This window comes from Amphiprion ocellaris, chromosome 1 (assembly GCF_022539595.1).
Source record: "Amphiprion ocellaris isolate individual 3 ecotype Okinawa chromosome 1, ASM2253959v1, whole genome shotgun sequence".
NCBI classification, from domain to species: Eukaryota; Metazoa; Chordata; class Actinopteri; family Pomacentridae; genus Amphiprion; species Amphiprion ocellaris.
Window position 1 is genome coordinate 37,844,859 of NC_072766.1, and position 144,179 is coordinate 37,989,037.

Genomic DNA, 144,179 nt, shown 5'->3' on the forward strand with positions numbered 1-144,179 from the left:
CGCTACGTCAGCTGCCTGCTGACGACCACATGATTGTGATCCTACTACAAATCCTCCTCTGCGGTTTATCAGGATTTATCTGTCAGAAATCATACAATGACTGAGCAGCCTTGGCAGAGAACTGTTGCTCTCTGAGTGCTTTTCTTGTAATAAATTGTATTGATTCTTTTTAACATAGGGGAACAAGTATTTGTTGTTCCAAGACATGTCTACAACAGAATGACCATCATGAAACAACAAAGCATGAACTATATTGACAATGACATGAAATGATGAAATTACAAGTCAACAAGTTTGTCAATCATTTCCTTCACTTAACTCCACAAATCTGAGACACACAGAGTTAATGAGGTTGTCGATGCTAACTGCTGAATGTTGTGCCGCTCTTTATGAAGGGTTTGGTGAAGTTGGTGGACATTTTTGTGGAACAGGTTGTTGGACATCCAGAACTGCCTTAGAAGATTTCTTAGCTGACAAATGGTGGAGTTGTGGATGTCCAGCAACGTCAACACTGAAGTGACTGACTGACATGCAGCATCCAGCAGCCAACAGCATGTTCATGACCTTCTCAGGTCATCTGTGGCATTGTGTCATTTAAATGAAATTGTGTTTTATTGTCACTGATCAAATAAGCCTTGTACTGGTCACACTTTCTGATCACTGTCCTTTAAAACCACACCTGACAAGGATGTATAATAACTCAATTGTCGGGAAATCGCCACCAGGTGAGCAGCTCAGACACTTTTTGTGCACAGTTGACTCAATTAAACCCTTTAATCAGAACAAGAGAAATTAAATCTTGAACTTTTTCTTGAGAAAACCAACACATTTCCATCCATTTTCTTCCGCTTATCCGGGGTCGGGTCGTAGAGGCAGCAGATGAAGCAGGTCATTCCAGAAGTCCCTCCCCACTGGTTTCTGGCAGAGAACCATGGCCTCGGATTTGGTGGTGCTGATCCACCCATTTGCATGCTGATTTTATATTTTTGTTCGAGGTGCAAACTGTATCCAAAAGGTTCCAATAGGTTCCTGCAAACTGTCTAGCTTGCAAAGATGCATTTACTGGTGCAACATGTCAGTGGCAGACTTTCATCAGGTAAATTGTTTTTTGCATTTTTCTTTTCCCAATGAAGGTTTAGCAGAGAAGCATTGTGTCATTAAATGCATTTTTGCAAGTTAGACAGTGTGCAGGAGTCAATTTAAATCTTTAGAATACACTCGTCCCTCTTCTACGCACCAGCATCATGAAATAGACATGCAAAGAGCTCCTTCAGTGTACAAACTGTACCACATGCAAATACACGGCACTGCAATAGAGCATGTACTTGTTTAAACTGGAGGGATCCCAGAGGATGGGGAAAGTCACCGCACCGATGGCAGATTAATTACGAGTGTAGGTGTTCAGGTCGTCACCTGAGGAGGCCAAGAGCCACTTTAACAGAGCAGCTGAGGGCCGAGTGCAGTTCAGTGTTGTCCTCCTCTGAACTTCAATTAACGTGATTTAATACACGGTCACTTCGAACGGAAGGCAGCGTGGCTCAGTGTTCTCCTAATTTATACTGTATCGACCGTTGCACACACATGCAGCGAGAAACCGAGGAAGCCGAGGATGGTGCTGAATGGTTGCGGGTAAAGCCGGATCTCTGGGGGAAACCAAATGATTGTTTTATATTTTACAGTTTAACATTGCTGAAGTTTAAAGGGCTGGAGAGGAAGAGGCAGAGAGCGAGCGAGGCAGAGGGAGACTGACTCAGAGTCCTCTCCTGTGAGCCTTCGTCTAGCCTTTGGCATAGAAAGTGAGCCTGCATATTACTCAGTCTATCACAACACAGCAGGAGAATGGGAGGAGAAATAATACACTTGGCTTTCATGCCAGTGAGCTCTCTCTTCGCCTTTCTTCTCCCCTGCACTCCTGCTCTCTCTTTCTCTTCAGGCTCCACTGGACAAAAGCACTTTATGTGATAATATAATTAACTGGTTTATACATTAGATTTTTTTTTTGGTATCTATCTTTTAACAAGAGTAAAAAAAGAAGAAAAACTCCTTGAATCTTTCTAAACAGAGGCCTGCTGCCGGCTCGGCTGGGTCTTCAGAGTGCTGCCGAGGCTCTGGGGCAAACAGTTTTTTGCCTGTGTGCATTTCAATGACATAAACAGTATCTAGCCCACCATACCCTCAGCATCCATCTATCTGCCTCCCATAAATCTGAATGACATTAACATTTAAAAAACCCAACTCCTGCCTGCGTGTGCTGCTGGATGGGCCCCTCACACAGACAGGCCTCCATTTTATTTATCCACACGGCGAGCAGCGAAGACGGGCATAAATCTGAGCAGGTTAGAGCCGGTGAACCGCCGCGGCCGGCAGGTTAAGTGAATATCAGCCTCTGCCTCCTGAAACAGCTCACGCTCCTATTTCCCACTGCCATTAAATATGTGTTCCATTTTTGCCTTATTTGGATGGAAAGTCATTTTACCCTCTTTTATAGAAGGTCATAAAATATATAGTGTTTTTGAACACTCTGCATAACATTTACATTTTCTATTGTATAAATGTGATCGACGCGACATGGGGCTGAATAAAACATTCAAGGCAAAAGCCATTTCTTCTGTGACATTTGGTCCCGTATCTATCATCAGTTTTCTATATGCAGCCAGGAGAACAAACGCTGGTCAAATGTTTAAATGTGGCCTCTCCACATAAAATTTAAACCCTGCTTTCACATTAACACCCGCCGGCTAGTAGATGGAAATGCCTTTTTTTTGAGCAGATAAGAGAAAAGTCAAATGGAAATGACTTGCAGGGCTGTTGTGGCAGTGGGGGGACGTGCTGATGGGTCTGGGAAATTGAAGCATGTCAGTAAAATTAGAAAAAGCCAGTCCGGCCTCAACTGGCAGACATGTAAATGTGCTGGAGCCCCTCAGACGAGTCCATTATGGATCGTCCCATGCAGCCTTTTCTCATCAAAAATCCCATCAGTATATTAAAAGGTATAGCCTTGGCACTGACAAATTAATTCTTTATATATTTTTTTCCCTGACTGATTTGAATTGCTGTTGAGCTCAGTGATGGGCAGCAATTCAACATTATCATTTAGTTCCCTTTAGAGGAAAATATCAACTTGAATATATCGATTTTTAAGAGCAAAACTGCATGTACTTTGCAAAGGCATCCAAAACAGCAGCGATGTGTAATGAAATGTTTCACAGGATTAAAAGATTACAGCAGAGTGGAGCGAAATGAGATGAAAAACACCTGAAGAGACGCAGAGTTTAGTATCACACCACCTTGTTCTCTCAGCAGAAAAAAGAAAGCGTTGGCAGCGTTTAAATCCTAATGCATTATTTAAAGTTTGTCTGTAGGCAGTTAGCTTTCCAGTGATTTTAAAGATGACACAGACCAAAAACTGTCATTTAGTTATACACTACTGTTTAATAGTTCGAGGTCACTTTGAAATGTCCTTATTTTTTTTTTAAAGAAAAGCAGTTTTTTCAATGAAGATAACATTAAATTAATCAGAAATACAGTCTAGACATTGTTAATGTGGTAAATGACTATTCTAGCTGGAAACAGCTGATTTTTAATGGAATATCTCCATAGGGGTACAGAGGAACATTTCCAGCAACCATCACTCCTGTGTTCTAATGCTACATTGTGTTAGCTAATGGTGTTGAAAGGCTCATTGATGATTAGAAAACCCTTGTGCAGTTATGTTAGTACATGGATAAAAGTGTGAGTTTTCATGGAAAACATGAAATTGTCTGGGTGACCCCAAACTTTTGAACGGTAGTGTATATTCTTTAAAATCCCTGTAATAAAAGGTTTAACTTCTGGTTCCCCTTCATTATGTAGTGTTACAGGCTACATGTGTCATTTTAATGTTTGAGAACAGTTTGCCTAATTGATACTTTGACTGTGAGTAACACTGCAGCTGAACTTGGTGTAATAACATCAAGTTCAGTCACAGAAAATGAATGGAAAACGAGAGCTGCACCATTATAAACAACATTGGGTACAAAAATAGCTAATAATTCATCTAATTTCATCCCTCTCATCAAAGTTTGTGTGTTTTAGAGATGTTTTTACCAGTTCTGCGCATATGTGGTGCACATGTGGCGATGAGCTGTGGACGTGCTGTACATGCGACGCGTCATTAACCGTGATGAAAGTGGTGGGACACCTTCATTTCTCAGAAGTGGACAATAACTTACAGCTGGCACGCTGACGTCATGTGAGACGTGATTGATCGCCAGCTACAAACTGTTCTGTGCAGTTATCGTTCACATTGAATTATCAGCTGAAACTACTGTCGACTTCGACACACGAAGCTCTCTGCTGGTTCACCCTAAAGACAGGATCTCATCAGGAGAAGAAAACCGGAGTGTTGTATGACAAGTGAAAGCTGCATTAAAGACTGCAGAATAGACAGACAGAATAAACACAACACTGAGCATGACCATAGACTGAAAGAACTCAAAATTTGCAGCTCACAAGTGCAACAAACCGGTCTTGGTACTTCAACACGATATTGTTGCTTTAAAAATGGTACCAAACCATCTAAGTCATTTGGATTCGACACCATAAACAGCACAAGACAAAGGTCTGTGTTATACAGGTATGAACAAAAGTTTTCATACACTATTATATTATATATATGTATATCATGGTAGTTTTGAGTTTCCAATGACTCATATAACTCTTTAATAATTTTCTAATATGGAATCCTTGAAACTCGTGTCTTTGTCACAAAAAACAATCATGCATTTTGGTTCTTTCATTGATTTATTAGAGATCTTCTGGAAATATAACAAAATCTACTGGGCCATAAATATACACCAGACTTTTTCATGTTTTCCATGAAAACTCACACTTTTATTCATGTGCTAAAATAACTGCACAAGGGTTTTCTAATCATCAATGAGCCTTTCAACACCATTAGCTAACACAATGTAGCATTAGAACACAGGAGTGATGGTTGCTGGAAATGTTCCTCTGTACCTCTATGGAGATATTCCATTAAAAAAATCAATTATTTCCAGCTAGAACAGTCATTTACCACATTAACAAAGTCTAGACTGTATTTATGAATAATTTAATTTATTTTCATTGAAAAAACTGCTGTTCTTTCAAAAATGACGACATTTCTATTTGACCCCAAACTTTTGTACGTACAGAAACTTTGTCAGTTTTACTGATGTAGAAAGCTGTGGTAATCAAATGTTCTTAGTAGCATGGCCTCTTAACTTCTTGGGAGTGATTATGATTGACTACAGTTGCTGACTCCTCTGAGCCAATTTAAAACAGCCCCATTTGATCCACTCATTAGACTCAGGAGGAGTTCAGCAAAGATCTGAAAAAGCAAATCACTGACTTGAACAAGTTACTTAGATCCATTTCAAAGCAGCTACAGATCCTCTAAAATGCGTGCTACAGTTTTATCACAGCCAGATTTGGTCATATTTCCAGAAGACCTGGAATAAATCTATAAAAGAATCAAAATGCATGATTGTTTTATTGTGACAAAGATGCACGTTTTAATGATTCCTCCATAGAAAATTCAGAGTTCTAGGAGTCATTGTAAACTCAAGACAGACATGATATACAGTATATGGTATTTCTAAATGTATGGAAACTTTTGTTCATGGCTGTACTTTCTGCATCTGAGAGGATCAACTGGCTACATGTGATGTAAAGTTCATAATTTCTCCAAGTCCATGAGAGTCTGTATGGATTCCTTTGGACAGATCCATGTGTAGCCCAAAATTTTGGTTGGATATTTAGTTGTTGTTGTTATACTAGTTGTGTAGGAGCTCACTTGGAAGACATGTGCAGTAGGTTGCATCTACATATTCTATCCTGCAGTGTAGTTGTCCACAGACAGAAATTTTTCAGTCGTACATGGACGTGGGCTGAGTGGTGCATGGACTTTGCAGACAGGGGAGATGTTAAAATTTATATCGTACTGGCCCTCATGTACTCACGGATGAATAACGTATAACACTGTCTTAATAGCAACGACTACATGTAGAAATCAGGATGTGGTTCATGGTTTGGTTACTGAATCGTTGCTAGGATCATCATTTTTTTTAACAGTGCCCCCTTGATAGATTCTATCTTGTTGTTGTTGTTGGGTCGGCTCCACAATGAAGATATGAAATCATTTGCACATCAAAGGATGAAAACTTTCACTTTTGCAAATCCCAGTGAAATATGGTCTAAATGTGAACATTCTGTTTCAAACAATAACTGAGACAATTTTCCCTTTTGAACCTGTTCTAAACGTCTTTTCACCTGTGATCGTGGCTGCTTTTTAAACCTTTTTCAAAAGGATAAATGCTTACTGGTAAAAGTGGATAATGAGGTTAGAGCTTCTCCTTACAGAAACTTCACTGCTTGAATGTTTTTAGCTGCTGAGTTGCAAGTGTGGCGGCTTTTGTTAAGCTTTTACACTCTGTACCCAAAAGCTTGGCAGCAAGTTTGAAAGGTATCTTAGCTTTAAAATAAACCAACAAAATTATACTGTTTATCAGAGCCAGAAAGAATACTTTATCACAGTCCTTGAACATGTGTCATTTAGTTCCAGTTGGGAAAGTAACCAAGCTCAAAATTTTTATTTTTCATCAAAATCGCTTCATCCTACCTCTCATTCAAAAATTCCCCCAAAATAAATGATTTGCACTCAAAAGATCTTGCAGCAAACTAAAAAAATCAGGGTTCCTCAGTGCAGCTGGGAAGTCATGAGCAACTCACCTGTGACCAACAGTCACATGACAAAAATTCAGAGATTTCAGGTGAACTGCAGAAAGTGTTTCCACAGAACAGAGAGGAGATGACAAACGAGACTGAGAAGCTACTAAACATCTGGATCAATAAAATAAATGCAGGAAGCCTAATAAACACTATTAGTAGTTGTTGAAAGATACAGTCAGCATGGTGAAGCATCTTTCCAGAGTTTACCTGTTTACCTTACTTTCATTTTTTTGTAAAGTAAATGCTAAAATAAATTTAACTTTAGCATGTTCTTTTGATGATTTATGACATTCTAACTGTGTCAAACTGTACAATAGACATTTCTGGTCTCCTTCTAGTCATGATTGTTCTGTTTCCATAGAGGTGCAGGACTTTAATTTGCAGTGAAAAATGAGCCCACAGTGAATGAAAAAAAAAAAAAAAACACCCAGAAACTGCTTGGGGTTCAGAGGGTTTAAATGAAGGATGCCTCATTTGAAGGCTCCAAAAGCAACAATAAAATGATGCATTCCAACACGTTTCCTCATTTCAAGACAAACCTTCCCCCAGACTTCATCTATAATTTAGTGAACTGATAATCATGGAGCTCAACCCTGATGATCAGGACGCTGTTTTCACACAGTCAGCCAAGTTGCAGGATTTTTCCCGTTTGGAAACTATGTTGCCCCACTTCAGGTTGTGTGATGGACTCCCACAGGTACTCATTAGTATTGTTTACTTGTGAACCCAGTGGGGCCGCGCTATCTTCTAATCATAGATTCTACAACACCTTCTCCACTCCAGCACCGTTTTCCCACATATCTGTGATCTTATGAAGAAATATTCCAGGTCAGCATTTGTGTTGGTCGGCATTTCAGTATGTAGCTGGAGCTAGCAGAAAAAAATGTGGCGTTCAGGTGTCGGATTCACAAATAAAAGATGGAAATACATGTACATCTGATTTTCCTTGTTACTGCCTATCATCTCCAAGATAATCAATTAGTTTCAGCACGTGTGCAGGTATACAAACAAGTTCAAGGTGCAGCAACCAAAATATTGAGTACTGCACATGACTTCATGAAATAAAATCAATCAATAACCTTCTTATTATGCCCTGCCATGTGAAGCCTGACAGCCTGGAGTAAACCTCCCAAAGCCCAGCAGCTTTCTTCACGGCCAGTTTCTTTTCTCAGCGTCTATAGGTTTAGGTTGCCAGGTTGTGAAATATCCCTCATTCTGGTGTTCATCCTCCTGTTAAGACGTCATCTGCGATTATAAATCTTCCTCATTCTTCTGTTAAGTCAGCTGTGGCCAGTGTTCTATCAATGTGCAAGTGGAGAAACAAGTAAGACAGACAGATGTATTTTATCACAACCTGGGAACCTGTATGTTCAAAATAATAATGTATTGCACATCTACATGCGTTAGCAAATTTCTCAAAAACCATTTTAACCCATTCATTATGACTTACAAACCATTTCTTTTAAAAACAGAATGAAACAACCTTGTCTTGTGTAAAAATTCTGGCTTCAGATTCAACACCAAACATTAATTTATTTACCAACAGAGTCAGTCTGTGCCACTTCAGACAGAATTCACAAAATACTTTGCTGCACATTCTCAGATTTTGTCCAGAGTTTACTTATTTGTTATTTGTTAGCCAAGACGAGGATCTGTAAATATTTGGGCTGAATTTTGAGAATTCCACCTGTTTTCAGACCTGGGAATTTTTGTATTTTCAATCTAAAAAACAAAACATCTTACCCGGGAAGGCATTTTAAGCATTCAGTATCTCCCATGGCCATGACATTTGGTGAGGCTTGTTTTCAGCAGATCCAGATAGTTGAATCACTCCAGCAGAAGCCACATTTTAAATTTTGGACCCTTTAAAATAATAAAAAGTGCAAAATTTTCAAACAAGTGTGGTATGGATTTCAAAAACGTTCCCGTAAGTGTGTATATATATGAATGCATCCATATTTCCTACTAAAATACAGTCTTTGGTCGACATTTCACCAAATTTTATTGTCCCTAACATCAGTAGAATTTGATGTATGGCAACGATGATAAGCCAAAGTTCCATTTTATTGATGTTTTGACTTGTGAAAATGGTAATAAACAGCTGCACCACTATGTGAACTTACATGGACTGACCTAATAAAAACAAAATTGGTCAAAAAATATGGGTAGATCATATTTATTAATTAAAAATGACAATATGGGGCAGTTCAGTTGTGTGTAATCAGCTAATAAACACTTCAAAGAGGGTGCGTTATTACTTAGTGGTAATTTTCAGGAAAAATGTGACAACTATGCATCCCTTAATCTTGTTTTTAATTTTTATTTCCTAAACATGTATTTCAGGTTATATTCAGACATGTACTTATTACTCATTTATAAAGCAAAAATAACTCATTAGTTACAAATGATGAACTCTTTATCTATAAAAGCTGTTTCGTTAGCAAGTGATGCTAATAATGATCAAAACTGACAAACTGTGATATCTAAACTGCACATATTTTTCACAGTGTCACCACAAATAATGGTCTGTTAGCTATCAGTTAGTTAAATAAAGCCCTTGCAACATATTAAAGAGGTTAAATTAGGATTTCTGAAGAGGAAGAGCCTTCATCCAGAGAGGCTGAAGGTCACAGATTGCAGACAGCAGAAATAAAGACGATTTCCTCAATAAAAAGCTAGTTAAATCTACAAATAAAACTGCCCAGAGTAACAAAGGCTGTTTCTGTTGCAGCTGAAATTTCTAAATGTTAGCTTGTAATGTAGAACAAACAGTTTCCTTTCACCTCCAATGTGTTGGTGGCATTGCAGAGACACTGTGGATCTCCAATTAAAGCTAACAGTCTAAACAGCCTGATTCTACAAGGGAGAAGCTGAAGTACTCTTATTTCTGTCTCATTTTATTTGTTTACTTTCTCTACCTTGTGGCAATTCGAATTAAACAACATGTTAAAGGTCTGTGAGTCCCAAAGGACTGAAGTCATACAGGCTAATACACAAATAAACACAGTGGGGGACCTTTTTTAAAATTACTGATGTTATTATAAGCTGCATTTAATAGCTCAGAAAACACCGTCATCCCTACCACTGATAAAAACAAACAGTGAGGTTACCTGTTGTGCCACTTCTCTCTGTTATGGATCCTCCTGCTGTTCAATAAAAACGGAAATGAAGGTGATGTTCTACAATTGTTTGTTCAGCACAATACACTGTCTGAAAGCAGTTTTAGGAGTTGAATATGATTTGGTGATACTGTGATACTGAACGACATAAAGCTCAGCTCTGGTGGGCTCCAAAACAATTTGACCCCTGTTTCTTACTTTCAACAACAATCATGCAGTTGGCTTTAGAAAAGCAAGTTATATTTAAAAAGCAATTGGGGCTAAATGAATAAAAATATGTGTTATTAAGAATTTGGGCTTTGTTAACTTCATAAGGCAAAGTGGAGTCACAATAAATAGCAAAAATTCTGCCCTCTGCTAAATAATTTTGCCCTAATTCACTACTGTATTTATAGTTTGCGTCCCCAGGAGGGTTTTTTTGGACATAAGGAGTCATGTCACTTCTCAACATTGGATGCTTGATGGACATACGACTAGGTAGATAATTGACAGGTGCTCTCTAGTAACCCATGAACCCCAATAAATGGGTTTTACAACTTAAAGCTGTTCTGCAGACATGGAGGTTGATCAAGCTTTTCATTTCTCTTTACTTAGCTGATTGGTTCTTGCCATAATATGGATTCTAACAGCTGTCAAATAGGGCTGTCAACTGTGTACCAACCTGACTTCTCCCCAACGCAACTGATGGCCCCAACCCCATTAAGAAGGCAAGAAATTCCACAAATTAACCTTGACAAGACACACCTGTGCAGTGAAAAACTATTGCAGGTGACTACCACATGAAGCTCAACCGGAGAATACCAGGAGTGTGCAAAGCAATAATCAAAGAAAAAGGTGGCAATTATGAAGAATCTAGAATATAAAACATGTTTAGAGTTATTTCACACTTTTTTGTTTACTACATAATTCCATGTGTTCATTCATAGTTCTGATGCCGTCAGTGAGAATCTACAATGTAAATTGTCACGAAAATAAGGGAAAAAAAATTAAATGTGCATGTGTCCACACACACACACACACACACACACACACATATATATAACATGGAGAATACATGTAGTGTAAAAAAAATACACTACCAGTCAGAAGTTTGGACACACTTCTGAAACTTGGAAATTTGAGATATTTAGACATATTTAGTCTTTTTGAAAAAAAAGTGAAAACTACAGATAGATAGATAGATAGATAGATAGATAGATAGATAGATAGATAGATAGATAGATAGATAGATAGATAGATAGATAGATAGATAGATAGATAGATAGATAGAAAAGGGGGAAAAAGCAAAAATGTAATAGAAAAAAACATGTATGTAAAATGTTCATCACACAGCTTATGGCAACTTGAAACTGATATATTACCTCAAAATTATGTTTAAGTTGAAAAAACCTACACACTTCTTTTTTCAAACCTTGAATAGATTGTTTTCTGAGGGTTCATATCAAAACTCTGACGTTTAATTTCGTATTTATTATTTTTCACAATTTCATTTTAAAACTGAAAACAGAACTATTGGTCTGCGTGTGTTTGTTTCCGGAATCCCTTGAACGCAGCACGGAGGCAGAGCGGCACTGCGCGAGCTCCTTCCTCCTCCCTCCCCCCCCTCCCTCCCTCCCTCCTCGCGCCTCTCTGAGCGTGTGCCCGCCGGTGAGGGGGCGCGCACGGGAGGCGGCGGGGGGTTGTGCTCGCTCCTGCTCGCTCCTGCTCTCTCTGCTCTCTGACCCCAGTGGCAGCTCCGACTCACTGCACTCCGGCTCCCCTCCGCCACACCGAGCCGCGCTCTCTCTCTCTCCCCCGTCTCTCCCCCTCCGCTCTGTCAGCCTCTCTCGCCCTCCTTCTCCGGCTCTCTCTCTCAGCCCCCTCCGCTCTCTCCTTGTCTGGTTTTCTCTTCCACAGGAGCCAGCCGAGGTCCCGCCGGGTCGAAGGTTCTGCCCCTTTACCCGCCCCGGACTGCCGCAGCCTTCCCCCTCGGACGGCCGAGGAACCTTCCCCCGCTCTCCCTGCTGCTGCTGCCGCCGCATGGACCCGCGTCCCTCCGCCGCTGCTGCCGCCGCCGCGTAGAGGGCGACCCCGACCCGACACGCTTTCTCCGGCCAGATATCTTTTTTAAAAAAGAGGCACCGCACGACGAAGGTAGAGCAACCTTTCTGCTTGGCTTTGAACCGGGAGGGAGGGAGGAGAGGGCAGGAAAGGAGGAATTCCTGACACAAAGCCGTCGGTTAAAAGGTGGTTGTCATTTCCGAGGAAGAGCAGGAGGTTAGCGGCGGTGCTGTGACACTGACCACCTCCGGCTCTTTTCTTTTTTTATCATCCACGGAGCAGAGTTCAAGCCCCGCTGCACGGAGCTTTTCTTCTTTTTATTTTCTTTTGTTTTTCTGCGTGCAAGCGGCGCATATCCTCGCACCGTGTACGGTATCAGAAAGGGTCAATTTATTCGCCTTCACCCCCACCACCCCCGGTCCGCCGCTCACCGCTCCACCGGAGTGATTTCTACCCATGAAGTTAGCTTCGTACGCCGGCGTCCAATGCGTGTGTGTGTCCGCCGCCGTTGTCGTGGGGGGTAAAGCAGCTCCGTGCGAAGCTACAGCGTGCATAATAAAAATCTATTGCCAGGGCAGGTTTGGTAGCAGCTAAGCTACACAGCTAGTTGATGCTGCTGCTGCTGCTACTGTAGCCATAAGGTAGAGGCAGGCAGGCGAGTTTCAGCAGCTCACTCACATGCACAGAGGAGATTGTGGAGCATGCTGCACAAATAAACACAATTTCTCCGCCTGATTTTGCATAAAAAACAACCAGAAAGCTCATTTTATTGCAGCTGCAGCAACATTAGTGCAGCTTTATTTTTTGCCTTGCAGAGGTGAAGTGTTTTTTTCTGCTTCTGCACACAGCAACCAGGATTCATTATCTCCCCCCCACCCATTTTTTTCTAAACTTTACAATGCAATGCTTGACTTTTATTTTTCAATTTAAATGATTTTTCCCACCTGGGCATGCATTTTTTTGACTTAAATTCATAGCACACCTCACAGGAAGCTGCATCCATCTGACCCAGAAAACACAAATCAATGCTTTAGGTGAAAATAGGGCAGTTTATTTATTTTTTTTTGTTTAAATTGAGGAAGAAAAGGGTTTTTTCTCTTTTCTTTAACACACCGCTGCATCCCAGGATTTAACCATCAAATGAATTATGGAGCTTGTTGATTTCCCTCCAAAAGAGATGACAGACTTGTTAAATTGAGGGCCATTTTTTCCCATTTTTTTTTCCTCTTCTTTTTTTCCGCCTCCTTGTGCTTGGCTACATCAGGAGGTCTGCTGGTATAAAAAAAAAAAAGAAGAAAAAAACGCTTGTCAAGCCCACAGTGGCCACTTTACTATCAGTTAGGGAGGTCAGACAGGAGGGAGACACACAGCAAACCTGGTGAGTGAGCTCTGAGGATGCACAAATGCTTTCGTCGTGCAGAATTTCAGCTGTTTTTCCTTAATTTTTTTGCAGTTTTACCTAATTTAATCTTTATTGTGCAGTCGTGCAAAGACACCAGAGCAGGCAGACTGATTGGAGCACCAGGCCTGGACTGACAAAAGCAGTTCTTTTGTTTTATTTTGCGTTTTTTTTTTTTTGCAGGGTGATTGTCAAAGGGGACCTGCTTCATGCATGTTTTTTATTCAAGGCTTTTCAACAGTTCAGCAGCAGCAGCTTTTCCATCTCGGTTTATTTAATTTCAACGGGCTGATGACTCGGAGGTCACGCCTGCAGTGATTTTTATCTTTTTTTACATTTGAATACGTTAGTTTGCAGAACAGCAATTAAAAAATCCAGAAAAGTTGTGTGCAGACTCTTTAACAAAAAGCCATATTGCTTTTAAAGGTAGAATGAATCTGCTAATTGTCTTCTTTAAGTTGCCTCGCTGCTTTATTCTAATTGGAATGATCAGGAATTTTCTTTTTCAAAATCAAAGTCACAATTCTGCTTGTGTTTGAGAAGCCAAACAAGCAAATTGTTTGCTGTTTCATTACTTTGTTTTTTGCAGTTTTTTTCTCGTGCATTTCAGTGTTTTTGAACAACAAAAGTGTGCACATTTATTCTGGGAGGTTTTGTGTTGCTTGTCGTGTGAAAAACCTTTGTGTGTGGGTGCGTTGGAGCCTTGTGAAAGCAGCTGATTTGTGTGTGTGTGTGTCGGTGCAGACTGCAGTGTGTCGTGGTCGAGTTGGTCGGCCGGGTCGCTGCTGTTGCTGCTGCTGTGGGAGACTTCCTGGGCTTCTTGAGCGGCTCTGAAGGATGACCGCCGCACGGCTCGCTGCTGAATCCCGGTGAACGAACGGCGTCTCATGTCCAAACGGCGGAAGGATGGCTCATGGCAAAGTGACCATTACGGTGGACGAGTACAGCTCCAACCCCACGCAGGCCTTCACACACTACAACATCAACCAGAGCCGCTTCCAACCTCCACACGTCCACATGTAAGTCACACACACATCTTTTACCTGCACTAATAAACCCATGACTAGTTTTTATTCACACATCCTGCCTGTTTTCAGCTTTAAACTGCCTAGTGAGGAGGTGTAACTTTTAAACATGCATCATGCTTTTCAGACATTTTCTATGCTTTGATGGTTACTGGCAGGTTTTGCATGAAGTGTCAAACTATTTTTAGGTGCATCCAGAAGCCAATCAGGACCCTTTTTGATGCAGGGTCTTTGTTTATTCTTTGATTTAATTGGCTCGTGCTCAGAATGAGTATGGTGGCTGGCAGGGACAAATTTTGTCAACAGTATAAACTGTACTGATGCAAGACTGGGGGAAGTGAAATCTTACGGTTTAGAAAGTTTTAGCAGAGGGTGGCGAGTTAAACTCTGCACACACCGAATACAAACTGCTTTCTTTCAAAGGGTCTTGCAAATTTGAGCAGAAGATTTTCTGACTTCTGGTGTTTATCTTGGCTGTCGTGTGTCGTGGACGACTCGCCGCAGTTTGCTGTGGTCGTGCCATGAGACTGTTATCATTTGTGCCATGGTGTCACTGCGGTGCGCGGGCGCTTTGTCCGCATTAGGCCGCTCTCTTTATTTATTTATCAGACCAGTTACTTAGCGTTGCTCCTGTCTGATGCGGTTATGCTCTGCCTCTCATTAGTGGGTCAGGCCGCTGTGACCCGTCAGCCCTGGCCACGCACACACTCATCACAGCGCCGTGAGTTTTATCTGTGCACACATATTAACAGAGCCGCTGCTCACGTTGAGTCTCCTTCCAATTAGAGCAGTTTTTGAGCTTCTGCAAAAGGTTTGGGTCTGATTGTTGGTCGTGGTTGCGTGCACAGTGTGCTAGAGACATTTTTTAATATTTGCTGAGAGTGTTGTGTGTGAAGTTAACCTGCAGCAGAGCCAGGAACAGACCGAAGAAGAGCTCCAGAGTGCTGCTTGTAAGGCGTTTACTGCATCATTAAGAGTGGAGTTTTTCTGTCACTTGAATCTTACTCACAGTCCTTCAAATGTCTTCATTGTCTGCATCTTTTGTGCAGCACGTAAGGGTGAATAAAACAAGGCCAAAATAATGAAATGTGGAGCGTCGTGACGGTGATTTGCTTCTCAATAAGTTGATGCTACTTTGAGTTTTAGAAACACCAATTACATGAGGAAATACAGCTCATGCCAACACTGAGCGCTAATTACACAGTCGCCATTGTTACTGACAGATTTGGCATTAAAAGTAAATGCAACTGTGCAATTCCCAGATCTTACGATATAATTAAATTGTTGACGGAAAATCACAGTAAAGCTGAAAAACGATATTTCCTCTGTTTTACTTGTTGGAATAGAGACGTGCTGATATCACAGATTGTTAGTTCAAGCAAGTTATGTTAAAAAGCTGCAAAATGAACATGTGATTGACTTTATTGTGATCTTCTCTTTAAAACTTGTCTCCTCAGTTGCTTCAGAGGATGATAGAACAGTTGATGAAGTTGTATTTTTGTATGTATTTCTAATCAGGCAGAAATTACACTTAAGTTTGAAGTTAAACAGAAACACAAGTTGGAGTTATCTGGTTGAATTTGATGTTTATGGGCATCAGATATTAGACAGTTTGGGACACCTGCACCGAGACGTTGATACTGAAGCTCAGATCTGGAGTTTGTAACATGATGTGCGATGGATAACGAGATATATAAACATCACAACTTCAGATAAATTAGAGCTGGAGGAAGATTGGGGCAGCGGTGCGAGATCTCTGCAGAGCTGAAAAGTTAACCAGCTGCACAGCTTCATTTTAGGGAGCAACAACATCTGGCAAACAAGTTGTTGTTTTTTTTTAATATATATAATATTGTTTACTTCAAATGCCATATTTCTGTGTGTTCATATAAACAGGATTATTTTAGAGGGATGAGATCGTGTAAACAGCTAAATGGGAGTCGTACCTTCCTCCAGGTCTTGGCAGCGTGTTTGCATGATTTTGTTGTTTCGGGATTTGTAGGCTCTGAGCAGGGCAGCCAGCGTCGGGGCATCGAATGTGGAAAAAGAAGACGACGTCACCTATCAGTTTGTGTTACGTCAGTCCGTTTTAATGGCTGACAAAGACGGCTATAAATCAGGCCAAATGCTTCAATATGAATCAAGGTTAACACATGCCAGGCGGCGCAGGATCCACCAGAACAGGCCGGTTTGATGTCTGAAGAGGCTGCATCAATTCTTTTTCATTTTCGTCAAATAATAGAACATAGGAGCAATATTTTCTGGCTTTAAAACAAGACAGAATGACCTCTGCAAGGTTATATTTTTGTGGAAATTTCAGTTTATTTTTGGATTTATTATTATTTTATGCTTCTTTGATTGACAGTGTTTTTTTCCCTCGAAATTCTTGGTTCATATCTGATGTTTTATTCGCAGTGTTGCACCAGTTGTCTATAAGAAAAATTCAGTGAGAGAAGCCTTAAATAAAACCTCCTTCTGGAAGGAAAACGGAGAAACAAGCGAAGCTGGAAAAAGAACGAATCTGCCCGATGTGTTAAGAGGAAAATCCTGAAAACATGTCTCACAGTGGATCCTCATTTGTCATCTGGAGACAGTTTAGTTTTATTCCAGACAGCAAGTAAGAGCCGATTGTTTGCCTTTAGGTTGCAGCTGGGAAAAAAAGAAGTTTATTTAGTTTAAATGACGTATTAAGACAGCAGTGAGTAACACCAGCGCTGAAAAATAAAACGGCGACACGGTGGATAAGGTGCACAAATTCAGTTACATTTCCTGAAAATCGGAACAAATAATCACAGTGTTTATCTTTATAATCAGTATAATCATTTTGTGCCCATATTGCGCGGCCCTGCTGCTTTTTCCATTTGCACTGTGGTAGTTTTAGGAGGTGTAGCCCCTGCAGAAGGGGATGTGTTGAAGCCGTGGGGCCTCTCAGCAGATATGTGTTTGGATAAATACATTAGGCTGTTTCCTGGCTTCCACAGAGCCTGCAGTGTTTTACCCTGTCATTCTTAAACTCAGACTGGGAACCCTGGGATTGCACACACACACACACACACACACACACACACTCCTATGAACCCATCCCCCCGCTATGTTTAAGTGCTTATAGAATACGAGCTCTGTTCTAGGAAAGTAAAGGCTTGTTTAGATTTGGGAGATAATGATCCGACTTTGCTTGCCGTTCCTTCTCTCGCTGCATCCACTGGATTCGGACGTAAATAAAAGTTTTTATTGCTCTGTAAGCAAAAAGGAAAAAAAAAAGAAATCAAGTGAACAGGGCTGCCTGCTTTTTGAAATATAACCCCTGCTCTAATGTTTTTTCACCCGGAATATTTAGATTTCTCAGATGGAGCACAGCAGCGGCTTTTGTGTGGCCGTGGAAGGTATATGAAACGTGCATGTGGAGCACGTACACAGTCATGCAGTCAGACTGACAAACACGCAGGCAACACGGTGGCAGTTACAAGCTAATGCTCAGGAACGTGACCCTGGTGTCAAAGTGGGCTTTCTGCAGAGCTCAGGACGCCTCTGTCTCTTGTCTGCAGGAGAGCGACAGACTCAGTGCAGCCCTGTTTGTGTCTGGTTTATTTTTCTGCGGTGTCTGTGTTTTATTTTTTTTTCTTTCCTCCTATCCTCAGCCCCCTCGTTGTCCTCGTCGTCGTCCTCGTCTTGTGAAATGAAACGCTCAGCAACTTGGAACATATGCTTCGAGTTGGGACGCTAATGGCTTTGAATCCAATTTGAGCAGGATCTGGGCAAGACTGCGGGAAGGCCCGACGCGCAGACAGACAAACAGACGGAGAGTCGAGACTAGAAAGACTCCTTTTAAAAAAGCTTTTCAAAAACAATTTTAGGAGTAAAGAAGCCCCAACACCTGCCGGCACCTAAATTACACCATTTATTACACTTTATTCCATATGTCTCATTTCATAAAACCTGCTGGGACGAACCAGATTCTGTAAAAAAAAAAAAAAAAAAAAAAAATCTGTGTCCTTTGATGCAAAAGGACTCCTAACAGGAAGAAGTTTTCAGTCCTTTAGACAGCATGGACAGACACAGGATTCTCAGACTAACTTAATATGAAAAACTTGAGGCAAAAATAGATGCATGTGAAAGTTCAGACTTCAATTTTATAAAATCAAGTTATTAAAGAATGCACACAGAGTGGATCAGGGCATTTTTGAGAACAAAAACTTTTGCTGTTCCAAACCAAAAATGAATAGAAATATTCATATTTCTTTTTAGCTAACAATGTAAAACAAGAAACCTTATATTATCTTTTTGAACTCTAAATCTAAAAACATGAAAAATGGTTTTCATGATGTGCTGCTCTGTTGGGAAAACAACCCCAAATATAACATTAGTATTGTGATATTTTATCAAAATCACTTTATTTTACGTCATTAAAAAAAAAATGCCAAAACAAAACCATTTACACTAACCAGATCCTACAAAAAACTAAAAATTCTGCACTCATTGATGCAACCAGGGGGCCACGACTGACGACGTGTCGACAAAGAGTCACATGACAAAAATTCTGGGATTTTTCAGCTGAGCTGCAGGCTGTGTTGACATTGATGGCAGACACAAAATGTAAGTAGTGAAATATTTATACTTTGTGGAGTCATCATTTTTTCCGGTGTTGGTACATGTGGATTCCACATTAATCACAGAAATTCAACTTAAGGTCTTTCTTTTTTATTATTCATTACATTATAACTGTGTGATTCCTTATAGAAGACATTTCTCTCCACTTCTAGTCGTGGTTGTTCGGTTTCCATAGAGGTGTAGGACTTTGTGTCGCAGTGAAAAATGAGCCCACAGTGAGTGAAAGTGTGACAGGAGCCAAAAACGCCCAGAAGCTCCTGGAGTTCAGAGGGTTAAACCCTCTTAGTTCTGGGTACTGGCTAACCTCAGAAACGCATTAGCAGCAAATCATATTTGCTAGAGGTCAACCGATATATCGGCCGGCCGATATTTTGGGCCGATATATGGACTTTTTCCAAAATCGGCCATCGGCCGATTTTTACAAATAAAAAGCCGATTTGTGATCAGGCACCCGTACGGGCAGCTGCCGCGACCGCTTTTCCCTTAGAAGGACCCCCGGCACTCAGAGAGCGGAGCATGAGCGGAGCGAGTGAGCCAGGCAACAACAAGCCTCGCTCCACACCTGCTTATTTGGTAAAAAAAAAACAGGTAAGAGATTTGTTTCTTGGTAAGAGAGAAAATGCAGTGTATTTAATTTGTAATATATACACGTATATACTTTTAGTGTTTACATTGCCTTTTGTAATCGATGTGCTTTAAAAAAAAAAAAAAGATATCGGCCTTAAAAATCAGCTTCTACAATCGGCTTTAGATATCGGCCATCGGCTGAAAATTTTTTTAAAAATCTGTATCGGCATCGGCCTTTGAAAATCCCATATCGGTCGACCTCTAATATTTGCCACTGCTCTCAACACTTAATTTCCTTGGGCTGTGTTCTTGTAAAAGACATTTCTGGTTGCAATTAAAATCCTAGCAGTGCTGCAGTTAATGGTTGTCTTAACAATCAGTTACCCTGTAGATTGTTTTCCTTTAATTAATTCTTCAAAAATGTCGAAAGTGGAGGGAAAGCCATCATAGTTTCTCACATCCCAGTATGACATCTTCAGATCTTCTGTTTTGTCTAAAATAAAAGTTGATAGAAAAGAGAAAAAAAACAACAAATCCTCATTTTTGGGAACTCTTCTTGCCGTATAAATGACAAGTTGTCCTCAATTTATTATAAATTGACACATTTTTTGAAGGTCACATCTTAGTGAGGAATGTCTTTGCGAGCATTTTATCCACTGGAGTATGAAGGTGTGACAGACTGAAGCGGCTGCATGAAGCGTTGCAGGGCGAAAAGCGATCCAAACCCTAAATAACACAGAGTTAATCAAGTGCAGCAAATTAGATTGTGCAGGGACGACGTTGTTTGTGGCTGATCTCGATCGCAGATGTGTTGGCATCTCTCAGTCGATGATTTAACTGCATTACGCCATTAACACCTTCGGAGTGTTAATTTATTTGATTCCCACAGGATCTGTGCGACGTGCGGGCCGGCAGACCTGAGACGGTGGAGAAAAACGACTTCCCCGGTGCTGCCGGGTCGGAGACGGGAGACACGCTGGTGTCATTAGACGTATAATCTGATTTATCAGCGCTGTACAGAAGAGATATTCTGCTAATCTGCTTATATCTTGAATTGTATTTCTGAAATTGGTCCGTGTGTGCGCGCATCTTTAATGCATCAAAGAGGAATTTTCCTTTTTAACTCCATCGGTAAACCCTTTTAAAGAATGTTTGTGATTATGAAGCGAGTTTCCCTGCATGGGTTCAGTATCGCTAAAAGAAACATGCTGGGATTTTTAATGATGGCTGAATGGCGGTGCCGAAGAGAGAGGAACCTGGTTCACAAAGTTGTTGTCCATTCGTCGTTCAGAGTTGTTCTAAATGGCACCTAAAATGGGACTCTGCTGAGTTAAGAGCTGTCAGAGCGGCCGTGGAAACATTTGTCAATACGAACGCCGGTGTCTGCCTCTTTCTGTTCTTTTTTTAGTTTCACAGTCTGCCTGCTTTAGCCACCAGCTTTGTTTTTGTGTTTCAGGTTTTAAAGTTCAGTTCCAAGTTTTGTCAACAGGGTGTTGAAAAGCAGTAAATTGTTGCTCGTAAAAACCTACAGCTCTCCTGCAGCCGATAGTCACTTTGAGATTTAAATTTGATGTTTCCATTAGGGCTGGGGATTCTTTAAAAAGTTTCAATAACAGCACTAAGGCACTACGTTAGTTTTTGTACAAATCCATCCAACAGATGTGTGCAGCTCGGTCTTTAACAGCGTATAACGTAGAAACAAAGTCATGCAGGTGGAATTCCACCGCACATAAGAGATGTCTGGCTTGTCTTCATTTATTAGTATTTAAACATGTTTACGAATCTGTGATTTATGGAGCTTTAGCCCTCTGAACTCAAACAAGTTTCTGGGCGTTGCTCCTCCTGTCACATATTTATTCACTGTGGGCTCATTTTTCACTGCAGTATTAAGTCTATGGAAACAACAAACATGACTAGAAGGAGACATAACACAAGTCTGTTTTTCCGTGCAGTACAACACAGTTATATTGCCATAAATCAGAAAAACGGAAAAAAACAAAAGTTGAATTTCTTTGATTATTTATTCTACAGAAATTGAGAAAGCCCACAGTCAACATTACCCATGGGTGTCACCAATATTGTAAAAAAAAATAGTGACTCTATATACTATCAACTTTTAACTGTTTGCCTTTTAAATTAAACACAGCCTGGAGTTCAGCCGAATAGTGCCTGAATTTTTTGCCATAGGACTGTTGGTCATGCCTTAGTCAATAATGGCTTTATAGTTGCACCAAGTAGTGCAGAATTTTTTGTTGTTTTAAAGAAACGGGTTAAACCCAATGCCTTATTTTTGCATGTTTAATTGAGATACTTGGAATGACGTGATTTTGTAGAAATACAATGCATTTAGGCTTAAATTTGGATAGCATACCTTTTATACCTGCCAGCTGGTTTTGGGTTACAGAGGACTAATGCAAAACAACAGGACAAGAACTGTTCCTGATTATTATACAAAGATCAAAATTGTGGTTTTAAAAAGCAAATAAGTAATAAATAGTTTTTAATACTTCATGCTTTTTGGCTCCGGAGTAATTGCAGTCGGATTAGGAGCTCTAGTTTCTGTACAAAGCAAGATGGTAGGACAGACATCCTGATTTAAGGGAATTAAGGAAGAAAATATTTTGGAAAATTGGCTAAAATCTGTAATTACATGGAACATTCCTGAATACTTTCAGGAAGACAGAATGGTTAGGCATAGATTTCTAAAAACAAAACTTGTGAAGTGAAGAATCTGGTTTATTTAGTTTGTTATTTCCAATATCAGGACACTTCAGACTGCATTATTGCTTGTGTACTGGAGCCGTTTGACTGAGGCAGAAAGATGCAGCTGCATTCAGTCTGTTTTTGTTGTATGTAGTCGGACTGTTTTCCCCGGTAGGATTGAACTGGACATAGTAGATGTACAGTGGTTGGTTACTTGACTGTTGATCTCAGCAGCCTGTTAGAAATTAGCATCCTCTAACGCAGCTCAGTTACATCTTCACACAGAAGCATCACAATTCTAATAAAACTTGTGGCACACAAAATATTTTCTTTTCCTCTTTTGACACTATTATTCTGTCCTGATTATTATTTACTCTGTAGAAAGCATCATTCACTCAAGACACCTGAGCTCATTGCATTAATTTTAATGCTGGGAAATGGAAATTCTCCACCACCCCCACCTCCTTGCATGCTAAAAAAAATATTCCACATTTAACAAACTCCTTCTTCTCCAGATGCCTTGTTAATTATTCCCGCCCTCTGAATAATTGAGGAGCTCGTAAATATGAATCATTTAATGCCGCTGCCGCCTGCATCCATACACGTGGATATTCTGACACAAGCTGCTGAGGAAACAGCACCAGAAGGACGCAGCCTTCACACATTCATTTCCAACACCGTCCTGGTTTTTATTAATGAACTCCTTAAGGATTTTTTTTTTTATGTGCCACAGTTCCTTTTTCCTAGAAAATTGGAACAGAGCTGTGAGTGTGGTTGAGGAAATTGGTTTTGGAACAGCGAGAGGAACTGTCCCTGTTTCAGAGCTGATACTGTTAGAAATGGCGCGCAGTGAAATTCAGCCATAAAATGAGTTTGTGTATCGGAGGGAGGCGGAGTCATGTGACAGAGGAGGCCGGTCGAGGTGGCGGGATGATAATTAAACAGGACATTTCTATCTCTGTGTTGGTAATAGTAGCTTTTCTGCTCATGTGACTCCATTTCCTCCATGAAATGGATTGTGTCTCTTTCCAGGAGAGGATTCTGCTCTTTCTTGTCTCTTGTTGTGGATAAACAAGTGAAATCTTGTTTACTAGAACCCCTCAGCTCTGGGAACTGCTTTGAGGATGCTCAGATAATTGGCAATTTAATTGTGGAATAATGTGTGACTTGCAAAGCAGGGAGATTTACCATCAAACACAACACAAGTGTCAGTGTTTTCACCCCCCTTTAATAGAAACACAAACGAGAAAAATAAATGCTCATGTTGAGTTCTCGAGGTGAACCAGCCGTTTGGGAGGCTCTGTTGTGTATTTTCATTTCTCTATTCATCATCGCAGCTATAAATAAACCTTATCCTCTTGGTTTCGAGAAATAGAACTATTGAGTTACACGTCTGAGGCCAAACATGTGTTTTAACTTTTTTTATTGTTTCCTATGGTAGCAACAGCTACAAATGCGAACTATAATTGTTGCAATACTGGTGTTTTATTAGTTTCTGGTGCAGCTACAACCTGAAGGTAAACGCCATCCATTGTGTTCTTCTGTGTCTGGTTTAAAGCCACAGTGTGTCCAGATGATGTTCAGCAGGATTTAGTTAAGTAACCTTTGTCAGAAATGTTTCCCACAGTTGTTTTGTGAGGATTTCTTTGCTGCTTCTCCACCTTCATGTTTGTTTGCATCATGTGGTTGTAATCGGTCAGCAGTAAAAGCAACACTAGCCTGGATTCAAACTTCTGAACCTGCATTTTTATTTTCACTACACAATAAAGTCCTGCACCTCTATGAAAACAGCACAACCATGGCTATGAGTAGAGAAGACTCAGCAGTATGACTCAGTTAAAATACCATGAATCATAAAAAAAGAAAAATTGAAAGTTGCACTTCTGTGATCGTTTATTTTACAAACATTGAAAAAACCTGGAATTAGCATTATACAACATTTTCCAAGAGCCCACAGGTGTTACCAGTACTGGAAAGCAATAGTGACTCTCCAGTAAACGTGTATGAAGTCAAACATCTGTGGTATGTTATGCATGTGCATGCTTTCTGTCTGCTCTGCCTGCAGCTCAACCCAGTTCAAGCTGAAAAGTCCCTGATTTTTTGTCATGCCACAGTTGTTGGCAGCTGAGTCACTAATGACTTAGTAGTTGTGCCGAAGACCACAGAATTTTTTGGTTTTTACAGAATGTGGTTGCTACAAACGGTTTATTTTTGCTCATTTTTTAAATGAGATATGTAGAATGAAGTTTTCACTGAAATATCAGCTCATTTTGTTGATCAAACTGCGTGTCACAGAGGAGCAGTTCAAGGAATGTCGGAAAGCTTAAAATTCTGATATTATATTTTGGCTTTGACACTTCCTGGCACTGATAAATGGTGTAATTTTGGTAATTTTCTTAATGACAACATGCTTTTCAAACCCACTGCCAGGTTCGGACAGTTAAAGCTAAAGTATGCCCAGATGACAGATGATCCACTTTTAGGAGGTAAAACATGTCAAGCAGGATTTTGTTCTGCATTTTTTATGAGATCTGTTTTCCACAGTTGCTTTATGTGAAGTTTTCCTGCTGCTTAATGTTTGTTTGGTGGTTGTGGTCGGTCAGCAGTAACACAAACACTAGCCTGGGTCCAGACTTCTTTGATTTCCACCCACGTTGATTCAAATATGTTGGATAAACAACCAAGTCGGTTGTTTTTTTAGGTTGGATTAAGGAGGCATTGATGTTTTCCTGCTCCGAAACTGGTGACAAACATGGAGGAGACAAAAAAACTTACTGAAATAATAACTTTTAAATCAATATATTGTCTTGATCAACATAATTTAACTTACCGACTGCTATTGTGTGGACTGAAAATGACATTGTCGCAAAACATAGACCCTACTGAGAGCAAAATAACCCCCTACCTATTTCCCATAAAGGAAACGGCGAGCACGAATACGCCATCGGCCTGAATAATAACGAAAGAGCTATTCACTATGATTATGAGGCTATTGATGCACCACAATAGGACTTTTCCGCAACCGAAAACACCTCGGTGGCCCGGAAATCTGTAATTATGAATCAATGGCACCTAAAAGAGTTTCCAATTAATAGCGGCGGCCTCACCTATGTTCCGTTTTCCTCTGGAAGGGTCTGTGGAGGAACAGCAGTCAGACTCGAGCTCTCCCGAGAACAAAGAAGCGGTCCCAGTTCGCGGCCTTTTGTTTCTGTCGGCCTGCCGCTGCTTGCCGGTAGGAGTGGAGGGGCTTTTGTAACAGGAGAACCCTTGATTAAGTTCCCTCTCCACCCCCGACCGGCTGCTGCAGCCCGGTGGGTCGGTGCTGCTGCTTGCTGGTGCCGCTGGTGGGGGTTAAGTGACAGTTGACATTGGACAGGTCTGCTTTTTTGGAGATTGAAGTCCTTTTGATGTCTTTGAGATTCTTTTGGTCCTTTGAGGCCCTGGAGCCTGGCATCGGCGGGCACAATGTAACTTCCCCCTCCGACATGGAAAAAGAAAAACCCAAAGCGATGTGAAACCTGCAACTTCTCAACGTGACAACTCGGCCGTTTATGCAGCTTCAAGTGTGTTTAGTTTGCCGTCACTGATGACTCATTTCTGAAGTCGCTTTATTTCTTGTGGAAGCTCGTACAATGCGTGTTCCTTTTCTCTTTATGTTCACAAAATGATGAAACTGGCACCGAAATAGGTCATGTATTTTCTCACAGGAGTGATCTACACCGTGTCAGAGGGATCAGTTCCATCTTTGTAATGAAAAACTACATACAAATGTTTTCCATCTGAAGCAGAGTTTTGATTGAACTTGGTGGAGGAAAAGAAATCTGCTACGATTTTCAGCAGGTTTAACTTCCATTATCGTTTCTGTTTTAACAGAAGCAGCAACATATTCACACGGAATCCTTTAACTCTTTGCTTTTTTGGTATATTTAGAAAACTCTTAATTGTATGATGCAGATGGCAACCATTTGTACGACTTCTATTTTGCTGAATTTAGGCCTGTCTGTAAATTGTACTTCAAGTCATATAAACTTACTTTTTATTGCAAATCCTTTCTTTCATTTAACATAAATGCTTCAGTTGTACAATATTGTCTAAGAGCAGCAGCAGTGCAGGAACTAACAGGGCAAAATTCAGATTTAGTTGATGAATCTGACAGACTTGCATACAGTTTTTAGTAGTTTTGCTTGTGACTCTGTCCTGGCTGTGTAAGAACATCCTCTCAGGGTTTTTCCTGACTGAAACTGGGCATTTTGGGGGTCGACTTGACACAAAATGCAGCTTAATTGGCCAGCGCACAGTAAAGGTAATGAGTCTGTATTCAACCAGACAGAAATCTAGACATTTTTGTATTTTTTCTGACTACTTCATGCACAAAAATGTCTATTGTATTTGAGTAAACAAAACTCAAATTGATAAAACTGGTGGGAAAAAAATACTATTATTTGTTTTTATTCTCATTTTGCTACTTTGGTGCTGGCAAAAACAAAAATTATTCTACATTGGCAAATCAGAATCAGAAAAACTTTTGGTCCCAGAGGGGAAATTGCACACATTACAGTTGCCCCTATTCAAAGTTTTAGAAATCTAAGCAGTAGTATAGTGTAGTAGTAAAATATGAGTATAAAATGTTAAAGTGCACATTATACTAAGAAATAAAAATACAAGTATATATACTATAACAGGCTATATGCACAATGACAAATGCATGCTAAGAAATATTGTCTCTGAGTTTTGGCTTAGTGGATCTTAGCTTGTGCTTTGCATACCTGAATTTATGAAAATATTTCTAATAAGAGCTACAGAAAGCGTTTGAAAGCTCAGGTTAGAAAGCAATGACCTTCAGTGTTGTATTGAAGAGGTTTTGCATGTTTAAGGTTTTCAGGTTCTCTCTTTTGTCTACATTCATTAGGGCTGCACAATATATAGTTTTAGCATTTTTACATTGCAGTTTGTGCAATAGTCACATTGCTAGAAAGCCCTATGTGAAGTAAAGTAAATAAACTGAAACTGCTGCTTGATTTATAACAAAACTTGCATGGTTTTCATTTTCCATGAGTAATCTGCGAGAGAAATCCCATTTAAAATATAGTTTACTCTGATTTAAGGGTTCTTGGATGCACTTTCTTTTTAACTTTATAAAGAAGACACAGTTTGTAGACATGCGGGTTCCACACGTGCACAGCAAGATGAGCAAATAACCTGAGAGAAATATATTTCTGTCAGCTGTGTCTGCTAGTTGATGCCATCACAAGAGGAAACACGACTAATTTGTTGGACCATTTAAATCAGCTTCAGTATGACAAGTGCAAAAAGATTTGAATGCATTCCAAAGCAAAAAACTATTTGGATACCTTGGATCCCGGGTTTGCACCATGTGAGACAGCTTTTTTTATAATTATTTTATGTTTTCTGTGCAGATGCACCCTCCTACCCGTGCTGTGCTGTAGTGACGAGCTTTTAATCTGTGCAGGTGAACACGACTCCACTAGTTTATCCTCCCTCCAGTCTACCGGCTGGTGTTTGGCCCCCGGGGGCCCCGTCACGAGCGTCTCCTCAGCCTTTTCTCCCATCAGCCCTGCAGCCATGCAGACTGTCAGCAGCACAATTAAGGGCTGTGCCATAATGAAAGGGGCATTAGCAGAAGCAATTTATTTCCCAGCGCAGCGCCGGAAGGTTTCTTCAGCGCTGATATTCCAAACGCCGGCTTTGTGTGCCACACTCGGCCATTATGGGAGGGATGAGGAGGACACACACTCGCCGAACAAATGGAGTAAAGAGGCAGTGGGGAGGGGAGAGATCAAGGCACAAGGCCGTGTTGTGTTTTGTTTTTTTAACCATTCTTGAAAATCAGTTATGATTTCACAGTGCACTCGTGTTTCTTTTAATTTTCCCACCTCCTTGTGGATTTTTCTGCATCATCATTCCCGTTTTTTCCCGTTTGCTTGTTCTCGTCTCCCACCTTTCGCCTCTTTCTCTGCTCAGTCTTGCAGCTCCGCCGCCGACACCAGCAGCTACCCCCCCCTTCTCCTCCGTTATTCCTGTGTTCATTTTGTTCCTCTGAAGTTTATTGAATTAGCGCAGACAGCTGAAACGCACCAGATAAGAGAGGCGCTCCTCTCAGAGAAATGGTATTGCACCGTGGATGAGTGAGCGGTGTGTTAGTGTGCATGTGTGTGTGACTCCATAAAGGGGGAGGGGAGCCAATGTAGAGGTTATAGACGGAGGAAATGGGGAGCATTGTGTTTTGATGTTACTCCTGAATGAGCGATAAAGGCGGTACGAGCCCGGCGAAAGAACAGCAACTATTTTGTCTGCAGTTTGGCCGTGATTAGGGTTTAAATTTTTCCATTCCTCCGGTGTAGCGGACACACAAACGTCAAATATTCTCTGTTTTTGTTAAGTTCAAAGAGGTTTTCAATTAGGAATGTACATAATTATAGTTATAGCCAGCTGCTCCAAGTTTTGGTTCTGATTGTTGAAGATGTCTTTGGTTTTCTTAATCAATCTGCTCAGTTCAGCAAGAAAAATTTGAGTCGGAATCAAACTAAACTTTTGTATGTGATTGGCTGTATTACAATGTAAGACACTGGCAATTCCAAATAAAAAATCACAATTTGAAGCATTGCAAATTCAAACAACTGTAGGATTTAGGATATATGTTGCAGCTTGTCTGTCTCAGAGTTTAAACTGTTGTGTCAGTAGATGGAAAATCACGCATTTAATGATGTCTAATGTGGCAGTACTCCACATGTTTTAAATCTATTATAGACTAAATATTGAAATAAGGCTTGACTTTAAAAATTATGTTGCAAATGAAATTGCACCATCTGTCAAAGAAATCGCTATTTGATGTTTTCCAGACTACGTTAGACGCCTAATTGACTATTAAACAGGTGAATAAAACACATTATTTGTTTATTTTCTTTGTTTTATGTCACAGTTTAGTTAATTCTACTCACTGGAAAACATTAGGGGCTGCTACAAATGAATTTTTTCACTATCTGTTCATCAGTCGTGAGAAATAGTGAAAAATACCCATTTAATAATACCAAATAATGAAAAAATCTACATTTAAGAAGGCGGAACCAGAGAAAATCCAGCCTGTTTTGCTTGATAAACAACTTATTAATTATGCTAATTGTTGCTGAACTAATTGATTAACTGAATAATTGTTGCTTCATGTATTAAAAAAATTTAATTAAAGCAAATTTAATATTCCCAAATAGTAACTGTGTCACACAGTTTCCTCTTTCTAAATGTGCTTCAGACTTCACTCATCCTGTTTAATGCAGAACCAGAAAAGATGTCCTGGAAAGTCAGTAGGTTTTAATTTTTCATGACAACATCCAGTGAAACGGTCACATTCGTAGAGATCAGTTTAACTAAATAGCAAGCTGGTAATTATTACAGAAGTAACTAAGGTTGAAAAGACAAAGTATTCCTGAAAATTGCAGAAGCTGAATAGTTTTTTGATAAAGGTAAAATGTGTAACAGAATAACGTTTTAAATGAAGCACTGTGGTGTTCCAGAGATGCCTCGGCTGTTAAATCACATCCTCCAGACAGACAGGAAACATGTTTGTTTGGTTCAGACCGCGGCAAAATCACAGCATCATCTTTATATTAATTTCAGTGGAAAATAAATGCAAAAAAATGACCATTTCCACTAAAATTTAGTCCCAAACCACAGTATCTGTTAAAAGAATTGCAGTCTGAGGTTGTTGTTCCGCCCTAAAATGATGCATGTGATGTGTTTCTTTGTAGCTGCACACAAAATCACTGCCTGTTAGATTCAGGTTGACTGGAGCTTTGTGTTTGCTGTGACCAGTGAACCGTCAGTGTTAGAGTCATGATCCTGTTTATCATGTATGCAGTGGCAGGCTTTAGTTGATTAGCAGTCTATTTCCACGTTACCCCTTTGACCCCAGAGGTTTTAGGTGGTTGTGTTCCCCAGTGGTGGCCCTCATTGATTAGCAGGACGACTTCATTAACAATGAAGGAACAGGAAGTAGGAGGAAGAGCTTGAGGTTAATCCTTCGGCAGCAGGTGGCGGCAGGTATAAAATGGACGGAGATCTGGACAGGACTGTGATTGACAAGAGTTTCTGTCTGAGACAAGTGGGCAGCTCAGAGGTCGTTGACCCTGTTAAACAAAGCAGACCAAAACCAAAGTTGAGAGCGGCGTTAATATCCAGGTTTTGCATGTTTAAGGTTTTCAAGTTCTCTCTTTTGTCCACATTCATTGGGGCTGCACAGTATATAGTTTTAGCATTTGGACATTGCAGTTTGTGCAATAGTGACATTGCTAGAAAGCCCTGTGTGGAGTAAAGTAAAGCAAATTAACTCAAATGCATCGTGCAACAACTTTTTCTGCTGCTAAATTACAAAACATGCACGGTTCACATTTTCCATGACTAATCTACAAGAGAAATCATATATTTACAATACAATTTACTCTGATGTAAGGGTCCTTGGATGCATTTTTTAAACTGTATATACAAGACATTTGCTTGTTGACATGCAGGTTCCAACATGCACAGCAAAACGAGCAAATAACATGAAACACTGAGAAGGAAGATTTGGGAGCAAACATCAGTTGTATGTAAATATATTTCAGCGAAAAAAAGAAAAAATAAGAAGTCCTCCGTCAGCTGTGTCTGCTAGTTGATGCCACCGCAACAGGAAACGTGACTAACTTGTTTGACCATTTAAATCAGCTTCAAGTGCAAAACCAGATCTGAATGCAATCCAAAGCGAAAAACTATTTTGGATACTGTGCATAATATTGCACCTTATGAGACAGCTTTTTTAAAATAGTTTTTTATTTTCTTTGCAGATGCACCGTCCTACAAAATCATCTCAGAATGATCTTCAGATAGTAATCTTGTGAAAATTCCTGTATTCTTCTATATCGCAGCATATATTGGAGGAAAATAAATGATCGTAATGTTGTTTTTTTCGGAATATTATGCAGTTCTCGTCCACATTCTTCTGAATATCTCTTATGTTAAGTATATACATACTTGATAGCATTTTTACAGAATAATAAAGTACAGAATGACAGAATTTCTTTTTTTTTGTATAACAAACATTGTGTTGGTAGATTCGTCATACTGAATTAGGAGTCTTTTAAATTCATAGCTTTAGTATGAAGTCATATAAAGCGCATTATATGCATCTAAAGAGGACTGTTTGTGAGCTTAAAGTGTTCATTTGGGCTCATGTTTTCACTTTAAGTAAATGTCAGGGTTTTTTTTAGTCACAGTTCCACTAATATAGATAAAAGGAGAAGCTGGATTGTTAAATGTTAAGTCTTTTCCTGTTGAGAAACCAGCTTAATTTTATTCTTATTTCAGAGAAATTGCCCTTAATCCTTCCTAAAATCACTTAAAGTTTACTCTAAGCTTCAAAGCATTCTTCTTGTAAAAGCATATTGACAAAAAAAAGTTACAAGGCTGGCCTCGGCGCCCCCAAACACACATTTAAAATTTTACAAGCTTTAGCAATAAGAGCTCAGTGAGTTCATGTAGATGGCTGTGAAAGAGGCGTCACAACCTCGAAGAGGAAGGGCTCGGGTTATGTTTCGCTGCCTTTTTGATCTCTACAATCGTCTTTTAATGCCCTTTCGTTAATAAAATGATGGATTTCACAGTTAAATGAAATGCAATGATTCCGTTTGTGTGTTTTTTTTGTACGTTACATGTGTACATTAGCTGTTCTCTAGTAGTGATGGATCACAGAGTCTAATAAGAGCCCTTGAGTCGGACAGTTTTTTGGCCGTGCAGCAAACAGTCGCGGCCTGTTTTGGACGATGTGTGGACTTGGGAGGTTTTCAGTAAAGAAAAAAAAAAAGAAAAACAACAACTTGGAAGCATCGCAATCAATCATAATGATTATGTGGCATCCTTAAAGAGCTCGACGAGTGTCGGAGCGACGGAGACGGCGACCTCCTTATCTGCCGCCGGTTAAATGTCGCGTTTGAAGGAGTAAAGCTGGAGCTGATCTTTGACCCCGTTTGCTTGTGTGTTTTTCCAAAAGGCCACGGAGCCAAGTGTGCTCAGTCAAATGAAATATCCTCCTCCAGACATCAGGGAGCACTCCTTCTTCCCTCCGTCTGTCTCTCCCACACTGATTTTTTACTTCTTTTTCTCTGGTTCTCTCCTCTGCTTGACACCTGTAACCAATAACAGTGTTTGGGTTCAGCCCAGTTTTCCGCCATTTATCCATGTTTCGCATTTGTTTTGTTTGGTTTTCCTGCATGCAAGCGTTTTTTAGGACAGAAGACCTCCAGCCTGTCACTTTTATTTTAATATTGTGATTATAAATGTGCTGTTTCTATGATTTATGGGGGGGAACATTGTTTTTATTATTTTACTGAAGGCTGTATTGTTAATAATCACAACTTGATGTTATTGAATTTGCGTAGCAACATTTAAATGTGATCCATTAAGTGAACTTCAGGCAAAGATTCTTGACATTTTTTTGGAAAAAAGCACAACAAGCAAAGTGAAAAAGAACACATTGGCTTAGAGGTCATTGTTTTATTTCCAAAATGTGAAACATTGACTGCAATTTGGAAATTTTTAATGAAACCCTACAGCCAAACTGATATCATTGGCTGGTATTATTAGTTGATTATTAACAACTACAAACAGTATCTATTAATATATGTTGTTTAGTAAAACCCAATATTCTTGCAGCCATCATTATTCAAGCATTATACTGTATTTGGACTTCTTCTAATATTCAGTTTTGCAACTAATTTCTTCTATGAGCATGATTTGCAGGTTATTTTTCAACGTAAATAAATTTTCCTTATTTTTCTTAAATGTACCATGTGTAAGCAACTGGATATCTGTCTATCTGAAAACTTTCTTTTTTGGAACATAGTACAGAAAAAGATGTTTGAAATTTAGAAAAGTTGTCATCACATAGTTCTGTCTCCATTCTTTACAACACACTCGGTAATATGTGCAGCACATGTAGCAGAGTACATACGGTTTTACAGCTGAGCAGACGGTGGTGCGGAGTCAAGCAGTGTCTTTACTGTATAGCCATTTACAATAATTTATGAAAATGTCTGCAGCACATGTAGCAGAGTACACATCACAGCTGAGCCAACAGAGTGGTGCGGAGTCTAGCAGTGTCTTTACTGTACAGCTATTTACAATAGTTTGTGAAAATGTGTGCAGCACATGTAGCAGAGTACGTATCACAATTGAGCTGACAGAGTGATGCAGAGTCAAGTGGTGTCTTTACTGTACTGCTATTTACAATAGTTTGTGAAAATGTGTGCAGCACATGTAGCAGAGTACACATCACAACTGAGCCAACAGAGTGGTGCGGTGTCGAGTGGTGTCGGCATTATAAGATGCAAACTAGTTTGTGAAATATACGACCAAAAACTCCATTTCCCATTTTCGATGGCTTTTGAATTCTACATTTGCGTATCTCTACACAATAGATAGATACTTTATTGATATTGTTGCAGCTGCAATTTACACGTGAAAACACATAAACACTAGTTTGAAAATGTATACTAGAGTAAGAAATGCTAAATGAAATGGAATTTAACAAAAAAGATTCATATTAACATTAGAAGTGTGGAAGTTAAAGTTGAAAGTGAAAAATACAGTTGAAGGTGCAAATTCTTCCGTTTTTGCACAGAATGCAGTCATTGTGCAACATTGTTTGCAGAGGGTGGGGATAACTTTCTGTAGAGTCCTTACTGCTGCATAGTTAAAGAAACCTCCAACTGAAAACACCCAGTTGACTGATTTATCTAGGTTTATGTATATCAGAATTTCTTACTCGCTAAAATCGGTGTTCTTCACACGAGCACGACAGCAGGAGTAAAACCAGGACTGTCTGGCTGGTTTTAGCTCAAGAAATACTGCACTCCATGATCAAAGTAGAAATGAATGTCTGTCAGAGTTCTACAATTTAGGCTCATAAGAAAGAAACAAATAAATGTGATTGTAAATCACGGGTTCGAGCAACAATCTCGAGGTTAGCATTTGCTGCTATGCTGTAGCCGTAGGTGAGGACAAGTTAATGCCCCGAGGTTTTCTCTGCTGAAGGATCACAGACATTTCTTCATCCAGCAGATATTTCTGCAGCCACAGACTTCGGTTTTGTGTCAGCTCCAATGTCATGGCGGATTTCAGAGTGTGCTCCTGCCCTCCCCAAGCGCATTAGCATTTCTGCTCTCCCCCACTCTTTTCCCTCCGCAGTCCTCCCTCTGATGTCACGCCGGAGCTCAGACATGTTAACACGAACCTTCATGCTAACGCAGTTCAGTCTGTCACCAGAGAATATTCTTTTACCTGCTGCCGGAGCTCAGGGAGACTTTTTCATTTTTGCTGTCTCCGTTTACAATAGATCAGAGGCCTGTGCTGCACTGCTGAACTCCTGAACTCCTGTATACATTACTAATGAACCTCTGGATTGTTATACAGTCATATGTTAACAGGAAAGACAGGGGGTCTCGCTCTCTTTTCCTTTTGCATTACTATCATGAAGGTTTCTTGGCCTGGGCCTGCTCTAATTGATAGGGGCTGCTGGTATTTACTTACATTCTCCGGGTGGATTAAATCTCAAAGGAAAGGGGAGGAGATGGAGGTTGTTTTTCCCCTGGCTTTGTTTTAATATGCATGCTTGTGTGTGGGTGCGTGTCTGTGTGTGTGTATAAATATGAGAGTGTGTTTGTGTCTGTTTTCCCCGTCCCATGTGGTTCTGCGTTCGTCCTTTTCTCCATGACGAGAACTGTCGAGTCCTGTAAAGCTGCATGACGTCCAGGCACCACACAGCACCAAATCAAATCAGCGGCTACACTGCAATGTATGTGCTGCTCCGGTGGCTTAGGTTAATGTGTGCGTGTTTGTGTGCATACGGGAGCGCAGAGACTCGTTTACTGCACACAGTCAATAGTAAATATCATTATCTCTGAGGCTACTTTTTCATTTCGCTCGCTGTGTTTAATATGTGGCCCAGGCCCGCTCAGGATAACGGAGATGCTTGCTGGGCTCCTGTGTATCAGAGGAGAGCTGAAATCTCCCAGCTGAGGCTGTGGAAGAAGTATATAAAAGGGAATGGACCAGAGACTTCCAAACACAGACTGACTGCAAGCTGCGAGTGAGGAAATGCAAGCCACAGACAGCAGACTGGGTTCTTTCTGAGACTGAAGTTGCAGACATGAAGCGACTATCAGCTTTAGGACACAGACGACGAACTGAGATGACGAATCCTGTCTGCTCGCCAACCCTCCGTCTGATCAGAGGCACATGAAGGATGACTAGTGTTCATTGAAATTACAGAGATTTACACAATTTCAGTGTTTGTGTCTACATGAAAACAGCTTTTACATTAGTCAGTTTTTCTCTTGCAGAGCTTCGTAAGTTTTCGTGTAGTTGGGCATCAAGTGTGTTTTAAAAAATGAGATGAAAAATGTGGTTTGGGGCATGCTGCTTCAATATTAGTAAAATTTAGAACTAGTTACAGATCATAGGCTGTTTAGTAAATGGATGTAGCCACCCTGATGTCTTCCATTGGTTTGTGGAGCAACATTTTAAGGCTTTAAAGTTGGGAATCTTGATTTATTTTTTTTTGTTACTGATAACTTGAGGGTAGCCATGCCCTAAAGCATACACAGTTTTATCGCCTCTGTTACTCTTATTGTGACAGTAATTTACATTTCAAACACCGTGCTGTGTTGAAGGAGACTTGAAGCTAGTGATTGATACCATAAAATCATTTGGAAGACGATTACTTAAGCAGCAAATTAAGTGAAAAAGTAGTCATTTTCTCATGGACTTTGTTAGCAACTTAGCACAGTTAGCTAGGGAAGCTATTTCTTTGACTGTAAAACAGACTGTTAGTATTATCTTCTGCTATCACTATAGTTACATTCACAAGAATTATTCCAGAGCGAAGAAAATTTACAGTTAATTTATTTTTTGTTCACTTTATCAATGACTTACTTATCCAAGTGGGTGATTGTTTCTACCATACAGAGTTGATGGTTCAGACAAATATCCAGTCAGCTGTTTGATTACCTCATTGATGAGCTGATGATCTGTCATATACCAGCCACAAAATAATTGTCAAAATACTGATTGTCAATTGGCAAGTCATTACTTTGCCCAGCTTACGTTTCCATTTGAGATGAAGCCACATTTCTCAGTTAAATTTTCCATAAATGCACTTTAAATCACGAGGAGGTTTATGGTGAACCAACACCTCACAAAAACAGCTTCTGTTGGATTCTGTCATCTATTAGTGGATTTTTCTGGAAGATTTTGTCCACATAGCGCACCCCGCTACAGCAGACAGACCAGACAGCGACTACAGATGGTTGCTGGACTTCAGACAGACTGCACATGTTGCTGCAGACGGCGATCATCTTGTCTACCATCGTCTTAACATTAACACAATCTTGCAGATGACATTTAAAGTAAACAAAAACAGAACAACAACAACAACAGACTTTCTGTGAGGCTTTCCGTGTCTATTATTTTGCCGAACGTGGCACCGAAAATAGGAAAATTGCCTCCAAGATGGGAGCCCTAAAATGCGACGTTGCCTCCCCAAATAAGGTTTTCTTTTCCGCACAAGTGCCTATTTTCTCTATTGCAGCTAATGACGTCTTCTCCAGGCTGAAACCTTTTGATTTCATCTGCTTCTGCGGCCGTTTCCATGCCAGTTCGTGCACGCATGCGAGCTGAGTGTGTGTGTTGGTGCGCGCTTGTCAGGTTGGAGATTGCAGGGTTGATTATGTGTCTGATGTTGTTGACAGAGTGACATCCCTTCTAATGAAATAATAGTCTAGTGGCAGAGTGCTGGAGGATTGCACATTGTAGACTTCAATTACAGACAAGATGATTTTTTTCCCCTCCTCTTTCCTTTCAGTTGGAAAAAAAAGTACAGGTTTTTCATCCATTTTCTCAGACGGCCTCACAACAAACAAAAAGGCGCTGAATAAAGGAGTTTTTTCCCAGGCAGACTTGGGTCTAAGTGTTTTTCCTTTATATAATGGATAGAGAGGACATGGCATGCCTTAATTCACCGTGTCTTTAGTCAATCTGGTGCCACAAAACAGCCATTGCCCTCCTTGTGTGCACAAATCATCAAATCAGTCAAAGCACTGGTTGTTTTCCAACCCAAACTACACACTTTTTGCTGTTGTAATGCCTCCTCTTTTCTTTGAGATGCATTTTGCTCTGCTACATGCATTATTCCCTGGACCGTGTAATTTATTTTCCACAACAAATGATCTTTTTAAGGTTCCAGTTTTCTGCTGCATCCCTTTCTGCTTTTCTGCTGTGAAATTAGCATACATTTCTGAAAAATATGCATCTGTATTGAGAACACTTTTTAAAGCATCACAAAGCATAAAAAGGCAGATTCTTTCAATTGCAGCTCCTCTTTTTTTTTTTTTTTTTTTTTTTTGGTCTTCGAAATTATAAAATGACTAGACGCCAAGGGCAGACATCAGAAAAAGGGCAGAAAGTGTAACCGTTTGCGAAATTGTTTGGATTCAGACGCACATACGGTGTGATGCGACAGGTCACAAATCACTTTCTTTGAATTTGTGTAGCTTTGGAGCTGATAGCATGAAGCAGCGCAGTCTGAGAATTATGAGAAAGTCACAGCTGAGGTGGAACGTTTTTTACAGGCAGTAAAGTGTCTTCGAACAACCTCAAAGATTGAAACGGGTCACGAACTGTCTCGACAACTTCTGAAAAGAAATAAAAGTAGCAACATGCACATCTACAGTGAATTCTGAACCATCAGCAATTATAATCCTTAGATCTCAAACTTGAATTTCTGTGTATAATATATACAACTTTGAACTACAGTGAAAAACATCTTAGTTGTCAGCTATTAAATTAACCGCCACCGTTGTTTTGTTCAATTTTGATAGTCGAACAATCACTTTGAGTAATTTTTCAATAAAACAAAAAAGTCTGAACTCGGTGATTCCTGCTTCTTAAATGTCTATATTTTCTGGTTTCTTTGTTCCTCTGTGAGAGTAAACTGATTTTATGTTGTGACAACATTTTTTTTATAAACAACTAATTGAATATTTGAAAAAATAATCAGCAGATTACAATCTTTAGTTGAAGCCCTAAAATGAATATCCATGTATTATGAATATTGTGTACATTGAAACCACTCTGTAGACTGTTTTTCTTCAAGTACAAGAATCTGTGTACTATCAGTGCTTTTGATATCAGTATTTTTCTACTCATGGAAGAATCCTTGAAATGTTAATGTACATGTAGAATAACTCATATAACTGCATATTGTTAAAGCTGCATTCAGAAGAACTTGTATATAGAATATCAACACTACTTTTGTATATTACTTGTTTTTATTTTTGTATTTTTATATGAATATCCTTACATTTTGCACTTCCCCTTTGCTGCTATGATTTCTATTCAATAAATGAGCCTGGAGTTCAGACCTAAAGTCCAGAATCTTTAGTGGCTCAGACCATAAAAGTTCAAATTGTGAGAAAAGATAAAACTTTTAAAATCCTGAAGAACATTCTTTTGTCAGATATTGCACAGAAAACAAAATTACAGAGTAAATGCAGCACCTAATGGGAAAGCAAAAAGAAAGAAGTACGATACATTAGTGAAAACAAGAAAAGCACTCAGAGAGCGCAGTACCCCGCCAAGGCTGCCCAGTCATATGAGGTCTGACAGATAAGTCCCAATAAGTCCACAGCGATGGATTTGTAGTAGGATCACAATCATGTGATCATCAGCAGGCAGCTGATGTAGTGTTCAATTGTTGTCATAGTTACAGTGATGCTGTGCCATTACCTTGCAATGATACAGAAATCTTTAACAAATCCATGGATCCAGACTGTAAGCCACATGCCTGCCAAAATCTGATCAACTGGTCCTTGTGTCTTTTCTGACCTTCCCTGAAAATTTCATCAAAATCCGTTCGTTTGTTTTTGAGTAGTGTTGCTAACAGACAGACAGACAGATGGACAAACGTACGCCGATCGTCACATAACTTCGCCACATTCCTTAGCGGAGTAATAAGTAAACTGCAGTAGAAACAGAATAGAAAAGGTAAGTGATGCTAGCAAGGATTCTGAGGTAGTAATATCAGACATTAAATTGAAGTATTGCACCTGAAAAATCCAATATTACACATTTCATTGAGTTGTTGTACTTCAAAATGAGATTTTGCACCTGAAAAATGAAATACTGCATGATACTGAAACTGATATTACACAAACTATTAAGAAAAAGTAGCATTGCAAGTGATGTTGATATAATTGTTCAGATTAAAGTGTCCGATGTTTCAGTCGTCATTCCTGCAGAAGGAGGAGGAGATGTATGGTTTGATCACCTTTCTTTCTCCCTGTGTGTGATTTCAGGGTGGACCCGATCCCCTACGACACTCCCAAACCAGCAGGACACACCCGGTTTGTGTGCGTTTCAGACACGCACTCGCGTACAGATGGCATCCAGATGCCCTACGGCGACGTGCTGCTGCACATGGGCGACTTCACCGAGCTGGGCCTGCCCTCCGAGGTTAAGAAGTTCAACGACTGGCTAGGTACTAAACTGCTTAACACGCGCATTCATCCGCACGCATGCATTGTTTTCACACTCGCACACCACCGGCTAGTCCGTAATGAGGCCAGAGGCACGAGACACGATGCGTGCTTAACTGGTAACCGGACCACACAATGAAGCCCCACCTCTATCCCCTGTTGACCCCCCCAACTGCTGTGCTAAAGTGTCCAGTTTAACCCTCCTGACCTAACACCCTGGTTCAGTTAACCTCTGACCTCCCCCTCTGGCTCCATGCTGTGGGTGGGAGTCCTGGGCTTTGTGTGTGTCTTGTCTGTGTGTGTGTTTGGTTTCAGTCCCAGCAGTCAGTGTTTCATCTTCAGACCCTAAACTGAAGCAACGCTGAAGCTTTTTTTTTTTTTTTTTTTTTTTTTTTTTTTTGGCCCTCTTATTTGGTCATGTTTCACACATTAGAGAATAGAAAAAACACACATGCAGTCTGACGTTGCATCTCACTGAGCGCGTGAATCGATAAGTGCCACCCACCAGTCTGACCTGAGGCATCTAAATTCCTTTTCTTCTTCCTCCAATCATTTGTCTTTGCCTGTTGATCGGCCCTGGGTGGCTGAAACAAAACAAGATCCTGAAATTTATTGGTAAGAAAAACAAGACTCGATATGAAGTAGATTCTTTAGGCAAATTAGCCCTGGGTGCCACAGTTTACAGCAAAGGCATGTCTGCAAGAGTTGAAAATGTTTAAACTTAAAAGAAATGTTTGTCCAGTTCATGAAACAATAGTAAAATTGAGAGACGCTGCAGGAAATTACTCAAAGAACTGCATTTGTGAAATCATTCAGAGTCCGAGCTGCACAGAACTGGCTATGTATGATGTTAGCAAGTTCTACGTAGTGTGTCACATAGCAGTCAATAAATGCAGACTACAAAAACAATCCAACACAGAATGGAAAATTCACTTTCTCTGCACATTTCTGCACCAGTCTGCACAGAAAAGTAGATGGAAAGTGGAAAACATTAAAGATCTGGGACTGACCGTGACAAAATCCATGTTCGGTTCAATACTAATGGAAATATTAATTTTCCCATTCCATCATTATGAAAACAAAGCTCACTTCCTTGAATTAAGCAGGAAAAAAAACTGTGCGACAGTCATGCCATAAGTATAACAAAGAAGCCACCATGACTTCTTGTCATTGTTTCAGAGAAAAAATGCAAACCCCTTCAAGTGGTACTCCTCTCAAAATCTATGTTCTGAGTATCAAACAGTTGCCCCCTGTAGAGTTGAATGGTGACTGTCAGAGTTTTGCGTCTCTACACAAAACTGGTTGTGCATGATGTTACCAAGTTCTACGTAATGTCTCTAGCAGTGAATAAATATAGACTGCAAAAACAATCCATCACATAATGGAGAATTCACCTTCTCTGCACATTTCTGCGCCGAAAAATAGATGGAAAGAGGAAAACATTAAAGACCTGGGACTGACGGGGGAAAAATCCATGTTCAGTTCAATACTAATGATTTTTTTTTTTGCAAGAATAGAAATATTTATTTTCAGTTAAATTTCCTATTCAGTCATGATCCCTTTCTCAGACTAAACAGTTAAACAAGTGTAACAATCGTGCCATAAGTGTTAAAAGAAGAAGAGAGTGTAAAAAAATAAAGCCCATCAAGCGGTACTCCTCTCAAAATGTTAGTTTTGAGTATCAAACACTTGCCCCCTGTAGAGTTGAAAGGTGGCTGTCAGAGTTCTGCCTCTCCAAAGACGACAGCGGCTGCAGTCAGTCTGGATTCGCTGCAGTTCCACTGGATTCCAACACTGACCCAGTTTTCACGGCGAAGAAAAAAATCCAGTTTATAGAAACTTCTCAAACCAACTCCGGCAGCATAATCCACTTCTCCAACTCTGCACGCTCAGCCTGTTCAAACAGTCGTGTTTTCGACAGAACTGTGATGAAAACACAGTTTCCACTTCACTCCTCATGCGCCACCCGTCAGGTTCACAGCCTCTTGATCTGCTGCTGGTTTTGCTAACTGTAAACTATTGGCTGTTTTAACACTAATGCAGATATATTTGAAAACTCCGCTTCCGACCTTTCATGTTCACATCAGTGTTTTGAGGATTGTTTGACGGTTCACACTAAAATGATAAAATCTCCTCTTTCTCCTTATGAGGTTGGTTGTTACACCTGCAATCTTTGTTATCACATATTTCCAATATGAAGAGTGGTTTCATAAAGTCAGTATTGCAAAATCAGGGCTTCAGTGTGCTGTACAGTGCAACTAAACATTTATATTTGTTGCACCAATGTACCTGACATTCAGCAGGTCTGTCCGCCCCAGTAGATAAAATCATTCACTTTCAGTTTAGGTAAATCTGACATTTTAATGCTTTATTATATCTTTCCAAACTGATATTTATTCACACACCTGAGTTGCAGTAAGTAAAGTGGTGAAAAGACACTTGTAAGCTTCTCCCAGTATGTGAGAGGTGTTGTGGAAAATCAGTAAATTGTTGCTTCAGAAAACTCTTCTGTCCCGTCACTGCAAGTAAATTCTTGTCTCTAACTTGTTGGAAATGCAGAGATATGATAAAACTGCCACCGTTATCTACTGAATTTATTTATTTGTGTAACAGGGCATTGCTGGGAGCAGTGCTGTTGCTGTGAGAGCACGAACTGTCTGTATTTAAAAGTTTAAAAAAGCACGATGTGTTCAAGAAACTGGCAGGTGTGTGGCCAGCACTGCTTGTAATAAAGCCAAAGAACAGCTACCTTTTCACTTATTTTAAGTCCCAGGTTATTATTGTGGAGAATATTTTACCTGCATCTTTGTTCTTGTTTAGAATCATTATATAACGTGTTAAGAAACTATCAGTGTGTATGGAAACTGATAAAAATGGTTAAAATGTATTATTTGGTACCAAAACACAGTAAAAAATTTTTTAAATTATGTGCAGGTTCACGTAAAAAGTTAATCTGAAGCCCTGTAAATGCAGAACATAAGGCCAAAGCAGATAGAAAAGATCACAAAACCCTTTGAACTCCAGGCAGTTTCTGGACATTTTTTGCTCTCGTCACATTTTTACTCACTGTGGGCTCATTTTTCACTGCAATATTAAGTCCTGCACCTGTATGGAAACAGCACAACCATGACTTGAAGAAGAGAAAAAAGTCTTCTGACACGTGAATCACCAAAAAGAAAGTTAAATTTCACAAAAAATTTTTAAAAAAAATCTTGCAGTCAACATGTACAGCATTTCACTGTTGTACCTTATTTGTGGAGAACAAAGGAACTTTGAAGAAATATCACTATTTTAAGTTTAGATGTGTTTAACTTTCCCAATGAAACAAGAAGTCCGACACATTTAGTTCAAAGTTGAAAATCTCAGTTTTCATAGTTTCTGGTTTTGATACATGGTGATTGTTTTTAAAGGTAACATTGCTTTCAAACTCAACGACACATGTTTTGTTTGGTTAAGTGGGTTAAAAGCATGATCCCTAGCATTGGAAGGAATAAAACATGTCATGTATTGTGCAACGTTTGGATAAAAATCAAAGACAGCTCTGAAACTTCAAACTACAGTTTTAAAGGCTGAAAGGAAGCATTGAAACTACAAACGTGAAAAAATTTAAAATTTAAACGTTTAATCACTGCTGCAAACTGATCCAGATGTGCAGTGTGGTATTTCTCCAACAATACATTTGCACCGTTGTAAACATATTCATCAACCTTCTTCACTTTGAGTTTTATAAATAGTGAATGTTACTTGGAGTTGGTCAGTCCTTCACCCACTTCACCAGCTGACTGCTTAAAATACTGCCAGGTGCTTTTTCCCTTAATTCCCCTGAAACACAGACACGACAATCACACAATACACTCCAGTACAAAGGGCGAACACACACTCAAGCTGGCTTCGTTCTTCTTCTGTTTTCTACTGTGTCATCCCCAAAACAGCACCTGGCAGCACCAGGACGTCGTCCATCAGCACAGACTGTGTCCATGCTTTGTTTTGCCACTGTTAAAACGCTGATATTGGCCATAACGGAGAATCGATGCAGCGCAAAGTGGAAAATGACTTTGTGTAGTTGGGAGCATCCTGCCTGTTAATGTCCCGCTGAAGACTGGTTGTCTGGAGACAAAGTCCAGACGAGATGAAGGCTAGAGGGTTGAGATACTTGTCGAAACAGAATAGAAAAGGACAGACATTGGCAAAGTTAGATTGGAATTCAGTTATGAGAATACATGTAGTAAATTTGAGAACCAACATTGAGAATGTAGCTTTAATTTCAGATAGTCATTTTCTCCCAAAAATGACTTTAACTCTCTGTACTCCAAAACCCACTGAACCCCCAGGATTTTTGAAAAATCAACAAAGTGACACCATTTGCCACTGCCAGAAATGGTAGAGCCACAAAGGACATTGAGATTTTCAACTTCTCAGCTGTTTTTGAAGTAGTCATGTTTCAGTTACGGTTTCATCAGGAAAAACAATTAAATCTAAGCGTAAAATATTTAATCAAAATCACCTCGTTCTTCATACCTCCTTAAAAATTTGCAAAAAAACTTAAACGGTTTAGAATCACTAGCGTCTGTAAAAAAAATTCTGCACTTCTTAACCCACTCAAAAAGTCATGCCTGACTTAACAGCGACCAATAGTCACATCACGATATTTTTTGCTTTTACTTTTTGGAAAATACTGCAGGCTGTCGAGATGAATATGGAATCAAATAAAACATTTAAGTAGCAACACCTGCATCGTGTGTGAAGCTACTCCTCACTGACGAACTGTTAGGAAACTTAACCAAATCTAAGCTTTACTCTACATATCTCATTAAAAAAATGCCAAAAATAAGCTTTTTCCTCCAACCAGACCATATAAAAACAAAGATTTCTACGTGCCTTGGTGGAACCATGAAGCCATTCCTGATACAGCTGTAACTAACACCTGTGTACTTTGGTGGTATGTATGGAAACAAATTACAGATTTAAGTAGTAAAATACCTTCATTGTATAGATTTACCATTGTTCCCAGTATTGGTGACACCTGCAGACACTTGGGCAAATGTTGTACATGTCAATTACAATTTTTTTTTCAATATTTGAAAGGTGGATAATTTTATTATTATAGCATTAGAATTGTGTCATACTGCACAGAAGACATTTCTCTACTTCTAGTCTTGGTTGTTCTGTCTCTCTAGAGCTGCAGGACTTTATAATGCAGTGAAAAATGAGCCCACAGTGAGGAAAAATGTACCAGGAACAAAAAAATAACTGCTCAGAAACTGCTTGGGTTTCAGAAAGTTAAATAAGGTTGTAATCTTAACCCAGTACCAGTAGTCAGTCAAGAGTTTTAATTGTATATAATATTTTTATGCCTGACTTCTTGAAAAAGGTAAATGCACTTAGAATGAGTTGCCTTGGACAGAATCTACATATAATAAAGGTCAAATTAAAGCACAGACAAGATATTAAACAGATTTTAAAGAGAAGAAGGATCAAAACTGGTCTGTGTTGTCTTTAAATATTCATATTAGTCAAATCTGTGGATTTTCTTTCTATAGCTTCAGGCATTTTTATACACAAAGCACCATCTTTTTGTCAGTAAAAGCCAGTAATTATTGTAGACGGCGAAGTTTCCAAGCTTTCAAGTCGCAAAATGAAAGCATTTTGATCGTGCTGTTTTAGTTGCTCCCATTTGTCTGCGCTCTTTCGAGGACAAACGGCTCTCAGCAGCTTTACATACAGAATAGCTTCTAATAGAGTGAACGCAAATGCGTGTGAAAGGTTTGATATTCACTCCAAGGCCGGATTGTGTCCTTGTTGACGCAGGCGGAGAGAGTCTGTGTGAGGAAAATGGAGGAGGTCAAGAGACGGCAGCGTGATGAAAATCACAAGGAAAGAAAGTGCATTTTAAAGGCACATTAGTTCAGTAATTGTTTCTGATGTTTCTTCTGGATGAAAGACTGACGTTGCGATGTACGGACTGATTGCTTTGAAGCCTAAACACGGTGCGTCTCAGGGAAAGCAGAAAGGCCGTATTGTACTCATCATATTCAAAAGTTGATGCATGTTTTCTGTCGCCAGTGATTGTTGTTGTTTTTATGGTTGCTGTCTGGTTTGACTTGACGTATTCTCTGAAAAATGCATTTATTTCCTGTTGACAGTCTGGATTTTCATGGAGAATACCACATTTTGCAATCTGTTGGGAATTAAGTGTTTGGTAGACGAGGATACAAACTACATCTTTCGCTAATAATTTCATTGCGATGAGACTGTAATGAGAACCAGTTATCATTTTTCAAGAACGAGGCATTTTTCAAAGAGGATGCTGTAAATTGTGCTCAGTATTTTGTGAAAGTAAAGGTTGGATCTCTTCAGCTGCCGTTTGCGTCACTCTTTAAGAAGTAAAAGCTGCATCCAGAGTAGCGGCTCAAAAGACAAAGCTTCATAAAAGTCAGAAGTTACGCAACAAAATGTAATCGCTGTGCAAAAGCAGCATCATCATGCAGGTCGGAGGTTTAACAGCACAAAGCTTTTTTGTGCAGTGGAATCTATTAGAAGTGGAATTAAAGCGAAAATTTAACAACTTTAGCCAATAAAGTTAACAAAATCAATGAATTTTGTGGCTTCAGAAGGCTGTTTTAAGTAGATTTTTTAAAACTGAGCATTGTGTTCCAGCAGTTTGTTCAGACCATTGACTGCTGTTTGGCCTCCTGCAGGAGATCATTGGAGGTTTATGCTGAGTTTTTCCTGAAGCAGATGATCTGATGCTGTGGCACTGACTCTGATCTCCTACTTTAATGTACTCCTTAGTGTGTGATTTTGTCTCGGTGATAATTACAATATTTGGACTTAAGATTGTGTGAATCCAATCAGATAATCACAAACTGTACAAAAAACACAAAGACATTCCCAGTTTTGTTTCTCAGTTGGGATCTGGACTATTAGTTGTACAAAATGGGACATTTGGGAACTTCATTGCAGACGTTATGCAACTTATTTTTGCAGTTCATTTCATGGACTAAACAATTAAGTGCAAATTAGCTGGTAAATTAATCAATATTGAAAACATACAGCAGACACTGAGCAGCATTCAATTGAAGTGTTTATAATCACCGGATTAAAGTCAGTTCCAACGTTCTGCCTCCTTCAACTCCTGAAGGAAATATCTGTCGGTTTAGCTGCTAAATGCTGCTCTATGTTCACCAGTTACTGGATGACTTTAACCGTCTGCTGTTTGGTGCTGGGCAGGCAGCACACAGGAATTTTTTAAGAGTTTTATTGGTAGTAAACACAGTTGACGAGAGCAGTGGGACTGAACCAAAAAGAATAAAAGTTGCTGTTTGTTTAACCAGAACAGAAACTCAGCACTAAAGCAAGTTAGACTAGCAGTGGGTTTATTACTTCACAATAAACATAGTCTTAAAAGTTAATCTTTAATCCCTCTGAACCCCTAAATCTGGCAACAAGTTTGAAAAGCACCTTTCAAATGACGCCATTCTTCAGAGCCAGAAACTGACAACAGAGAGGATGCTGGATTCTGAACTTTCTGACGCTTCTTAAACTACTCATCTGTAACATATTGTTTATTCAGGAAACTTCACCAAATCTAAGCTTAAAATGATGATTTTTATTCGAAATGTCTTAGTTTCTCGTGTCTGAACCAAAAATGTACCATTTATTCTATAAAATACTAAAAATTCTGCCAGGAAGCCATTAGTGACTCAGCTGTTAGCACCAGTCAGGAAACAAGAATTACAGAGCATGTTGGAGAAAACAACGAAACTGAGCACCATCAGTGATGTTTTATTGGTACATAATGTTCTTCCTTCTGGCTTCTTACAGATGTTAAATGCACTTACAGTATGTTGCCTTGAACAGAAACTACCTATCATGTATAATTAATAAGTGTAGACAAGATATCGAACAGAAACTGCTTGCCTGAAAAAACTTTAAAAAGTAAAATGGTCATTAGTCTTCTATAACTATTGTTCTGTAACTCGAATAGCCACACCTACCTTTATGTCTTAATTCACTTTGTCTTTTTTTGGTTGAATTGCTCACGAGGTGGTGCACATATCAAATGAAGCTTCATGACCTGACCTTACCAATATCATATCTGTGCTTGGTAAGTGTAGTTGAGTAAATCTGTTTTTTAAATTACAGCAAATTGCTGCATCTTTTTTACATCTTGGAGCTGACAAAGCATCCTACGTTGTATGAGAAATAAACACAAAGTAATAAATTTGCTTTTCACTGCTGCGATTCCAGTCTTTTTAAGACTCCGTGTTTGTGGGGAGATGGACTTCGCCTGGTTTGTCTCCTCACGATGCACCTCTGCAAACATATCACTGTATTTTAGCACATAAGTGAACAAGAGAAGCACCCAGAGAGCGCAGTGCTCCGCCGAGGCTGTTCATTCCCCTATACAGCATTGTCAGAAATGCTGCATTTGTTTTAGAAATGCAACATTTATTTATTAGTCACTGATGATCAGAAATCACAGCAACATAGAATGTCCCCAATTAATTAATGTAGATGTACCCGCAAACAAAATGACCTTGCGCTGAGCACAGGCATGTGTTATGCATGTGTATGTTTTATATGGATACTGAATCGAGTGACCTAAATATGTAGCGGGCAACGGGAATTGATGGAACTCAGAAACACCCCCAAAATTTAATCAGTGGTTCCTTGTACGATTTCCAACTAATAAGTCTGCAGCAGTGGATTTGTAATAGGATCGCAATCATGTGATCATCAGCAGGCAGCTGACATAGCGTTCACTTGTTGTCATAGTTACAGTGATGCCATGCTGCTAACTCGCAAGGATACAGAAATCTTTAACAAATCCGTGGATCCAGACTATAAGCCGTATCACTGCCAAAATCTAATCAGTTGGTCCTTGGGTCATTTCTGACCTTCCCTGAAAATTTCATCCAAATCCTTTGGTCCGTTTTTGAGTAATGTTGCGAACAGATAAACAGACAGACAAACGTACGCCGATAGTCACATAAATCTGCCACATTCCTTGGCGGAGTAATAAAATTATATTTTCATTAGGCAGTACCTTAACATCATGGTTCTGATATTGCTAGATTCCAGACAATCTCCACTACACTTCAATAAAAATATATCTGTACTGTCAGCATTTTATTGGACTTGTAGAAGCATAAAAAATGTATAATGTATTTATTTTTGCCTTGAGATAAAGGTTAATGTAACTAATCTGCAAGTATTATCATGTCAAATGATGGAAGAACTCGGTAGCCTAGACCGTTCTGAATAAAACAAGACTCAGCACGTATGACTAGTCCTGCTAGTGACCATGATAAGAGTTTAAAAGTAGAAAAATAACCCTGGAAACAGCCGCGGGCTCACAGTGTTAAATAACCAGTGAGTATTTAAGTCTTTGCATTCTAAGTAGCTTTAGAATAGTTTTGCCTTTTGAAAGTTTCTCTTTTTGTTTGGCACGAGAAAGTTAATTTCATGTGCATATTTTTACCTTTCTGTTTCCAAAATCGTCCAAATATCCTAATACTGATTGATAAGTTGTTTTATAAAACTACTCTACATTCGCTGGTTCTGCGCTAATTAGAAAATGTCTCATTCGCTTCTGTCGCATTTCCTCAAGCTTTAATTTGAGGAGATGTGAGAGGAGATGGCAGTTTAATTTTCTTAGGTAGTCACTTCTTTAATTTATGTGATTTCATGTAGAATGTGACATTTTATGAAGCTTAACCTGGTTGGAAAAGAGTGTAATTTTAGTGTTGCACCGTGAAAAACACTTTGTAATTGAGGTGTTTTCAATGTGCAGATGTTTTTGTCTTCTGTGTCTCGTCTTCCTGTCTGACAAAACAGTTCATGTTCTTCAGAGGTTTGTTTTGATTCCTTTCTACTCTCCTTCATACTCCGGTTTGTCGGGTGAAGAATAAAAAAACAAAAAAACTAGGTACATAACTCCATCAAGAGTCTGTGAGATATATCACGGTGGCAATAAAAAGCAGTAGAGATTCCCAGTGGAGTAATGGAGATGGAGTTGTTTGATGGTAATTATGTTTTCCCCAGCTTTTCCCTGCCTGGTGGCGGCGGAGAGGATGATTCGCTCTGGGTTGTGTGTGTGTGGAAGCGTGTAAATGGATGCGTGATCCAGTTAGAGTGCTGGGGGACGAAGAGACGGCGCTCTCATTTAAGGTTAGACTGGAATTTATGATCCTGAGATGCGACAAGAGCTAATTTAGAGCAGCAGGAATGAAACTTATAGACCGGGGAGCCATGATTCTTTCATTTCCAGCGTTAGAGAGCACACACTCTCTTTCAAGCATGTGGGATGCTTTTTATTTATTTATTATTTTTTTATCTCTCTCTATCGAGCCACAGTGATGTCATTGAATTTTTATTCGCGTCTTCACTTTCAATTAGTTTTAGTTCCAATTGTGGACTCAGCCAGTGCAAAAATTGAGCAGTGCACTCGCATCTTTTCCATCAAAACCAATTTTATTCAACAAATACTTTATATTGGACGCTTTATTCTGGATTTTATTCAATTTGCCCTCTTGGATCGCATCATAACCCGGTGCCATTACTGGCCACAGCATTGCAGAGAAGCAAACAGGCAAAAGCACTTCACAAAACATCGGTGTCAGCTAACAGTGGTGAGACGAAAACCTTCCTGTCAGTTGCACTCCGTGTTGTTGGTGGATGCGGTTATCTCACTGGTGAATCTGTGCAGTAATCCTATAGTGGTGAATGGTGCTTTTTGGACAGTTTTTGTCAATAAACAGCTCTAGGAGATCTTATAAAATGAGGAAAACTTTAAATGTACCTGCATAAAGGTAAATCTATGTGTCAAGCGTAGAAACTCTAGCTACATAGTGCGACACAACCGTCCTACATTATGATTCAATGATAGCCAAGGCTGGTGCATTACGTTTTCAGGTTCATGCCTATGAAAGTGTTGACTGCTGACTTTAATCATTCCAAACATTAATGTTTTTAATTTGTCAGTTTGCATTCAGTTTATTAAACAAAAAACACTTGACTTATTGCAGCCGAACACCACAGCACTGGGCTGACAACACGAGATGATTATAATAATAATCATTATCATTTAATTTGTATAGCATCATTTATACAGCAAGTGAACTTTGAAGTGCTTTCAATAAATAATAGACAGTGAAATAAATAAATATCGCCAAAATGTGAAAAGGTTGTGATAAAACAAGTACAAAAGCCAATAATAAGAATAGCAGATTGGTCTGATACAAATAAATTACATGAAACTACATTAACACAAGCCTAAAATGATAAATTTTAAAGTTTCATTTGAAGCTACCTACTGAATATGACGCTCTGAATGGTTATTTCAGAGAAAAGAGTCTCTGCAACGTTTAGGTACGTCTTTTGTTCTACTCTGGGAAACATTTAGAAGACCAGAGTTTAAGGATCTTGGGGATCTAAGGGTAGACATAACCAACATATCTGATAAATAATGAAAAGCTAGTCCATTATGATTTATAAACTACAAGCAACATTTACAAATGGATTCTAAAATGAACAGGAAGTGTTGATTTTGCCACATTAAGTTTGATTTAAAAGATGTGTTGGATCATCTGAAGATTTCTTTGGAAATCCAGAAAGCACATCATCTCAATAGTCAGAAACATTACAGCTAAACAGTCACATGGTGTGCTAAGTAATGTCCTTTAGTAATTAGGATGAATGTATTAGCAAATATTATTAGCATTCAGTCAATGTGAACTCATTTTGTTCAACTTCTATCTAAACCTTTCTCATCAATGTAGACGAAACACCTTATGAAACAACAGAAAATTAATCTACAGCAACTCTGATAACTGGTTCATCATTTAGGTCATTTGATTATGACTATATTCAGCTTTTTTTTGCATTATTTGATTGTAAACAAAAGATCTTTGGGTTGTTTGTTGGACAAAAACTAAAGTGCATTTTATCAATAGCGCTTAAGAAACTGTCACAGTCGTTTTTCATAGTTTTTGACAGTTTGAAGAAATTAGCTAACAGATGAATTAATAATGAAAATGATAATTGGTTGCATCTCTAATAAATGATATTGCCTGGGTTTAGGGTGCTGCAGCTGGGGGCAGAGTGCTGCAGCATCCATTCTTCCCGTGGATATGGTTCAGTTAACTCTGCACATAAATTATCCTGCGGATTAGTCCATACAGAACCTACAGAGCAGGCAGAAAAAGACAGACAGGGAGGAAGAAGACTGGAACAAAACCAACAGGAAGCCTAAAAAAAAGTGGGTCTAGGAGAGGAGAAAGAGAAATATAGAGAATGAATGGGAGGCTGATGAAGGCCAGACCCTTTTGCTGAGTGCTCAGTCGACTGGAATAAAGTAGTAAGTCAGTTTCTTGATGGTGAAGGGGAACCGGGACAAATCACCTCGACAGAGGAGAGCGAAAAGGGCACAGCCGAAGTTGAAAGATGAGGGGATGAGAATTGTAATAGATGTTCCTCTCTATTTAGTTCAGGTTCATGCTTTTTCCAGCTGCCTGGCATCTGCAGAGATGGACGGTGGTCCGCTGGGGTCAAGCTGAGCCGTCAGCTGTGGTTCTAACCTCTATGACTGTCTGAATTGAGGGTATTTTTCCCCTCCAATTATCTGACTTTCTTCCCAGTCCTGATCCGTGCTCGGGGTTAGGTATACAGCCAGCTACTGAGGGAGTCTACGCTTCACGTACAAAGCGTTTGGACAAACTGCTGTTTCTGTAGAAACAGACTGACCTGGTGAAAGTACGTCCAGTCTCTTTATGATTTTATACAATAATGGTTTTACCTTGAAGCACAGCTCAACTGTGAAATATGAATACAGTGTTTGAAGGTTTTCAGTGTAACAGAATCACAGTTTCTTTTTGTGAACTCAACGGCCTTGGAAACAAGATTCAGTTTATGCTCAACAATGTCCTTTGTATTGCGCTGACAACATTCAGTAATGCGTGTGCAAATATATACTCAAGAAACACTCAATTCAAACAAAGAATTTGTATTCGTGTCTTAGTTAAAACGTATTTGCCACATTTGTTGTATAAGAATGATTTTTTTCAGAAATGCTGAACCACTGCCAAGATAGGAGTTGTTCTAAATCTATATTCCTTCATTGTTTGATTCAAAGCACAGACTTCCTCAGAATGAGAGAACTGGATTCTTGTGTTTTCCTAATTTCTCATCCCTTTGAAATTTCAAGTCATATTGTAATGATAATGGAAAAACATATATTTTGGTGCCAATGCTGGCATGTGCAACTCCAGTGTAAGAAATTGAGTTTATTGGAGAATTTTAGTGCTGTCAAAGAATTCAGTATCTGACTATCTCAAATGAGCAAATTTTGGAGGAAAAGTTTGTTAGGGATGTTCCAGTCAAATTTTTTTCCCCCTTTGCCTCCAATCCAAATCATTCAATATTTAGTACATGCCAATCCCGAGCCCCAATCTTGTATAATTTAACACACTTCGAGTACATTAAAATACTTAAAAATTGGATTTCTGCAACCAAGCTCTTCTTTAATGTTACAGAAATGGTCATGAATCTTTTTGTACAACTCCGATAAGGCACTGTCTGAAATATAGGGTGGCAAAACTAACTGACAACTAAATGACAAAACTAAATCCTGTATTCTTTGCATTTAAGTCAGAAAATGTATCTTAGATTAATTGGTCTTATTGTTAGATTCTGTGAAAGCCACAGAAACTGGTCACTTGGACTACAGGCAGCTTTGTTTTGGCAAGCAGTGAGCATTGTAGGGGTTCAGCTGGCAATGGGCAACATGACAAAGACTTCTGTGATAGTTAATGACCTCTGACCAGAACTTAACAGTTAGCTTTGTGGTCCAAATCATGTCTTTGATGATTAAAACAGCCTTTGTATTTGCTGCTGGCTTTTGAGTAAGAAAGTTATTTAAAATTTGCACTCCTAAAGTCCTGCCACCAGTTATGCTTTCCTTTTGCCACACCTGTTTAACAGCAGATGTAAACAAAGGACCAGAGTCAGATTCACGCTGATACTCATCCATAAAAAATGCCTTCATGCTCATTTTTGGGATCAGATTCCCTAAAAATGTCCGATATCCGTACATTAGTAGTTCTGGTAGGTCGAACTCATTATATGTAGCCACTCTGTCCTTTGTTCAGTTCTGTATCTACCATCACTTCAGTCAGCTTGTGCACAAAAATGTCATTGTCAGCTACATATTAGTGGTGTGATTGTTCCTGTTCCTGGTACATTGTAAAGAAGCAGCACATGTTTTGTTGTAGGTAAGGTCAGAGGTATTAGAAAATGTCAGAGAAAGATATTCTTGTTTGATGCACCCCAGGTGAAAGTCATGCAGACTGGTATGTGGTAAATATGTGGACTTGATCTCACCACCTCCTCCCTGCTCGTCTCTTCTAGGTGGCCTCCCGTACGAGTTTAAGGTGGTGATCGCCGGGAACCACGAGCTGACCTTCGATAAGGACTTTATGGCCGAGCTGGTCAAGCAGGATTACTACCGATTCCCCTCAGTCTCCAAACTCAAACCTGAGGACTTTGACAATGTCCAGTCACTGCTCACAAACTGTGTGTACCTGCAGGACTCGGACGTCACCATAAAGGGATTTCGGATATACGGGACACCATGGTAAGAGCTGCATCTCTTTCTTGTTTTTTCTGTCCTCACCCTCCAGAGCTCATCACTTGGTGTCTTCTGTAACCGCTGAGTCATATTTTTGTCTCGTCGTGTTGTGGATCCCCGAGGTGAAGGTGTGCCTTCTCCTCTGTCAGACTCTGGCTGTTTTCCAGCTGCCCTCCCTGCAGTACTCTGCTGTTGGCTCTCGGTGAGGGGCCTCTCTTACATGCAGGGTGCTATTCCCAGCTCGCACATTCCTTTATGAGCTCAGGACCTTCGCCTGCTCCCTGGGCTTATGTTACACCTGTGTTTTGACACAGGGTTAAGTGATACGCGTGGTACCAGGACTCTCTGTCAATAGCCTCTCAGGTGCGGAAGAAAATGCCGGGGGGAATGAATGCTTGGTCGAGGGGTGGTGTACGCCGCATGCATTCAACGTACAGAGGCAGCTGGGAGTGTTTTTTAAGAGAAAAGATGGAAGAAAATTCTCCCGAGATTACTGATATATCCATGGACATGTATGTTCTCATGCAGTTTTATTTAGAAGCTTTAAAATTCCATAAACTATCATGTTAGAAAGGGTAACCTTTATTCATAAATTAGCATCATTTCCCAAAAAAAAAAACAAACGTGGGATTAAAAAATACCTTGAAGTAACAAACAATAAGTGTGTGGCAGTATTTAAAATAAAAGACCCTCATATAAACATTCATACCTAATTTGTATATGTTTTCTGCACCATTCCAAACTGCCTATTTATTTTTTTAAAGGATGCCATGATGCTTGAACCACTTAGCTAATTTAATTTCCAGCTTTCCCCCCCAAAGGGAAATTTTTCTTGCAGGACGTGAACACACATAGACTACAACACAACATACACGAAACATAAAGAAAGAAAACATACAAAGAAATACATAGGAAAATATACAAAAAAAAAACCCCACTTTAATTTACATGAAATACCATGACTGTTGCATCCAGTCATCGATGTGTAAAAAATCATCACTACCAGTTGTGGTGAGTTTTCAGGAGAAAATGGAACAGGTTTTAAATGAATCATTTGCTATTTTGATAATTAATTAATTGGTTTCAGTAATTATTTCAGAGAAAAAAGTAGAAATTGTCATATTTTAGCTTCTCCAAATTGAATATTTTATGCTTTCTTTCCTACTCTGTGGCAGTAATTGGAATATTTTTGAGTTCTGGACAAAACAAGACATTTAGGGACATCTTGTAGGACTTTGAGAGACACTATTTGACATTTTACACCATTTTCTGGAATTTTATCAACCCAACAAATACTAGCAATTGGGTAATCGATAAACAAATCGACAGAATAATCAACAAAAGATTGTTAACTATTGTTAATTGCAGGCCTATAGAATATGTTTTAAAATCATGAGATATCTTGACATTACTCTTATTCTGACAAAGTTTGGAAATTTATCTAACAGCCCCTAACAAAAAAGAAGCCAAGCTACCAAAATTATGACATACATCCCCATCAATGACTAATTTATCAGTTGACTTGTCATTTTAGCATCACACAAAAAAAGTTCTGTATCCTATAATTGTCCAAATCTCAGGTGAAGGAGCGGTAGTTTGCTTGTACAGCAGTGTTTCTCTGAGGGTCTTCTATTCTCAGCTATGTGTTACCTGCTTTTGCCTCTTGCTTTTGGGTAGTCAAAATGAAAGAAACCTCTGTGGCTGAGCCTGAACTCGCTGTATTTGAACAGTCTGACCTCGGCCTCGCTGCAGCTGCGAGCCTCATCGTGCAACGGTTGGGGCCGAAGCTTCCCCGTCCTGCTGTGACTCTCCCCGCACGGCGGACCGAAAATAACTATTTAGGTCACACCTTCATCCTTTTGGCGGCTATAATTAGCGGGTTTGCAGCTCTGGCTTCAGAGGTGGCGGAGGAGAGTGGCAGGATCCCAGCATTCCTCAGACATCACAGCAGCAGCAGCAGGATGGGGGGATTACTGCTGATTTTCCTCCATCCTTCCTCTTCTCCATCCTTCTGTTTGAAAGAGGAAGGATGCTACCCCCGCTCTCCCTGGTGGGTGTTTAGCGTGAGGGCTGGTAAGTGTCTGTTGTGACAGCTGGGGGTCTCGTGAGAGGCAGAGTGGACAGCTTGGCCGTTCATCCCCCTCCCTCCACCACCGGCCCCTCCTCGGCTTCCTCACCTCCTTCACACCCATATGCCACGGTGGCCCGAGGTCTGGCCTGCTTGTCCGGTGTGAGGTCTCACTTAGCCCCGCAGTGACCCCTCACTTCATCAACAGCTCGCCAGCTCGCCGCCTTGGTGGCCGAGATCCTCCGAGCCCTCAGCGGTCTGCTTCTGCAGGCCTGGACGCGACAGCATCACTCAGGAAATGTAGCGTGTAACAACCACCTGATAAATGCTGCTGGAGCTGCAGCCGTCTGCTCCGCTGTTGCTTTAGAAACGAGTTAGGGGTTTACTTTAAGCTGGCTGCCACGTTCACCTAATTACATATCTGCTGTCTGTGGTGGAAAACGTATTCAAATCTGATCTGACATCTAAAATACAGAAGATCTCCTTGATAGGTGCAAGCAAAAATTATCTACATACACTACCGTTCAACAGTTTGGGTTTGCCTTGGCAATTTCATGTTTTCCATGAAAACTCACACTTTTATCCATGTGCTAACATAACTGCACAAGGGTTTTCTAATCATCAATTAGCCTTTCAACACCATTAGCTAACACAATGTAGCATTAGAACACAGGAGTGATGGTTGCTGGAAATGTTCCTCTGTACCTCTATGGAGATATTCCATTAAAAATCAGCTGTTTCCAGCTAGAATAGTCATTTACCACATCAACAATGTCTACACTGGATTTCTGTTTAATATATCTTCACTGAAAAAAACTGCTTTTCTTTCAACAATAAGGACATTTCTAAGTGATCCCAAACTTTGAATGGTAGTGTAAGTGGTTCAAAAGTATTAATTCTGAAGAAATAAACAGAATACTAATTATCAGTGCTGCAATTGCTGATTATCTACTCTATTCTGATGCACATCCCCACACTTTAAGACAGTGTTTTGAGAATGTGGGTTGTCCTTGTACAGTTTGGACTACTCACTCCACTCTTGTCTGGTTTTGCTGATCATCATGCATTTTTAGAATGTTTTTGGAAATGTTGTCGATCTACAAAGTCTCATGAACAGGAAATGCTGCATCTTAGCAAGTTTTAGTGATTTTACGCTATTTGCTTTTCATAGAGAATTAGGCCTTTTGATTGTGACTGCACACAAGAAGATACTAATTAAGCATCATTTGATTTTAACCACAAATAGAACAAACTTTTTGTACACCATTGGCACAAACCGACATTGCAATACTTAGTTTTTTGCAATATATATTACAATTTGAAGTGTGAGTTTTCACCAGATGAACTGAAGAGCCTAATTTGGAAAGAATTAATCGTTTTAAAAGGATTGAGATGATTTTGCAGGGGAGTGACGCTGCAGCAAAGACTTTTTAAAAATTATTGATGGAACACTGAAAACCCCGTGTGGAGCCTTTCTCATTTGGTGTAACACTGGTAAAAGCATCTGATATACAGAGAATCCCTAAAGTCTGGACACAGGTCAAAGAATGTAAGAGTCGGTTCCTTCATTTTGATGCAGAAAGTGGTATCTTAAACTATTTTTTTTCATTTTATTTTGCTAGGTGAAATTGTCTCTAGGTCAAAATGCAACCTTTCCCATCTCATCAACTATAATTCTGTTGCCTCCACAGATTAAATATGTCTTTGTCGAAAGAAGAAAGAGTTCAACTGGTGCTTCTCAGTGGATGTGAAGCATGGACATATTAGGGAAGTAATTTTTGGGGGGCTAGCATGAGTTTTACCCTGACCAATTCTTTAGTTTCGGCTGATGGTCGTCCAGAACAGGGTTTGTCCATGACACTGCCTGTTCGCCACTGTGGAAAAGCCAAGTGGAATCCTCCTTGGATGATATGCATTAAATTCATCTGCTATCTTTGGATATGTCCGTCCTTCATGTCCACTGAGAAGTACCAGTTCAACTCTTTCTTCTTTTGACAAAGCCGTATTTAATCTGTGGATGCAACAAAATTATCGTTAATGAGATTTCCTATGTGTCCAGACTTTAGGGACACCCTGTATATATTTTTGGCTTCCAGTGGCATTCAGATTCACACTATCTCTGTGTGGTGGTAACTGCAAAACACTGATGCATGTTTTTGGAGCCAAAATATTTCCGTACTTCTGATGTTGCGTTTACTTCTGCAACCACATCTCCCTTCTCAATTTTTCTGTCTTGTTTCTCACTTGGTTTACTGTGCACATGTGGAGCCTGCATGTCAGTAAACTCTTGGTGTTTTGTAAAATCAATGTATTCAGGAACCCTTAAATCAGAGTAAATTGTATAATCAGACAGACTGTACTTGTTGATTCGTCTTGGAAAATGAGAGCCATGTGACATCTCTTTATGTATCAAACAACAAAAAAAGTTGTAGTATGACGTGTTTAAGTTAATTTGCTTTACTTCGTGTGCCTCATTGGTGTTGAAACGATATGTTGTGCAGCGACACATTTCAGACCGTGTTCTGTTTTAGCCCTGCGCAGCTATATTTATCAAATGTCAATGGCTAGAACTAAATATCATCAAAATCCAATTTCTTTGTTTCTTTTCATTCTAACAAGAAGTCAGCTTTGCTTGTTTCTGTTCTCAAATCTTGTTTGCGTAACAGAAACATTCAGCATTTCTGCTTTTGAATCCATCAGTCACTCTGCATGCAAGATGAAAAACCTGATGGAAACACATTTTCCTGATGCTGCGTCTCCGTACAATACAAGTATTTAGATTATCACTGACACGGTGGAAAACACAATCTTAATATTATCTTTACAGCCGCCCTGTTGTGTTATAAAATCCAGTAAAATAAATGTTTGTGTTTTGCTAAATGTTCTTCACATTTCAACCACAACAGCAAACGAGAATTTTTTTTTCTTCCAAATTATGGGGAAGCCGCAGGTTCATTTTTTCTATATGTACAAGATGGAAGAAAACACTCTGCCCTGATTGACTGATTAGCAACATTGCACCTTTTTTTCCATCCCTGCTTCCACCATTGCCATTATTCTTTATCAATCCATCATTTAAATGTCTGTTTTTAAAGGTCTTATGGATAAAACTGACATTCTGCCACAGCACTTCTCCAGCATAATCCATTGTATAATTATCTGAAGCAGGTTGTCAGTTGAGCGTGTGGCCATTTACAATGGAAAGATTTGGATTGAGCAGTTAATGTAGCTTGTTTTACGTCATAACGGTAATATTCTGCACTTTCCCACACCAGAAGTTTCAAGTTTTTTTAATCTCCTAAAACTTAGAAAGTAAAGTCTGCTCTGAAGTCGACTCTTAAGGGATGGAGGTGGATTTGAACAAGGCCAAGCTTTACTCACTGGCATAGCTTTTTGGTTACTTAAATATGTGTTCGCATTGAAATTGTGCCAAGTTGCTTCAGTTAATTAATCTCACTAGAGTTTTTGAAAAAGCAGCTATCCTATAAAAAAATCTTCGCAGTCGAAGGGAAAATTGCCCCAGATGCTGGAAATGTGAGCTCTCCTTGAGCTGTGGGCTTATTTCTAGAAAAAGAAAACATATTCAGAAATGAAATTTATCTAAAAACAGAGCAGTTAAGGATTGTGAGGTGAATTGTAATTCCTTAAATTACTTTTTGATTGTGTTATTCTCAGTAATGAATTATAAATTGCAATTTTCCTTACCTTTCTGACACCATTAAAGTGAAGTAAGAAATTCTGTGGCCTTCGTGAAGCATCAGATAAAAGATAGATAAAAATGTAAGTACTCTTTCCATTTCCCCCTGAACCAAAACCTTTGCTGTAATCTGCTGCTGATTGCTTTTAGAAGAAGAGCGTTAATCTGAAAGGCTGCAAGGAAATGTCATTTCACTTTTGTCATTCTCTTGTTTGAACTATATCCACTTGCAACTGAATTAAGAATTGGAAAAAACATTAAGAGTCTCAGGAACAACAAACTGAAACTTCTAAAACATGAACATCTTCAATAAATGTTGAATGTTTTATTAGAAAATGTCCTTGATCTTTTAATAGCAGGGTAAACATGTGATATGAATGAATAGCAAACAGGTTGTCGGAAGCATTTCAAGGGTAGCAATTAAAATTTTTGTCATTGTCAATTAAGATTCTGATCATTTTTTGGATTAATTGTCTTTGAAGTTTCTTAGAATATCCCTAAGGTGATGTCTTGTTTTGGATTGTTTTGTTCAACAAAACTTTTCAGCAGCAAATTGATAATTTGAGAAGGTCAAACCAGCAGCTATTTAATTGAAAATGTACTAAAATTATAAATTGTCAAGTCGTGTTTTTGACTAATTGTTTCAGCTCTGCAATTTTAGAATCTCTGAAGGATAAAAGATGTCTTACAAATTTCCAGATATTCATTTAATTTTATTCTTAAAACCCATTTTTCACTGTTCATCCATATAAATATCCATATTAATTATTAATACCCATCTAGGGACTGGTGCTGGATATTAGCTTCAGTTGTATATTTACAATGTGACACTGCTTTTGAACTGTCAGTGTTTTGTTCCTGTTAAATAAATCTAAACTTTTTGCGACATGGGAAACATTACATTGGTGCTGCATCATCTTTTAGCATAAAATAACTCTCACTTTTGGATCCTGCTGCTGTTCGGTGCTGCAGGTATTTAATAAACTCAGAGGAAAGACTCCTTCAAACAGCTGGAAGCAAGACACGGCAGCTTTATCTGTAAAGCATGTCATACACTGCATTTTAAAGTGCTTTACAACATAATAAAAGCATGGTAAAAGACTTAGACTTTAAATGTTAAATATACTAAATGATTTGACATGAGATTGCCTGGATCAAATAATTATCTGAAATTGATTTAAGTAATTTTGCAGTCATTACAGTGTGGAGTAGGCCAGAAAAGAAAAGTTTTTAGCTTTAACTTTGAAGAGTCGAGGTTCGTTTAACATCAACTGGGAAGCAACAAATTTTAGGTCCAAGTTGTGTTCTATCAAAACTTGGGTCTTGGATTTATTTAGGTGAATTTTACCTGTTCAAGCCAGTCTTTATCATAGTTAAGTTGCATTTTTATGGGCATTTCAGTTGGTAATAGATGTGAAATTGTAGAGCAAAGTAAATGAGACAGGTCTTTATCTTTTTGCTGTATTTGATGTGATGATTTTGAACCAATATTGAATCAGAATCTGTTTTTACTGTCATTGTATTATAAAATGTATAATGAAATTGCACAATACGGTTGCAAAAATGTGGAAAATTGCTTCACACAACTTGGAATACGTTGTTTAAAATACCCATCTGTTAACGTGACGGAATGTAGGTCACCTTTGTGTCGTGTTGAAAGTGATGCGTGAATGTTGATGGGTCCAATCTAGAAAGAAAACCGTTTCGACTTTTACGGAAAATTGAGTAAAGTACTCATTTTGACATGAAGGCGACACATTCCAGTTGCATCACAATAACAGAAAAAGGTGCAGAAATAAAAAGTGGCTAAAATACATCGAAGACATGTCATTTTTCTGAGACTTTTTGACCGTTTTAATACCCTATTGCTTAACATTATACATAAAAGTATGCTCAGACTTGGTTCACTCCTGTTTGGAAATCCAGAGGTGATGGAGTGAAAGCAGCCTACCATGAAAGACAAAACTCGCGCTGTTTAATGACAGATGCTTAACAGACCAAATACCAAAACCTCCCCTCCTCATCCTCGCCCACTCCCACACTCTCACTCTGCAGAAAGACGAGCAGGCTCCTGCACATTGTCAATCAAAAGCTCTTTAATAGGAGGTGAAGGTCTCCTGGAGTCAAACTTTTGGAATTTATTCACTTTTTAACTCTTTCTGCTCCAGGCAAGAACCAAAGTAGAACTCTTTAGCCCCTGAACTTTCCACCCATGTAATGTTTTTATTAGTCTTCTTTTTAATCTTGTCTTCAATTTATTGCTGCAATGCAGAACATTTTTTTTTTGTAAGTGGTAAAAAGTCAAGTGCTGTTCCAGTTGATCAGTGGTAGATCAGTAGTTTTAATGAATCACTTTAAACACTTCAGATCTGTGCCGAGATGTTAGACGATTGCACCCCAAAGACTGATCAACATAAAAGCTTTGATTCAGTCATTTATCAACCAGAGATCTGAAATTATTTCTGGTCAGCTTCTGAAACATGAAGAGACTTTGCCTTCTTTTCTCTGTTTGGTGTCACAGCGTGTGGCAGCAGATGAGACAAATTAAATTAATTTGGCATAACTTGGGCTTGGGAAACTTGAGACGAGAAGCAGCATTATGTTTTGTCATTATCAGATGTCCTGTAGATTACAAGATTCAGCAATTATTTGATAAAATCCACCGTTAGATTAAACCGGGTTGGAAATGTTTTGCAGCCTTACTTTTAGATGTTAATCAGGGACTTACATAAACAAGCCTGGGCATACACAGATGGTCACATTGTTATTCTTTATTTTTATTTTTTACAAATACACAGGGCTACAAAGCTTGTGAGACAGTGAGCACTTAGTAGGTAAAGTAAGGGTCGGTCAGAGAAAAAGTTGCTGTAGAGTTTGGCTGCTAATGGGACGATGTGTTGACACAGTTTATACAAAAAGTATTTGTCTCGTCTTGTAACTATCCGCAAACCATTCCTCTTCTGCAGCACAGTTTATACTCCGACAGAGTATACACTTAAATAGAAGTGAATCATGTGACGCTGCTGCAGTACATTACTCAAATTTGGGACTACGGCTGCCCCCCTTAAAGTCGATGCTTCGAAGTATCAGTCTAACATCTTTCATTCAACTCAGATACTTTGAGTTTATCCATGTGCCATCATGGCTATGATTGGGAAAAACTGACGAGAAGCTAAAACCTGATTTAGAGCGATATTAAGTTGTTTTCCACTGCGAGAACCATCCCTGTAGAACCACTTTCACAGAGGGTTTTTGGCGAATAAAAACTTGGTTAAACTTGGAGAAGACAACAAGCATAATTCCTCTCATGTTCTTCTCGAATTGCAAATTGTCCTCTCTAACTTTGCTAACAACATAAAATTTGCCATATAGTCTAGCATAACAAACTGCCATTGCTCCGTTGTCCTGCATTAACTACTATTTTGTTTTGTTGCACTTTGATTTAATGTTGCGCTCCAAGCTGTTGGATCCTAAACCACAGTGGAAACAGAAAAACTGAAGGGGTAAATTATTGGGATTCGTGCAGTGGAAAGCCACACATCGATACTGACCGAGCCTTTCCCATTAATGGATAATTTTTGTGGATAATCTGCATGTGACATACTAAAGTTAACGTTACCAATACAAAGCTACAACCACTGTTGGGTCCATGCCACAGGAGTGATTTAAGTTGCTGTATTCAGGCATAAAGTATCCAAATTTTAGTGTAGCAGCCATCCAAATGTTGTGCATTGTGTTTGTTGCCGTAAATTCAAGTCTAGCTCATGTAGCGAGCTGACATTGTCCCTTTCTGCCTCCTCTTTAACACTGCAGAGATGGTCGAGACAATGGCAATGCTGGATTTGATTCATTTACATGTTGTTTAAAGTAAAATAACAAATTATAAGAGCTTAATTTCAACACTAATACACGTGTGCTGTCTGGCTCATTAGTCCAACTAATCAATACACTTTCCCAGCATTATATGTTAGCCAAAACAAGAAAAAAAAAAAAAAGGAGAAACAAATTTTTAAATCATGACAAAATTCTGATTTAGGCATAATATATACTCTGCACTCTGGACACTATCAGTGAGGCCTACTCTTGGCAAGTGGTGTGAATTAGCATCACATCACATTTATTAAACTTAAAAGCAACAAATGCCCATTGTGAAATGCATTTAGCACTGCAATTCTTTACAGAAAAGACGTGCTACTTGCAAGACTGATCGCTGAATCCCGTAAGTGTTTATTAAATTATTCCTTTTCTCCAGCTTCTCCAGTGTAACTGTCTGTTTGCTTTGGTTTTCTTCCTCCTTGCAAAGTTTATTTGAGCAGCTTGGAAAAGCTTTAAGAACCTGTGATGGACATTGTTTTTATTTTAGAGACTAAAATGTGACCCGGTTCATTCAGCATGTTCTCCTTCACATACTCAGCTCAGTATAGGAGGAATGGTGTCAGGCCGGTCGCAGGTAGGTGAGGAATCCTGCTGGTCCTGCAGACTCTGATAAGCTCTGCTGAGTGATTCAGACCAGAGAGAGAAACCCCCTCATTTCTCTTTTTCTCTGAGATTAACCTGTTTGTGATTCTGGACTGGACCACAGCTTAGCTCCCTGGTCGAAGGTTAAACTGTTGCTGGTCCCTCTGCTCCTCTCCTGGATCCTCCCTCCTCCCCACTGGGGGAGTCTCTTCCCTCTCCTCCCTTCCTCGTGTTGCTCTGCTGTCATCATTTTTTCCTCGTTTCGTTTCGTCTTTCCCATTGACGTAATACCTTTTTCTTCTCTCTCCTCTCCTCTTTCTTCACAGTATTTACTCACTTATTACTATTAGCCGACAAACTGGCAATCAACGTTTTCTTGGTTTGTTTGGTAGAAAATCGGTTTTCTTGCTAGTAAATGTGTGTGTGCATATTTGTGTGTGGTTTTTCGTCCCAGAGGCGGCAGATTAAATCCGACTGCCCTCATTTGACTCTCTGAAGCTCACCTCGGGGGAAACCTGGAGGGCCAAATGCAGATTTGTCATTTGCAGATTTTAGTTTTATTCATGTATTCATTTTTCACTGTAAAGGTCAGCCATGTGTGTGTGTGTGTGTGTGTGTGTGTGTGTGTGTGTGTGTGTGTGTGTGTGTGTGTGTGTGTGTGTGTGTGTGTGTGTGTGTGTGTGTGTGTGTGTGTGTGTGTGTGTGTGTGTGTGTGTGTGTGTGTGTGTGTGAGAGAAAGACTAAAACAAGGTGGTGTGTCTGAATATCGCCATCCTTATCCTCAGTTGTTTTCATTATGAGGAGCACAGATCTGAGCAGTTTGTTTTCCTCTGGACTCCTTGCAGCTTCCACATCTACGTATCCGTCTCTGCCTGTTCATTTCAATCATGTTTATTTAATCGTAGAAAGCTAAAATCATAATTGCTTTAGTATTCTTGTACTTTTGCAGCGCTAGCACTGTGTTATCAATCTCGATTTTTGCACTAATCAGGTGTATCTGACTCTCCACCAAACTTGTCATCATTGTCATTATCTTTTGAACAATCAGCTATAGAACACCAGCTAAAGGAATTGTTTCATGTATCAGGCAGGAGAGACAAACAGTAATGACCAGTAAAAAAGTAAAGGTACTGCTTCCAACCACAGTAGCTAATGCTGCAGCTACACTGCCGTCAAAAGTTTGGGGTCACACAGACAATTTCATGTTTTCCATGAAAACTCACACTTTTATTCATGTGCTAACATAATTGGCAGTCATTTACCACATTAACAATGTCTAGACTGAATTTCTGATTAATTTAATGTTATCTTCATGAAACAAAACTGCTTTTCTTTCAAAAATAAGGACATTTCTAAGTGACCCCAAACTTTTGAATGGTAGTGTATCTGTGCTGGCCAGTTGATGCTCCAATTTTCCAGATGATCATCATTTACTTGCACAAATGAAAGTTAAATGCACATTCTCAGAAAGAAAGCCTGCATGTTCAACCATTTTTGGTCGCAGTCTGGAGTTTTAACTCGTGGTGAAATTAGCATCACATGGACGCAGAAAGCATGACTTGGCCTTCATACCTCTCAAATGCTTTTTGAGTCTGAATGGGAGCGAAATCCCTGCAGCCAGGTTCAACATCTGGTGGACAGCATGAACTCAGACTGTTAGAGCAGCAGATTAATGTCCCTGCTTTCAGAATGAGTCTTCTGTAATTACACGTGGGCATAACGTTCAGGTGTTCACGTAACTCGGCCGTGTAAAACCCCACTCCGTCCCTCTGCCTGTCTGACAGGAAGTGGCCTTTTGTTGAACGAACATCCTGCTGCTGTAAAATAAGGACGATCTCTGACCGTTTATAACACATGCGTGTAGTCGTCTGGGTAAAATGCGCTTTGAAAAGACTGACCCATCGCAAGTGTGTTCAGTGTTCTTTTAATTAACTGTTTATTAAAATCTATGCTTTTGATGCATAGACACTCTGATCTTTCATCTGACAATAACGAATCCTGTCCTCATTATAAACAAAACTGCACAATAAATTAGCAAAACTGACCTGAAACAACAAAGACAAGACACACACCGCAGCAGTGGGAAGGAAAGTTTATTTAAAGATCACAGTTTTATGTTTAGGATGCGATTCTTTTTTGTTCTTGAGCTTGAAGTCACCTTCACCTCTCAAGAAGAGAAGTAGAAACCAGTATCTGTATAAACAGGAAGGAGCATTTGCAGAATATTTAATTAACACACAAGTTCAGTTCATTATCATTCAAACATGTTAACAATATGAGTGAATGAAATTAATTGCCCAGGTCCCACAGCATTAAGAATAAATTGCATTTTGCAGTAAAGATCTACCTGTAATGGTTAAGTATGGTCTTTGTATGTTCAGGCTTTTATATTTGAGTTTTATCAAAATAAAATTGTACTTTACAAATCAAAATGCATTCCAACTCTGACACTGCAACAGATTTTGGTCACATTTTATTTATTTGGACTTAACGACAAACTCTGGGTGTGTTTGTGGCTTTCAGATTATTAATACAGTCGAGACAAAGAATAATTTAATAACAGTTTCTTTACTCTTCTGTGCTTATTTTCAAAGCTCCATTCAGTCGGCTCAGTAACACCAGTGAGAGTGAACGGAGGCATTTTTAACACCACGTTGTTTTCGTTTGTCCACGTCGTTGAGGTCTGGCATTTGTGTCGGCTGCTTTTAGCTTAATCACCCCTAAGTCACCTCTTCGCCGGCGCCAGCCTCTGTCAGTTTGTGTTGGCCGTCTGCCCGCCGCACACACTCACGCCGTGACACACACTATTTTCTCTGTCGGAGCGCGAGCACATGGCAGCTTTACCTCCGATGAGGCAATGGGCCCTGACAAATGTCCGTCACCGAAAAGTCAAGGGCTTGGTGGCCGCTCTGCCCTCTTTCTGTTTTCACTCTGCGGAGAGTTCATTAAACGAAACTTTCTCAACCTCTGAAGGGTCACGTTATGGTCAAAACCACGGAGTAAATGAAAAGAGGGATTTTATCTTTATTTTTTTGCTAATTACACTTTAGACATTCTAGCGTTACATGAGAATTGTCAAATTAGAAAATTAAGAGAACACTGCAGGGATCTTTTTTAATCATTAACAAACTGTCTGTTTCTGTTTTTTATTTTTATTTTACTACAATTTCTTTCTATGTGATTCCATATCCATGTTTAGCTATACATATTCCACCCTTTTCTATTAGGCTCTGCATTTATTCTTATGTAATTTCGTTTTCTGAGCATAAACAATTTATGACTTATAACACATCTTGTCCATTGTGCATGACTGCCAGTTGGTAAATGAGTATATTGCTGCATTTATTTTTCTCCAGAAAACATGAAATGCGACTGAACTAAATAATCACCAAAGCAATTTGTTAATTTACCCACAGAAAATTAATGTGCAACTATTTTGATACCCAATTATTTATGTTTTCTCCAGCTAAAACACCACACGTTCCCTCAACTGGGCTTCTCGAAAATGAGCATTTGCTCCCTTTTTTTGGGTCACATACCCAAAATATTTTGGGTTTTAAAGTTGCGGGCTGTTAAATCAAGTAATATGAATACATTAAGGAGGAGTTTGGTAACTTATAATGTGCATTTTCTATGTGTTCTGACATTTTGCAAACTAAACAATACATCATCTTCAGCTTAGGGCCCAAATGTTAACTAGAAACATAGAGAGAAATAAATTAACAGTTGAAATACTAACAGTTATTGCTGTTGTGAATACAATTTGTCTTCAAATGTTTCAAGTTCAATCCTGCCGATACAAACACACCTGATTAGAACTTTCTCTTTTAGATTTGAGTCCAGTCCAGAGAAGATTATTTTCTTGGATGTATTGGAAGGTGATTCATTCTCAGTAAATTAAAAAAAAAAGAAACAAAAATAATACGTAATTCCTACTACAATTAGCATATTTGAGGCAAGCAGTTATTCTTTTTCTGAAATATACTGTCATAAAGTATGAGTTGTTTTGCTGTTTCACCCTCCCTGTGCCTCGGAAAACTCTTTAATAATGCAAACAAATCAAACTTAAAAACTTCTTTGAAAATGAAATGTTTCAGTTGACAGTGCTGACACATTAATTACAGTAATATTTCAGAATTAATGAGATAATGATTTATTGATGGTAAAATGTGACACCTTTGCTTAATGGAGCGTAAAATAGAAATCATCAAGCATCTGTTAAGATTGTGATGGACGTTCCTGCTGCATGTGTGTGTTGCTGTTGTCGTATTTGGTCCTGTTGTGTGCACCTATGGGTGCTGCTGCAGCTGCGAGTGGTCGTCAGGTTATAGATGCAGGGAGGTTCAGACTGTGTGGAGCCTCCTGCAGCTGGTGGTGAAGCCTGAGGGAAGCAGGACGAGTTGGTGAATATGTGTGTTTAGAGGGTTAATTGATGGATTTGTCATCACAGAATGATTCACCCTGCACACACACCATGTTTCTCATAGAACCACGATGCTCCAAAAACATCTAAAGTCAAACATGCAGCGTACTGTACATCCTCACAGAGGTGTGTTAATGCAGGCGGACTAAGTGTTTGGCATCTCCCTGACTCCTCCTGGTGCACCAGAGCAAGGTGAGCCCCCAATATGTCAGCAGGAGAGTGATGAGTCTTCGCCGTCGTTTAATAAAGCTCTGGCCCCGTGTGCATCAGTCACCGGCCGGGCAGGCAGAGGTCTGCCACGCGACGGCCGGCAGCTCCATCAAACACTGGAAAAAGGCTGACGCAGCCAGAAACCTGCTCTGGATTCGGGCCACAATGCAGAAATTCACAGAAAAAGAAGAGTGAAAATAACCCAGTGTAAGTCATTTACTCTGGCTTTCAGTGTTGACATGCTGTTGTTGGGCTTTTGTTGTCAGAGGAACATCACGTTTTTTGCTTTTGAATGCTACTCCAAATCAGTCTAAGTGTCAAGTGATTTACTCGAGCGCGGCATTGCTTTAAACTGCTTTGTGGAAATGTTGAATCACATCACCCAGATGGGACAGTATTTGCAAATTTTCAAGATAACACATCCAGTCAGTTATTTCTAGTATCATGTCAAAAATATTTTTTATGGAATAAACGAAAAACAAATCTCAAGACAGGGAAAAATGAGCTTCATACTTTCCCTTTGCATTGATCTGTTCCATTTCATATCAAGATACTGTGGGCATCGTGGTGACATTTTCTTGACACGTGTGGTGGATCCAATAAAAGACAGATTAGTCATTTAGCTCCGTATTGATTCAGAAACGTCTGTCTCGACATCAGGATTTGGATTGTATTGATAGTTTTTTTTTGGATTGAAGAGCTGCAGGATGTCTTTTGTTGTAGCATTTGTCTTTTTTCACCACAGTCAGTTGAATGTGTTAGAACAGAGCTGGATGATGCTGCTGCAGGATAAAATGTTCCATTCCAGTTGATATCAATAATTATTAATCATCTTTAGTGACCTATTTTTAACAAAGTCCAAGAGAAAAACGTTTTATTTGAATTTAACCACTTGAAGCTGGTTTGAATTTTACTATTTTAGCCTATTGATCAAGATACACTGGTAATAATTGTAATGTTATCGCAAGTATAAAACACACAAATATATAAAACTGCACACAGAAATAAAGAGACATAAGGATTGAGGAATAAGCTCTCCTTGATACACAATTCATGCATCTGAACTTTGTGTTTTTGTTGTGTGCTTTCACAGCAATTTATATCTAATACATTTAGATGAAACTAGCAAACATTCCAATAAACAATTTTCTTGTTGCTATTGCTAAAGTCCCTGTCATGAATACATATCGCAAGCCTTTTATCTCTCAGGCCAATGTTAGAAACTAAACAAAGTTAAAAAGAACATCTGTTGTCACAAAGAGATATGAATACTGACACTTAAGTGGGTATTAGATGTTCTACTGAAATTTAGAATGACTGTTCTACTTTTTTCAGCCTAATTACATATGTAATTGCTGGCCTGAGGTTTGCAAGTCTCTACCATGGTGCTCCTTTACTAGCTAAACTCCAATAATGCTCTCAACACGAAAAAGACCCCTTACTATAGTCGCTATAGTGTTAAACTGTAGGAAGCTCCACCTGGTGCCATGACCAACCACTACAGTAACTTACAGTACTTTCAGTGTGTATTATGCAGGAAAATTGCTGAGTATTAAAAGATATGCGTGATACCGGAAACAAAAACAGTAACTTCTTCAGGACATCCTTCATAAATTAGTAATACAGAGATAAAGACGTGAAAAATGTAACTAAAATGGCTACCGATTGTTCTACTGAGACTTAAGGTCACTGTTCTACTTTATTCCAGCCTAAACAATTGGTTTGTCTGCCTGTCTGTTAGCAACAGTATTCAAAAACAGACTAACGGATTTGGATGAAATTTTCAGAGAAGGTCAGAAATGACTCAAGGACCAACTGATTCGTATTTGGCAGTGATGCGGCTTATGGTCTGGATCCACGGATTTGGTAAAGATTTCTGTATTATTGAGAGATAGCGGCATGTCGTCACTGTAACCATGGCTACCAGTGAACACTACGTCAGCTTCCTGCTGACGATCACATGATTGCAATCCTACTACAAATCGACAGTTGTGGACCACAAATTTTTTAAAGATTTCATCTGTTGGAAATCATACAACAGAGCAGCCTTGGCGGAGAACTGCACTCTGGGAGTTTTTCTTGTTAAGATATTTGTTTGCTTTCCTTACATCCGTAAGCCTCATTTTAGTCTCGATCATGGTGCTTCCTTACTAGCTAACATCCCATTATCCTTTCTACAGGAAAATGAACACCTTCTCTAGCTGTTACAGTATTAAGTAGTAAGAAGCTCCACCTGGTGGTGCAACCAAGTACTACAGCTGACCTATGACACTTGAAGTATGTATTATGTAGGAAAATGACATTGCGTATCAGTGGTTCCTAAACATTAAGTGACTCAGATCAGATCAGAAGCCAAAAAAATTCCTTGATGGGGATATCACCCTGTACAGAAGTAAATACAATATACAGCAAGGTTATCCCAAATGTTGACCTCTGTAGGTGATTTAACCACCTGCTATGCCCTTCTTAATGCACCAAGGACGATGAGTCATTTTAATCCATTTATGTCAGCAGGACGGACGGTCACCTGTGAGGTTTATAATGTAGGCCACAGACTGAGCACTCTCTGAATAAAGGCAATAACATGAAATAATGGAGAGAGACAGCTGTGTTTCAACCGGCAATATGTTTGCGCTCTCGAGTTGTGCAGCAGACAGTTAACGCTGCTCCGAGGTCAGGTTGGTGCTGTTGACAGGCTGTGCTTACAGTGCTCACAGAGCTTCCAGCTGGACAGTAATTGTTCCTGTCGGTTTGCATGTGTGTGCTGGTGTTTTGGAGTAAAAGCTTGTTCTGGGGTGTTGTCCTCTCTTTGATAGAAATGCTACAGATCTGTCTCCTTTATAACTTACAGAAAAAAGTTGATATAAAATGTCCATGAAAAACATCTACAGTCTGAATAAAATAAGTAGAAGTTTTAACCTGATGTTCTACCCAGTTAGTTGTTGCTCTTTGCCTGCATGTTTTGACATCAATCTGCAGAACTGGCAGCTATATGAGTCACCTGGCTCCTTCCACCTAATGTGGTTTCCACCTTTTATCTAGAAGCCCTTGATTTTCTTTACAAGTGTGAGAAATATCATCCATCTGTGGCTGTGAGACACTGAACAAGAGGATAAAAGGAGCTTCGTCTCATCTTGAGCTAATTTTGGTTGCGGTGTGAGCAGACTTTGACGTGTTAATGCAATTGATATTCATTTTGACAGTTTCCAAGTCTAGATCCCGACTGAGTTTAGTTAAGCTTTTGTCTTTTCCTTGATCCGCCAGAGAAATAAGCTGTTGTTCAAAAATTCGGACTAATATGGCAAATAGGGGTGGTTTGTTAGATTCTGTTATAATCCTCTCTATATATATGTTTTTGGTCATACTGTCGAAAAGTCAAAGCACTGAAAGTTGGAATTAAATGTCTGTTGTATTAATGTTCTGTTTACCTTTTTTCTTGCAAAATTCTTGATGTAGCTCAAAAGTCCAGGCAATTTTGGGGTTGGTTTTTCAGAATGTACTCATAAAGCAGTTGCTCACAGGTACTATCAACACTGAGTTTCCAGCTAGAATAGTCGTTTACCACTTTAACAATGTCTAGACTGGATTTCTGATTAATTTAATGTTATCTTCATTGAAAAAATAAAATAAAATAAAAGGACATTTCTAAGTGACCCCGAACTTTTGAATGGTAGTGTACATTTGTCTCCATGCTTTTCTCCTGTCTGCTCCATCTAAACACTGCCTGCAGTTCAACCCAGTTCAACTGAAAAAAATTCCCAAATTTTTGTCACATAAACGTTGTTCACAGCTGAGTCAGTCATGGCTTCATGGTTGCAGTGAGATGCATAGAATTTTTTGCTTTTTACACAATCTAGGTACAACAAACAACTGAACTTTGGCAACTTTACAATATGAGACCTGTAAAATAAAACTGATGAAGTATTGGCATTTGATGAAATACCACATTTTAAAGCTTCGATTTGGTTAAGTTTTCTCACCAAATTTGACAGATGAGTAGTTCAAGTGTTGTCTGAAAAGTAAAAATCTGACTATCCTCTCTGTTTTTACAGTTTCTGGCTCTAATAAATGGTGTAATTTTGACATTTTTAAAGACGCTTCCTTTTAAACCCGCCAGCGGGTTTTGGGATTCAGAGGGTTAAATAGAAATATTGAAAGTTTGTTGGCTATATTTGATTTGGTAAAGAACTTGTGTTCTGTTCACAATGTGGAATATTTGAGAACTTTGACTTTGTTTATATGAGAGAGTTCTATTTTTGTGCGTGAGCCATTATTTGGTTCTAGATTTTTATTCAAATTATTTGAGTTTCCTTCATTTCACTGCTGTACAAAGCATATTAGAAATATATATGACATTTTCCATTTTAATAATATGCTCCCGTATTTTATTGTTTTATGCTGCTACAGAACCACTACTAGGGGTGTCAAGTCAACAAAAGTGTTGCGTATGATGCAATACATTGTAATTGTGTGTTCGGTTTTCATTGTGTATTTGTGAGTCACAGAGGAACGGCAACCCAGTTTGGTAGGAGTGAGCATGTAAACTCAATCACCTCCAGGAAAAAGAAAAAAAACAACTACAACACAGACACCAGGGTTTCTGGGCAGGAGGGGGAGGATGTTGACATCTGACAGCCAGCAGCTCCTTGTGGTGGGAAAAGCTGAGAGGCAGAAAATAAAACGCTGGAGATGAAGTTGCAGTGATTACACTGTTGACATGCCTCCTCTGCAGCCTACAGCGTCTGACCTCCAGGGTCGACATGCCGCTACAACCCTGACCAGTAAACAAGAGACCTCGGAGTCGGTGTGGCGTCTGTTTTACAGCTCGGGTTCGCTTGTACTCCACTAAATACGTCAAAGAACTGTCACACTGTGGTTGAATCAGTTTTTTCTTATTATTTTATTTTTGGAGCAGGGTAAATGGGTTTCTTTAGCACCGTTGTTCTACAGAGTTCAACCCACAGCATCCTCAAAGACCCTTCATCTCATCTTAAGCCACTTTTGGTTGCAGTATGAACAGAGTTTGATTTGCTAATGCCGTGAGTTTTCATTTTGTCAGTTTCCAAGTCTCAATCCCGGCCGAGCTTAGCTGAGCTTTTGGATTTTAGCTGATCATCCACAGAAAAAACAAGTTATTGTGCAAAATTTTGGCTAACATGGCAAATGGAACTGAGTATAGTTGGCTTCATTTTCCTTCATTTTTCACTGCAACATCAACTCCTACACCCGTAAGGAAAGGACACCACCATGGCTAGAGGTAGAGAGAATTCAGAAATGTCTTTTGTGCAGAATGACACAGTTAAAATACCATAATTCATAAAAAAGAAAAAGTGAAAGTTGGATTTCTGTCATTATTTATTTCACAAAAATGGAAAAAAAAATTTGAAATGAACATGTAAAACATTTTCCCACAGATGTTAACAAAACTTTGGAAATGGATGATAATTCTGCCTATTATAGATACTTTACTTCTTGCACTTTTAATGTTTTTTTCCATGGTCGTTTCCTATCTGCTCTGTGTAAACACAACCTGCAGTTTAGCCGAAAAGTCCCTAAATTTTGCTAAAGTTACTGTTGGTCACAGCTGAGTAAGTCACAGCATCATGGTTACACCAAGGTGTGTAGAATTTTTAGTTTTTTACAGAATCTGGTTAAAAGAAAAATTATTTTTGGCAGTTTTTTTTGAAATGTGACGCAGAATGAAGCGATTTTGATGGTATACCACAATTTCAGCTTAGATTTGGTTAAGGTTTTGCATTTATCAGAATTCTGGCTAATATGGCAAATGGAGCCGAGTGTAGTTAGCTTCATTTTTTATTCATTCATTTTCCACTGCAGGGTAAGGTCCATTGAAACAGCACAACCATGACTAGTAGTAGAGAGAACTGAATGACACAGTTATATACCATGAATCTTACAAAAGGGAAAATATTTAAGGTGAATTTCTGTAGTTATTTATTTCACAAAATTTCAATAAGCATGTAATCAACACGAAAAACCCACAAGTGTTCCCAATACTGGAAAAAATTGAGGCTCTACATTGATTTTTACGTTAGATACTATTTTAATTTGTTTTCATGTTCCCATCTGCTCTGTGTAAACACAACCTGCAGTTCAGCCAAAAAGTCTCAGTATTTTTATTATGTGAATGTTGGTCACAGCTGAGTAAGTCATGGCATCATGGGTAATCCAAGGCGTGCAGAATTTTTAGATTTTTACAGAATCTGATAAGAGCAAACAGCTTATTTTTGGCATATTTTTAAAATGAGACCGGCAGAAAGAAGTGATTTTGATGGTATATTGCATTTTCAAGCGTAGATTCGGTTAGGTCACAGATGAGTAGACCAAGGATCATCAGAAAGATCCGAATCTGGCAATTTCCTTGTTTTCACATATTTTGACTCTGATAAATAGTGCAATTTAGATTTTTTTTTGTCTAAAGACAGCATGCCTTTTGAACCAGCTTGCACTTGTTGGGTGTTGTTTTTTGCACCTGTGACATTTTTCCTCACTGTGGGCTAATTTTTCACTGCAGCGTAAAGTCCTTCACCAGTATGGAAACTGCACAACTGCAGTGGCTTCTGACCAGTAAACAAGATCTGGGAGTCTGTCTGACTTCTGTTTACAGCTCTGGATCAATTGTACTTGACCACGTATGTTAAAGAACTCTCACCTTGTGGATGAAACCTTTTTCTCTCATTATTTCTTTTTATTTGAGCATGATAAATGAGTTTCTTTAGCACCGTTGTTCTCCCGAGCTCGACACCAGCATCTTTAAAGAGTCCCTCTTTTCACTGCATGTCAAGAGAACACACCGAGGTCCGGTTCCACTTTCCTCTCAGAGAACACCCATGCAAAGGTCAACAGCGTTCCTTTGTTTCGCTGAACCGATTGGATCATTCAAACAAGAGGTACACAGAGAAGTTCGCTTCTCCTCCAACAGTATTTTTTTTATTTCCTCTTTCCCTGTGACATGCTTGGCCCTTGGCTGATGGCCTTCAGAGCGGCGTCCCTGCTCTTTCATTGTGCTGAAAAGGGCTCTGAAGTGCAAGTTTCCTATAGATGTTCTGTCATTGTTTGAAAGCCTTTCCTCTTCCTCCCCTCCCTCCCTCCTTCCTCCCTTTTCTCTTCTGTCTATTCTCTCTCTCCCATGTCATTGAGTGGATAAATGCGTGGAGGTGGGCGTTTTTTTTTTTTTGTTGTTGTTTTTTCTCCTGAAAAGACAAAACTCGTAAGAAAAAGAACGGTGGAGGGAACTGGAGGAAGAAGGGAGGACGGAGAGGCAGGGTCTGGTGGGGGAGGATGACAGGTTAAGGGGGAAGGGGAGGGAGGCTGGTGCCTTTCAGCTAGTTTCACAGTGGCTGGGTACCTGCTCGTATCAGTGCTTGCGTGGCGACCTCTGACCTCCAGTCTGGCGGGATTCAGTGGCAGCGTCAGCTTTAATTAGAAAGCCACACGACTCGACGCTCTGCAGAGCCTCTGATCCTCGACTGCTGATGCTCGGATTCAGACCGGACCGAGCAGAAGGGACGACAGATGCATGTAATGACTGACAAACACTCACAGAGGGTGAGATCATCCAGATCCCAAAGACCGGACCCCCAGAGGAGGGACGGGCATCGGTTAGATTCTGTCAACACTGATTCAAATTCTGCTAGAAATACAATTATTTTCAACAATAAAACTCACTTTTTAATAAGCTGCGAAGTATTTACAGGAGAAAACACTTCCATATTTTATCTTTTGACATTTTTAGCCTCTATAGCCAATAGTTGAAAAAGACACGACACATGAGAAGAAAGACGGATGATGTCAAACTGTGGAGAACATATATCATGGTCTAATGCTAGCAGCCAGCTCCATATAACATGCTAACATTAGACAGCTGTTTAATGTGAGTGATATCCGACAAGTTCAACCCTCTCAACCCCCCAAAATCCACCAGTGGGTTAAACAGGCTTGTAAACTTTTAAAAAATCACCAAAATGATACCATTTTTTTAAAGCCAAAAGTGGTGAAAACATGAAGAATTGCGAAAACCTAACCAAGTCTGAGCTTCAAATTGTGATATTTCATCAGAATCACTTAATTCTACGCATATGATTTAAAAGTATCACCAGAAACAAACTGTTTTCACCAACCAGATTCTGTAAAAAATCAAAAATACTTGCTTTTCAGCACAACTGTGAAGCAATTTTTGACTCAGCTGTGACCTGCAGTCTTGAAACAGAATTCAGGGACTGTTCAGCTGAACTACACAGAAACCGTAAGAGAAAGTAGTAAAATATCTGTAATATGTAGAGCCACCATGTTTTTATAGTATTTGTAACACCCTGTAGGCACTTAGAAAAATGTAGGACATGCTATTTTTTTCCCCAAATTTTCCTAAAATAATCAAAGACGTTTTTTAGGATTTATGCCATTCTAACTACTGCACCAAAAACATTTCTTAGTTCTCTCTACTTGTAGCCATGGTTGTGCTTTTTCCATAGAGGTGCAGGACTTTACATTGCAGTTAAAAATATGAAACACTGGGATTTTTTCGTGTGTGTGTTCAGAAGGATTGACCTCGTTTTGCCTCCACTTGCTTTTAGCGTTGTGTTCCTCTACAGACAAAGGTGTGAGTCAGTTTTAGTTGAATGTTGCTGCTGGTTGTTTGCTGGTTTGTGATCTTGGGTGTATGTTTTGTCACCACTGTTGTCTTCAGATTTGCAGATGCTTCACTCTGTACTGAATCATGATGAATAGAGTAGAGTTGTCTACGTAGTTGAGGCAGTGTTGCATTCATGCATTCTAGCCCACGTCCAGCATCAGGTCAGGTTTGATTTGGGCTCTTGCCAAAAGCTTTTTGTCAGTTGTCAGGTCAATGCTGACACGAACACCAGCGATGTACTGAAGGTGCGTATAATAAGGCAGAACTCAGAAATGTTGGCTATGCAGTAGCTTAAAGGGTCATAAATCTTAATAAAACAAAATCAACACGAGTGCACACAGATGTAACCAAATACTGGAATAACATAGCAGTTTTACACGCTGTAGATATTTTAGTATTGACATTTTTAAGTTGTTTCCAGGCTTGTGTCCTCTCCACCCTGTGTAAATCTGCCTGCATTTCAGCCGAAAACCCCTGAATTTTTGTGACATGACTCTTGGTTGCAGCTGAGTCACTGCCGGCTTCACAACTGTGCCAAGGAATGCAGAATTTCTTGTTTTTTACGGAATCTAGTTAGTGCAAATGGTTAATTTTCTACAAATATTAAATAATACATGTAGGAAAGAGTAAGTTTAATTAAATATCCTGACTTTCAGGTTAGGTTTGGTCATTTTCATACCAGACCTGCTTTGTCACAGAACGTGAAAAATCTGACAATTCTTCACATTTTTACAGTTTCTGGCTTTGACAAATAATGTTTTTTTTCTTTCCTCCTTTTTCTTTTAAAGATTGTGCCTTTCAAACCTGCTGACAGGTTTTGGGGTTGCTTGTTTTTCATTATGAGGTCATGCGAAATACGAATATTATTGTTTTGTTTCGTATCCGAACAGTAAATATTCAGATATTCGTTCAGAAACTCACATAAACTCATGTGTAAATTATATCGTTGGCACTTCAATATGAAATTAGTTTTGGAATCGTGGTTCTGTTTAAGATGTTTAAATGACTGCTGGCGTTAACAGTCCATATCTGACCCACTAAACAACTTCTTGTGATGAATAATATTCCTCAGCTGCTTTAGGTTTTCCTCTGGTGCCTAAACAGTCGGCCCACTAAGTGCACCTAAATTTCCAAGAGGATTAATTAGATTAAACAGAGTGTTTGTGTTTCCACCTGCCGGACTGTGTAGCAGTGTTTGTTCTTTTTTTTCCTTCTTAACGAGAACAGAGAGAATCAGTGGCATTAAGGAATAATGAAGCGATTGGTAGGCAGTTTGGAGCCTGTGAGACCAGGCTGCTGTTGTAAGCTTCCGTGCCGTGTTAATTTACAGTGTGTGTGCTCATGTTAAACGTGCCCCCCACCTGGTCCTTCCATTAGAGGTTTTTCTGCAGAGGCACCTGATGAGAGGCAAAACAGGCTCAAATGGAAGAGTAGGTGGAGTGTAGAGGTACAAATGATTTTCAGGAAGCTGAAGTAGGAAATAGCAACTAATTTCTTCATGTTAGCTTCTACAAATCCCCGCTGTTTTTCAGTTTTGTAATTTCTGAGAGACTCCCTAATGAGTTTTGACCTCCAGTCTCTCTGTTAGCTTGCAGCATGACGACTTTGGTCGGTTTACAGTAGAAGTAGAATTACCAGCCATTAAACCTGAGCAGGGATCAGTTTCCTTTTGCCTGCATCGGCTATGGAGGTGAACCAGGTAAAACTGTCCTCATAGGTGGACAAATTAGACCTCTAAATGCCATAATTTTTTCTAGAATACAGACATTTTCACCACATTTGTTGGGCATTTGTTTGAAATTGTGCATTTTGCCTGTGTTTAGTGGTTGAAAGATTAAAACCAGAGTCGTTAAAAAACCTGGAAACACTGTCAGTCCTTCTAATTAAACCAGGAAAAGATTGTTGTCAAGCAAAATGTGAGATGTGAGAGGGAGAATGGGTGAGAGATGAAAAGAAAGCCGCTGTTAGGAATACAGCAGGGGATAAAAGACAGTGAGCGAGTGTTACAGACCCCTGGCCAGCTTGCTGCTGTAATGAACATTAGGGCTGCGGCATAAATTTAATGACCTGTGAAACAAACAGCGTGGCTGAGACCAGTGCCTCTGAATGCTAAGTGGCTCTATTATTAATACCGGCTCAGAGATGCCACTGTGTAAACACACTGTTTGTCTGTTTCCCCTATGAGGCCCGTTAACCACACGGCGGCTGTACGATGCCAGCGCATTGGCTCACTGCAGCTTTCTGAAACGGGGTCACGTCTCTTTGTACCTGCAGAATTAATGGCACGGTGCCCATTAACAGCATACCTGCACTAACTAACAGGATATGAATAGCACTGCGGCTAATGGCTGCGCAGGTTAGTCACCTTCGTAATAAATAGCTTAGCGATGGGGCAGGTGAGAAAGTGGTAATAAATGGGTTCTATGCGGCTCACAATTTAACAGGTTAGTGAATGCAAATGAATAGCAGAGTTCATCCTACGCCGTTTTTTGCTGATATGCATCAATTTGTGGACAATGTGTTGAAATAGTAGTGATTCGAGCAGCAAGCAGAGATAGAAAGTTAGTTTTAACCCTCTGAATTCCAAGCAGTTTCTGGATATTTTTTTTAATTGCTTCTGTCGCATTTATTAAATTTCAGTTTTCTCTGCAATTTAAAATCCTGCACTTATATGGAAACAGGACAACCATGAACAGAAATAGAGAGAAGATAGAATGCTTTTTGTGCAGAATGACACCAATCTAGTGCCATAAATCTTGTAAAAGGAAGTAGCAAAAGTTGATTTCTTTGATTATTCATTTTAGAAAAACTTTGAAAAATCTGGAATCAACACGTACAATATTTTCCAAAGTTCACACAAAAAAATGCTCTTCATGCTATTTCCGATCTGCTCTCTAAACACAGCCTGCAGTTCATCCTAGTTCAGCTGAAAAGTCACTGAATTTTTGTCACGTGACTGTTGGTTACAGCGGAGTCACAAATGACTTCCCTGTTTCACCAATACATACATAATTTTTTAGGTTTTGCAGAATGTGATTGGCGCTAATTATGGAGGACTAAAAGTGCCAAAATTAAATAAATAAATACATCATTAAATAATTAATTAAATATGTCATTAATTAATTAAAATTGGAATTAAATATTTCATTAATTAATTAAAATTGGAATTAAATATGTCATTAATTAATTAAAATTGGAATTAAATACTTAAATGTGTTATTAAATAAATATATCATTAAATAATTAAATATGTCATTAATTAGTTAAAATTGGAATTAAATATGTCATTAATTAATTAAAATTGGAATTAAATACATAAATGTGTTATTAAATATGTCATTAATTTATTAAAATAACAATTATTTTAAGTAAAAAACATATTTCATTATTTCACGATTTAATTAATTATTTCATGGTCCTTGTGTTGCAGTGGATCATGAATTAATTTTATCTGTCAACCTCGCCCGTCAAAGTCGGTGGGCGGATCCTAACACCTGATTGGTTACCCTGCACATCAAGTCAAGGCAAATCGATTCCAGATAATGGATTGACGCAGAGCTTGTGAACACATTCCGATACACTGGGTGGCGCTATTCACCTCTACGTTGGTTTGGATACTCAATAAAACAAAACTTTATTAGCAACCGCTAAAGACTCGGTCCTCTTTCCCAAATGTTGATACATGCGGTGCAAGACAAATTTTCCTTTAGCATTTCCTTTAGCATCTACTCGGCGCGCCACGGCTCGTCTCGGTTTAGTTGTTTTTCCATTACATTGAGAACCACCTCATCGTGGGTGGAGTCGTCATAGCACGGCGGTCCGAAAGTCCCTTACCGTCATTTCTGTGCGACACAAACGCAATGCAACAATGTACATGGAGGCGATAGTACACCTGCTGCTCGGTCTGTGGCTTTCTGTCAGATTCAGAGTAATAGAAGAGTCGGAGAAAGCTGAGAGCGACGAGTCGAAACACTGAGGAGACACACAGGAGAGTTTGGGAGGCGATAAAGCAGTATCAAGCCGAAGACAAGAGGATATGAACGAGACGACATATGAGGGTAAGCTAATGCTAGTTCGCTAGCTATCGTGTATCAGTCCTGTGAACGACCCTGTAATGGCTGCAGTTTGTCGCTATTAGGTATTAAAATATGTATGCTGTGTATGTGTTTCAGATGCTCTCTGATGAGACTTCATGGGATTTACCTGAAGCAGCAGCACATGAGCCTGCAGTGGCACAAGGTGTAGAGGAGGAGGACAGAGATGTACAGGATGCACTGATGCACTACGTGTCATGCAAAGTTATTCTTCTTGTTATACTTCTGTTTTTCGGTCCCCGGACCGCTATTGTTTTCTTTAATGCAATTCTGACAATAAACTTTTGTAGATGTGTCTATACTATTGTTTGTTTGTGAAGGTTAGCAAGATTAAATAAAAAATTAAACGCCAAAACATTAAAACAGCTGTTTTAAGAAAATTCCAGTTTGATAAATCAGTATTGCTTTGGTGTAATTCAGTCACCAGAATTATGAACCATAAAGGAGTTTGTGTTAAAACATGTTAAATCCCATTAAACACAAATACATTATTAGGGAATATAGAATTGTTTGGTTCAGACTGTTGACTCTTTTTCTACCAGTGTCTTAACAGACAAAATGAGAAGTTATGATGCAATCACATAAGTCACAAAATAGTTTATTAGTCAGCAGCAAAATCAAAACTATTTACAATGTGCAAAGTACAAACTGTGGTGGGCCTCTCCTACAGTGGAGGACTAAAAGTAAAACTATATACAACTACAGGTGCTGGTCATATAATTAGAATATCATGAAAAAAGTTGTTCATTATTTCAGTAATTCCATTCAAAAAGTGAAACTTGTATATTATACTCATTCATTACACAGACTGATATATTTCAAATGTTTATTTCTCTTAACTTTGATGATTATACCTGAATACTAACAAAAATCTCAAATTTGGTATCTCTGAAAATTAGAATATTGTAGAAAGGTTCAATATTGAAGACACCTCTAATCAGCTAATTAACTCAAAACACCTGCAAAGGCCTTTATATGGTCTCTCAGCCTAGTTCTGTAGGCTACACAATCATGGGGAAGACTGCTGACCTGACAGTTGTCCAAAAGACAAGCTTTTTCATGATATTCTAATTATATGACCAGCACTTGTAAATCTCAAGTCTATGGGAGGTGGACTCGCTCACACTCGCCGGCTGCCCACTGCCTACCCAGCTACCCCAGCACACCCAGGAATGACTGGTTGAAGGCAGTATTCTGGGCCATCTCCTCCCGCTGCAAGGCCGCTTCATTCTCTCTTGCCTCGCTGAGGAGCAACCAGATGTTCTCATCATGCTGGGCATGACTCCACTCCTCCTCAGCCTGCATCTCCACAAGTACGCTAGGAAGGTCCAGTTTTCTGTGGCCCCCTTTCCTCTTGCCTAGACCAAAGACAGAAAAGTGATCAGAGTCAGCTTTAATGGCCAAGTAAGTACACAATATACACGGAATTTGGTTTCGGCTGTTGGTGTCATCCTAGGAATATGGAAGAGAATAATAAAAAATAAACTATAGAAAGAGGAACAGGGAGGAAAAAGAAATAGTAGTAAAATAGAACACAATATAAACAGAAATGTACAGCTAGATTGGAATGTATGAACACATTAGCAAAATGGTAATTGCTATAAACACAGTAGTGGTGATTTTTGTGTACAGGGCTCTGTAGTCCAAATGTCCAGGGTGAGTGGGGTCTCTGATGATGTTTTCTGCAGTCCGTACTATGGGCTGTAGTCTGTTTCTGTCCTGCTGTGTGGTTGATCCAGAGGTGCACAGGACAGATCGGATGACTGCAGTGTAGAACTGGATCAACAGCTCATGTGGCAGGCCATGTCTCCTCAGCTGTTGTAGGAAATACATCCTCTGCTGAGCCTTTTTCAGGAGGTCCTGAGAGATTGTAGTCCCCAGGAGCTGGAAGGACTCCACAGCTATGATGTGATGTGTTTAGCCACCCGTCCATCCATTTTCAATCATGATCATGTCTTTGATACTTTAATAAACTTCTGGCACTCTTCGCTTTAACCAAAGCACAAGCAGTAACTCCTCCACCACAAACAAAAACGACGTGGTGTGAACTTCATTTCATCCTGTGCACATTTTGGAGTTGCTAAGAAGAGCTGTGTTTTCTCATTTTTATGTATATTTTCATTCAGTTTCACAGCTACCTAGTGACTATAAGAAGAATGGTTGCAATACTACACTGCACCAGAACGTAAATTAATTAGAGTGACTTACTTGTTAAGTCAATGGAAAATAAATGCAGCTGCATGTGTTCTGTTTATGTGTCACTGCAGCTACATGTAGCTTTCATCAGGCGTTCCTGAGCTGGCTGCTGCACAGTTTGCATTTACACCTGCCTGAATTCTTGGTCGTTGGTCTCACTGTTCTGATCATGCTTGCAGGCATTTACACCTGTAGTAATAATAATAATGCGAAAATCAACCATGCTCTCTGTTTACCGTGTCTTACCGGTGATAAGACGGTGCTGTTGACAGGGTCGGTGTCGAAGCTGGTGCTGGAGAGGAGCTGCTGCTGGTGGTGGAGAGGAGACAGGGCAGCCGGGGGCTCCGCGACGGAGGTGGAGTAGGCTTCGCATGTGGAAAGGGATTCTTGAACAGAAATAAACACTCACTCTAAGTACAAGAAAAACACGGCATGCTGACTGAAGTATTAGCTTCTGAGAGCTAAACGTTAGAAACAGCAGCACGAAATACAAGCAGAGCACGGAGTTAGCGCCGATGGCTAACTAGTTATCTTATTGTCTGCTCCAGGAGACAACGACGTTACTTTCTAAAAATACTTGTTTGCTTAAAAGAAGCTTGCCACCAATGGAATAAATGATGTATAAGTTTCTTGAAGTCACAAAACACTCACCGTTCTCGAACGTCTCCAACAATGCAGCGGCTGAGTCTCCCTCCTGTTGCTCGCCGGTGCGGTGCCAGTAAATAGCTTCCATGAAACCTCTTCCAACACCTCCTGGTTGACCCACGCCGGCCGTTGTGGTCCTGGGTGGACCGATAGTCACTTTTGAGCTTTTTCAGCTTCTCCCTACACTGCTTCTGTCCTCTTTATATACAGTCTACTGTATATGTGAGCGGCCATCCGCTCAGAGACCTCCTGATAAACTTTCTCCGTCCAGCTCTCTCTGTATTCTTTGGTCCACCACCAAAGACAAAGTCTCGACCTCTTCATTCACCCACGGTACAGGTCTGGCTGTCACATTAAAATTATGAAGAACAGAGAGTTTCGTGAAGAGCAATGCACACCGTCGCTGTTTACAGTCATTTTTTTAATGCAGGATTTTGTTTTCGTGCTGAAGTTGCTCTGTGTCGTCACTCCCTGTCCAATCAGTGGCCTGCACTATGTAAACGCCACATTATCGGCTCATCTCAGCTCGCTGGGAACCTCAGCCGAGAAGGTGCTGAAAATTAGTCCGTATGGAAACGCTCGCTAACAAAGATGAGACGAGCCGTACCGTGCCGAGTAGATGCTTGTGGAATCGCGGCTAAACAAAGACGAGCGGAGCCGTGCCGCGCCGAGTAGGTCCTAAAGGAAAAGCGCTCGACACTCCGAGCATCGCTGCAATTTGACAGGCTGGTAATCCACAAAGAACGTGATGTTCCAGAACTTCCCTCGGTATGCCAAACGCCCTGGTCCCTGTGTGTGCTCCTGTTGCACCCTGGTACCAGAAAACCGGCGGAGTACTTCCTCTAAATTTGCAGTCACTCTACGGTCAACATCTTGGTCGGAAAGTGCGGAAATAACTTCAACAACTTCAATAAATTCCTCTGCTTTACACGCTACATGCTCGCGGTCAGCAGGTCCTGCTTCCACATACTCTGCAAGGTCTAAAAGATCTCTCACCAACTCTCTAGAAAGTTCACAGCGACTCTCCCTCTACACAGCCACCATGTTTAGAAAGACTTCTACTTCCGGTTTCAAGGCAGACAAAAGCAGTGGATTAGACTAGATTCACGTTAGTCCCGCCCACGGACTTTGACGGGCGAGGTTGACAGATAAAATTAATTCATGATCCACTGCAACACAAGGACCATGAAATAATTAATTAAATCGTGAAATAATGAAATATGTTTTTTACTTAAAATAATTGTTATTTTAATAAATTAATGACATATTTAATAACACATTTATGTATTTAATTCCAATTTTAATTAATTAATGACATATTTAATTCCAATTTTAACTAATTAATGACATATTTAATTATTTAATGATATATTTATTTAATAACACATTTAAGTATTTAATTCCAATTTTAATTAATTAATGACATATTTAATTCCAATTTTAATTAATTAATGAAATATTTAATTCCAATTTTAATTAATTAATGACATATTTAATTAATTATTTAATGATGTATTTATTTATTTAATTTTGGCACTTTTAGTCCTCCATAGCTAATGGTTTATTTTAGCACTTTCTTTTAATAAGGCATGTAGATCAACCTGATTTTGAGTAATTATTTCAGTTTTAAGCTTAGATTTGACTACTTTTCCAGACAACAAACTGTTACAAGGTACACATGATTAATTTGTAGACTGACAATTCTTGTTTTTACAGTTTCTCACTGTGATTAATAAAATGCCCTTCAAATCTGCAGGCAGGCTTTAAGGTAAAGATTGTTACACCAGAATTTTTCATTCATATACACAAGATGGAATCAACCATGGCCTAAAAAATAACAAAAAAATTATGTGCAGCAAAATGGCTCCAGAAATATTGATTCATTATGTCATATTTTATAATATAGCACAATATTAGCAAATGTCAAAGGCTGGTTTATTCAGAAGATTATATTTTTAAGAAAAAAACCCAAACTGTAAGAGGGAGCTTATTTTGAAACATGTTCAAAGCGATCCAAAGATGTAATTACAATGTTTGTTAGGATAAAATGAAAGGATTTGGAATGTTTTCTCTGAGATGAAACTTATAATTAAGAATACACATTTGAAAAGAGATTTTAACAGCTGATGGCTCTTTTCAGAGTAAAATATAGTAACACAAGGGACATAAAACATATTACATTTTATATTTATTTGAAATCAGCGGAGACGAAGAGATAACACTCATCATATTAGCTTCCTTCCATCTTCTTAAACCTCTCAGATTTGAAATGAACTTGCTAAAGTGGTTCCATTTCATATTCTTCTTCTTCTTTTTCTTCTTCTTCTTCTTCTTATTATTATTATTATTACATCTTCTTTCCTTTGCACGGCATATCATGGACTTTATTTGCAGCTAGGAAGCAGGTCTGCAGATATATGGGGGATAGAGAGAAACTCTGAGTCTGATTACAAGCGATGCAGGCTTAATCAAACGATCCAGCACAGCAGGGAGCACAGGGGAGACTAGAAGAGCCCAGAGCAAGCCAGATGTCTGCAACACGAGGAGGGATACATGACATGAGGAGGCTGCTCAAGGCTATAAAATGCAATCACAATCCCCTGGAAGTGAGCCCAAGATGGCTCAGCATCCAGGCGGGGGGATAAAGGCGATCCATCAGCAGCCGGTCTCCCAGTCTCCCCCTGAACCTGACCTCGGGCTACCTGCTCAGCAAACACAGAGGATGCTGAAAAAACTCCCGGCTGCTCTTCGGGCTGACAGGCAGCAGGTTCCATCATTATCAGCACTGTAGAGCCGGTTAAAAAGGAGGTGCATGTATATTCCTGACGTCCGAATCTGCCCATCTGTTTGTTTTTTCTTTGCCGTGTTTGTCCTGGTGGATATGTGTGTACACTGGCAGATCCAGCACCCAGCATGACTCCATCTAGTTTTCCGTCCCACGCTGTGTCTCGCGCTATGAGGGGATAAATATTTGAAAAGCAGAGGAAGCCCTGTGTCCCCAGCTGCTGTGGCCCTAGGTGTGGCAGCCCTGCATTAGCTGCACCTTTTACCACCGTGCCTTTTGTTTTTTTCCCCTGCCTAAACATAGATTTCAGCTCAGAGTGTACCTCAGTGTCCAGGCCATTATTCTCTGCAGAGCTTGGTGTGAAAGGTCACAAACCTAAGTGCCGGCACAGCTGAATTCAACTGACATAAAAAGCTCAAATGAATAAGTAATGCCGTCAGTGACAACAAGTCCGGACGCTGCGCTGCAGATGCTAAGTGCTGCAAGGTTTTTGATCGAGAGAAAAGAGGTGCAAGCTCCACTGAGTTTTCGTGCAAATTTTAAAGGAATGAGGACATTAATGATTTAGGATCGACTGAAATGGGAAAGGATGAAGCAAAACAGGCTCAGATAGTTGGAGGTGTTATTTTTTGCAGTTAGTAGCTTCTAAAAGCAGCTCACACTTCAGGTTTGGTCCCCTGCATGGAATTTATCACAGTGGGTGAGGATCACACTTCTGTATACTCACTGAGGATAATTAAACCAAATGTGTTCTGTTGTCTGGACTCCCGTGTCCGTGTGTGTTTCTTGGATCTGGGGCTGTTTTTGATGGTTTAAGTCTCTAAGAGAAACCTCACAGTGAATGTTAGACAATAGCGAGCTTCCATTTTTTGCTGCAACAGCTTCTGGATGGACCTTTTTCCTGTTTCAATAAAATGGCCGAGTGCACAGAGCCAGGCCCATAAATAATAAATACCAGAAAAATAAAACATAATTTTTCCCAGATTGGTGTAGAAGAACTTCCCCAGCATGCACAGAGTCTGACCTCAAACCCATCAAACACCTTTTAGGGTGACGTGGAACACGGACTCGGCGCCAGTAGCGTTCGACCTCACATGTGTTGCTAAATGGGAGCAAATCCCTGCAGCCATGTTATAAAATCTTATAGAGAAACTCCAGTTTTAGCAGCAAATACATGCCCGTATTTTTAAAATTCGATGTTTAGGTTCGGTTGGTGTCTGATTTATAGGTTACTGTGCTGCCTTAGAATATAGAGTGAACAGGATTAGTACTTAATTGATTACTCAATTTGGTTCAGTTTAAGTATTCAGCCCCAAATGATTGTGAATGTGATATCTGTATAGTTAAAGCTGGCCTTACTTGAAACTGACACATGAGGTTAGACGGATTGATTTTACTTCTAGAAAATCACAGAACAGCAGAACTCGCCACAAATGAACTAAAAGAGCCGCGCGCAGGTTGAATTTTCCACTAAATTTGTACTTGATATTTCACACAAGTGATTATTTAAGAAGTTAATATTTTATGAGACATAAAGGCAGGGATTCAGATGAAAAAGTCAGCATGCTGAGCAGTTCATAAACACTTTTTTATTTATTTTTTTTCACAGCGGGTCATATTGCGTCACATGAAGGAGGCCGTTTCTGCTTCTGTGCACTGTGAAGTTGTAGACAATAGTGAGCAGTGATTTAGAAAGTTGTTCTGTTTTGCTAATTACGTTGCACTTGCAGTTTTTAAATTACTGTAAACTCCAACACACTTTATTCGTCTGTGCTCTTTCTAGCATTCAAGCTGCTTTGCCAGTTTTGTGGCACAAAAGAACAGATGAGATGTTAGTTTCTTCCTACAAAACACAGCAATAACAAACCTTCAGATGCTGAAATCGTATCAGAGAGGAGATTAGTTCTATTTTAACGAAAAACACTGACCTGAGCCATGTTGGTTTTTTAAAAGCTGACTTTTTATAAACAGAACTGACTCTTCTTTTTCTTTTATTTTAAGCGGCTAAAATACATTTTGCTACTCAAACTCTCCGTGCTTTTCATGCCAGTTTTGTGGCACAATAGGAATGTGGCTGTGGAATATTTTCATTTTAGACAGGAGGATTATGATCCTGGAGGTAAAATGAAGTTATGAATGGGACATGTGAGTCAGGACTGTGTAAGACTGATATCTGGTGTGGTTCATTCAATCCTTCAAAGGCTCACCAGCAGCTGCTTCTAGTACTGGTGTTAGCAATGGTTGGAAACTGTGCATTTAAAATCTTCTTTTTTGTTTGCAAACTTCTAAATTACTCTCCTGCCCCTCTCTAATATGTGGCACCATGAAAGTTATTTTTAGTTCAGGTTATCTTCCCTTTTTGAGCTTATACTAACTCTATTAGTACTACTATTTATTACACTGTATACTTCCATTTTTATTTCTTAAATGAAAAAAAGATGTTTGCACTTTATGCGTATACTTTTTCTACTTATGCTGATGGATATATTTTTTCTACTGCCTGTATTTCTTAAGACGTTGAATGTGAGCAGTTGTAGCGTCAGAAATCTGACATGAGAGAAGAAGATTTCACTGATACCAGCTCATCCTCATGCATTAGCTTCTATTATGGCAAGTATCAACACTCCAGTTATAAAGAGCCAATATTAGTTGTGTTCCAGATGTAACACAATATTAGCAAACTTCTGCCACCTCCAAAGACACCTTTATTGCAGAGCACAGGTTGCCCCATCACTAATGAATTGTTCTTAATCCTCATCTGTCCCTAGTTTCTGTAACACCCAGGAGACTAATTATAAACCTGTGGTGCAACGTATGCGTATAAATATACATTTTTGACCTCTTCATTGTCATGAATATCATTAGGATCCATATTTCACACTGTTAGCTTGATCACTAAGCTAGAAAAAAAATAAATTATATACCTAGATTTAAAAAATCTAGTTTCTTTTAAAATTTTCTACTCATTAATTTGCTCAGATCGCTTCTGCAAGTTGCTCTTTTCATCATCCATCTAAGCTAAAATAGTTTCCACTATTTTTCCGGTGCTTTCCAGACAAACACTCTCTCACAAACATTGCAGTTTCTCCCAGTGCACCGCGTTACCCCCAGGGATTCGTGGATTGTCTGTAGCCAGCAATCAATCACGCCGCTAACGACAGCTCCATAAACAGAAGAGCAGCCTACAGACTGGTCTCTGCTCGGCGCCGATAGCATTCACGTCGTCCTGCCGCACTTTCCTTCCTTCCTGCTGACCTCTGCACAGCTTCAGCGGTGACGACGGGACTCTGTTTATCTCCACTCGCTGGATTTAGACCCCCGATGGTGGCGGTGATGGTGGGAACACACAGGTGTCAGCAAGGATGTAGTATCGTAAATAGAAAGGTGAGAAAACCGTGACCTCCATTCAATGATCAGTGTCGGGCCAAAATAGAAACAAAAGTTTAATTTTAGATGAGTATTTACAGGAATGTGCCAAATTTATGGCACAATGGAAGGACTTATACGCTGGGTTAGACATACACTGCAGGAATAAATGTTTTGGTTGAACAAAAGAAGAATATTAGTTTGGAATATCTTTATTTTCCACATTCAAATGAGTCCAGACAATACCTATAGGTTCTAAATGTAGAAGAAACTGTACAAAATTAACTGTAACAATGTTTATTTCTTGTTTTTATTTACTTTTTCTGACAGTCTTTAACTATGCTTTTGTATTATTCCCTTTGCTGCTGTAACACTCTTATCTAAACGAAAGAAAATAATGAATCAATCTTTTTTGAGTTAATACAACTTCTAGTGAAACTGTGTTGAACCAAACATTTTCAGTCAGGGAATTAGTCTATCCTTGCCAATCAATAATATTTTTGTTTACCAATTACCTAATATTTGTCAGCAGAAATGTTAAAGATTTTAAGGACTTTAAATCTTGAACTCAAAGTGGAGGAAAATGTGGAGACGTTGTCAATTTACTTAATTTGTTATAACTTGAAATAGGTTTGAAATTCATTAACACAGAAATGTCAATTTACATTACACTCAATAGTAGATTACCAACATTAATTTGTCGACAACTCATTAAAGCAATGTTTGGTTAATGTCAATTAATACATTTAAATTTTTATCTTGCAGTCATGCATTTAATAAATCAGTAGTCACCTGAATTACTTTGTAGAGTGCAGGTTATTTTCAGTTTTATGTAACTCAGACAAGCAGAAAATCACTTTATGATGCTGAACACAACAAATGTCAAACACTTATCTGTGATTTTAAATAACTGATGAAGTATCAGAAGCATTGTAGATGAATTCTTATCCATCAGCTCACTGATCAGTAGCACTAGTTTTAAAGTGCTGCTGGATGTTTCATAGACCTCTTTTATTCCATAAAAACCTGCATTTGCTTTAACTTTGTGGGTTTTTTTGCTTGATATTTTCTGGGTCCTTTACACCAGCTGCCCTCCTCGGCCTTGCATGTTTCTGTTTTGTCTGTGTTCCGGCTCTTAGTGTGCAGACCCATGAGAATAACAATGCCAGTTTGTGTGCTTTCCTGTGCCCATTGTTGCCGTTGTGTGTCTGTGCCCTCGCTAACATCCACTCGTTGTAAGGTCGAGACAATAGCAACAGACAGAGTGCCATGTTTCTGCACTTTCTTGACCCGGTGCCCCTTCCTGTTGCCTTTACCGCCCCTCCTTGTCCTCCCCCCTGTTGGCCTTTGACTCCTGCAGCAAAGACCACTCGGCCTGTCGTGTCATGACAAGGCAGGGTGCGCTCTCAACCTTCTGACAGGACTCGATGAGAACCTGCTGCTTTCTTTCCCATAATCCTCAGGAGGAGAGTAATTCTACACTGCAGAACGGATACCGCTATAACCAGAGCAGGAGATGTGATGGAGAGCTGGATGAATCTGCACTTAAAGACCCCCTCTGAGGAAAAACTTTGTTATCTTGCACGTCCATATCATGTTTTTATTTGCTTGAAGATACACCAGAGAAAGCTTTGGTGTACTGATAACAATCTTTAAAAAAAAATAAAATAAAAATAAAAAAAAGTGGATTCAGACAAAACTAAAGAAGCAGTCCTTCCTAACAACTTGCTGATTGGGGCTTTCCGTCTCACCATTCTTCTTCAGAATCAGTTTCCAGTTCCAACATGTACAGGTGAATTACTCCAATGGTGCAACTTTCCTTTGTGTAGTTTAACAGTGTTTGAGCAGAGTTAGGGGTGAGCTGGTGTGCTGGAGCTGCACTGAGCATCAGTGGATGTATGAAGAGAGACGAGGACTTTGCAGATCTGTACGTTGTAGAAGAAGCAACAGTGTATGTCCACATGGTGTTTGTATATGCTACAAGATGTATTGTCAGAGAAATAAGCAGTCCATGCCAAGGTTGATCATTTCTACCTTGAAGCTTCAGTGTGCTGATAGCAATCTTTAAAAAAAGAACGTGGATTCAGACGATCCTTCCTGGCAACTTGCTGGTTGGGGCTTTTCGTATCACATGTACAGCTGAATTACTTCATTATTACAACTTTCCTTTGTGTGAAGTAGTTATACAGTGTTGTAGCAGTCATTGGTGAGCTGGTGTTCTCGAGCTGCATTGAGCATCACAGGATGTATGAAGAGACTTTATACGTCTGTATGTTGTAGAAGAAGCAACTGTATAGAGTCATTTTAAGATAGATTAAAGCAGCAAGTGATTATTTTAATGGAAAATTTCAATAAACTCAAATTTAATCAGTGACCGGAAAGGGGGCTGTTTAAACATCATAGGAAAATGAAAAAAATTACCCTCCATGCTCTTGGCTTTGGCCTTTTTTCAAGCTTTTTAGAACAGACAACAGTTCAAGCCGTTTCTGAGCTGTTGCAGGGTTTTAAAACTGCAGGAATTATGGGTCATTTGTAGGCCTGGCCAATTATTGCGTCCGATATTGAGCGTTTTTCCAATTATGGAAATCTGTATTCTTTTAAAACTGCTTAGGATGAAAGAATGTGAAATACAAATGCCTTACTGTGGCTCTATTGCAGCCACCTCTCTCTTTTTATCTGTAATCACCAACCTGTGGTATGAAGCACTGAAGGATGAATGTCAAAAGTTCTCTGTTAAATAAGCATATGTAAAGCATCAACAAAGTTTTGTGTTTGTGTTTTTCTAAATTTTGTCACCATGATTTTCACTTTTACAAACCATATATTGTTCCAATGATTGGGCTCCCTTACTATGATAATCAATATTGGCCTGAAAAAATGATTTTTGGAAGTTTACATGTGTCTTAAAAACAACTTTTACCTTTCCGTCATTAAAAACTGTAGTTATAACTGGTGCATTCGTCTTTCGAGTGCTTTCTGTTGAGAAATTGTCAGTTGAACTCTGATGCAAACTAAACAACTGAATGCAGAGCACCTGAAAAGGAGGGTTTTGACTTTGGAAGCTCAGGACAATTTTAACTTTCCATAAAAAACGATGCTCGGATGCCAAAAAAATTAACATTTCTTAGGCTTAATTAGAAAATGACAGAATATCTGAAACATATGGCACGTTGTAGACTGTTGGATGTCAGAGTCTCTTAGATTTGTTGCTTATCCTCCTTTGTTTTGTTGATTTATCCAGTTAAGCTCTGCTGACGCTGTATATATTGATGCTTCCTGCCATAAGAAGACTAATCTTGATCTGTTTTCAGTTGGCGTCGTGAGTATTTGAACTCCAACACGAGTTTTAAAGCAGACTCCATTTTTCTGGTGGACCAACTGATGGAATTTTTGATAGTAGAGATGTATCTTCAGCATAAATTCTAAAACTATTAAATCTACTTGCTAATGAGGAACTGTAGGGAAAGTCTGTAGCAACATATTGCCCGTATTTGTGCATTTTTTTCCCATTTTTTCACTAATCAGACCAAGGCGAGGACTTAAAAAAGTAAACTAAAAATTGTGTAAAACAAGCAAAAAGTTACAACCCAACAGTAACTATGCTGCTGTAATTTTACAACACATATCATCACTATTTATGATATACGCTGTAGGTCCGGTTTCCGCTAGTTTTTGAGCCCTTTGTGACGCCGGAGCCGATGAATATAAAGTGAAGTAGCCGTGAAGTGCAGCACAACTCACCGGAATCCGAAAGCGCCCTCAAAGGCAGCACAGAAAAGTGAAATTAAATGCAAGGAAGGAATGCTAACATTGCAAAACCTCTTCTGCAGTAATAATACACAGGGAGAAGGGCAAAGATACTTGACTTGATGGTTTGAATAGTGAACAGTGTGGCTTTTAATTAAAGGAAGAAAGATTTGAAGTCCTCTAATGTCATATCTCCAGGCTAATTCATGTCGAAGTATCTCAATTTGTTTTTCTTTTTTTTTTTAACCTTCTATCATTCTGTTAGAATTCTGCTCGTGTCTGAAGAGCAGCAGACCTTCAACTCTGGGTTTGAATTTGCACAATGACTGGCAGAGGCCAAACGCACAGTGGTCCTTTTTTAATAATTTCCTTTTCATCCCTTATCTGCTCCCGGCATTGTACATCATAAATGAAAGTTTGAGATGTTCATAACAGCTTTTTCAGTTCTTTTTTTTCAATTAACTTGCAGACCCGGAGCTGTAGTCTTTTCTTTTGGGGAAGAAAAGCGGTGAGAGGGTGCAGCTTTGGAGCGAACTGAAAGACACACCTGAGTAACGAAGTGCCTTCATTCCATTTTCAGATCACCTTGTCCCGTTTGAAAAAAAAACTCACTGAAGCCCTGGTCCTTGGAGCAGAGCTGGGAAATGAAACCTTGCCTGTCCATTATTGTCACAGAGGAAAGCTCACTTATTTCCCAGAGATATTATCCTCCCCCCTGCCTCCCCTCGCTCCTTTCTTCCCCAGCCGCCCTCCCCCCTCTTACATTGTTCTCCAGGATCAAGTTCACGGAGGTCGGGGCTGGTGGAGGGTAATGGGACCCTTGTCCCTGTGTCTCGGGGAAGGTTGAATGGGTCTTGGCCCCTGCCCCCAGCCCCCATGCAGCCTCTGTGAATAACACCCAGAGTCCCCCTCTCTTTATTAGTCTGCTCTCCAGTTTCTACAGACCTGCCTCGCTTCCTGACAGATCCATATTTCAAAGTGTTTAGATTCCATGTTCGCATGTAGACACGTCCGTGTTCCCACAACACCTCGCTGCTCCTCCCGAACCCCACCTGCTACGTCCTCGAGCAGCTTCATACAGCACGCTACACGCAAACACATTCATTAGTTCACAGGCATCCAAACCATCCAGCTTAGTGTGTTTCAGATCAAACTGTAGCTCGACTTAAACTTGATTTTTGAGTCCAATAACAGCATCACTGAACTCCCAAATCCAGCTGTGGACTATATTTGTTTTTTACTCAAACATTTTTGCCATTAATGCTTGAGAATAATTTAGTTTGCAGCAAGGACACTGTTGGAGAGCATGTGCTTCAACAATAAATGGGAAACGAATTCTTGAACTCAAAGGTAAACTATCACCAGCAGTGCTGTCAAAAAATCCATGTGAAACAGAATAGATTCAACAGAGCTGAAATGATTTAAGTTATTCTGATTATTTATTAATTGCACAAATTGTTTTCATTTAATAACTTGTTTGCTGCTTGTTAAATATTAGGATTTTCTGCTTTTCTAGTTGGAGCACAGAATTCTTAGTTTTTCAGAGAATCATCTTATCGCAAACATTTTATTCTTTAAAAAGCATTTCAATGAGACATGCAGAATATAGAGATTTGAATTAAATGTCATGATAGTTAAGTTTTCCCACCAAACAGCTTGTCATAGATGAGTAGTTCACAGACCATTGGAAAGTTGAGAATCCTATGATTCTTCCTGTTTTTCCAGTTTCTAGCTCTGATAAATTGTGATATATTGTGGTGAGTTCTTCCAGATAAAATACCTCTCAAACCCACTGGTGGGCTTTAGGCTTCAGAGAGTTAATCATTACTTATGTAATTGGCTGGCAAACCACAGAAAAATGACAAAAAGAGCAGCAGCTATGTATTTCATAGCAGTTTTTTAAAACCTACAAGAATCTGGCACAGCTTGTGAGCTCTCCTTGGTCTTTCAAATTATATTTAATGTATGTCAAAAGTGGGTCTTCCAGTGGAAAATTGGTCCGTTTGCATGTTTTAGATAATTTTTGAGGTGCATTTTGTTTGGTGCTTTTAAGGGGTTACGTTAGCCAGCATTTCGTGTTCATTGTGTGTCACTAAGTCCTCTGTTCAGTATTTTATTCTGCCGTCACTGCATTTCAAACCTGCCACACACACACACACACACACTCAGATATACTGCACACACACTCAGTCACTCTTCCAGACAGGCAGTTTCAGTTGCTGCAGCCTTTGATGGCTTTGATGTGTGTGCTAATCCAGTGTATCTCCGTCTGCTGCGAGGCTCTGCGTTTGTGTGTTGCAGGGAGGGAAGGAGGGAGGGAAGGAGGGAGGGAAGGAGGGAGGGCGGCGCTGGTTAAGGAAGAACGCTCTTAGATGTAATGATGGCGGGGCATACACTCTGAACCTCTCTACTTTCATTTGATTTCCTGCTGCAATGTTGGGCACTTGCCCTTTCGTGTTTTCTTTTTTTTGTTGTTTTTTTCCCCTTGCTTCCTCGCTCTCAGACCTGTATGTAGTGGAGCTGACGGGTCGCTGAGAGCAGCTGTGTTTGCTGTGAAGTGTCTGCAGCGGTTGTTTTACATTAGCAGCCTGCAGGTCAAACTGCAACTGGCTGCATCTCAGCGTGGAGATGAACCCGAGGGAGACAGTTTGTGTGTGTGTGTGTGTGTGTCTGTGTGTCTGTGTGTGTATATGTGTTAACCAAGCCCGTCCCCATGGTTATAGCCTTTCCTAAGCGGGCTAAGTCTGGTGGCTAACCCTTAGCGCCTCTGCGTTTGGCAGCATGACTGCAGCGAGATTAATCCATTCCACACTCCATCAGTCACTAGGCACAGGTTATTAGTGCTGGGGCACAGCAGAGCACACACATTCACACACACACACACACACACACACCGACGAGGCCTCTTCACCCTTGCGACTTCGCCTTTCTACCTCGTCCCCAAAGTTTGCAAAGGTGGCCTTGGTGTTGAGAGGCCATTTGTCAAAACCCAGCCAGAGTCTCCACTTGGCTCCTTTTAATAAGGCTACCTGGGCTCTGGGATTACACACACACACACACACACACACACACACACACACACACACACACACACACACACACACACACACACACACACACACACAGGCTGTGCACTCTGCTTTGCACATACTCATACAGCTCCGAGTGTCAGGTGGTGCGTCCCGCGGGGCTTCTAAAAGTCCCATTAACATGGCCCTCCTCATTGGTTCTGACAGGTTGATCAATTAGCCCCCCTCCCCCCGCTGACCCCGGGGCCACTCTGACTCGGAGGTCAGACACGATGGATCGCCGGACTCGCACTCTTTAACTCTCCCTCCCCTCCTGCTCCTGTTATCTCCGGGCTCGGTCACAGTGCAGCTTGTTCGTCCTGTCTCGTGTATCCCAGAGTGCAGCTGCTCCCCGGCTTTTAGGTGGAGGATCATACTTTACCTGAGACGTGGTTCGATCTTATCTTGGCGCTCTACATGACCAAAACACATGCACATACACAGCAGTCTGTCTCACCCTGCAGCAGCTCTTTAAGGGTCTTCTTGAATGGAAAGTCCTTCTTCAGTTCCTTTTTGTCTGTATTTAACACTCAATCTAACACATTTGAAAAGAATACAATAGTTTGTCCAAGCATTGAGGGTTTTAAATGCAACATTTCCTTTTAGAGGGTTTGTGTATTTGATCAGGAACTGTTAGATAACCACCCTTAATCAAGCAGCTTTATCTAAAACCCATCATGTTGCTCTGCTATGGTTTTAGAAATTATTCTCTGTTCTTATGAGAATTTCTTCTTGTAAGATTGTTGAACATACAAGACTCATTTTATTTGCTTCTTATACCTAAACCTATTTTCGTTTCATATTTCTGTCGTTTGTTGTTATGTTTTTTTTAAAAGTGGACGTATTCGGCGATGGTTTCACATCATGATGTATTGAAGGTAGAAGTCATTGATCCATCTGCTCAGCACTTCTAATACAGGTTATCTCAGCAACTACTGGCCTTATTTCCTAGTGAGGTTTTTTTTTTTTACACAAAACATGTCCTGATGACTTCTTAACCTTTGCTGCAGTGCCACCATCAGGTCAGATATCTCAGATATAATATTTCTTGTGAATAGTCTCACTTTTTAGATGATGAATTCTTTAGATATTGGTGTATTTTCCTCTTGCACGCAAGATCATTTTGCTGACCTCCCCAGATCATCAGTTGCAATTACAGTGAATTTAAATCACCTAGCATCATCTCAAAACAAACTTTACTTTGTCTCCTTACTTGTAAGACTCTTTATGGTGACTCTGGTCATTATTAAGGAAACAAATCATTACTGTAGTTTGCCACAGTACCTTTAAGATGGATATTTCAGGTGCCGTTGGGTATTTTGAGATCTTTGTAGGAAATTATAGGACATGAAAGGTGTGTTTTCTTCATTTAAACTGCCAAAAAAGGCACCATTTAGACACCAATAACTTAAAATTGAGACAAACTTCAGATTTTCAGCTTGTCGATTGTCCTTGAACTACTCATCTGTTGCTCCATTGGGAAACTTAACCAAGTCACAGCATAAGATTATGATATTCTATGAAAATAGACAGTTCGGCTGAACTGCAGGCAGTGTTTATACTAAACAAATAGGTGGCAAATATGCAAACAAAACAGAAAATGGAAATAGCTAAATATCTGAAGTATGTAGAGTCACCAGGTTTTTTTCCAGTATTTGTAGCACCTGAAAAACAATGTTGTACATGTTGATACCAGGAAACTCATTGTGCTGTTTCCATAGAGGTGCAGGACTTTAAATTGTAGTGAAAAATGAGCTCAAAAAGGTGAAAAACAGAAACTTCTTGGGGATCAAAGGATTAAATCTTGTGTTTGAGATGTTTGAGATGTTACAGTAATGTTACTGCAACAAGCAGTAACATCAGTGTTTGAGGAGGAAATCTTTGTTTACTTTTTGGCTTAAAAAATGAACAAAATCAGAGTTTTCACAGGTGTTGTGACACAAACAGACGGTGTTTGAATGAACTTTCCAGCGTGACCGTTGTGATGTCTGCACTGCTGTCGTACTTGTATGTTGAGACAGACAACTACAGGTGGCTGAGAGTCTGCACTGTGTTTGGTAAACTGTCTGCTCTGCTCAGGGTAAATGAAGGCGAAGCTCTGTGAGTGTGAATGTGTAGCTCAGGAGCGGGATTAAAGAGGTTGACCTGAGATTGAAAAACAAGCCTTTGTAGAACCAACGCTGAATAAGTAGCAGCAGGTTGAACGGACGTCAAAGTAACAGACTGAGAATCTGCATCTGCAAAATGATCAGTAGTTTAATATCGTATTACTGCATTATTAATTTAATCAGGAAGTGTACAGATGAGAAAATGCCCAAGACGAGATGAAAGAAACAGATTGTGAATGCATATTGTTTTAACAAATAGATGATATGTATGTGCAAGACATGGATTTACCCACATGCTGCTTGGAAAATTGTTTTTTTTTAGAACTGCATAGTGAAACAAATGCAGCAACAGTGCAAAAAAAGCTTATTCAAACCAACTTTTTGAGACTTTGTGTTGGTTTTACTTGTAGCCGGACGCATTGTTCCATATAATGGTCTGTCTGCACTGTTACTGTCCCTGTTTGTTTGATTTTTAATGCACATTTGCAGTTGTAAAAAGCAGATTAGAAATGTGGCTAATTGTGTACGTACGTAGCAGAGAAATCTGTGTTCTCCAGCAGAAATCCACCTGAGGAAAGCGTATTTCTTTAATCCCCCACCCTGATTAAGGAACAAGGTTTCTTGTTTACATGACAGTTAAGAAATCAGCTTTACTGGAGTAACCCGGTCACTGAATGGGTCTTTGGTACTCAGTGAACTGTGTTTAACTGTTACTGTTAGGTAGGGCGGAGTGATTCAGAGGAAATGTGTAGTTGGGAGTTTTCTGACAGATATTGTCATTTGATTTGCACATACTCATTAAAACAAATCTGAGCATTACCACATGGCATTCCTTCAAAAGCGTAACTGTCGCACAAGGAGGACGGCCTGAATTATTAAAATCAGTGACACAACAGTTCGCAGAAAGTTCAAGTTGGCTGTTAAATAGTGAAACTGGGCTCATGTCAGTTGAACAACAGCATGGAGTTTGAACCATGCAGTATTCGTTGATCAACTGATAAGCATAAACAACCACAGAAAGTTTTATTCTGCTCAAATTAAATAAACTTGAATTACAGCATTACTATCATTATTTGCCTTGCATATCCTACATTGCAGCTTTTGCAGTTCACTAATTCCATTGTTTCAGGTGCGGTTTCAATATGAAATCGATAGTAAGTCCCTGTTAAGTATGACTTCACCAATAAAGTAAGATACTCTAAGCATGTATAAATGAAAAGACTTGAACAGAAAGCAACATTTGGCTCTTAGGGAAGCAATTACTTTTGCAATCAGATAGTCTACCTATATTTCCTTAAGTGTGTGTTTCAAAACATTACAAGAAATTATGAAAATATTTCTTTGAAATTTCTTATGGCAGAGTATGATACTTGACCAACATACATCAAATATTTAGTTTTCTATCACCGAAGACAAAATGAGAAGCAGAAAATCCTCAAAAATGTTGAATCCATTGCTGTTTATTTGGTGCCAGTAAAGCGGTAACACTAGGACCATTTCCATTGTCGATTAAAATTAGTAGGTGAGTTTTTTTGGCCTAGAAAGTGTCAGAAAATGTCGATCTGAGTTACCAAAAGCCCAAAATGACAAATATTCTACCCACAACACAAAGATATTCAATTTATTGTCACAGAGAGGAAGGAAAGCAGAAAATATTCACATTTAGGAAGCTGGAATCAGAGCTCTTAAATCTTAAAACTTTACTTTTTTTAAAACTGCTGCTTTGATTATCTAAATAGTCTATGATTGATATGATTAACTTATAAATTATTGCAGCTGTGCCATTAGTGATGTTGAATAATCACCCAGTCCTCTGAGGTTTCCAGATTTTTTTGGGTGTCGGTGACAGAAAACCATCAGAGAACCTTTTAACCGCTGACCCAGCGAGGTGTAGAAACTGTTTAAACCGATCCGTTAAACGAGGGAGGAATCGCATGAAAAGCGTAATGAGCGGAGTGAAGCGTAGGGGGGATCCTGTGGTCTGTCTGGGGACCCGGAGAGTCGCTCGGGGGAACAGAGGGGTTAAGATGGTGTCACGCCCAGAGAGACGCAGCGCCGCCGTCCTAATGATGTCCAGCGGCCTAATTGAATATTGACGTTCTGCACACGAGAGGCTAAATGGCTTCTGTCTGCCTTCCCTCCTCTTCCTCTACCAGGCCCCGGCTGCACATTTTTAACCCGCTTGCATCGTTCAATTCCCTCGAGGGGGAGAATCTGTCCTTAAATGCTGCCTGCTGTTACCATGGTTACGGCTTTTTGTTCACTTGATGCAGCGTTTGTTTTCTCAGAGCTGCTGCTGCCGTTTGAGTTGAAGAAAATTTTGTTTAAAATAGTTTTCTCTTTTTTGTTGTCAGAGGTTTGATGGTTCTCCTGCTGAACTTCAGGTATTAAGTCGAGGAAAGAAACCAGAAAGTGCTCAAATATAAGAAGCTGGAATCAGAGAATTTAGAAGATGGCAGGAACTTCTAAAATGTAGAATTTGAAAGTGTTCGATTGCTTCAGCTATACTGTTGTAAATCACTGTTTATTTGATGCTAATAAAACAAAACTGTTGTTTATTAATGTGAATCTAGGGTTAGTTTAGGAAAGAAAGCAGAAAATATTCAACTTTAAGAAGCTGGAATCAGAAAATTTTGACATTTTTTTTCCTATAAAATGACTCATACCATTCAATCGATATTGTAATAGTTGACAACTCATCTATTAACTTATTGATCATTCCATATTTAACTAATATGATGTTACATCAATATGATTCGTGTCCACCATCAGCCAGTTCGTAAGGCTGAATTCTGAAACGGAAATCAGTTTATCAATACTTTCTTAACGGTGTGCTTTTAAAAAGTTTCAAGAAATTGTGAAAATGGCTCTTCAAAATTTCTTACAGCACAAGATGATATCTGACCAACATTCCAAAACTTAAAAATGTTCAGTTTTCTATCACAAGACAAAACAAGAAGCAGAAAAACCTCAAAATGTTGAATTTAAAAGCATTTGATCATTTCAGCTTCACTCTTTTAATTCACTGTTTGCAGCAACAAGCAGTAGCAACAGGAATATTTTCATTGTTGATTTTTTTAATGTTATGAAATCAGCATCATAAACCTCCACCTTCAACCAGCATTTGTTTGGTGCCACTAAAGCACTAAAAATAGGATTACTTTCAGTGTGAATTTATCTTCGTAGGTTCGTTTCATGGTCTATAAAGTGTCAGAAAATGTTGAAAAATCTCGATCAGTGTTTCCCAAAAAAACCCAGAATAACAAATATTTTGTTCATAACTCACAGATATTGAGATAAATGTCAAAGAGTGGGAAAGTTAGCAGAACATATTTACGTTTATGAAGCTGTAATATTAAAACAAAAGAATATTTAGAATCTCAAAACTTTACTGAATCTGCTACTTTTTTCAAAGTCATTGCAGATTGATTTTAGGGAAGAACTAATTAGTCATTGCAACATTAGTGATATTGAATTCTCGCCCCCCATTCTCTGAGATTTGAAGATGTTTTGAGTGTCAGTGACAGAAAAATATCAGAAAACCTTTAGACGAATGATAACTTATTAATCATTGTGGCTCCAACCAACGCAGTTGCACCACAAACATCCTACACTAGTGGTTAGCGTTGGTTTTAGACAGAAACAAGAAAAAATGTGACTTAAAGAAGCTGGAATCAGAAAATTTCTACATTTTTTTTCCCTAAAAATGATCCAGTCCAGTCCATCAATATTGTAATAGTTGATAACTCATCTATTAACAGCTCTAAATAACATTATTATGGTACAATTCCACCATCAACCAGTCAGTAATATTAAATTCTTGCCCATGGCAGAAAAACATCAGAAAACCTTTAGAATTTAGAAAATGAACATTCCAAAACCTACAAATGTTCAGTTTTTTAACCACAGAAGACAAAAAAGAGGCAGAAAATTATTATTTCAGCTGTAGCTTTAAATCACGATGCATGTGGTGGCATCAAAACACCAGATATTTTGGCTGTCAGGGGAAGAAAAGCATCAGAGAGCCTTTAAACGATTGATAACTTCTTAATCATCGTGGCTCCAACCAACACAGTTGCACCACAAGCATCCAAAAGCTGAAGTTCTGCTCCTCTTTCTGTTTCTTGGTGCCTCCTTCCTTCCTTCCTTCATTTCTTGCCCTCTCACTTCTGCTTCAATTTCAGTGTCGGTGCTTTACTCAAATATAAGAAGCTGGAATTGGAGAATTTAGAAGATGAACATTACAAAACCTCAAAATTTTCATTTTCTTTTGTCACTGAAGACAAAACAAGAGGCAGAAAATTATCATTCCAGCTGCAGCTTTAAATCACAATGCATGTGGTGCTAAGAAAACATTAGATATTTTGGCAGAAAAGGATCAGAGAGCCTTTAAACCGATGATAACTTATTCATCATTGCAGCTCCAACCAACACAGTTGTGCCACAAACATCCAAAAGGTGAAGTTCTGCTCCTCTTTCTTTTTCTGTACACCTCCTTCCTCCCTTCGTTTCTTGCCCTCTTACTTCTGCTTCTATTTCGGTGTCGGCGTTTCACTTCCCACTGTGCTTTGCCTCCAGACGCTTCTCCTTTGTTGCCACGGCGACACTCTCCAGATGGCGAGTGTCAAGGCAAGACGGTGCTCTGAATGTAGCCTGATCACAACACGCACATCGGTCTGCATACATATATATATATATATGTATATATGTGTGTGTGTGTTTACATGGATAGAGCAGACTGGCAGCGGTACATTCTGTTCAACACTCACATCCTGCTCAGACGCTGCCCACTACACACACACACACACACACACTCAGTACAGTATAATAAAACCTGTGTCACAGCCACACAGGAAACAATTTCTCCTTTATGTGACCGGGATGTCATTAATCTTGGCGGAGGTTAACAAATGCACTCGCATGGAAGGTATATTTCATAGGCAGACAGCCGACAATGGGGCCATTGTGGCGTCGGGCCGCTCTGCATTCAGTCAGGACCTTTTGGTTGGCTCCGGATCCACGGCTCACGTCGGGGGTTATGTTTCATCCCCCAGATGAATGTGTTTACGCCGGAGAAAACATGTGAAACACGGGGCAAAACCAGGGTTCCAGCTGTTTATTTATTTTTGCTGCAAGAAGCCGCGATTTATTTTTCTGAATGAGGAACGAAGGAAGGGGAAAGAGGAGGCGGGGAATGAACGCGGTCGGCCATTTTTCAAAGTTTGGCCTCGTCGCTATTAGTCAAACCCAGACGTGCCCTGCCGGTGCTTTTTTGCTTTCTTTCTGCGGCCGGGACCAGCTCTGCTCCGATTCTTTAGAAGTTTCTCCACATCTCAGTCGAAGCAGCAGCAGCGGCGCTATTTCCATCTGAGAAGTCTTCCCAGTAATCCATTAGACTTCCATTAGCTCCGATTTGTGTGATTAGTTCTAATTAATCAGTTCAGTCTGTGGCCTTCACTCCTCTGCGCGCTCCTCACATTTCATTTTTAACCTCATTTCTCAGCTCTCCACCGAGCGAGAGAACGAGGCAACGACTGAGCGAGCAAATCAAAGAGCGAGCTTCAGGTCTGCCGCCTCCTCCTCCTTTTTGTCTGAGCGCACAAACACTCAATACTCTGAACAGGTTGAGCTGCATCTACACGGCTTGTTTTCTCTCGCCGTGCTGAATTAATGGGATTTTTTTTGGGGGGGGGGTCTTGTTTTCAGCAGCGATACTTTTAGGTTTTAAAATGAACCGAGGGAGGATTGCAATCTCATGTTTTACACATCTTGAGTCTGCTCTGGCTCTGGTCGGCCCTGCCCGACCCTCCTGTGGAACAGTAGGTATTGATTAGTGCCTGAGCGTCCATCCTTCACTGTAACAAAGCCTATTGATGTTTGTGGAGCCCCTGATTTCCCCTCGGTCAAATACCATACGCTGTGCCATCACTAAGTGACTGGAAGCTGCTCTAAACTCTGTCCCAGAGTAACCCAGAATAAAAAAAAAAAAAGGAGGCAAAATCATCTTTTCATCAGTGACTCTGCTGCACTGTGCTGCAAACGTCGAATTAAAATGAAAAGATTTCTTTCTGGGATTGCAGCAGTAGGTCAGCTTATATACTGAGGTATTATGTGATGATAATCTATCTTCCTTTCCTCTGTTGTCAGCCTTCTTCTGCCATTACCACTATTGTGATAAATGAAGGCTCAATTTATCAACCAGCCTCGACTCAATTTCTTTTTCTCCCTTTGGTTTCCACGGCTCCACTCCCATATCTAACCTCTGTACAGTTCGCTTTATTTCTTCATCTGTTTTCACCCCCCTCCATCCATCCATCCAGCCGTCCATCCATCCAGCCGTCCATCCATCCATCCATCCATCCCTCCTTCCCACTCAGCCACATCGAGGCTTTCTTTGTGTCTGCCGGGGAAGGCTGAGATGCTGCCTGTCACCCTGGAGATGCAGACTCCCATCCAGGCTGCTGGAGGTGGCCCCGGCTGCTGTCAATCAATCTGTGGATGTGCAGCAGAGGGAGTGGGGGTTGACAAATGATGTGGCACCCTGCTGCTTAAAAATTCGCTTTTTTTTCTCCATCTCTCTCTTCAACCAGGCCTGCGCAGTCAGTCATCGAGTTCTGGCGTCTGAAATTAATTAATCTTAACTGTGACTCTTGGAATCTAAAGCACTTGATCTGGTGCATCAAACCAAGCGCTCCCTGTAGGTGAATAAACAGTCGCTGCTGTTAGTTGCAAGCATGCATTTGCACTCTAATGTGCTGCAATCGCATGTTGGATTCTGCATTTTAATTTGGTGTTGTCTGTGTTACAGGTTTCCACTTTTGCTAAAATGTGTTTGATTTATGCATATTTATGCTTTTGCTTAATCGAAGGTGTTTTAGACTAAGTATTTGTCATTATTAATGAACCATGTAGCCCTGTTTGCTGCACAGTTCACTACACAAATGAAATATTTGTTTCTTAGTTTACCTATTTTAAAATTTATCTGGAATCTATTTTTTATATCAACAACAGAAAACATAACTGCACTACTATTCAAAAGTTTGGAGTCACTTAGAAATGTCCTTATTTTTGAAAGGAAAGCAGTTTTTTCCAATGAAGATAGCATTAAATGAATCAGAAATCCAGTGGAGACATTGTTAATGTGGTAAATGACTATTCTAGCTGGAAACAGCTGATTTTTAATGGAATATCTCCATAGAGGTACAGAGGAACATTTCCAGCAACCATCACTCCTGTGTTCTAATGCTACATTGTGTTAGCTAATGGTGTTGAAAGGCTCATTGATGATTAGAAAACCCTTGTGCAGTTATGTTAGCACATGGATAAAAGTGTGAGTTTTCATGGAAAGCATGAAATTGTCTGGGTGACCTCAAACTTTTGAACGGTAGTGTATGTATTATGTGAAAATCTTCCAACTCTGTAATCCTCCTCTGTGTTATGTTGCATTTTTAGCATATTTGAGTTTATTTTGCTTCACTGTAATTACTCTCATTGACCTCATTTCCAGCAAGGAGTTGTTTTAAAGAGCCCATGATTTGCCTTTTGAATCCTTTCCTCTTTTTTTTGAGTTTTAAAGCTCTTTGGTTTTTCTGAAAACCTAAAAACCCTAAAACTTTACCTGCTGGAACACCTCATTTGAAATCCAGGCCCGTGTCCTGTTACTTATCTACATCATCACGTAAAGTACATTTGCATAACTCCTTCCAGCAGCTAGTTTGGCTCTTAAACGAAGAATAAACAGCTGTCCGGCATTGTTTTCTTGCTTTTGCCATTTCTCCAAGAGCTACATCCCTGTTTTCACAGACATGGGAGTACTCTATGTAACCAGCATTACCTCACTTTTGTCACACCTGCTGACGAATCAGAGCAGACTGAGCTTTTTTGGAGGAGGGTCTGACAGAGACAGGAGCTAAAACAGAACATTTCCAACAGAGGGTGAGAAGAGGTGGTGCAGAAATGTACAGTCTGAGAAAAATAATCTGTTTTTGAACCTTAAAGGATGTCATTATATTCTGGTAGAGCCAAAAAATGAAGTTAGCATCCTGTAAATGTGCATAATATGGATTCTTTAAGCTGAAATGCTCTGATAAACGAATGTTGGTGTGTAAAGAGGTGAATGTTTGCATATCTACTCTGCAGGGTGCTGTATATCAGCAGTGTATTGCATGTGTGTGTATGTACATCATGATTCCACTCAGAAAAACAGCGCTAGCAGAGGTCAGTAACTCTACAGATACTGCTTCATTCCTTCACACTGACCAGATGAAAGGTTGTTGCAGCATTTCACCTTAAGATAATCCCAAAAAATGGGTTAAAAAAGTCAAATCATTTATCAAGACAAACTCCTTTGTCTCGGTCCTGTTTTGTGACACTTTGCCGTCCTTTGACTTTGTGATGCTCTTTGCTGGGGATCAATCATCAGCCGAGTCGATATTGGATCTCGGCATTTTTCCAGTTATCGGTGTAGTTTTTTTGTCTTTCTTGATCGATTCCCGGTATAATAAATTAATTTAGAAATGCTCATTTTTGGCTCTGATGCAGCCACCTTTCTGTGTCTGTTGTAGTATCTGTTTTCAAGGATCTGATCGGGTACATATAGTGAGTCATAATCTATCAACACTGAAGGAGAAACATAGAAAAGTATAGATGCACAGCTTTATTTAACCATATGTCCAAATTAAACCTATTTTAATGCATTTATCCTTTATTGGTGATTATGTAGCTGATTCCAAGTGAAGCTATGAATTGAATTTAATAACCAAAACACAGGCTCAAGATGGCATGTGTTTAAAACAACACTTCCCGCCTGCTACAGTCATGTATTAATTCTATATTGGGGGGAAAAACTGCAAAAATTCAATAACATATTATTGCTTTCTGGTATAATTTTTGCTCTGTGCCATGATAATGTTGGTCTCCTGAGCGATGTTAATGTGATCTCTCCCCCTCCATCTCTGCAGGACTCCGTGGTTTAACGGCTGGGGGTTCAACCTGCCTCGGGGTCAGTCTCTGCTGGATAAATGGAACCTCGTCCCCGAAGGCATCGACATCCTGATGACCCACGGACCGCCGCTCGGTGAGTCCAATTAACCAATCACAGCCCCCCCCATCAGCGTATCTGACGAAGTTGTGCCTCATTATTTGGAATGTGTGCAGAGTCACCGGGGGCGGTGCAGTGGGGCCGAGCGTTCCTGTAGATGTGTGTGTTTCCGCATCACCCACGACACCGTTTTCATCTAGATCCAGCAGTATCCGCGCTCCATAATTCAATATTTGTAACAAAGAAAATACATATTGTTCGGGGTTTTTTCTCACCACTGAGTGATTTGGTTTTCCTTCTAGATGTTTTGGTCCCAGTTGTTTTTTCCCAGCTTTTTTTTTTTTTCTTTGTGCTCTCCATCTGGCTTTATTGAGTGATTTCCTTCCCTCTCGCCTACGGAGGCTTGATGCTGCTGCTGCTGTTGCGACGGCAGCAGCCACTGTGGCCGTTTGATTGCATGGAAACTCGATTTCGCAGCAGTGTGACAGACGCCGCAAACGACTGGAGGGAGACCATGGGAGAGCAGAGCAGAGCAGGGCTGCAGGGATGAGGGAAGACTCTCCAGAGCTGGAGAAGACCAAAAAAAAAAAAAAAAAATCAGAACTGCACAACTGTGGAAGAAATACGAAGAACAGGCTTCATCAGACAGATTTTATTACTGTAAAATTCAGACAAAAGGGCAGCAAATGAACAAATTTGAGATTTTCCACTTACTTGCAGGGTTGAGTATTAAGAGCTCTGAAGAAGAAAATGCAGCAGAAATATACAAAAATGGGGAAAAGGGACTTAAAATTAACTTGGTGCAGGAAAACTGTGCTTTTGTTTACAACTTTGCAGAGCAGAATGACAAGAACGAAAGCTGACAGTAAAATATAATCATTGAACTTTTATACCAGATGCGATAAAAGTGATAGTAAAAATCAACATCACTGTGAAGATATTCAGCTTGTACATGGCAATATTTGAGAGATTTTTAAAAGTTTCTTCATTTTTAAACACCTAGTCCAAAGTATTTTTTATATTTATATTTACTCCACCAAGGAACGCGGCCGAGTTATGTGACGATCGGTGCTGGTTTGTCTGTCTGTCTGTCTGTCTGTCCGCAACATTAGTCAAAATCGGACTAATAGATTTGGATGAATTTTTCATTGAAGGTCAGAAATGACACAAGGACTAAGTGATTATATTTTGGTAGTGATGTGGCTTATAGTCTGGATCCACAGATTTGTTAAAGATTTCTGTATCGTGAGATAGCGGCATGGCATCACTGTAACTATGACAACAAGTGAACACTACGTCAGCTGCCTGCTGACGATCACATGATTGTGATCCCACTACAAATCCACCGCTGCGGACCACCAAGTTTTTTAAAAAAAAAAATTGAAGATGTTTTTTGGCTTTTTGAGTCTTTATTATAGCAGACAGTGGAGAAGAGATAGGAAATGTAGGGAGAGGAGTCAGGGTAATGCATGCAGCAAAGAGCCATGAGCCGGAATCCAACCATGGCAGCTGCGTTGGAGACTACAGTCTCTGTTTATGGGTTGCCCACTCAACCAGCTGAGCTATCTGTGTGCCTGGAACACAAATTTTGTAAAGATTTTGAGGAGCCTTGATGGAGTATTACACTGTCTGAATGCTTTTCTTGTTATTATATTTAAGCTTCTGAACCCTAAAACCTACTGGCAGGTTAAAAAGACGTGTTTTCTTTTAAATAAATCACCAAAAGAGACAAAAACTGTAAAGACAGAAAGAATTGCCAGATGTTCAACTTTTCAACAGTCTTTAAAGTGATCGTGTTTGACCCTAACCCCCAAATTCCACCTTAAAATTGTCTTAGTTAAAAATTTTGAATTCAATTTCATGTTTTGAGAACACCAAATCAAATTTCCTGTATGTGAAAACCTACTTGGCCATAAAACCTGTCTGATTTTGTAAGACTCAGTCTTACAGCTCAGCAAAAACAAACAAACTAGAAAAAACAGGCTGATAGACTGAAAATGAACTTCTAGTAATTTGGCTTTGTCAGTACAGTCACCTTGTATTGCACCAAAGCTGAGCCTTTGTTTACGACATGGCAAGATGACATAAACAAAGGCTTACGGTAAAATATATTTCCCAATTCATTGCAGCAGGTGCAAAGTAATAAAGAAAAATTGTAATGGAATCGACATCTCTTTATCAGTTAGTACTACAACATCCGATTCAAGAGAAACTACAGACTTTCAGCTTCTGCGTGGCAACATGTGATGGATTTATTCACCTTCTGAGCCCCAGAACGTGGCAGCAGGTTTGAAACACTTGTATTTTTAAATAAATTACCAAATTGACGCCATTTATCAAAGCTCCAAAATGCAAAGCCAGGAAGAATTGTCAGATTGTTAACTTTCTGATGCTCATTTAAGTGATTGTGTACGACTGTAACCCTCAAAATCATGATATTCTACATGTCTTAGTTAAAAAATTGCCAATTGTGAACTGTTTGCTCAGCACAAATATACACACTAAGGAAAATGGGCTGATAGACTGAAAATGAACTTCCAGTACTTTGTTTTTGTCAGTCCAGTCGCCTTGTTTTGAACTAAAGCTGTGCTATTGTTTACAATATGGCAGAAAACAGTAACAAAAGCTGGCAGTAAAATATAATCATTGAATCATCGCAACAGATGTAAATGAAAAAGAAAAAGTCATAGTGAAATTAGCATTTCTGTATCAGCGAATACTGGAACATCCAATTTAAGAGAAACCTGCAGACTTTCAGCTTCTGCATGGAAATAATGAGACGTTTTCTAGTCATGTTTTTGTTTATATTTATTTCTCTCAACCTTCTGAACCGCCAAATCACCAAGAAGACACCGTTTATTAAAGCTCAAAACTATAGACAGGGAGCATTGCCAGATTTCCAACTTTTTGACAGTCCTTGAACTAATCATGTATGATGTTGCTTTTCGAAAATTAACCAAATCTCACCTTTAATCTGTGATATTTCATCAAAATCGCTTTATTCTACGTGTCTTATTTGAAAATTCACCAAATATGAACTGTTTTATTCAACAAAAATATACAAACTGGTGGGAAAAAACAGAATGACAGACGGTAAATGACCTTTTTGCACCAAAGCTGTGCCTTTGTTTATGGTATTACAGACTACAATGACAAGAACAAAGGCCTGCGGTAAAATATGAATCGTTGCAGCAGGTGGAAAAAAGTCGTAGCTAAATCAGTGTCTCTGTATCTGATAAAGTTAGAATTAACTGCAGACTCTGAGTTTGTTTGTGGCAACACATGAGAGATTTTCAGTTTTTTATCTCCACATTTTTAACCAAACTAATCAAGCCTCATCACCTCAGTGTTTATGACACATGTCAGCACACGTCAGGCTGGATTTTCTAAATAAAGAGATGTTTATTGATTTTAGTAACGCCTGTTTATCGTCTCAAGACTCGAACCGTGTGACCAGAATCGGAGCCAGGATTTAATCTTAGCCAGGTTCAATAATCACAAAGAGAAAATGAGCTGATCAAGACCAGTTCCCTTTTGCTCATCATGACTTCACCTCATTGATGCTCAGTGAAGCTTCTCTGCTGCTTCATTTTAACTCCACCTAACATTTCTGTGCATTTATTCCTCCTGATTGCTCGGATATAATGTGCTACGGCCCGATCGCTAGGGTCAAAAACAAGCAGATGTCATTGGTTAGGTAAAGCAATTTATTGCTGAGAGACAGAATTAACACAAAAGAGATCAAAGAAAAACAGGGCTGGTGGATGTTGCTAAATCAAAGAACCAAATAAAGCCAAACAAAGGCTAAGTTTTTTAAACCAGCTAAACAAAACAACTAAACTTCTTAGCCAAACCTAAACACAGGAGCAGCACCCACCACAAACAACAGAAACTAATCCAAACGAGTGCACAGAATTAACTAAATAAAACTGGTGCCTCCAAACACACATTACTAACAAGACATACTACGCGAAGCACCACCCCTCAGTGGCTACAGGACACACACAGGACACAAGTAGCTTCTCACCAGATTAGTCAGCTACTAACAGAAGCTACAGTCTCCACCAAGACTTGCAACTCTTCACCCAATCAGTAGCTGCTAACAGAAGCTATATTCCATGTAGCCACCCCTCTATGGCCACAAAACATGCAAAAGACTCAAGAAAAGTATTCTAATTTTTCCTTTTTTCATTTAAAATTTGCCAAAAATAGTCATGTGGCAAATATTCGGCTGGCAGAAGAAGGATTTTTTAAATTTCACAACTGGTTTCAAATACCAGTTTAAAATATAGTATAAAAACATGATTTTTTTTCTGGTCATGTTACATCCCAGCTGCCCTGACTGAGAGTTTGGTTGTGGGTTTCTACTCTCCAGGTGTGATGATGGCTGCGGCTGGTTGGATGAAGGTGGAGGGGGCTGGGGTGGTGGCCCAATCAGACAGGCTGGGAGGCGGGGAGAACAAAGGCAGGAGTGCAGGTCTTCAGCTCCAGACTCATTAGCTGAGATGTCTGGCAGCTGGGGTTCTGGAGAGGCTCTCAAACCAGCCATGGCTGGGCCGACACAGAACATCTCCCAATGCAAAGTCCACGACAGAAGCAAGACGCCACACAACCACCAGTGGCCGTCACATAATGGAACTGATAAACCTGCTTGGGAACTGAAGTGTTTAAAATGACTGACGTAAACTTTTTTTTTTGTAGGTTTTCGAGACTGGGTTCCTAAGGAGCTGCAGCGTGTCGGATGTGTAGAGCTGCTCAACACGGTCCAGAAGAGGGTTCGACCCAAACTTCATGCCTTCGGAGGCATACATGAAGGTACTGGAAAGAACAAACACCTTAGACTAATAATAATAAGAGGCACCAACATGCAGACAGCTGAATGTTTGTAGAGTGAAATACATTTACTTTTTGACCAGAAAGGAAAAGTCATGGGTTAAAAAGAAAGGAAATGATAGAATCACCAAAATTCTACCTTTTATCAGAGCCAGAAACTGAAATAATTGATAGATTTTCATATTTCTGACAGAAATCTGTTCTATTTTCTGCATTAGGAGATATTTTTGTCAGAATAAATGCTCTTTAAATCAACAACATCTTACAGGTCAAGTTCCATGTTAACATAGGAGCTCCTCTTAGAATATCATGTTCACAACTCTCCCACTCATTGAACTCTAGAGTCCATGTATAGTTTCTGCTTGGATTTCATTTGCGTATGCCAGAATGGCCTCTCAGAGCTGCTGTTTTCAGGTATACTGCCGCTCACCCTCATAGATCTTCCTTGTACGGATGCTCCACAGGTTCTCAGTAGGGTTGAGGTCAGGGGATGATGGTGGACACACCATGATTTTCTCAGTGGTATTTTTTTGCAGCATGGGATGTGCATTGTCTTGCATGAAAATGATTTTACTGGTGAAGGCACAGTTTTTCTTTTTGAAATGACCAGTTAGAAGCTCCACATAGTTTGCAGAGGTCATTTTGGCACCTTCGGGCACCTTAAAGGGGTCTATCGGCTCGCTTCCCATTATTTCAGCCTAAAACATCACTCCAACATTTCCTTGTTGACATTCCAGGCTTGTTGGGACATGGGTCCATCCACCAGCCATTTATCTGGAACATCCAGTGTAGCACGGCATTCATCAGTGAATAAAACTGTTTAGCAACTGGTCTTCAAGTATTTCTGAGCCCAGGCAAATGTTTCTCCTTGTGAGTATTAGTTAGGGATGGCAAAAATCCAGCTTTATGCACAACTACAAGTCTCTGAAGGATCCTGCATCATGAGGTTCTCAGGACTCTAGAGGTACCAGCTGCATCAAATACCTGTTTGCTGATCAGCAGCGACTTTTAACAGCTGCTGTCTTAATGCGATGTATTTGCTTTACAGAAATCTTCCTCAGTACACCTTTATCTGAACGAACCTGTCTGAAATTTCCAGTGTTTTCATATCTTTTGCAAGGCATTGCAATATGTCACGCTTTTCATCTGCAGAAAGATCTTTTTTTCTCCCCATGTTGCATGAAACCCGTGACTTGCTTAATAATGTGGAACAACTGATGAATGGAAATTATGAATTGCTGGAAACAGAATATACTGGAGTAATTTGGGGAGTGATTTGTTCTTGACTTGCTGTTTTTTCCCTTCCCCAGGGTACGGGATCATGACAGACGGCTACACGACGTTCATCAACGCGTCGACCTGCACTGTCAGCTTCCAGCCCACCAACCCTCCCATCGTGTTCGACCTGCCCAACCCGTCCAGCTCCTGAGACCAGAGCACCGGGGGGCTGGGAGGGCCACGGGCCGGATAAACTACTTCTTTTTCTATAAATAATGTCAAGTTAAAAACAAATAAAAATAAACAATTCTAAGGCCGTTTCTCAATGCCAAGTAGGACGGACTTGCGTGCTTGCAAGTACGGACTCGGAAGTACGGACCCCCGAGAACGGAGGAATGCATCACGGTTAATTGGAACACCAGCGTACTTGATGACGTCACCACGTCGGCTCATCTACTTCGATTAGATTTTAGTATAAAAACAGTTAATAAATATCTACCACCGTTCAAAAGTTGGGGGTCACTTAGAAATGTTTTTATTTTTGAAAGAAAAGCAGTTTTTTTTCCAGTGAAGATAACATTAAATGAATCAGAAATCCATTCTAGACATTGTTAATGTGGTAAATGACTATTCTAGCTGGAAACAGTTGATTTTTAATGGAATATCTCCATAGGGGTACAGAGGAACATTTCCAGCAACCATCACTCCTGTGTTCTAATGCTACATTGTGTTAGCTAATGGTGTTGAAAGGCTAATTGATGATTAGAAAACCTTTGTGTACTTATGTTAGCACATGGATAAAAGTGAGCTTTCATGGAAAATGTGGAATTGTCTGCGTGACCCCAAACTTTTGAATTGTAGTCTATATACAATATTAAACCTTGCTGATTATACCACATAATGCAGGACTGATTTTAGGACCATGTATGTTTTATCTGAATACACCTCATAAACAGGGATGGATGGGTTTACACTTGCAATATTAACTTTACTAAGATATATTAGTCTACATTCTACATATACAGCTGTTGTTTGTCCACAAACATCCAGAGGTTTATATTCTGACAGGTGCACAAACATCACTACACTTTAATGTGATCACCAGTACTTCACCTGTAACCACTGAGCATCATCAGTAATTATGATAGAATATTTCATGTCAGCTGCTTTAACTTTTCCACCATAAGCAGTGTCTGATCAAACAAGTTAGGGTTAGAGGAACATTTAATTCTGGCTTCAACACCTCTTATCAGATAGGCTTCCAATGATTTACAGTATATGGGTGCCCAGTTAGCACCCAGTATGACTCTTGGCCATTTGCTGCATGACTTTCTCCAACTTTTCCTGTCTCACTCTCAACTTCCAACTATGGTAAAGGCTAAAAAGCCCCCTTTTACAGTTGAAAAATACTTAACTGCAAAAATGCTTAAATACATGGACACACAGACAAGACAGTAATTCAGAGGTAGTGGGCTACAGTCATAGCTGTCTAACCAGGACTAACTGGGAGGTTCACATCTCTGAAAGCACTGGAGCAAACTTTTTATCCGGCTTTGTCATGATAAATTGACCACAGATTGATACAACTAGTTTCTCGCCTAAAATAATCTCAAAACTACATTTTATGTCACAATAGTATTCCCAAAAAAACTTGTGTTACCTCCGAAAGTTTTCTTCTTGGTCTTTGCCGCTGGTTGACGCAGAATGGATTATGGGTTACTTGGTTGCCTCAAGTCCACACAAGTCTGGTGTGATGCATCCTCGATAATGTGGGCGGAGCGAGAACACATCCGAGTATTTCATCCCTACTTTAAATTGGATCAGACCTTGGTCTCTGACTGATGACGTTTCACAAGTCCGCAAGTACGTATATTGAGAAACGGCCTAAGTCTTTCTTTGCAAAACTTTTGGTCCTCTCTAAGCTGTTGTTGGGAAGACTTGAGGCTCGTCTCATTTTCACCGACTGTGCATCCTCGATTCCCCGACAAAATGAGGCTTCTTCGCTTCAGAGCTGTTGGTTTAAAGCAATTAAACTTTAGGGAGGACAAGAGACGCCGGAATTAGTGAAATGAGATGAGCCTTTGGAGACGTCGGGTCGGGTTATTCGTCTGGGAGCGTTAAAGGAGAATACCGGTGTTTATTTTTTTGGTTTTTTAAAGCTTGTGCCAACAATCCTGCTTTTTTATGTGCTTATAGTCGGTAGAGTTGCAGATATCAGGGCCTGTTTGTCCCCCAGATTGTTCAGTATGAAACACAACTTAACCAAGCGAGATGCTCCATGAAGAAACGTTTATTTTGTCAGTTCTGCTTCATTTCATCACTCAAATACACGTCGCATTAGTGAATACCAGACGAGAATAACGGTGACGATTTCAGCTCAGCTCACAAAACTTTGCATCTTATTTCATGATCTCAAATGGATTTCCTTTTCTTTTACAAGTCACAAATTAATAAGTAATTTACAAGAACTAAGGAATTGTCATTTTTTGGACTTTCATACCACACCACGATGAAATTTCCACCTTTGTTGAGTGTTTTTGTCAGCTGACAACACTTAATTTGGCCAGTTTTAATTATAAACAAGCAAAAAATTGGTGTTAAAAAGTCCACAGTTTGAGTGGAATGTGAAGCTACGAACCTGGCTGACACCGGTATTCTCCTTTTCTGAGGGATTTTGTGGTTAAACAATCTTGGTCTTGATAAATATTGGTCAGATCTGTAAGATAAATGATGCTTTGTGAATTTGTACAATTTCTTTATGTTTGGTTCGGCCAAACAATGGATGCCATTGTTTTATGTTGTGTCATCTGATATTTTGTGTTTAGGTTCTTTTTTCTTTTTATTTCTTCTTTTCTTATTGGCTGACAGGGACGCTGCCTTAAACTAGCTTTAATGTTCTCAGCTAGAGCCCCACTCTCTGCGAGCACAGAGAAAAGTCCTTATTTATTACCCATCATCCCCGCAAAACAACACCTGACCAACGCAGGGACGGAAAGCTATCCAATTACAGCCTGAATAATTCACTTTGTATCATCCCATTATGGATTTCTCATCAAATTTGGAAAATGTGTGTATAAAAAAGTATATATATTATATATTCATGTTGTAAAACATCTGTACTAAAAGTTGTGTTTGATGAAGAAAAAAAAGAACATGAGGTGCATTTTTTTCTCTGTGCACCTGTATGATCACCATGTTTCTTTAATGCTCCCATCAGAGGTTTCTGTCATGTTTTTTGTATCGACTCTCCCAGTAGACATTCATTTCGGATGAGAGAGGAAAATTTTGTCAGTCACAATCCAACAGGTGCTGATTGTTCCCAACAACACACCTGCCTAAACATGGTTAATTTGTCTTTTTAAAGTGTAAATCTGATAGTATTTGTGTTTTATTGCTTTTTTTTTCTAATTTTGCACTGTGTGTAAATGCAATCTTGCTAGCACAAAAAAAATGTTGCCAATAGTTGTCTCAACTTTGCCGCTGTAAATGCTCTTTTCGTGCTCTGTTCCTCTCTCGCTCTCTTTCTCTGATTGTATCCCTCTTCATGGAAATGTTAGTTCTCTCTTTCAGTTCATTGTGATATATTTAGCTGCCTTTATATGCAAATAAAATTGCAAGATTTTTACTTATGAAACTCCATCTTGGGTTTTTTTTAACTTGAAAATGTGACCAGTGTTCGGCTTCGGGTTTAGTTTTGAATGTTTCAGTTAAACTCTTTAAGGACCTCAAGGAGTTTATGGCCATTTTATGCTCCTTTGACATTTTTACTCACTGCAATAAGAAGTCCTGCATCTTTGTAGAAACAGCACAACCATGGCTAGAGGGAGAAAAAACTTAAGAATTTCTTTTATGCATAAAGGTAATTATGATCCATTAATCATTTTTACAAATGCCAAAACTACAGTTAAATTTCTTCATATTTTTTTCTTTTTACAAAAACGGAAAAACAACAACTTGAAAAATGAAATTCACATGTACAATTTTTTTCCAAGTGGTTTCCAATTTCCCAGATTTTTTTATTTTTTTACATGACTTGGCTGCAGCTGATTCTCTAATAGCTTCATGTTTGTGTGTTGGAGCACAGATTTTTTTTTTTTACAGAATGTGGCTGGAGTAAGCTCTTTATTTTTGGCCTATTCTTAAATGAGAAAAGAGATTTTGATGAAATACCAGGATATTAAGCTTAGATTTGGGTATTTTTCAAGATGGAACAGCGCATCACAAATGATCAGTTTAAGGACTATGAGAAAATTCATCAATTCTTTCTAGTTTCTTGCTGATAAATGGTGTAATTTTGGTGATTTTTTTATAAGACAACATGCCTTCTAGACCTGCCAGAAAAAACAAATAGAGGTCTTCTAGCTGGAGTTTTTACGACATTTTGGCATTGCCTCACTCGACTTAATTCCTGACAAATCCAAAAAATGGGCAAAGACGTGGAGAGTGAGGGGAACTGTGGAAGGCTGTGACAGCATACACCTGTCTTCATTCCTTCAAGCGTTAATACAGTTAAACAGGTGAATAATATAAGAATTTACCTCCATATTGTTGTCCTGAATAGGGGAATTGGCTGTGAACAGCTACGCCCTTAATTATGCAGAACCTGAACCCTTGAATCTTAATATGAAATGCAGCATTGGAATTATATAAAAAAAATATTCACCTCCTGTACTGTTGTCAGGAACAAGGAAACTAGCTGTCGAGATCAAAACAGTTTATCATACCAGGCTGTAAACATGTTTATTTCTCCTGTAAGCTTGGACATTTTAATATGGAAGTCTATGGGGGCTGACTCTGTTTTGGATCCAGCCTCTAGTGGACATTTGGGGAACTGCAACCTTTTGCTCCTCCACACTGGCTTCATTTTTCATCCCAGTTGGTCATGTCTCTAAGGTGTGATTCTGTAAATATAAACTGCATTTTAAAGTGAAAAGCTAAAAATGTCTAATTTTTAATTTTAATGGGTCCACATTCGCTGCTCATGTGACAATCGTTTTTTGCTTCCTTGCTGATACACTTGCATCTATCTGCAACATAAAGGGAACTCTCAGTGCACCTTTGTGATCACTGACAGCCACATATGCTTTACAGCTGTTCTCATTTGCTTGTTTTTCAGACCCTGCTGTCATGTAACCGCCACATTTGCATTTTGCTCTTTTTACATGAGCAAACATACATTTGTATAAGCGAGTTATGTAAATATTAATGTTGTTCTTGGTTTGGATCAGGTACTCCACACAGCTGCGAGCAGGCTTGGCCTACTTATGAAGGCCATTTGAATACTTATTTACAAAGCATAGAAATGTTTGCTTATCTGCACATCTCAGTGTCCCAGCAGGTGTTTTGCTCTACAGGCAGCACACCTGCTGGCCCTGCTGTTTTCAGGCCACGAGAGCAACACACTTACAAATCTTGACCCACAGATGGGAATAAACTACAGCAGATTTTTCCTGCTGTGACTGTGTAAATAAAAACTGTTAAAGTTAAAATGTGCATCTTTTTGCACACTGACCTCTGCACCTGTGGAGGCTGGAAATGAAAAATTTCAACCACAATGATGAGCCACAACATTAAAACCACTGACAGCTGGAGTGAATAACATCGATCATCTCAAAACTTTGGGTTTTGGCTTTTATGTGGATGTTACTTTGGCACATATCTCACAACTAAACATTGCTGCAGACCAAGAACACCATCACCATACAATATTAGGTACAGTTAAGAAAAGAAAAGCCATTATTATTCCCACAATGGAGAAATTTGCAATGTAACAGCAGCAAAACATTTAGGAAAGGTTGTACGAGCATAAAAATAAACAAAAATATCCATAAATACTAGTTAAAACAGCATTGCACGTCAGTGGTATTTCACAGATTCTTTCATGAACGAAGATTTTGAAAGAAGCATTATTATTGCACATATGATTATCTATATTCCACAGATTGTGTGTAAACCCAAAATTATATCCAACATGTGATGTACAGTGTGTTTTATTCAATCAGTAGTTGTCTTCTGCCTTGAAATGCCATAAACAAGAGGCAAAATAGTTTAAGACTTTGTGTTAGAGATGATAATGGTTAATTTGAGCTATTTCAAGGTTCTTTTGAATGAAAATGCCATATCTAAAATTATTCATACTATTTGAAATTGTTGCAAGTTTCTGAGAACATGCAGCTTCTATCCCACTCCAAATGGTCCTGATAATTTCTACCATGCAACTCAAGGCATTTAGGCATGTAGATGTGGTCAAGACAACTTGCTGAAGTTCAAACAGAGCATCGGAATGGGGAAGAAAGGAGATTTAAGTGACTTTGAACGATGGTGCCAGATGGGCTGGTCTGAGTGTTTCACAAACTGCTGCTCTATTGGGATTTTCACACACAACCATCTCTAGGGTTTACAGAGAATGATCTGAAAAAGAGAAAATATCCACTTAGCAGCAGCTGTGTGAACCAAAGTACCTTGTTCATGTGAGAGATCAGAGGAGAATGGGCAAACTGGCTGGAGATAATAGAAAGGCAACAGTAACTTAAATAACCACTCATTACAACCAAGAAATGCAGAATACCATATCTGAACGCACAACATGTCCAACCTTGAAGAAGATGGACTACAGCAGCAGAAGACCACACCAGGTGCCACTTCTGTCAGGAAACTAAGAACAGGAAACTGAGGCAACCATTAGCACAGGCCCACCAAAATTCCACAGCAGAAGACTGGGAAAAACCTTGCCTGGTCTTATGAGTCTCTATTTCAGCTGTGACATTCAGATGGTGAGAATTTGGCGCAAACAACATGAAAGCATGGATCCATCCTGCCTTGTATCAATGGTTCAGGCTGCTGCTGCTGGTGTAATGGTGTGGGGGATATTTTCTTGGCACACTTTGGACCCCTTAGTACCAACTGAGGATCGTTTAAACTCCACAGCCTACCTGAGCATTGTTGCTGACCATGTCCATCCTTTATTAATAGTGTACCCATCTTCTGATGCCTTCTTCCAGCAGGATAATGCACCATGTCACAATGCTCAGATCATCTTAAACTGGTTTCTTGAACATGAAAATGAGTTCACTGTACTCCCATGACTCCACAGTCACCAGATCTCAATCCAATAGAACCTTTGAGATGTGGTGGAATGGGACATTGGCATTGTGGATGTGCAGCCAACAAATCTGCAGAAACTGTATGATGCAATCATGTCAATATGGACCAAAATCTGAGGAATGTTTCCAAAAACCTGGTTGAAAGTGTGCCATGAAGAATTAAGGCGGTTCTGAAGGCAAAAGGGGATCCAACCTATTACTAAGAAAGTGTACCTAATAAAGTGGTCAGTGAGTGTTCAAGGTGTTCTATATTGTGAGAAATCTCACAGGATGTGGTAGGGAGTCAAAAGTGATTCATGCACTGGTAAGAATGGTAGATGAATCCAAGAATCCGCATCAAGACCATACTGATGAATGTGAGCAATTCTGGTAGCAACATCTCAATCAGAACCTGAACCAGGCTGATCTCCAAGGAAGACTCCACTTCTCCAAGACAGACACACAAAGTTCAACTGGTCAAAGAAGAAAGGTTTTGGTAATCAGTTCAGTGGTTGGATGCAATGAAAATGAAGTTGTTTGGACACAGAAAAGTGGCCTTCATTTGGAGAAAGGAAGGAGAAGCATTCACCACCCCCAGCATCAAACATGGTTGTTTAAATGTGATGCTTTGGGGGAGTATTTCAGCCAATAGATGAGACAGCCTCATCAAAGTAAAAAGCATCATTAGAAAACAGGAGGACATCAGGCAGTCTGCAGAAAAACGTGTCCAACCTACTTGTCAAATAAAAAATTACTATAAATCAAAATTTGGGCTTAACTGAAGGTTTTAATGTTATGGCTGATAAAGTTTGGATTAGTTGTGTAATAGTATCATGCAGCTCTGTTTGGAGCTGACTTTACTCACATTGCCAACAACCCAACAAGCTGATGATCATCTCTCAGGACATTTTGAACCAGTTCCAAAACACATCACAGGTATGTGATCTGACAGATCACAAACAAAACTCAATACAACCAGAGATGAACAAGCCACACTCCGCGGGAGAGAATAGAAATATGGACTGTGCTTCTCCCACACTTGTCTGAATATTCAGTGTTTCAGCTCCAGATCTGCAGTTTCTCATTGGTTTCATCAGGTTTCATTCCTTTTTACCGCTCGCCAGCTCGGATCCCTCGTAGGCCAAAAATAAAATGGGCTTGAGTTGTTGGGCGCCTTTGCCAGCCTTTTCCCACCAACCCCCTTCTCTCATCACCACAACATCAAAGCAGCCCAACCAATTAACTATTCCCCGAAACGAGAGCAGCAAAGCGTCGCCCCACACCCACCAGATCCCCCTGCACATTACCATAATCCAGTCTAATCATATTAACATAGGCCACAGATGAGCAGGAGGAGACATGGCTGCTCTGGCTCTGCAGCCTCTTAGTGTGGGTGTGAATTCATACGAGCACTTTTATTCTCGCTGTGTGAAGGCGCAGGTTGTGTTTCTGCAGCGTTCAGTCCTTTGATATAGACGCTCGTACGTTGTATCCTGTCAGTAAAGCTCTAACCTGCCTCCTGTCATCAGGCTAAATCTACACGTTGACATGCAAACATGTCATGTTACACGGAAATCATTAGACTGTTGTCATGCTCAGAGGCAACATGCTACCAGCTCTGAATGTTACGTGCTAATGAGTGTTTGCATGTTGGCACACTGGTAGTGCACACGTGTTGACTTGTGCACATTTGTTAGTTTCATTGCAGAACTGTACTTTCTCTTCACAGGGGATGACAGTTTCAAATTCAACATTTGCATTACGGTCACTAATTAAAGCTTCAAGCAGCATTGAACGGGCCCTCGCATCCCCACACATATCAGGACGTGGCATGTCTTAAGGCTTATGTCACCACGTGTGAGGTTAACATGGTCAACCGGCTAACAATAGTACATCAAAGTGTGAAACATGCCCTCTTTTGTTGCCTCCATGACTGTGAATGCATAGTAGCACATGGATGTCATCAGGGCAGGACTCTGATCAAACATGTAAAGTTTGAGGCAGACTGGAGCGTGTACAGGATAGTTAGACAGCACTTCCTGTTTCATTTCAAAGCATCAAAATTCCATGGACAGCCATGGCTAATTTTCATCATTAAAGCCTGTTGAATAGACTGGCCTTTGAGGTGTCTTAGACTTACCCCCAATCTGGAGTGAACCCCTGAAAATGACCAAAAATCGCAGAATTCATTCAAAATGGTGGACTTCCTGTTGGGTTTAGGGCATGGTTCCAAAAGGCTTTTTGTGGGCCCCAACGTGCTACATATGTCTACCAAATTTAGTAGATGTAGGTGAAATGCCCTATGGGGGCAAATTTTTTACAAATGTTGCAGGGGGCGCTATGGAGCCATTTTGCTACACACATGCGGAGGTCCAATAAAATATAAAATTTTTTGCCACTTCAGATGAGTGTGAAAATTTTCAAGTTTCTTTAGCCTCTCAACCCTGAAGATCAGTTTTGAAGCTCTTTCGCAGTCTCCACAAAATTATGTTTCTCTACAACTAAACTCAATTCTCAATTATGTTTTGAGAAAAAATGATTGCTGGATTGGGTTTGTTTGCAATGTACCAGAAATACAGTTCTAATCAATACCTTTACCACTATTTTATTACTTGATGTCACTCCTTTTCAGCCAACCAATCACATATTAGATGGAACAGTACTTGTCTCCATGGTAACCCAGAAAATGGAGGAGAAATTTCAAGCTTGTAGTGTTGTATTTTACCCAAGCTACAATATATATTCCAATCCTAACCACATAATTTTAGGACCGAACCTTGACAAAGCTTCTAGCAAAGACTGATATTGTTGGCATAAGCTAACTAGAAACGTAGAGACTACTTACAGAAGAACTAGAAGAGAGGAGAAAGATAACATTTATCTTCCGTTACTGTGTTGGATCCTTGTACAGGCTGCAGAACCTTTTAACTCCAGTACAGACAAACTTTTCATGTCCACATTAGAGCCACCTGTACAAATACACAAACAACTAAACGCCACTTACTTAGTACCGATAGCGAAATAAAGCTACCAGAACACATTAGCATTTAGCATGGCAGTCATGCTACTCAGCATGGGGTATATGAACAATAATAATACCAGTACTAGAATAGTTTCCTAAACATATTCATCGTTTTGTTGCTTAAACCAAAGCAGAAAGTGACTCAAAAGTTATCAATGACAGGAAATAAAACTAAACAAGTTTGTCTTTAGTCTCATATAGTCAGACCACATCCACAGCTGGAGAATGGTCTGACTGCACCTATCATTTGAAGATAGCAGTAAAACAAATGCTTTGTATTTCCATGATCTTGGACAGAGCTAAGCCCAGGATGCAGTGATGGTGCCCCTGCAAAGTCGCGACAGGAGGGTAGTGGTTTAGTGCAACATTTGAATAGACAGGTGAGCACTGTCATTAAAGTGGTGGATTCACTGAAAGAACCAAGTAGACCTGATTCAAATCTTTGACGAAACTTGCCATTTTCAGCATGCAGGTTGCTCCTTGGAGGTTGTTGTTATTTCCTGTAGCAAAGAGGCTTTTGAATACACTTGAAATGCATGGTGGAAATGGCAGGCTTAAACATGAAGCCGACATCTAGGGAGTCAGATAACCTTTTCAGCAACAAATGCCCAACAAGGGACAACACTGCAAACCTTTAACCACAAGAACAACAGTCCTGGTAAATAACTGCAGGACGCCAAAGTTGTGATATCACTTCCTGTCTAGGTGACGTTCCACCAGCTTCTGTGACTTGATATAATCTCGCATTCCAGCATTTTGGATTTAACTTTCCTCTTTCTAAGACAGATGAGTTCCACTCCTGCAGCTGTTATACAAACTTTAAAGAGTTAGAAACGATTTGATTTTGTTTGCACTGAAATAACTACAACCCCCATTAAAACAACAAGCTCGGCACGGTGGGGAATCATCATCATAGCTTGGTTTCATCCACATGTGCTCTCTTCTAAAGTCATTTTCATTATTTCTACTACTCCTTCTCTTCTGTTCTTTCTTGGCATCATGGGAAATGTTGTTCTATACAAACGTGGACCGAACAACAATGTCTGGATTATTTCTCCACAAAAACTGCCGTCCTTATCTAACCACATTAAGCGAGACATATGAGCCCAGAACACGAGTTAACCGTTAAGTAATGCAGCTAATTACTATTTCAGATTTTGCAACTGAGTAATTAGTATTATAATCAAATCAAGTTGTAATGGAGTTTATCTGGAGTCTCCCGGGTAACTGAACAATACTACAGGGTTATGTTAAATATAATGATATTCATTAGCTTCAGCTTGCGTTACAGCAGAGAAGGATACGTTTAATGCTGAAATGCATCCTGGGAGTCAGAATTGACGTCTCAGCTTGTATTTTTCCACTTTATAGCAAAGTGTCTGATATTTTCTGTTCTGATTTTGTGCTTAGACTTTCGTATTCACATATCAACGTTGGAAGTGCTCCAACAGCTATTCACCTGTGCAGAAAATGCACACGGGAGTGTCTTTAAAGTGGATTCGACAGAGACAATTAGCCACCATGTGTCTGTCACGGTGAGTTCTTGTTATATTTCCTGGTTTATCAGAGCTTTCTCATTGTCTCTCCACTCTCCTGCCCTCTGTGTTAGCGATAGACTTTCTGCCAGTCATGTCTCAGCGTCAGGACGTTTATAGCTCTGCCAAATTGCTGGCTGTATTAATTATCCTTGGCCAGGCAGCTGCTGGTGATATTGGGTGTTTGTCAGGTTAGCCTTCGCCTGCCGCTGATGGATTCGGGGCAGGACACGGTGAAGGCTGACAGATCGACCTGCGAGGATGGAGTGTGTGTGGTTCATCCCGATGCCAGCTTCCCTGCATGCATGTGTTTATGTGGACTTAATTGCCCGCCGGTGGTATTATTGTAATCTGGAGCTCATTTGGCGCGAGTGGAGTCGCTGTGAAATAATTCTCTAAATAAGACTCATGCTTTCCATGCACTCATCGGTCCCGTGTGGTCTCACTTAACATCTTCCCAGACTAAATATTTTATCACAGTGGTTTACATTATTTTTTGTGGGGGTTTATTTGAGGAAGATAAGTGGCTCCTGACAGCTTTTGTGTATGTCACCTGCAAATCAGAGAGAAGCCGCTTCACTTTCAATTCAGCGTAAAACCTGATTAAATTAAATTGAAAGTTCACTGGCTAATTATTTTTCAAGTTAATTATTTCCCCCCACGGGCTGGATTTTCTCTGAGTTTTAAAGAAATCTCTAAGAGCTGATTGAACCTGGAGAGATTTGACCCTCCGACCTCCAGTAACAATACGTGATTATCACAAGTGGATCTGCTGAATGAGCGCCGCTGATTAGCACCTCCGCTGTTTCTTTACATCGCCGCTGAGACAAAAGCTACATTTGTCTAATGGTATATAATTTACCTCCTTCCTGATTTTCCCTCTTTCTCTTTTCTCGCCTCCGTTTTGGAAGCGCTTCATTGATTAATTATGTAGAGTTTAGAGCATTAGCGTAATTACAGCTATCGGGCGCCATTGTGCCATTATTCGCTAATCAAGAACATTGCGACCGGACAATCAGAATCCTTGACAGCCAAATGCCTCCGGGCGCATTTTCTTTTCATGATTAATGTTCTGACTTTGCCGGAGCAGATTAATGTTTGTCGTCTCCGGACTCTACAAAAATTGAGTCTGAATTTAGAATTTAAGCAACTTAAAGTGATGCTAAATGTGATCAAATAACTTCAAAGGTCAAACTGCCAGATCTTTCTGAGCTGTTTGTCATGTTACAGTGTTCTTCAGGTTCAGGTATCACATGTGATCATTTAAAAAAGATCAAAAAACAGCTGACCTCGTTAACCTCTTCGACTTGCCCTGAAGTTAATACGGTTCTGACATGCTTCTGCTTCATTTCCAGTGTTTCTACTGCTATGATTTTACCCAGAGCCCGAAGGATCTGAGGTTATTGAGGTAACTTCAGGTTTAACTTTGGGTTTTCATGCCTGACAGTGAAGCTTATGTTCAAGATAACAGCTGTATTAAAACATCTTCTACTGACAAATTTGTTCTCTTGGATAATTGCATCACCAGTCCTTGAAGATCCTGCAGAGCTTCGGTCTGTAGTAAGAGTGGAAGGTAAGAGTTTTTTAGATTTGCAAGCGATTTCAAAGTCTTTGTAGAGTGATATAATCCTAAAACAGGAACTGATTCAAACACAAAAGCCTTGGACTTGTTGACCTTTAAAGACTTGGAGTACTCATTGGTTCGAATGATGTTTCAAGTGTTGTTCTTCATTTGTTCCTAAACGCCAAGGTTCAGCTGAAAGACTAAAACTAAAACTGTCTTACACACCATAAGAATTAGACTGAATGTGAGATGAATGAATTCATCCATTATTTATTTGTTAAATAATGTGTCTTTTTTGTGAGCAGCATAAAGGGACCACATCTGTATGCACAATGGATGTAAAATCTGGTGATGCATGATGATAATTAAATTGAATCTTGAATTGTGAATAAGAAACCTACATCTATACAATTTATTCAGAAAGGGACATGGATATTAATAAGTGTACTAAAGGCACATTTGCAGTTTTTTGCAGTTTTTTGCAGTTTTCCTTCCTGACTTCAGCCGCAGCAGTTGTTCTGTTTTTAGCCTGTTAGGTTTGTTGTTTATGTGAGAAATATATAAAGTTGTACACACTTACTTAGTAGCCTTCTATATGCTATGAGACTCAGACTACTTAGCATTTTGAATTCTGTTGCAGCTGAAAGACTAAAACTGTCTTACAAACCATTACATCTAAACAACACATCCATTTAATAGATTATGCAATTGCAATTATAAGTCAGATCTACTCATGCACTAATAATTTGGTAGCGATACTGATAAACCTATTAACATATTCACACAGTCTGCAGGTTTTTGCAGTTTTTCCTTCTGCCTCAGCTGCCGTCGTGTTACTTCCAGTCTATGGGTCCTTCCAGAATTGGAGGACATTTTACGTCCCACCCACCAAATTTCAAATAATCCATGTACAAAATACTAAAATATGCAGTTGTTGTGTAAATTTACTTGTCCTGAGACCAAATCTAAAAAAAAACATAGGAGAAAAGAATGTTTGAAAATATTTAATAAAATACCAAATAAGTCTGGAGGTCCTCTTAAAAATGACATTTTTTTTGTCCCACCCACCTGATGACCAAACTGAATCTCAAATAAAACAGTTAAAATGAAACCTAAACCTTCTTTTTTGGTATTCTTTTTTCACTTATGTGTCTTGTAGTTGTGGGAACATTTTTTTAATCAACATAATATTTTAAATAATAATTATTATGCATGTGCCCCACAACATGAACACAACCCTGTTAGTATAACTTTTTTTAGCTGGTAGAAGAAGAAAACAGTGAATTACACGATAAGCTGGAATTAACTCATTGAATGTCTTACCACTCCTCATGCAACCCTGTTGTAAGACAATTCTTTTTACCTTTTCTTTACTGTTTTTCCATCAGTAAGTTTGTCCTCTTGGTCAGCAGTAACAGCTAGATAAATATCCAGCTTCTACTGCTGAGAAAAAGATCACATTAGCATGGATTAGCAACCCTGTTACTGTGATTAGAGTAGGGTTAGCAAACAACACAGAAAACATGGAATAAAAATGCTACCATTGATGTGTAAGTTGAGCTAATCAAGCCTTTGATAGTTTATTACCTATTATTGATGAAAATGGAGCAGAAAATTGTAAAAGAGAAGGTTAATTTTTCAAAAGTTTGAAGCCCAAATGTCCTCCAATTCCGAAATGACTTTTATATTGTGTGTTTTAAGCCTTTTATTTTCTCTGATATTACAGTCATTATTAAAATATGTCACTCTGGTGCCAGTTGAACTTCTGTTTGCTCACATCCATGTTCAGAAACTCTGATTGACTCACTGAGTTATTAACCAGATTTATAGGGCTTGTTTGGTCTAGTGAAGCCAGATTTTTAAAAAAAGTAGTCTGGGTATGTTAAACTTGATTCGTATTTCAGGCCTCTGGAGTCTTTTGATGGTCCTCTGTTCTTCATTGTGTGTTTTGTGGCGTTTCATTCTCCTGCTGCTGCCAATCAACCTGCACACCTGAGGTCCATTAATCAATCAAACCTCTGCAGCATTTAAACTCATCTCGACCCTCCAGCCTTCAGTAGATCAGTCGGTCTGTCTGTGCGATAGCGACACCTTGACTAAATCAGTTTGCACATTGTGTTATTCAGGATCTCAGTTTTCCTCAGCCATGCCACTTACCTCATCTGACAGTCAGTCAGCTTGTCTCTGGTCACTTCTTCTACCCAAAAACAACCCCTGAAAACAGCCAAACTCCCACCTGCCACAGTCCCTGTCTGGTCCGGAGAGCCTCAGCTTCCACTCAACAAACCTCCCCTCTCTGGAGTTAATAAACTCCCTTGTTAAACTGTTTACTAGAACCATTCTGTTTCCTCCTTCTGGGTCAAAAATGTCATTGAGAAAAACTGCAATATTCAGTTTTTCTGCCATAAATAGTCTGACCTGAAAAAATGCATAACTGTATTTGGAAAGAATGAATCATTCTGGAATGATTGGGGTGATTTTGTGAGGGAAGTGCATCTGCACAGAAATTAAAAAATCATTTTAAAAAAAGCCATTTGGAACCTTTCTCATGTGGTGTAACTCTAGAAAAGGAATCCATAATACATATTTTTGCTTTGAACTGCATTCAGATCTGGCACTTTGTGGTGCTGATTTAAATGGTCAAACCAATTAGAAGTGTTGCATTGCCGAGTGGAACGTGTTTATAGTCAAAATCAAACAAAATATTTCACTCAAAGCGACCAAATCTTCCTTTTCACTGTTTCTCCTGATTTTGCTGAGCACATGTGGATCCTGCACGTCAACAAACTCTGTCTTGTGTACGCATTTTTTTCATAAAGAACTCAGAGTATCCAGAAACCCTTAGATCAAAGTAAACTATGTTCTATCAGACAGACTTCACTTGTAGATTAGTTAGGAAAAACAAGAGCCATGAGTCTTATTTTTCTATCAAGCAGAAAAAGCTTGAGTTAATTAGCATTTCCTGCGATGTGACTGTTGTGCATGCACATGTTGCAATGTTGATGATCGTTTCTAGAAAACTGGTGATCCAAACTACTTCACACTTGATACTGCACTTTCTTAGGTTTCCAAAAATACACCTGCCAAGTGCGAAGTGGATCCAATTCACAGTTGTTCAGAAAAGTGAAGAACAGACACACAAACACCCATACAGATATGCTGTCGTTTATTAATGAGATGTTCTTCTCTGTGTACGACGGCAAACTTTAATGCTGTAAGTGATAAGATTTAGAAAAAGAAAGCAGAACTACCTATACACAAAATGGTTTAAATAAATAGGTAATGTGTACAATTTGGTTTTTCTGGAGCTTTTAGCATCATTTTATGTTGGAAAAATGAGGATATAAATAAATGTGAAACTCGAGGCCAAAAGAGAACTTTAATGCTCAGGCGATTCACCATGTTTCACAGGGAATCCAATAAATACTGTATTTGTGTTAAAAATGTCTGTTTTCTTTTAATAAATGTCTGTTATTTTGAACGTGTTTTGGCTTAAGATGCGAAAAATCTAAACAGCAGCTTCGGCTTTAATCACAAAGCAGGAGATCCTCAACTATCAGCGGATAAACCGTCCAAGAAACAGAGCAGCAGGTCGATGCGACTGGAGATGTAAACAGGCAGGCAGACACTGTGAACAGCAGTGCAGTGCAGAGGTTAATACTTCATTAATGTCTGATTAATGTCTTCAAGCTGATTAATTCAATTGAGCCCTTTATTACACTGTGTGTATAAATAGAAATGAAGGAGCCCCTCAGCAGGAGATGTTGTCTGCCATATGGGGAGCATTATGGCGGCGTTGGCTGCGAGGGTGCAGCCGGCGCTCAGGATGCTGCCAACCGCAGCGCTGGGAGGGTCAACAGGCCACGCTGGGAGAGGCAGGAGGTTTGGCAAAAACTTGATTCAAACAAACAAAAAAAAAAGAAGTGTTTCCCAGGCTGCACCATGAACTGGCTCTGCAGCTGAGACCCAGCTGGATGCTAAAATCACACAATGAATAAACCATGGAGTCTTGTCTGTGTGGTCTAATGGAGTTAAATGTAATCACTTCTGGCTTTGCTGCTGCTTGCAGTATATATTGCGATGATATTATGATAATGTAGGAGGAAAAACTGGAAGAAGTTGTTCCAAAAGGCCTTCAGAGTCCCGCAAAGTCATTAAACAAACTGTAAAACCCCAGAATGCTGGAGAAGAAAGGCTAGTTTAAATTTTATTATTTCATTTTCTTTTATCATCCAATTTTCACCCATTTACTACATTCTATAAATAAAAGGAAGTGATAAAATCCATCATGTTTATTGCTTTAATTAAGAATAAAATTACATGTTAAATATACTAACAGCTACTAAAGACTAATTTTGTTATTTGGTGTTGGACTGCTCCACATGTGGACATCATGTTTGCACTTATTTGTCTAAATGTTTGCTTCAATTATGTATAACATTAACCATTAATATCAAATTTTAATGTCAGTCCCAATTTTTTTTTTTTTTTTTTTTTGCGAAGGTTGTGGCAAACATACAGAACGAACCTAATTTTAACATCCACAGAAGCAGAAAATAAACCAGAACACAGTGCAGCAGATGGGAGGGACTCGTACTTTACACAGTATTTCCATTTTAGGCAAATTATTTCCATATTTTTACTCCACTATATTTATTTGTGAGGTGAAGTCACACTTTTAGATCAATATTTACATACAAAAAACACAACAAAGCTCTTTAGCCTGTGGACCCTTTTGAAAAACTTTTACATATCTGTGAGTTACAACAGTTGAGGGTTTTATTTACATATCCAAGACCCAAAGACATCAAATAATTCACTGATTTAGTTAAAAAGAAAAGTTACTAAAATGGTGCAACAAATTAGTGTAGATTTGAATGCAGAACATGAAAGGGCCAAAAACTGCAGTTCCTCTAATGTCCCTTAGAGGCTGGATCCAAGAGAGAGTCAATCCTCGTAGACATCCATGTTAAAACATCCAACATTACAGCAGAAATAAACAAGTCTACAGCCAGGTGCAAAAACAGATTTGGTCTCTATAGGTTTTTTCCTTATTCGTGACAACGGTGCAGGAGGTGAATTTTTATACAACTCATCAGTTCAAATTGTATTAAGACTGAAAGTTATGCATAATTAAGGGTGTAGCTGCTCACAGTGACAAGTTGGTATCATCATAGGACAGTTCATAACTCTTTTGAATTAACTGGGAGTTTGTTAGTTGGTTAGTTAGTGTGAAGATGGTAGTTGGCGCCACAATGAGCTAAAAATCACTTTTCTGGAAACCTATGGGTGATGCTACGGAGGATTCATCTATTTTTAGATTCAGTCTGCAATCAGAACCATTGTTTTTGCTTTATTCTCCAAATGAATTACCTTAAACCCTTACAATTTATCAGAAAGACAATTTCAGGCATGTCCTATATTAAAAGGTCTTACTTCTAAATGTTTGAGTCAGGTGCTCATTGGTGTAGATGGAAAAGAAATCTCATCAAACCGAAGCACTCCATAGATTCAAATGTCTTCATTGCATTGATGTGTCATGGCTGGACTGTTAAAAAGATGCCCGCCTCTAGCAGTTCTTACTATTTTAAGTCTACAGTAGAAATGAGGAAAATCATAGAATATTAGGCCCCACCTCCAAAAGATGGTTTATTCTTTAGACTTTAGAGCAAAAACAAAAGTCATTTGATTATGCATTAGAAGATAAATATGTATTTTTCAATTTCCTGTTGGGGCCTGAACTCTAGTTTAGGAGCCACATGGCTTGTTAAAGAGGCTAAGCCAATGCTTTAAGCCACTGAGAGGATCGAACCAGGAAACATAAAAACTTAACTGACATGCTTAATTACCGTAACAGATGAATGAAAGTCCAACTCGATTTACCTTGCGATGCACATTGTCTTTATTTTTTGCCCAGAAATCTCCAAAGTGCATAAATTTATGCATCCACAAGTTGCCGATCAGCATTCAGCGTTTCACAAACTGGTTTGTGCCCTTCTGGTTGGAAACTCTACCTAGACACAAAGGTTCCTACTTTATACAGGTAAAATCGACAAGTAACCCATAAAAAGAGTGAAACCCACTGACACCAAAATAATTACCTGCATTTCCTAATCTGCTCCTACATGGCTATTTTGCTAAAATAACTGTACAGAAAGTAGCAAAAACCAGCAAAATACAGTGAAATACTACTCAATTATTCATGCATTGATGTATAATTGTAACCATATATTACATGAGTGACAAGAGAGGCAATTTGGCTGATATTGCTTCTGTACTTTAACTTAAGTCTGATGATCAATGCAGGACTTTTTCTGTGGTATTTCTATATTGTAGTATTTACTGAAGGATCTGAGTACTTCTCTCAATACTGTACTTACTATAAATTTAATCAACAGCTACATTTTCACATCTATTCTGTATGAAAGTACAATTTTACACACCATATGTCCTTCAGTTGGGTGCATTAGCCATTATACATACCTTTCCATATCCATCATGCCTCATCTGTACATGTTAAAGGTGTGCTCTGTCTTTATTGGATCTTTACCATTTAAATTTCCCCTATGAGAGATCAGCAAAGTTGAACTAATCTTATTAAAGTCACTTTAGGAAATAGAGGTAGAAGGGGGAATAAAAGTGGGAAAAAACTGGCTTTTCATGTATGCAAAGAAGAAAACAAAACAAGAAATCTGAGACTTTTATTCGCTATAAAAACTGTGACTTATTTAATTACTCATGAATTTCAAGGACATGTTGAGAAATAAGAGAGAAAAAATACATATTTTCAAGGAGTGTCAAACAGATTTTACACTCAAGAAAACATTTCCACCTTTGAAATATGTAGAATCACAACCTGATATCTGACGTCACACATCTTTTCTTCACCAACCAAGCATCCGTTGAGGGTTTTTCTTCTTTTTAAAATTTAATCCTGTGGAATTTCTCCATCTGTCCCGTGAAACCGTTGGTTGGTGCCAGCGTTTCTTCTTCTACCCGAATGACGCAAACCTCTGGCGCACACACACACACACATATATATGACACACACTAACACACACTCAGACGCACTACAGCTGTTATAGTTGGCACACAGTGTCAATTGTGTTTGCCCTGAGAGTTAACAGCAGCCACTCGACATGAGACGTCTCCTCGCCCTCGGCCTCTCCGCCTGCACATGACAAAAGATCTGTTTCTATCTGGGCTATGCGGCTTAATTGAGTATGATAACCTTGGTGTCACAGTTGTTTATCCAGCCGCTCTCATCTCTCCACCAGCACGCCGCCGCTTTCAAAACGTTTGACCAGAGACTGGAAAAGCATTTCGTGTCTTTCATTACATGAATTTAACCGTTTTTTTCTGGTCAGTGAATGCTGCATAAACACAAACCGGATCTTGGAAGTTAAATGCAACATCGGTAACGCAACATTCAGACATCCTTTAAACCAAAAATTTAATAGAAACAGTGTTTAGTTTTTGATTCATGACAAATTCAAGGATTTCTGCAGTAAAGCAGCAACAAATGTAGTGAAAACTTGCACTTTCTCAAAACTCTAACTGAATTAAACCTGGATTCTTCCTTGACTCCAATAAGTGATCATTACATACAGACCTGTGCAATACAAGGAGTGATTAAGACGCACAAACTGTACTTGGTTTATAGTTGTCTTTGGAAGTTGTCTTCTTGTTTACCGATGCACTGCTCCCACTGCTCCTGCCACATTTTCATCTTCACCCTTGTGTCAAAAATACCCACCTTTCAACTTTGATTTCATTTTAGGGTTGAAAAAAAAAATGAAGGGAGTCAAATCTGGCAAGTTTTGAAAAATGTGAAAATCTGGCAACAAGGAAAATATGAATAAAGATAAAACTGTAAAAATGATGAATACCTGCAAATATATGTTTAAAAATAAAACTTTTAGCTGATTTAAATGCAGCAAAACTATAATTTCATGGCCATACGCTGTAAAACAACAGATTACTATTTGTAAAAATATAGATTTTTACTGTGGACAGTATTTACAATTTTAGCTTGTTTTGTTGTTTATTTTTTGTTCGGTCAACATGTAAAGTTAATATTTTTTCTGCGATTTTACTAGATATCAATTGTATTTCAATAAAAGAGGGAAAATCTGTAAAATAAGAGTTGATAATTAAAATGTTTCACTCCCTATATACATACATTTTTCTTGAAATGTAAATAGATTTTTTTTCTGACTCAAATACAGCAAAAATAGTGACATTTTATAGATAGACATGGTAAAAGAATTAATTTTAAGTGGACATTGTTTACAGTTGTGGCCTGTTATTTGAGGGTTAAAATGTAAAATTAATACTTCTTTTATCATCACTAATTTAACAATATATGGAAAATCTTTAAAATATCAAGAAACTGTTCAAAAATTACAATTTAAAATGGTTAAATTCTTTTTTGGGGGGGTGACAGAAGTGTCAAAAGTGTCTCTTTTTTATTTTTTTATTGAAGTTCTACAAAAAAAACCCAAAACAAATTAACACACAGGATTTCTAGCTCAGAAATTTGCATAGTATGTAGATTAAATTAATCTGTGGAAGTTGTTCTGTAATTTATTGAAGTGGATGTAAGAACATTGTACATGAGTTAAATAGATAAATTTCATAAAGTATTTGATGAGAAAGTGAATTTGGTTATTATTAACGACAGGGGAAAAAAATTCAAATTCAAAATGCACATTAAAAATCCTTTTGTTTTTATTTTATATTCTTAAACTTTTCATTTACATCAAATGTAAGATTGTCTGTGTTGTGACTGTGTTAACACTGGATCATTACTCTGTTATTATCAGTTATTACTGAGTTGTAACTTTCTATTTTAATCTGTTAATTAACAATTTGTGTTTTTTTAAGAATAAAGGTCAAAAAAATTATTTAAAAGTTTGTTTTCGACCAACCAAACTTGTGGTCTCTTGTCTTCATGTTAATAATCAGATGTTGTTTTCTCACATTTCCAAGTCTAAAACCTCCATTAATGTCTTTTTTAAAAATTTATTTGTGGGTTTTGTTTGATCAGTATTCAGCTGAGGCCTGAGTCTCACCTCTCCGTGTCTCCTTGAGTCCAGGGTTGAATCATTTAATTAGCCATGATTCCTTTTTTTTTCCTTTCAGGACAAACCATGTAGGTGCATGGCCTCCTTTAACTGAATGGCCTTTTGTGTAATTACTGTCTTTGTGAGCGCTGCGGAGATAATGAGGAAGTTCCTCTCTCTCCTCTGGAAACCGGCAAAGGTGAGCAAACCTGCGATGCTCAGAAACACACAAGGTTTTAATGGTGTAAATATGATGCATTAAGGTATCCAATGTGTGTCTTTGGTAGTTTATTTGAGGGAAAAGACGAACTACGGGGAATCTGCTGACTGTGTGATGTGCACGAATATCCTGAACCTGCAGAGAAGGTCAAGTTGCCTTTGTCCTCTGACTAATTAAATCCCCAGTAATTGCTGCCATGCAGAGGATATCAGGAAAAATAGATGAAGAGAGATTCAGGTGCAGTATGGATCTATATGAACGCAGACAGCATTCATCAGGTATTTCTCAGAGCCGCCGGGTCAAAGGGAGACGCTGATGGGATCGTCATGATGGCTGGGATTTGATCGGAGAGTGTTTTTTTTTTTCCCGTTTCATTCACAAAGCTCAGCTGCAAGGTTCACTAGCAACTGAGAGAACAGCAGCTCAAAGGGTTGAAGGAGTGTTCGTCATTGTTCTTGTTGCTATGCGACTCACTAATTAGCCTTAGCTAGCTAACCTAAAGAAACAAAGGGGATCAGGTTGTTAAAAATAAAAGAAGAAGTAAAGCGGCTGCTCTGATGTCATCTCGGTCTGAGGTCACTGTTGGGTTTCTGCATCACATCTGACCTTTTGTTCTCAGCTGAAAGAGTCACTACAACACACATATATGAGCTGTTATTTTTTTTTCTGCAACACAGCCTCTGATTACCGTCTGGATTATCATTTCTCTGAACTCAGCTCTGCTTTTGATTAATCAACTGACTTCCTTGGTTTGTCTGTTTGAAGTCGGAGCTTTCGGTTCTTTCCCCTGATTCTGCTGACATCAAACGAAACTGGCTACGTGTGGCAAATCGTGTTAAAGTTTGCTGTTCTGACAAGACTTTGCATCGATGTTCAGTCTGCTGGCTTCACATAACGCTGATTCAAATCCACAGTTCTGCTACCTCATATCAACATCTTCAACCAAAAAAATTGACTGTTTAAATTAATGTGCAGGTTTTGGGAACATTAGAGTCGAGTTTCTGCACCTAAAATGGATCTGTTGGGTTCATCAGTCCGCCATCTTTAACATGCACTGGGCCAAGCATGAAAAGAATAAGCAAATCCAAGTCTAAAATCATGGTTCTTTGCTGAATTTGTTTAACTGTAAGTATCTGTGTGACAATATAACAACAGGGCATGAGATGGACTGATGTTGTACCAAACTCTTGTGGTGAAAAGGAAGCTGAGACAAAAGGCAAAGCTGTCAGTGTACCAGTCGATCTACACTCCAACCCTCATCTATAGTCCTGAGCTCTGGGTAAAGACAAAGGATCCAGATTCAAGCAACCAATGTCTTAGAGTCACTGCTGCTTCACGTTGAGAAGAACCAGCTGAGGTGGTTTCAGCTTCTGATTAAGATGCCTCATGCTGGATTTGTGTTGGAGGTTTTCCAGAAACAGATCAAACAGTTGATCAGGATATTAATGATTTTAATAATGTTTTAATAGATAGGTTTACACAGTGAATGATATTCAGTTTGGAAAGCACTGCTGGGGAGACCGACATTTGGAAAATCTTAGCTTGCTGCCACCATAATCTGACTCTGGACAAGTGGTGGGGAATAATGAGACAGATGGAATCAATAGGTGTTCGGTTAAAAATGCTATTCTAATAGCATTAATTTGACTTTAGACAGTTAAAGCTGGGATTGCCAATATTTTCAGGCAACATTGGGCACAAATTTTCATACAAAGCTTTCAGCATTTTGTAATTCAAGTGCTCTAGGATGAAACTAGACTGCTAAGACTCTGTTTTTGGGATTTAGGAAATCTGACTTCTGACAGGAGACTTCAGCCAATCACAGGGCTTTTCACCTACATCGGGCGAGACAGTATGACGAGGTACAGTGCACATAAGATGTAGTGGTGGAATGGGATAAACAGAGGATTTTAACTATGGAGAGCCACAAGTGAGTGTTAAATTTTAGCCTGACTAGCATGAAAAGCTAGCAGAGCTGCAGGGGGAGCACAGTCATTTCAAATTCTGGCACTTTTTCTTCCTGTATTAGAGAATTAAAGTTCTTTCGCGTCATCAGTAAACATTAAACCTCCCTACAAATGCTTCTAACTGGAAGCCCAACACGCAATCACCGGCCACTTTATCTGACTGTGAAGTCTTATCAATCTAAAACAACATAAATTCTACCTTAACGAGCTTCTACACTTTTAGTTTCTGCAGGTATTTTCAAAACGGTGACATTCCTGCTTTATTTTTATTATTAGGGTCATAGTGGGTGGTTGTGGTGCTGGACTGGAGGCAGATTTCACAGGTAGAACTAATGAAGCATAGACAACAAATTGTACTGATTTATTACACTGACTTCATTATGACAAACACTGTTGACCTACAAGACACGGGCTCTTTTTCTCTTCAGCTTATTATTTCATTCTAAAGCGACTAAACTCTGAGACGGACAGATGAGTCGAGCAGCTCTGCACATCACTTTCAACACATCTTCTTGCAGCTTGGTCTCCAGGGTTCAGGCAGGGAGGAAGGAGGAAGGACGGCTCCACAAAAAAAGCCTCTCTGACACACGAATACTTTTCAGAACTCCACCTACTCTGCATTTCTTGCAGCCAGCAGCCTCCCTGCTCACTCCCTGGCCTATTTCCATCTATAAAACATCCAAGTTCTCCTTCTCATCGGCTGCTGCCTGTTCCATTGCATCAGGATGATCGCAGAGACACTCGTGCAGACAGACACATCTATTGCACCAGAGAATCTCTCTAAATCTGCATGCATAAAAATTTCTGCCCCCTGTCAGGATCCTTCAGCTTTGCACGGCAGCTCGTAAACCCAGAGGGCTGCTGGGGAGTTCAGAATCCTCACTGAGGAGTGGTTGGGATCGGAAAACTGAGCTCAGTCACATTTTCAAGTTCGGAATATCGAGAATAATTTCAAACAAAGGCAGCCTGATCACAATATTTAGTGTTTTCGTTGTAAAAGATTAACCAAAGGTGCATTGATTTGATTGATTTAAGTTAGTCATATAGGTCGAGGCAGAGTGATGTCATTTTATTTCTTTATTCCACTTAATAAATAGTATTTTATTACTCGGACACGGAACGCGACGGAGCAATTTGATAATCTGCATACATTTGTCTGTCCGTCTGTCTGTCTGTCTGTCTGTCTGTTAGCAACATCACTCAAAAATGGACTACCGGATTTGGATGAAATTTTCAAGGAAGGTCAGAAATGACACAAGGACCAAGTGATTAGATTTTGGCAGTGATGCAGCTTATAGTCTGGATCCACGGATTTGTTAAAGATTTCTGTATCATTGCAAGATAGCAGCACGGGTCACTGTAACTATGACAACAAGTGAACACTATGTCAGCTGCCTGCTGACGACCACATGATTGTGATCCTACTATAAATCCACCGCTGCTGACTTATCAGTCAAAAAACAGACAAGGAACAATTAAATTGTGGGGGTGTTTACGAGTCCAAGCAATTCCCACCATCCACTACATAAATAAGTCACACAATTTGGTATCCATACATAACATACACACGTATAACACACACCTGTGCTCAGTGCAAGGTCATTTTGTTTGTGGATACATCTATATTAAATGGACACATTCTATGTTGCCATGATTTCTGATCATCAATAAGTAATAAACAAATTTCTGACAATGCCATATGGGGGAATGAACAGCCTTGGCGGAGTACTACGCTCTCTGCGTGCTTTTCTTGTTTGTAATGTATTTTTTTTAATTGCACAGTCTTTGATGCTTTTGCAATATTGTTATTCATTGTTAATAATAATTGATGCCAATAAAGCAAACTGAATTGAATGAAATTTGTTATCATATATGCAAATAAAATAAGCACAACTATAAAACTTTTTCAGTACAAAAAAAGATTGCTTGAAAAATATAAAAATGTGGAATGTGAGTTTCTAAAGAGGTGTAAAAGTATAAGGTTTGATGCAAATGGGAAACAGTAAGATATGAAATGAATAAACATGCATCGAGTTATTAAGTTAAACTTCATCTACTTATTCTCTGACATTATTTTAGGTTTTGGATTTGCTTCTTGTTTTGTGTATTTTATGACTTTATGACGCTGTAGCATGTCTGAAAAAAGAAATTATTTTGAATTTAGCATTAGATGATCAATATCTGCTTCAACTTCAAGAAATATGTATTTAATTACATATGTAGATGTATTTCTGCAGGTTGAATGTCATTAAAATGATGGAATTACATAATATCGTTGATTTATAGATTTTTTTCAAAGTGACACTGACTCAAAGATCACCTAAAACTTTCATAAATAATTGCAAATGCAGAAAAATAGTGACACTTTTTCTGCATAGCAACCTAAATAACTAGTATATCCAACTAAAAAGCCAGTTTTTGTTGCCGTCCAGCCACATCTAAACCCAGAAGTGTTAATATCTTTTCCAAATGGCCACACTTGAGGTTCTAAAACCTGCCATGGTGCCCGACACGTTCAGATATTCTGGCCTTGAGAGTGTTCTTCCTTTGAGAGCTGGAGCTGCAGACCAGTGTGAGTTTCAGCGTTGAGGCCATTAAAACACATTGCACAGCTCTTCTCCGGCTCACCACGCTTTATTCACCAAACACTTTCAGCCGCTGCGCCTTCATTAGGGTGCTGATGCACTTTTCTGTGCACACGAAAAGCGACAGAAGTAGTTTTGTGAGGAAGGAAGGAAAAAAGAAGTTAAAATCCTCCTTACTTCCTCAGCTCTGCAGCTCTCCGTACAAAATATTTGTGAGCGCATGTAAAGCACAAGCTGATAGTAGCAGCCATTCACAGGTTGGTTAGTAGGTGTGTTAGCTGCTCAAAACAAGCATCATCATTTCTGAATCCATTTTCCTTCTTTCAGTTACTTCCGTGATGTGAGAGCTCCTCATCTTTAAGCAATTTTTGGTCTCGCTCCTTTTTTTTGGCATCTCTGTTGCTTCAGACTGATCTTCCTTCTTTTTTTTCTGTGTCTCCAGCAGAATATTGTGTCAAAGCTTCATCTTTTGCATTTGAATTTCGGGACAGACACTTATCCTGGTGTAAGTAATGAGATTTCTGCACTCAAAATGCAGGACGCCGACTCAAAGACACAGTTTTAAGGGTTTTATTATAAAACGGTCGAAGCCAGAAGGGGAATCCAGGATGTTGTATGTGAGAGGCCAATGCGAGAATACAGGGGAAGTGTGGCGCTGACGGGGAGAGGCAAGAAGGTTGCTTGTGATGTGTGAAACCAGGAAACGAAGGATGGAGTTTGGATCTGGCAGCAAGGAGTAGACAGAGGAGGAAGTTAGAGTCAGAGCTAAACACAGGGAATCCAACTACAAGCAGAATTTTGGGCGATGTCAGGTGACTGTTCAAAAAAGCGCCAAAACCCACACTACCACACCATGCTAAATATACCAGAAATTATACCAGAAAATACACCAGTAAAAGATGTAAAATGCCCCAATACATATGAATCCAATGTATCATGGCAAAAATATCTTGATGTCTGACTACATTTTCTCGGATTTTGCAATATCTGATGTGTTTCTGGCCATTCTGACCCCAATCCTCTGTACATTTATCTCACATGTGTCACAGTGTCTTCTGCCAGTATAAACAAGTTTGAGCCACAAACAGTACTCAGACAGATGGAGATGGGTCTGTCTGTTAAATCAGAGAGACTTTAGAAAACTCCACTGAGTTTACTTAAGCTCTTTCAAATATTTTAGCTGAATTTTAAGAATTTCACTGTGAATTTTGGTATTTTTACCCTCAACAGATGTCTTATCTGGAAAGCCACTTTAAAGGTTCAGTATCTGCAGAAAAATAACTCCACTAATGTGTTTTGTAAGAGCAGCTGTATTGCGTACTTTAAGTAAAACGGATGCAATTTTGAATGCAGCCAAAGACCCACAAACACAAGGACGGACAAATGACAAAAGGGAGAAACACTAGAAACACAAGGAGCAGGGACAGAGTAGTGGCACTATGACCTAGTCTCTTTCTTGCAGACAGAATATTCACACATTAAACATGAATCTATCAGCAGTGGCTGTTAGCATAAAAAGCAAAGACCAGAAACAAATAACCCAACTCTGTCCAAAGCTAACAAGATGGACTGCTGGTGGTAGCTTTGATTTTCTAGACATCAGTACGGTATCAATGCTGTCTTCAGTGGTCAAAACAGGAGTTTTAACTGCAGTTTTCTTTGACCTTTTGCAAGCTTTGACCAATCAGAGAACATGAAGTACATCATCGGTATCAACGGTGTAACCAACGGAAGGAAAGCCACCCTTGCCAACCGACTGATCAAGATCCTGCCCAGCTGCTGTGTGGTTCATCAGGATGACTTCTTCAAGTCCCAAGATCAGATTGAAGTTGGTGAAGATGGCTTTAAGCAGTACGATGTCATCACTGCTCTGGACATGGACGCCATGATGAATAAGATCAAGCGTGGCTGGAGAACCAGGTGAAGTTTGAGAAGTCTCATGGCGTTAATAACAATCCGCACACAGAGATCGTCCCGTAGTCTGACCACAAGGAGAAGGAGGAGACTCACATCCTTATTGTGGAGGGCTTCCTGCTTTACACCTGCAGACCTTTGATCAACGATCTGAACCAACGCTGCTTTGTTTCCATCCCATATGAAGAATGCAAAAAGGG

At 39.4% G+C, this 144,179-nt stretch overlaps 1 protein-coding gene, 1 long non-coding RNA gene and 1 pseudogene across 3 annotated transcripts; all 3 read left to right on the forward strand.

Moving 5' to 3' along the window:
- Positions 1-11,578: 11,578 nt before the first annotated feature.
- mpped2a (metallophosphoesterase domain containing 2a) lies at positions 11,579-118,659 on the forward strand. 2 transcript variants are annotated; one of them, XM_023298899.3, is made up of 7 exons: positions 11,579-12,002; positions 14,053-14,327; positions 39,608-39,789; positions 54,197-54,422; positions 108,895-109,010; positions 113,676-113,789; positions 115,118-118,659. In XM_023298899.3, the coding sequence occupies exons 2-7, from the start codon at positions 14,215-14,217 to the stop codon at positions 115,234-115,236; spliced, it is 870 nt and encodes a 289-aa protein (XP_023154667.1). In that variant the 5' UTR covers positions 11,579-12,002; positions 14,053-14,214; the 3' UTR covers positions 115,237-118,659. The 2 variants fall into 2 exon arrangements, with proteins under 2 accessions (XP_023154667.1, XP_023154668.1); XM_023298900.3 differs by lacking the exon at positions 11,579-12,002 and adding an exon at positions 13,138-13,287.
- On the forward strand, positions 81,118-82,318 carry LOC129348843 (uncharacterized). The gene is made up of 2 exons (XR_008601562.1): positions 81,118-81,983; positions 82,098-82,318. It is a non-coding gene; the product is annotated as an uncharacterized LOC129348843 (long non-coding RNA).
- Positions 118,660-143,758: 25,099 nt separating the features above from the next.
- The window catches only part of LOC111588483 (nicotinamide riboside kinase 2-like), a 525-nt pseudogene continuing 104 nt past the window's right edge, over positions 143,759-144,179 (forward strand).

Coding starts and splice junctions, on each gene's coding strand:
- mpped2a (XM_023298899.3), top strand. CDS start 14,215: ATGGCTCATGGCAAAGTGACCATTACGGTGGACGAGTACAGCTCCAAC. Junction 54,423..108,894: donor CGGATATACGGGACACCATG/GTAAGAGCTGCA, acceptor CCATCTCTGCAG/GACTCCGTGGTTTAACGGCT. Junction 109,011..113,675: donor GACCCACGGACCGCCGCTCG/GTGAGTCCAATT, acceptor TTTTTTTTGTAG/GTTTTCGAGACTGGGTTCCT.